The sequence below is a fragment of the Schistocerca americana genome, chromosome 7 (assembly GCF_021461395.2).
Source record: "Schistocerca americana isolate TAMUIC-IGC-003095 chromosome 7, iqSchAmer2.1, whole genome shotgun sequence".
NCBI lineage: Eukaryota > Metazoa > Arthropoda > Insecta > Orthoptera > Acrididae > Schistocerca > Schistocerca americana.
The window spans coordinates 425,159,991-425,304,169 of NC_060125.1; the positions used below are offsets into that span (position 1 = coordinate 425,159,991).

The 144,179-nt window shown below is 42.5% G+C and overlaps 1 protein-coding gene across 1 annotated transcript; it reads left to right on the top strand.

Annotated features, from left to right (window-relative positions):
- Positions 1-6,744: 6,744 nt before the first annotated feature.
- LOC124622979 (sialin-like) lies at positions 6,745-119,353 on the top strand. Its single transcript, XM_047148768.1, has 9 exons — positions 6,745-6,813; positions 35,631-35,818; positions 40,105-40,338; positions 40,418-40,505; positions 50,757-51,001; positions 69,794-69,949; positions 70,038-70,167; positions 83,343-83,584; positions 118,836-119,353. Exons 1-9 carry the CDS (start codon positions 6,768-6,770, stop codon positions 118,989-118,991), a joined length of 1,485 nt encoding a protein of 494 aa, XP_047004724.1. The 5' UTR covers positions 6,745-6,767; the 3' UTR covers positions 118,992-119,353.
- Positions 119,354-144,179: the final 24,826 nt, after the last annotated feature.

The window sequence follows — 144,179 nt, forward strand, 5'->3', positions numbered from 1 at the left end:
CTGTCGATGACTTAGGCCTATAACGATATCGTCGTAACAAGTGACAGGAGCGATGTGAAGGCGCTACGCCTCAATCAGGCGAAACAAAACTGGCGTTTTACGGATCGGAGCATAGAATGTCAGATGCGTGGGCAGGCAGGTAAGAAAATTTAAAAAGGGATAGACTGAAGTTAGATATAGTAGGAATTAGTGAAGTTCGGTGGCAGGAAAATGAAGAGAAGGAAAAGCAGTAGTTGAATATGGACTGGGGGAAAGGAGTGAAAGAGGTTGAATTACACACAGAACATAATTAAATCATAGCTAGCACTTGGTTTAACAATTATGAAAGAAATTTGTATACGTGCAAAAGACCTGGAGACACTGGAAGGTTTCAGACTGATTATATAATGGGTAGACAGAAATTTAGGAACCAGATTTTAAATTGTTAAGACATTTCTAGGGCAGATGTGGACTCTGACCACAATTTATTGGCTATGAACTGTAGAGTAAAGCTGAAGAAATTGGGAAAAGGTAGGAAATTAAGGATATGGGAACTGGATAAGCTGAAATAACTAGACGTTGTTGGGAGTTTCGGAGGGAGCATTATACAACCGTTGACTGCAACAGGGGAAAGCAATACAGTAGCAGACAAATGAGTTGCTTTAAGAGATGAAATAGTGGGGGCTGCAGAGGGCAAATAGGTAAATGACGAGGATTAGTAGGAATCCTTGGATAACAAGAGATATTCAGTTTAACTGATGAAAGGAGAAAACTTAAAAATACAGCAAATGAAGCAGGCGAAAGGAAATACAAACGTTTAAAAAATGAAATTCACAGGAAGTGTAAAGTTGCTAAGCAGGAATGGCTAGAGAACAAATGTAAGAATTTAGAAGCATGTTTCACTGGAGGAAAGATAGATGCCTCCTACAGGAAAATTAAAGAGACCTTTGGGGAAAAGAGAACCGCAGCTTAGATGGAAAACCAGTCCTAAGCAAAGTGGGAAAACCGGGAGGTGAAAGGAGTATACAGAAGGTCCATACAAGGGAGTTGAACATGAAAGCAATATTATAGAAAGGGAAGTGAACGTAGATGAACATGAGATGGGAAATAAGGTACTGTGAAAAGAATCTGACAAAGCCCTGAAAGATCTAAGTCAAAACAGGGCCCTGGGAGTAGACTACATTCTGTTAGAACTACTGATAGCCTTGGGAGAACCAGCCATCACAAAATCCTCCCATCTGGTGTGCAAGATGTATGAGATAGATGAGATAACCTCAGACTTCAAGAAGAATGTTGCAATTCCAATTCCAAAGAAGCAGTTGCAGACAGGTGTGAACACTGCCGAACAATCAGTTTAACCAGCCACGGTTGCAAAACACTAATACTAATTCCTTACAGAAGAATGGAAAAACTGGTAGAAGCAGACCTCGTTGAAGAACAGTTTGTGTTCCAGAGAAATGTAGAAATACGTGAGGCAATACTGACTGCAAGACGTATCTTAGAAGATACGGTAGGATACACAAACCCGCATTTATAGCATTTGTATACTTCGAGAAAGCATTTGACAATGCTGGCTGGAATACTGTCTTTGAAATTCTGATGGTACCAAGGGTAAATAAAGGCAGCGAAACGCTATTTACAATTTGTACAGAAATCAGGCGGCAGCTATAAGAGGCGGGTGGCTTGAAAGGGAAGCAGTGTTTGGGAAGGGCGTGAGACAAGGTTGTAGCCGATCCCCGATGTACAATTCAGCAAACAGTAAAGAAACCAAAGAAAAATTTGGAGTAGGAATTTAAGTCCAGGGAGAAGAAATAAGAACGTTGAGGTTTACCGATGACGTTGTGATTGTATCAGAGACACCAAAGTACTTGGAAGAGCAGTTGAACGGAATGGATAGTGTCTTGAAAGGAGGATTTAAGATGAACACCAAAAAGAAACCAAAATAAGGATAGTGGAATGTAGTCGAATTAAATCAAGTAATGCTATGGGCAGCTAGCCGGGCCGAAGTAGAAAAGATATAAAATATAGACTGGGATGGCAAGAAAAGCGTTTCAGACGAAGAGAAATTTGTTAACAACAAACATCGAGTTAAGTGTTAGGAAGTTTTTTCTAAAGATATTTGTCTGCAGTGTAGCTGTGTATGGAAGTGAAAAATGAACGATAAACAGTTTGGATTAAAAGAGAATAGAAGCTTTCGAAATGTGGTACCACATGAGAATGCTGAAAGTTAGATGGGTCGATTACGTAACTCACGAGGAGGTACTGAGCAGAATAGGGAGAAAAGGAATTCGTGGCAAAACTTGGCCAAAAGTAGGGATCGGCTGGTAGGACACACTCTGAGACGTCAACGGATGACCAATTTAGTATTGGAGGGAAGTGTGGGTGGTAAAAATCGTAGAGGGAGACCAAGGGATGAATACAGTAAGCAGATTAAGAGATATACGTCGCAGTATTTATTCTGAGAAGAAGAGGCTCGCACAAGACAGAGTAGCACGGTAGCATGGAGAGCTTGTGACCTCCCTTTTTGGCCCTCTCTTCCTTTTTTCTCTCTCCTCTTCTCTTCCTTCTTCGTTCGTCGTACCGCGGTTATATCTCAGGGTTTTCAACACAAAAAGGGAGAGAGAAAGTGGGCACATGTGTGTGGTTGATCACGTTGATGTAGTGCTATGTGTGTGTCACCCTTATCTCCGTTTTGAGAAGATTGATAACTGAAGCAGAAACATTCCTCTAAAAGAAAATGGTAAGTGCTCTCTTTTTCGAAAAAAAGTAAATATTAGTGTAGACTGTAGTGTCTATCGCTCTACCAAACTGAAGGAACACGACACAGTTTGTAAGTTTCAACTTCGGATGAAATTTATTGATCCCAAGGAGCTGAAATAAAACTCATCCATTCCAAATGTCATTCACAACGAGAGTAGTTAGTTTTCTGGTGTGTGTGTGTGTGTGTGTGTGTGTGTGTGTGTGTGTGTAGTGGTCACTAATGATTCAAATGATAGTTCCGGTTATTCTGTCACAATCTGTTTATGGGTTGCTAAGCAACGGATCAACCAACTGACTATTCCGTGATTAATATTTGTCGTATTCAAACAGTAAATCAACTCACACTTGCCTTAAACAACAAGATCACTTACTATCCCATCCGATAATTCTTTGCTAATTATTATTAAGGTAATGTCAATAAATCACGGTCAGTGTCACTTAATCCTTCACACGACTATAACGCGTGATAGCCTACCTCGTATCTCAAACTTCGCACCGATGTTTAAAAGTCCGCCGCGTGCGATTTGTTTGTAACAAAGTTTTGCCGGGGTTTCCTAGAATATTTTCTAAACCAACTGTGGGTTGTGAATTATCAATTCTATGTCCATCCATAAAAATTACGGAGGACCCGCACTCCATTACGACTTGTCCGCGCACTCGAGCAGCTCAGAAGGTATCATCCTTCTCAAAGAGAAAAAGTATCACGCACAACGCAACATTGCCATCTGCTATGTCAAAACACATTTATATCCATTTCATAAAGACTCATTACCTATTGATCCTTAAAACATATTGTACTTAATTAAATTCTTTACTCCATAAATAACTAATAAAATTTAGAAATTATTTACATGTATACTGTGTCAATCACCCAGAAAACATTTCATAACAAAAAAAATCTCTACTTGAGATGACGTCATGGGTTACTACCTGCTTTGACTCTCCTACTCTCACTTGACACAAGGTATATCCGACTGTAATGGACATCCCCACAAGATTATTTCTTAAAGATTTCGAGGGCTACACGAACGATTACCTGCGTAATGCAACAAGCTGCATCAAACCAGTCTTCAGACGGAAGACCACAAGAGCAACAACATCTGTATTGTGCGGAAAGTGGCAATTGACCCTAAATAAAAAAGCGTCAGGTCATCCACATGAGATCTACAGGGAATCCATTAACTTTCGGTTACACAACAAACCACACAAATCTGAAGATAGTCAGTTCGATTAAATATCTATGGATTGCGATTACGAACAACATAAATTGGAACGATGACATAGAAAATGCCATGGGAAGGGAATTGACTCCTTTTATTGGCAGAACACTTAGAAGATGCACAGATGTACCAGACAGACTGACTACACTGCTCTGGTCCGTCCTCTTCTGGACTGCATGGGTGTGTGTGTGTGTTTGTCCTTAGGATAATTTAGGTTAAGTAGTGTGTAAGCTTAAGGACTGATGACCTTAGCAGTTAAGTCCCATAAGATTTCACACACATTTGAACATTTTCTTCTGGACTACTTGCTGCGCGGTATAGGATCCTTAACAGATACGACTGACTGAAGTTATCGAAAAATTTGAAAGAGAGGCAGCTCGTTTCGTGATATCGCGAAATACGGGTGAGCTTGTCATGGGTATGATATGTTAGCTGCGGTGATAATCATTACACTGAAGGAATATTTCATTCGTCGAGATTCTTTCACGGAATTTCCATCGCCAAATTTCTCCTCGGAATGCGAAAATATTTTGTGGGCGCCCACCTACATAGGAAGAAATGTACATCGTTATAAAATAAGATAAATCATAGATCCCACGGGAAGAAGTAAGCATTCGTTTTCCCACCCACATTTTCATAGTGAAACAGTAGAGAGTTAGTCCGAAGGTCGTTTCAAAAATGGTTCAAATGGCTCTGAGCACTATGGGACTTAACAGCTATGGTCATCAGTCCCCTAGAACTTAGAACTACTTGAACCTAACTAACCTAAGGACATCACACACACCCAGTAGAAGGTCGTTTGATTAAGCTTCTGCCAAGCACTCAAGTGTGAAATGCAGAATTGCCATATAGATGTAGATGTAAGTGTAGGGCGTCCAATACTTGTTCTTGAATGGCAGGTGCAGATGACAGGGCTTTACGATGTGCGTGGTGCACAATACGACGATCCTCCCCTGTAGTTGATTAGACTTGATCTACCGAAACCTTTACAACTAGATGCCTGCTCATATGATTCCTTGCAGTCCAGTATCGGGCCGTTGTCACTTATGAATTCTCCACAAACAAGTAATTGAATATAAGACACATAGGCCACAAATGACGGGAAATACAAAAGGAGATGACAAATTTTGAACCTGTGACATCATCAGATGATGTACCTGGTCGTACGTGCTGCGGTGGAGCCCATCGGTCTATCGCACGTGATCGTCCCAACCCTAGTCAAGGATTCACATCGGTGTGACTCTGGGACTACGTGTGCGACTTAGCGTGCAAGGGTCAGGGTGCGAGTCTTGCATCTGGGAGGCAGTAATTTTTGCACTGCATAAGGCAGTTATGAGGTTACATTTGGATAAGATTGCTTAACTTATTTCCGGTCTTGCGATCTCTAATGATTAATTGCAAAGTACAGTACAAAAAAGACCTATCGTATTGTGTCACAAGCAAATGAGTATACGCTTCCGAATTGCACCGCTGGCAGTAAATCAGCTACGTATTCCTTACCACATAAAGTCCGCAAAAAAAAGGGACAAAAGGAAATAAACACTATTGAGGACAATAATTTTATATCTTTTACGTTCACAACAAATCCCATTTGCAAAAGATGTTCGAAAACAGGTTAGCCTAGAGGAGTGATGCGTGGCACTGACCCCTTACCGGCGGGGATAGGATCGACAAGTCCAAACGCTGCACTTGCGGCGAGGTATGTCTCTGGTGACGTCACATGTTCTTTGTCATCCAGTAGCGGGGTACTTCCCGACATTTGCGACCCCATTACGTTACTTGTTTCAGCGTCATCTATGTCGCTTCGGGGTTTTTTAAACGTTAATAAGAGTCACCTCAGATATCCTAACAAGCCTGATAACACCACTAAACACGAACATCACTAATGCACCCTGATGGCCTTTCTACCAGTCTCAGAGAACTGCATCTCCAATCGTTTACATAGCCTCCGATTGCAGTGTATTTCAGTAGAAAAAAACTGCAATATGAATCATATACCAAAACATTTACTGCTTTGCAGACTTCCACTTGTCCAAAAGATTGTTTCGGCATCTCGATCAGTTTATGGTGAAGAAGTTATTAGTGAAATAATCACAGACGGACAGGGTACGAAGCCCTGTCCATAACTGAAAAGAATGATTGGTTTTTAACATCCTGTCGCCAGCGAGATCATTAGAGACAGTCATACCCACAAAAATACGCTGCTGTGAAGTAAAGCAGATGTCACTCTCGAGAGTTTTTTGATCACTACATTGTTCAACGAGACTCACTGAAACGAAAAAATCATATCCCTAATGTCATACAGGTGGTGAAGTTCCTACTGCGATTTTGTGGTGGTATTCCAACAATTTTTCACGGTGCCGTTTTTCACGAAACTAAAGAGTGAGAGAATGGTAGTCATATATGGAGCTGAAAATGAGATCCCTTTGCAACAGGGTCAAGCCAGGATCTTCACGGAAGTGTACAACGAATTATGATGCTGCGAAATAAAACGAGAATTTGTTCTGAAAGTCCCCCAAATCCAAGTGCAAAGATCTCTAATTTGTGATTGCATAGTAAATATTACCTGATAACATCTGAAGAGACTGACTGTTTCTCATTCTAGGTAAGGAATGGGGATTTTGAATAGTCAAGATGTGGCTTCGAGAGGAGTAGATAAGCTACCGACACTGTGTCCCAGAGATCTGATGCGAAGATTACTTTCAATAGTCATGCTTCCAAATGGTGCACCCGCAGTGGCTACTCGCGGGAGATAGTGCTATAAGTTAAAGAACGACTGCTGCTACCAGATTTACGCAGTTTCTCACCATGTCTGCCAACACGTCATCCCTTTCTGCTCGCCACAGAACGTTTAGTGAGTACTTTCATGTAACAGTTTCCTATTTAGTTACTGGTCTCTTGCAGCAATGACGGAGTTCAAATGTTCATGAAAAAGCATCCCTGTACAGACAACTTGTAGTTTCCATTTGACTATAAATACGTAATCATCGTAATGAATGCATGTATAGTGTAAGGCAACTCTTGACTGAGGAACGTCTCGGTTTACAGTTACTTCTAACGAGTCTTAGAAATAAACAGAAATAGCCTATTGCTTGCTAATGATCGTATATTACGCTAAGAACGATGCGCTTTGAGGTATATTCTCATTTATAACTTGTGACTGGACTGATTTTTTACGTTTGGATAAATATACAGTTTTGTGATTAAATCATCGGAAAGCATTGTAAATATAAAATTGCAAATCATTAAGCATCTGAAATAGTTAAACCAGTTCTCGGAAATGTCTCGTTTAGCACGGTAAACAGATGCGAAAAAATGATTGCTAGCAGAAATATTTTTCTCTGTGAGTAGAAATATCGTACTAGCACAGATGCATACTTTCTTACAGTTAATGCATAATGGATGAATTGTCTATAATACAATCAGTATATCAAGATATAATAAGAAGTGACTACCGAGCGATATAATTATAAAAATGGCATCGAATATGCATTTCGTTTCTTTTACATGACAGAAGATTTCCGTACATCTACAGTTTGAAATAGAAGACCTACGTTGGCGGATAAGTACTCTCGATACGGTAACCATGTTTCACCTCGATACCTTCACGCTCATTCCCCCGTGTTTTCTTTCTGTATGGCAAGGTCCCTCACTGCTACCATCAAGAGAACGCTTTCTCATCCTCGGATACACAGTCACAGTATTTTCTAAGAGCTGCCCAATCCTTTTATAAATTGAAAAAATGCAGCTGCTACCGCCTCGACTCTAGCGCGTCTCTGGCATTACGGACTAGCCGACGATATCTTTGTAATCACTGGAATTAACTACATTGGACTAAAGGCATTTTTATTTATTTAATAACCTTCATAGGTGCCCAGGAAAATATAGACACTCTTTCATAGTCAATATTTATGAAACAAAATGACCTACCGTCACAATACTTGCACGGGAGAAGATAATTTTATGTGTTCAAAGTGACCTCAATTAGCAGTTAAATAACGTCAATGTCACTGAACTAGGGCTGTCGGTGTTGCAGACGTGACAGCCGCCCAGGACGCCTCGATGGTCTCTCGTATCTCGTTCGGAGAAGCTGGCTTCAGCTGATAAACTTCATTTTTCAAGGTACCCTAAAGGTAGAGGTCAAGAAATGTAAGTTCTGCAGACAGAGATGGGTACTCAACAACTCCTCCTCGAAGTATCCGTCATCCAAGTAGATTTTCATCGAGGTACGCTCAGACGTCTCTGTGGTAGTGAGGCGGAGCGCCATCGTGTTGTAGGTAATATCTTTCATTTCCAAAAACTCGATGTTTGCAGCATATGAAGATACACGTCACCAGTTACGGTTCCTTCAAAGAAGAATTGTCCAATCAAACCGCGCGATGACAGACCATACCACACATTAACACCTTGTAGCTTAACACGTTTCTCCACGTGAACGTAAGGATTTTCAGGAACCCAGAACACGCAGCTGTGGAGGTCTACAGTGCCGTTACGTTTGAGTTGTTCCTCGTCAGACCAGATAACCATCCCTGCAAATCGTTCATCCTCGCGAAACATGGCTTCGAACCACTCGCTATACTCCATCCTATGATCGAGTTTTCGTCGTTTATAGCGTGCAGTGATCTTGGAATGTACACTTTCTACAGGGTTATTACAAATGATTGAAGCGATTTCGCAACTCTACAATAACTTTATTATTTGAGATATTTTCGCAATGCTTTGCACACACATACAAAAACTCAAAAAGTTTTTTAGGCATTCACAAATGTTCGATATGTGCCCCTTTAGTGATTCGGCAGACATCAAGCTGATAATTAAGTTCCTCCCACACTCGGCGCAGCATGTCCCCATCAATGAGTTCGAAAGCATCGTTGATGCGAGCTCGCAGTTTTGGCACGTTTCTTGGTAGAGGAGGTTTAAATACTGAATCTTTCACATAACCCCACAGAAAGAAATCGCATGGGGTTAAGTCGGGAGAGCGTGGAGGCCATGACATGAATTGCTGATCATGATCTCCACCACGACCGATCCATCGGTTTTCCAATCTCCTGTTTAAGAAATGCCGAACATCATGATGGAAGTGCGGTGGAGCACCATCCTGTTGAAAGATGAAGTCGGCGCTGTCGGTCTCCAGTTGTGGCATGAGCCAATTTTCCAGCATGTCCAGATATACGTGTCCTGTAAGGTTTTTTTCGCAGAAGAAAAAGGGGTCGTAAACTTTAAAACGTGAGATTGCACAAAACACGTTAACTTTTGGTGAATAGCGAATTTGCTGCACGAATGCGTGAGGATTCTCTACCGCCCAGATTCGCACATTGTGTCTGTTCACTTCATCACTGAAAACAAGTTTCGCACTGAACGCATCCTCTTCCATGAGCTGTTGCAACCGCGCCGAAAATTCAAAGCGTTTGACTTGTAGCAATTGTAATCGGTAAGGCTTCTGCTTTAGCCTTTTCCGTAAGATTTTCCAAACCGTCGGCTGTGGTACGTTTAGCTCCCTGCTTGCTTTATTCGTCGACTTCCGCGGGCTACGCGTGAAACTTGCCCGCACGCGTTCAACCGTTTCTTCGCTCACTGCAGGCCGACCCGTTGATTTCCCCTTACAGAGGCATCCAGAAGCTTTAAACTGTCCATACCATCGCCGAATGGAGTTAGCAGTTGGTGGATCTTTGTTGAACTTCGTCCTGAAGTGTCGTTGCACTGTTATGACTGACTGATGTGAGTGCATTTCAAGCACGACATACGCTTTCTCGGCTCCTGTCGCCATTTTGTCTCACTGCGCTCTCGAGCGCTCTGGCGGCAGAAACCTGAAGTGCGGCTTCAGCCGAACCAAACTTTATGAGTTTTTCTACGTATCTGTAGTGTGTCGTGACAATATGTCAATGAATGGAGCTACAGTGAATTTATGAAATCGCTTCAATCATTTGTAATAGCCCTGTACTTTGCAACCTTCAGAATTCGTATTACGCTTGATGGGCCTACACCGCTTTGACATGCACCCTGCTTCACAGATTTTTGAGGTGACCTAGTAAAATGTTACAACTCAGCAGCGCTGGAAGCTGGACTTGGTTGATCTTTTTGTTCGGCCAGACCTTTCCTTATGTAAATCCTGAGTAGCAGCATCGGATTGAAATTTGTCCCTAACATGATAAACTGTTGGACGTGTTGGTGGCTGAGTTCCGTACACATTATGCCATTGCTTTTGTACCTCCATCATGCTTTCGCACTTCTAGCACCAATTCAATATGGCCTCGCGTTCCTCAAACGACATTCATTCATTGCTGTTCTGTCATCTGCTGAGAAACGCGGGCCAAGATCTGTTGAGAAAACAATAGACTACGCTACCGCGCATAACTGAAATGACGTGTCATTTTGTTCCAAAGATATTAACTATCGAGGAGTATCTTCATTTTTCTTGGTCCTTCTGTATTTATTTATCGGGTGTCGTGAGATACTCCAGTCTGAAGCTACTTAAACGAGACAGTAGATAGTCTAGAGACTGTTGATTAGAAAATTTATAAACACTAGAACCAAACACTTAATAAAAGACGGAAAACAAGTGTGAGAATATACGAATAAGTAACACACTATTAAGGAAAGATCCGAACTACTGCGTGAAACTCGTGTCGAGAATAAAAGAAGTGAGCCACAAGGAAATCTTTCTAGTTGGGCTTGAACACCTGGAGTTTATCACTTAGTTTTTTTCTGTTTTACTGGAAGCCAATTTAAAACAAAACCTAGTGAACAGTGCAAAATTTTCTGTGCACTTCTTACGGAAGTGTTGTTCGAGCGCACGTCGTTTTCGCGTGCAGTGTTCAGTGAATGAATGCTGCAGTTTCTTCTGAATGAGCCAGTATTGCCAACAACAAATCCCATAATGAAGTATATGTACAGGAACCGTAGAGCTAGAATTTGTGATGGTATGCGAAGAATAAAACCCTGTTACATATTGTAAGCCTACATCTTCCACCCTAACGGAATTTGTTTTTAATGTCAGACCAGCAACTTCAAGCGCATTAGCATATAACTTCACGTTTCGTAAAGCGATTCCAAGTTCCTGAAATTTTTAAATTGCTAGTACGATGAATGTTAGGACTGTAAGGTCTCTTTCAACGGCAATTATCAGGAAACGTTATAGCTGGCAATAAAACCACGAGAAGGTTCAGTTCAGCTATAATTACCTTTTCAGTTAACATAGAGAGGTATGTTTAGCAGAATGTACATCAGCAATCCTGCGCTAACCGTCTTAAGAAATCGTAAACTACTAGTGCTTTTCGTACAGTTTGCATCAGTAATACACTGATAATACAACACGCCTTTTTTTTAGTTGCAGCACAAACAATAATTCGCTAGTGAAATCAACCTGATTACGTTCTGATGAACTCTTATACACAGCAGCATAAGGGGGACGATAGCACGTTGTTGAATAGGAATAAATAATTTCTTACGTGTAACTATATTCTTGAAAAATTCCGAACTTATCGCGTAATTACAGATTCAACTGCTCTGTTATCAACCCATCCAAATACATTACGTAGATGATGTAAGACTTTACAAATTACCACATCCCTCACGTTTCCCTCTTTATTTGGTAACATAAAAAGCAGTAGAACTGTCTTTTATCAGTGTTTATTTTCGCCTTCTTGATTTCAACTCGCAGACAAAGTGTGCGTACGAGAAACCAGTGAAGTGTACTGTTTATTCCTTGCAAGTATAGTGGATTTAGGAGTAAGACTTTTATTCTTTGCTAATTATGTTGCTTTGGCAGAAGAGCCAACACCGTGTTACAACTGGAGGCCGAAATGCACGCGTTTTAGCTCACGCAGGCTGGCGTGATGACGGAAGAACTATACTGACGTGAGGTCTGGAACATGACAAGGAATTTGAATTCAGAAAGCGGTCGTAATTAGTTTGATACTTAACTTTATTCCATTAATGATGAACGTCGCTCTTGACGGTACATGATTCACAATATTATCTGTTCAGGATACATAGTAACTGAATATGGCGCCTTGCTAGGTCGTAGAAAATGACGTAGCTGAAGGCTACGCTAAACTGTCGCCTCTGCAAATGAGAGCGTATGCAGGCAGTGAACCATCGCTAGCAAAGTCGGCTGTCCACCTGGGCGAGTGCTAGGGAGTCTCTCTAGACTAGACCTGGCGTGTGGCGGCGCTCGGTCTGCAATCACTGATAGTGGCGACACGCGGGTCCGACGTATACTAACGGACCGCGGTCGATTTAAAGGCTACCACCTATCAAGTGTGGTGTCTGGCGGTGACACCACAAATTTATAACTGTGACTTCTGATTCTGATCGAAAAGAATAAGTATTGTGAAATAAATGTCGGTTTCATTTCTGACCTATATAATTGGTGACTTCGAAAACAAGAAAGATTTAAGACACAATAACATTTTTGGGTTTTTTCCTTAACCATAGAAGGCGCAAACGGTCTTTTGCAAACCACTGGTGACGAGAGCCGGCAGCTGCAAGAAGAGATCGATGTTTTAGAACTTTCGACGCTGGGAGACAACAACAAGATGGTCACGCCGTTATCACAAGCTTCAGCAATCACAGCCGCGCTGAGAGTGTACAACCGCGCCCAAGATTTTACGCGCGCGGGGCCCTATGCGTCAACCGCTCTCTGCCTGCAGTTGCAAACGCCACCATGTACGCCCACACAACCGGACATACAGTCTGCGATCTTGGAAAAAATTTTCGCCCAACAACGGATCTCAGAAGACCGTGAAAGTTTAAGCTGGCAATTACATTTTTGGACCAGAGAGCGACGATGATAGTTTCTGACGTAATTCTGCAACCGCCTCACCAATAGGCATATCTCGCGCTGAAGAATACGCTAATTACACGCTGCACGCAGTTACCTTAGCAGAGGTTTTCGCAAGCGCTTTACAAAGAGAAACGTGAGCACAAAAACCTGTTGGAACTTAGGAGGCATTTGCGAGCGGTAGTGGACCGTAGCGTAATATCTAACGAATTATTGCTACTTATCTGGCGACAACAACAACTTCCTCCTCAAGTGCAGTTGACACTGATAGTGCATGAGGGACAACCGTTGTATAAGCTACTGCAAGTAGCTGATAGAGCATATGCCACATTCGAGTTGACTGCTGTGGCATCCGTAGAAGCGACAACTATCAGCGTCGTAGCAGAAAGCGACAAACACGCACCGTAGCTCTTGGAGGCGTCGATGACGAATTGTGCCGCCGCATGTTATTGACATTCAACGAGCATCGCTGAAGAACTCTGAGAGTTACGGATAGCAGTTGGAAAGATTGTCACGCAGTTACAGAACTTGGAGTTACGGACGAACTCCGATAAGAAGGCGCGGTCGATGCATACTTGCAGCCTACAGCCGTCAGACCGCAGTCAAGGTCAAGCTCGCGCCGTTAGTTTCTTCTGGTGCCGCAGACAGCTCGGTTCTCGAGCTACACAGTGTACGATACCGCGTGAGTATGCAAATGGAAAGAACAGCCCGGATTAGGCGTCTCCGAGTGCGGCAGTCATAGACGCCGCCGTCGACGTAAGAAGAGGCATACCGTAGCTGCGTGCACATGGACACACACTGGTGGTGAGTCTCATGGTGGCATGCTCACTTCTACTCCGACGACTCACGCTAAGGCGACGTGTCGGTTGCACTCGCTCGACAAGATTTCTGGCTTAAGGTTTGTAATAGGTCAACTCAGAGGTCAGCACCCTGCTGGCCACGGGCGCAGTTAAGATGATGATGCTTGAGCCCTTAAAGTTGCTACATGTGAACAACTCAAGCTTCAGTACGTACGGGCACAGAGAGCTGTCGATAGACATTGGTTTTACTATTCAGTACAAGTGTTTCGGGGTGGCAGACGTTATACAACTATGTAAGGTGCCAATTTCTTGTCGCACTTTGTGCTGAGCATAGACTTGGCAAATGCATATATTATAAGCGAGACACAAAGCGACATATTAAAAGATATTCAGAGGGATTCTGTTGACAACGTAATAAGAGTAATCACTAATGTGAGTAAGCAGTCCACGCTACATGGGTAGGTGCAGGCAATCAGCATTAAGCACAATACCTTGCATTATACACGCATGACTATGGGACCGTCGGTTTCACGATGCAACTGTAGAATAGCTTTGGTTGGCTACAACTATGGCGATATTCGAACAGGTGCTCCGTGCTGGTGTTACACGAAGCTCAGGCGGCCCATGGACATCTCCGTTACACATGATGTGCAAACAGGACGGCACAACGGCACAAGGCGCCCCTGCAGCGATTACCGTAAACTCAACACAAGAATGGTCCCAGAGAAGTACCTGACACCTAATTACCAAGTTACCGATGCTCAGGCGGGAACAAAATTTTTCTGTGTTGGACAGTTATAAATCTTACGACCAGTTCCCAGAAGCACATGCCAACTTGGGAAAGACAGCTGTGATTACACCTTTCGGCCTGTAAGTTTTTGCTTATGCCATCCGGTCTAAAAAAATGCAGCCCAGACGTGGCAAAAGTTGATTTACGAAGTGCTACAAGGCTTAACATTTTGCTCCACATATGTAGATGACGTGTTAATATCTAATGGTTCAAATGGCTCTGAGCACTATGGGACTTAACATCTGAGGTCATCAGTCCCCTAGAACTTAGAACTACTTAAACCTAACTAACCTAAGGACATCACACACATCCATGCCCGAAGCAGGATTCGAACCTGCGACCGTAGCAGTCGCATGGTTCCAGACTGAAGCGCCTAGAACCGCTCGGGCACAACGGCCGGCTTTAGTATCCTCTGCTGACGTAAGTGTTCATGACAGGCACCTACACAAAGTACGGCAGAGGTTGTGTAGCTATGGAGTGGTATTATATGAAGACAAGTGCATCATTTGCAAAAGTGAACTAACTTTCAAAAGTCACAAAGTCTCAGCCGACGGGATCCAACTTTTGCCTGAAAGGATAGTCACGTTGGGTAATCTTCCAGAGACGACGGACTGTAAACAACTTAGACAGTTTTTAGGTATAATAAGCAGTAACAGACGCAGTTGCTGGTAACAACAGCAAGAGAAAGTGATTATTACAATGGATGCCAGAAACGAGAAATGCTTTCAGTCTATTACAAGAGTGCTTCGAAGAAGCAGTTTTCCTCACCCGCCCCATTTTGTCTGTACCGCTGGTAGATGTCAGGCAGACTGCGACTGGGGCAGCACTACACCAAGAAGTTAATGTATGTTGGCCGCCATTGCAATTTCTTTCTTTTTTTTCGAAGAAGCTGCAGTGCGGACAGACAAAATGGAGTACCTACAATAGGGAGTTATCAGCGATATACGAGAGTGTAAGACATTTTCGTCCATACATTGAAGCCCGGCCAGTGATAATTTTCACAGACCATAAACTTATCGTATCTGTCTTCCGAAAAATCAGCTATAAATGTTCGCCATTGCAGTTCCTCACATAGAGGTCGTCAGCCAGTTCACCATGGACATATGGCGTATTCAAATGACTACCCCACTCATATAATTATGGTTGGTGGTGACTTCGATGTATCCTCCATATGTTGCCGAAAATACAAGTTTAAAGTCGGTGGTAGGCATAATACGTCGTCCGAAATCGTACTGAATGCTTCTCAGAAAATTATTTTGAAAAACTAGTTCAAGAGCCCATTCGAAGTGTAAACAGTTGCGAAAACATACTTGACCTGTTCGCAACAAGGCAACAAGCAATCCTGACGAAATGAGTTGCATCATAACAGGTACATTGGTTAGCGACCACAAGGAAGTTGTAGCTAGACTCGTAACATCCAAACCAACAAGAAATAAACACAAAATACATCTGTTTAAAAAAGGAGATAAAAATTCGATTGACACCTTCCTAAGAGACGGTCTCCACTCCTTTCAATCTGACTACGTAAGCTTGACCCGATGAGGTTTAAGTTAAGATCAATAGTGTCGACGGGAACTGAGAGATATATACCACATAAATTAGTAAGAGATGGCACTGATCCACCATTGTACACAAAACAGGTCAGAACACTGTTGCAGAAGCAACGAGAAAAGCATGCCAAATTTAAAAGAACGCAAAATGCCCAAGACTGGCGAAGTTTTACATACGTTCGAAATTTAGCGCGAACTCCAATGTGAGATGCTTTTAATTGTTTCCACAACGAACCTCTGTCTCGAAATTTGGCAGAAAACCCGTAGAGACTGTGCTCGTGTGTAAAGTGCGAGTACATTAGTGCTAAGGCCCAGTCAATACTTCCACTGCGTGATAACAATGGTGATATTATTGATGACAGCACCCCACTAAGGCAGAGTTACTAAATACAGTTTTCCAAAATTCCTTCACAAAGCAAGACGACGTAAATATTCCAGAATTTGAATCAAGAGCAACTGCCAACACGATTTACTTAGAAGTAGGTATCCTTGGAGTTGCGATGCAGCCCAGAAAGACAAGGCTTCCAGACCAGATTGTACACTAGTCAGGTTCCTTTAGAGGATGCTGATTCAGTACCGCGATACTTGGCAATCATATAGAACCGTTCACTCGTAAGATCCGTATCCAGAGACTAGAAAGTTGCACAAGTCACAAAAAGAAAGGAAATAGTAGTAATTGTTTGATTTGCAGACCCATCTCACTAACATTGATTTGCAGCAGGGTTTTGGATCACATACTGTGCTCGAACATTATGAATCACCTCGAAGAAAACGATTTATTGACAAACAGCCAACACGAATTCAGAAAATATCTTTCTTGCGATACATAAGTAGATCTTTATTCTCTTAAAATAATGAGTGCTGTCGACAGGGAATGTCACATTGATTCCATATTTTTAGATTTCCAGAAGGCTTTTGACACCGGTCCACACAAGCCACTTCTAATTAAATTGCATACCTGTGGAGGGTTGTCTCAGTTCTGTGATTAGATTCGTGATTTCCTGTCAGAAAGGTCACAGTTCGTAACAATTGCCGAGAAGTCATCGACTAAAACAGAAGTAATATTTGGCGTTCTCCAAGGAGGTGTTACAGGCCCTCTGTTGTTCCTGAGCTACGAAAACAAGATTTAGGAAGCAGTCTGAGCAGTCCTCTTGTTTTCAGATGATACTACCATTTGGTGTCGTACAGTGTCATCAAAGCGTGAAAAGTGTGAAGTCATCCACATGAACACTAAAAAGAATACGCAACATTTCCGTTACGCGATAAATCACACAAATCTAAAGGCTGTAATGTCAACTAAATACTTCGTTTTTACGGTGACGAATAATGTACATTGGAAGGATCACATAGATAATGTTGTGGCGAAAGCAAACCAAAGAGAGCGATTTTTGGCAGAACACTTAGTAAATGTAACAGATTTATCGAAGATTGCTTACACTACGTTTGTCTGTCCTCTTCTGGAGTACTGCTGTACGATGTGGGATCCACATCAGATAGGACTGACGGAGAACATCGAAAAAGTTGAAAGAAGTTCATCTCGTTTGTATCATTGCGAAACAGGGGAGAGAGTGCCACGGATGTGCTACATGAATTGGGGTGACAGTCATTAAAACAAAGGCGTTTTCCGCTACAGTTGGACCTACTCATGAAACTTCAAACGCCAGCATTCTCCTAAGAGGGTGGAAATCCTTTTGGAGGCCACTTCTTAAGGAGGTATGATCATCGTCCTAAAATAAGAGAAATAAGACTTCGGCCGGAAAGATTTACGCTCGGAAAGATTTAGGTGTTCGTTTTTCCTGCGGGAACTCTAGAGAAGTAACTTAAAGGTCGTTCGATGAACCCTCTGCCAGGCACTTAATTGTAAACTGTAGAGTAATCATATAGATGTAGAGGCGCAGAGAACATAGTCGCTAACCGTATTTCGTGAGTATGCAGTTTGGGAGCATTTTAAATTAGGACGAGCTAACAACAGCACTAGAGAGAGATCAACAGCTGCAGAACTTAGGCTGCGTTCACACTGCCGGCCGGGCCGGGCCGGGCTGCCGCGTACTGGCTCGGCTCGTGCCTATCCAGCTCAGGCCGACGTGTAGTGCATTCACACTGCGCGCCGCGCCGAGCCGGGACGGCGAAATGGGGGAAAATCCACTTCTCCGATTTTCATGTTCTAAAAATTCTTAGCGGTATATAAGACTGCGCCACATCGTTTTATGAACTCATTTTTTCCTTAAAAGCGTTACTTACGTCGTGAAAAAAGAAAAAGTCTACTTTTCGTCTCGCGTGATTTCTTAGTTTCGTAACGCTTCCCAACCGATTTTGAAGAAAGTATGCGGCTAAAAAATCTGATTTTTGTACACGTGCTAGTGTAACATCTTAGCTTCGTATTGAATCATTTATCTTTTCATATTTCTTAACAGTCATTGTGAAATGATGCTATTTGTCAACGTTGTGCACTTGATTTACAAATCTTGTAGTGAAAAAGTTATGTAGCGGGTAGCTTACTGTTAGATCCGTTTTAGACCATACATTGTTGCGAATGAAATGTAGCTAAAAGTACCAAAAAGTTTTTGAAATGATAATGACACTGATATCTGTCTCTGGTCACAAGTAATGCGAGATATTCAGTGGCGTCAGTGCCGCGTCCGCAAGCCACGGAGTTCGAGCGGTTACAGCTTGGTTTAATGTAGTCATATAATGCAGGACAGAAAAAAACTAATTACTAGTGATCAGCGCAGACCTAGTGCCGGTCCCTCTTATTATTTTAATGGTCTCATTCTCTAGATAAATCCAAATGTATAAGGTTTTTTCCCTCGGCTACTGGACAATTCATCTGCTATGCTTTTATAATTGGCCACACGTTGCATCACAAAAGACAAACAATTATTTGTCATCGACATCCTACAATTAGTATGATGTACATTTCGTATTTCGAACTAAAAGATAACTGAAGCGCAATTCTGTAGTCTCGTTGTCTACTTTGACATAAAAAATAATGGAGAGTTAATGTAACTACTGTAGATCGGCACAGATGTGAGTTTCATTGTTCTTCTTCTTTTTTTTTTTTTTTTGTTCCTTGGCGGGCTGCGCTGCACTGTCAAGGTAATCCCCACTCTTTGGCTAAATGGCTGGCGGGAGGCCAAACAAATAAATTTAAAAAGATCTCCACCCTTCGACAGCTGACAAGCAAGTCAGTAGAAAACGCAGCTGCAGTCAACAGTTGCTCGCCTTTAGCTAGTCTGTGCTGTCGTGTAGAACAATGTCTTCACTCTTTTATTGGTACTATTTTGACTCTGCAGTAACTCGTCGAGTTTTGAAGTACAGAAGAACTAGGAGGTTATGGATTCATCCTATGAATAGCGACAGACATTTAGGAGAGTTTTTTTCTTTATATGAAGAACTTTAAAAACTATCCTGAAAAATTTTATTCAAATTACAGATTGAATCATAATACATTTCAGTATGTGCTGCAGAACATTCAAGACAAAATTTCTAAACAGAACACAAATTTTCGCAGAAGTATAACAGCAGAAGAAAAATTGTGTATAACGATAAGGTAAGAATCGTTAGTACACACTTTTTGGTTTGCAGTAGAACTTTGTACAGCATTCGCTACCTCCAGTTAATTGTAGTCATGCTTTTGTATTTTAAATTTCACAAACGCTAACCTCTGAGGGGAAGAGAGTTTATGGGACTCCTGAGAATCATTAGGAAGTAATTAGCTTCGTCATTTTGGGTAATGTCTTGCTGTGCCTTCAACGAAGAATCGCAGAAATAGTCCTTCAGAATTTTCCAACTTTTTTCTTCTTTTTTATTCATGATGCAGCGCTTGGCAGTGGTAATGGTTCATCATGTGGAGCCACTGATGACCTCACAGAATTCTTTTCATTACCTTGTAAGATAGACAGATTGATAGGCGAAGAGTTTTGAGATAATGCCCTTTGACTCAGTGGTTCTACCTCCACTGATAAGGAACTGCCACAGCATGACTTTACAATGCATTATCATCTGGTAGGGACACATTTCCGTCCCTCAGTGACACTCATATCTGTCTCCGTTTACAAGCAAATGCGAAATATTCAGTGGCGGCAATGCTGCGATTGCTGGCAAGCTATTGTTGTAAATGCATGTAAATACGGTAGATTAAATAAATGAAATAAAAGTAATTTCGCATGTATCGTCATAATAAAAGTAATTTTTCCTCACTGATTGTGAAATGTGAGGTAACATCTTAAAATAAAAGACGTGTGCAGTCACACTTGTGAAGAAAGCAGAAGGGAGACGTGTGATGCGTGTACTGCAGAAGCTGTAGTGCTGCTCCACAGGCTCGCGCCTGCGGTCGGCTCGCGCCGACAATATTAAACACTCGGAATGTCGTCGGCTCGGCTCCGGGAGGCTCACGCCGTGTCGGCGCGGCCCGGCCGCTAGTGTGAACACCGCAATTCAAAACCATGTGTTTGATATCGAAGCGGGCGGCGGCCCGGCCAGGCTCGGCTCGGCCCGGCCGGCAGTGTGAACGCAGCCTTACTGACAGATCGGCCCACATGATTGCGACTGGAGCAGACACACGTGCCACAAATCGAGGTCAACATATGGTGCGATATCTGACAACAAGACCACAGCCATGCATTACTCAGCGATTCCGAGTATTGGCATTTGACATTGTCTATAGCCTAGTGCACCCAGACGAAAACACCACTATGAAGTTAAAAACCGAGCAGTCAGTGAGGCCACCGATTAAAAAGAATGCCAGGAATTGGAATCGCTCATGCCTTTAATGCCAGCGTTGTAAAGTACAACGATTTGTCTATGCAGAGGTCGAAAGTTTTGCGGTATCACCGGCAAGGTTCACTCACATACTCGTCGACTTAGTGGTTCCACTTTCAACCTCAGGGGCTTATAGATACTTGCTCATGGCAGTAGACATGTACAGAAGATGGTCAGAGGCCATACAAGTCATAGACATAGTAACCGAGACGATAGATAGCAAAGGCGTTCATTGGACATTGGTTAGCTCGTTTCAGATTCCCACTGCGTACTACAACAGACCAGGAGCAAAAATTCAATTTTATCTTTATAGTGAACTGCCCAGACTGTATGGGTTGCAGCACAATTAAACAACCAGTTATCACCTGACAAGCATCAGAATGGTGTAAAAGTGGCAGAGAACACTGAAGGCAGTTTTCGTGTGTCACCCAGAGAGTTGGGCAGAGGTGCTTCTACTGGTACTTGTTGATTTACAGATTGCGTATAAGGCAGATGTAGGCGCATTGGTGGCTGAGATGGTTCACTGGGAGCCGTTGAGAACTCTGGCAGACTGTCTCACAGATGCACAACTACCAGCACAAATGGAGCTGCCACTGCTGAAAGGTGTTCTCCCTTTAATTACTCTGTCAGTCAGATTAATATTCATATTTTAGGTCATAATCTCCATGTTCCCCAATACTACCTTTGGTATGTGTGGCTCATGACTTTTTTACATGAGGAAATTGGGAGATGTTCTTATAGCTACTTGTGCAGCCTGTAGAGAACTTGTACCTGAGAGGCTGTAGTGGAGGCAATGGAGAACAGGGAGAAAGATGAGTTGTGGGCCATAAATATTGTGTCCAGCGACCTCCCTGTGCGAGTGATTGGCGGAAGCAGCGCTGTGTGTATTGTACCTGCAGAGGGACCTCGGTCTGTGGCACTTCATTCTTCCCATTTAGGGTCGGAGCAGGAAGGCGCCGGCAAAAAATTTTAAATGGGGAAGCCACAGTCCATCGCGAAGGCAGCCAGATGATGGAATGTGGGTGGAGACTCTATTTCAGAGAGACTGCTGTAATGTGAGTTTTTGTGCAAACGGCGGGACGATCATAAAAACATAAGCATTTCTATGTTAAAAGCTGGGGCAGTACCATCAGAGAGGCTGGTGCAGGAGTTTAGTGGAGGCAAAATTGTAAAATGACAGGAAGTTAGCGAGCGGAAAAAAACAACATATATTTCACAGGCACGCCTGTATGGGAAGCTTAAAAGCCTTCTTTCAGAAACTGGAAATGGTTGGCCTGTAAAGATTAGATCTCTTCGTAAATGAGGTAGACGTTTTTTGCCAAGATATGGCCATGCTTACCTCGAGAACGACGCCTCCCTAGTCTAAAATATTCTTTTTTCGGACAAGAGAGATTTTTAGTCGCTGATTGGTTCCCTTCATGATACGCAAAGCAGAGACTTGCTTCCCACCCCCTCCCCCCTCCCCTCCCCTACCGCCACCCCCAGCGTGAGAGCTCCAACAAAACAGTGAAGAGGGGAGATTCAATGGGTGGAGGATATGAAGTGGGACAAGCATGGAATGGCAGTTGTGGGGAAGGCGGATAGTCGTCTTCGGTTCATTGGTAGAATTTTGGGAAGACGTGGTTCATCTGTAAAGGAGACCGCTTATAAAACACTAATATGACCTATTCTTGAATACTGCTCGAGCGTTTGGGATCCCTATCAGGTAGGATTGAGGGAGGACATAGAAGCAATTCAAAGGCGGGCTGCTAGATTTGTTACTGGTAGGTTTGATCATCACGCGAGTGTTACGGGACTGCTTCAGGAACTCGGGTGGGAGTCTCTAGAGGAAATAAAGCGTTCTTTTCGTGTATCACTACTGAGGAAATTTAGAGAACCAGCATTTGAGGCTGACTGCAGTACAATTTTACTGCCGCTAACTTATATTTCGCGGAAAGACCACAAATATAAGATAAGAGAGATTAGGGCTTTTACAGAGGCATATAGGCAGTCATTTTTCCCTCGTTCTGTTTGGGAGTGGAACAGGGAGAGAAGATGCTAGTTGTGCTACGAGGTACCCTCCGCCACGCACCGTATGGCGAATTGTGGAAACACATGAAGAGTGTTGGAGGATTGTTAGATTGGTCTGAACAATGTGGAGGCAGTTTTTACTCCTAATTCGGCTCCTGTAAGAGGAAAGTGATTGTTATTCTTTGCCATCTCTTTCCTCTGGTCCTTCCCTGGTGGAGAACTTCAGGTCATTCCCTAGTAGGTGAGACTTGTGGCCTGCAACTTCTGGTGGACTAAGAGCCAGTGGCAGTTTCCAACTGTAACGACAGTGGGACTGCATATCTTATCGGACATATCGTGTGTAGCAAGGATGAACTTATTCATCCTGAGCAGCCGTCTGACATTTGACAGTTCCGGCACGGGCCATCGTGCCTGTGAGTCAGACCGGCTGGCCAGACGAGAGAACGGGTGCACCTCACACTGAAACCTGCCGGCATTTCAGGGCTCTGATAGGGAAGTTTCGGGCGTTCTAAGAATCTGAACGGCATTCCACGTAAGTTTGCAAGTTTTATTAGACGCGTCAGAACATTAAAGCTACCATCGTGCTGCCCCTTTCGCCCACAGCGTACCGTTTTCTACTGCCGCCTGATTCAGGTTGAAAGGATAAAGTATTGCTCCACCGGCGTATGGTTGTTAAATGACATTCACAGCTCCCTGTTCTCCGCGAACCATAGTTTGTGGTGTAGTAGGTCGTAGTTGAGTCCATTTGAATAGAGTTTGACTTCACAGTGGATTCATGTAAACGAAGTTTGATTGCATTGTAAAGGGGATTAAGTCAGGGGAAAGATGCTATAGTTTCCACCCCAATGAATGCTTTGCCAATCAAGCACCCTTACTTTCCTATTTTTTTTGGTAAGATTTATCACTCGATTGTAGTTATAAAAAGATCAATAAAAACTTGTCGTTATTTTTGTAAACTTAAATACGCCACTGTTCTCATTCACACTCCTCTAGCCATTCACTGTTTTTATTTTATTGTGGTGATGTATTGATGCACCAGCACTTCCGAATGCAATCGGACTAAATTAGTTAATTTTATGATTAATTTGAGTTCTGTAAGCGACCGCAAACAAAGGCAACAAAAATGCCATGACTAAAGTCACTAATTTCATATATAAAAATTAAGAGTGTATCTAACGATTTGAAGATTGTTGAGAAGATAATACTTTTGTTCATATAAAGATAATAACATTTAGCATCACTTGGACATAAATTTGTGATGAAAGCAAGCAACCTCTTGCACTGCTAGTGCAGCAGATTTATGACCGCGTGGCAAAGATGAAACAGCCACCTTCGTCCCGCCAGGGTGAACATGCGCTCTTCGTGTACAAAGGATTGAAGGACTGTGTGCACATCATGCTGCACACAGACGCTGTCTGGGCTCTTCTGCAGCCCCCTTATACTGGGCCTTACCAAGAGTGAAGCCACCATGGATCTTACCAACGCCGACGCTTGTTTGCATGTCTTCAGTTGACAATGGCTGTGGTCCAAATGAGTCTACACACAGCCGGACTGAAGAGTCAACGCCAAGACGCCAGCGGAACAGCCGATCATTCTTGCTCTCCCTTCGACATGACAATCAGCCATCAGTACAAGAGCCAGACGACAAATCAAATAAAGCACCCCTACGCCCCAGGTGCTCCGTACATTAAGGGGGGGGGGAGAGGGGGGCGGGGCTGAGTGAGAAGGAGAAACCGACCAGCGAAGTATAATGTTTATTCCTTGCAAGCGTAGCGCACCTTGGAGTAAAACTTTTAATCTTTGTTGCTTTAGAGCTGTGATTTAAATTGATGATCGAAAGAAATTGAATGTTGTGAAATATTTGAGATTTTAATTCCGGCCTACAAAAGATTTATCTAATAACAAAGTGAGCGACATGTTATTGGCCGTTCTCAGGGTCAGTACCATTACGTAAAACTTTTTTAACATAATTTATTTCATTTTGTCGTTCTGCTAGGATTCAACATTAGTTTTACACGTCCTCTCTGTTTTTTTTTTTAAATTTCAGTATATTATCTTTCTCCTGTCCTTAATAAATATTTATTTTCATTACTATTTAGTCAGCCAGACATTGACGAACGAGTCTATCTTGTTACACTCTTTTCAGAATTCATTTCAAGCAAAGAATAATAATATCTGTTCGTATTCTGCCCTTTACCTAAAATTTTAATATTTTCTTTATTTTATTTTATTTATAAGTCAAGTTCCGTAGGACCAAATTGAGAAGCAGATCACCAAGGTCATGGAACGTGTCAGTACATGAAATTACAACATAAAAGTAATAACAGATAAAATAAAATGTTCATGCACCCAAAAAATGCTAAGCCATCAGTTTAAGTAAGCGCAAACAACAATATAACTTAAGATTCAGCTTAATTTTTCAAGGACTCCTAGCAGAATAGAAGGAGTGATCCAATAGGAATCTCTTCAGTTTAGATTTGAAAGCGCGTGAATTACTGCTAAGATTTTTGAACTCGAGTGGAAGTTTATTGAAAATGGATGCAGCAGTATACTGCACACATTTCTGCACAAGAGTTAAGGAAGTCCGGCCCAAATGTAGGTTTGATTCCTGCTGAGTATTAACTGAGTGAAAGCTGTTTATTCTTGGAGATAAGCTAATGTTGTTAACAAGAAATGACAGTAAGGAATATGTATAGTGAGACGCCAATGTCAAAATACCCAGACTCGTGATCAGGGGTCGGCAAGAGGTTCGTGAACTTACTCCACTTATTGCCCGAACCGCTCGTTTCTGAACCAAAAATATCCTTTTAGAGTGGGAAGAGGTACCCCAAAATATAATACCACACGACATAAGCGAATGAAAATAAGCAAAGTAGACTAATTTTCATTTTGAACGATCACTCATTTCAGATACCGTTCGAATATTAAAAATGGCAGCATTAAGTGTCTGAACAAGGTCCTGAACGTGGGATTTCCACGACAGTTTACTAACTATCTGAAAGCCTAGAAATTTGAACTGTTCAGTTTCACTAATCTTTGAAATCAAAACGTCAGGTTTTGTTGAATTGTGTGCTAGAAATTGTAAAAACTGTGTCTTACTGTGATTTAGCGTTAGTTTATTTTCTACAAGCCATGAACTTAGACCATGAACTGCACTATATGAAGCCGAGCCAACGTTGCACATAACATCCTTTACTACCAGGCTAGTGTCATCAGCAAGCAACTTCGTATGATGTTAGTATCTTTACTTTTAAATCGACCAAAATCCAGGACCATGTCTCTGTAGAAAGAGAGATTGAACAGTCAACAATCTAGTTCTAAATTCATGTACCTAAATTTTAATTAGAAAAGTATTTATATACAGGCAGTGCCAGCGAGCCTGAAACCCATTAGCTACCTGGCCTATACAAGAAAAATACTAGTGCCACCTTCACTGGAACCCTCGGCTTGACGTACGCAAACAAAAGCCAACCTCTTCAGGTGTTGGCGTCTGGCTACAGCTTCGCCACAATAGTGTTAGGAAGACTTTGACACTTGCCATAGATTTCTCGAAGTAATTACTGGCGCTGAACGCGATTCAGTTTAATGGTTCCTTTAATGAAATCCCCGATAGGATAATAGGGAAAAATTCTTATCCATGCTAGACAATGTGACCTCTAGCTTCGACATCTGGTTGGCGGCATTATAAGCTGGCGGGCGCCCAGCGACTCAATGGCCAGAGTGCCTCATTCTAGCCTCAACCCATCAATGTTGAGACCCATCAGTACTGAGGTTAGACGTCCAGGCAGCCAGTCTGTTCGGAATGACAGTTGTGTGGTGATGGTCACTTGGCGGAAGCCCAACGACAACAATTTCCATCTCAATGACTCACTGATTCGATGCAGAGTTTTCGGATGGTCAGTATTTATATCCACGTGGGTTTCTTGTGGTGTGGTCACGTGTCGTGTGCCGAAGCATTCTGGGTGTAGTACCCTACTGCTAACTGATCGATAGACTATATGTCGTTTAGTGAGGGTTTATGACAGTTCATTGGTTTGAAAACGGAATTTTGATATCTTTAATTCTAAAAGTAATGAGAAGTAGCAAAAATGGAAACAGTGAGAAACTTAAAATTAGGATTTGTGATCACGAAGTAGATGAAGTTGAGGAATTCTGTTACCTGGGCAGCGAAATAACACATCAAGGATGACATCAAAAGCAGACTAGCACTGGCAGAAAGGGCATTCCTACCCAAGAGAAATCTACTGATATAAAACGTAAGCCTTAATCTGAGGAAGAAAATTCTGAGAATGTACCTTTGGAGCACAGCACTGTATGGTAGTGAAACATAGACGATGGGAAATCCGGAACAGAAGAGAATCGAAGCCTTTGAGCTGTGGTGCTATCAGAAAAAATTTTGAAAATTAGGTTGAATGATAAGGCAAGGAGCGAGAAGGTTCTGCGTAGAATCGGTGAGGAAAGGAATATATGGAAAATGTTGACAAGAAGAAGAGATAGAATGGTAGGACATCTGTTAAGACATTAAGGAATAATTTACATGGTACTAGAGGGAGCTGTGGAGGGTAAAAACTGTAGAGGAAGACAGAGATTGGAATACATACAGGAAATAACTGAGGGCTTTGGTTGCAAGTGCTACTTTGAGATGAAGAGGTTGGCACAGGAGAGGAATTCGTGGTGCGCCGCAGTCAGAAGACTGATGACTCGGGGGAGGGGGGAGGGGGAATTGCAGCTTAATGAATTGGTAGGGAACATTATCCTATTAAATCGTGAAGGTTTAACACCCGAATTTTGATGCAATGTTGTTTTCTCAGTCGCACACAGAAGACAGACCATTGGACGAGGTTCACTACCCCCTCCCCGTCCCACCCTCCTCCCCACCCTGTAGCTGTAGTAATGAAGAAAATAGCTTTATGTGAAGAAACACCACAGAACATACTACCTGATCAAAAGTATGTGGATATACCTATGTAAAGTGGATTTGAGCAGTAGATATCACGAGAAGCCTACCCACCAGTGTAAAAGGCGGCGGGGGGTGTTGCGTTATCGGCAGGGATGCAGTTTACAGCATATTCGGTTGGTTAGCAGGACTCGGTGGCTTCAAACACGGACTAGTCATTGGATGACACATGAGTAACGAGTCCATCGGGGATATTTCAGCTCTTCTAAAGCTTGACAGATCGACAGTGATGCTGTGAAGTGGAAATGCGAAGGAACAACGACAGCTAAACCAAGGCCAGATTCCTCTCAAATGAAACTGCGACGCAGTACGCCGAGCAAGCAGAGCTGCTCGAGGATCAGCTGCGGCAGAACTGCGCCGCACAGTAGCAGCGGTCGCCGACCAACAGCCAGCTGCCGCCGTTCAGCACCAGCCTGATGATGCTGTGCCAAGACACTGACGATACAGCACAGCAGAGGGCGTAAGGCAACGCACTGTATTGTCGCACCGTCTCCTTTTATTATAACGACCATGGCACTGACACGGTATCTTCTTGCACAATACCCGCTATTAAAATAACCTACCCTTGCATGAACTGTCGCAGTCAGGAAGACATGCGCTACTGCTCTTACTACCCGACCTAACTAATGCAGAGGTTTTATTCCCTTGGCGCTTACCTCAGCACTTTTTTCCCCACTTCCCTTCAAACCGCCACCCTTCGTTCGACTTTCGACCAAATCTATCCGCAGAAGGCCGCATATTAATGGTCAACCTTAAACAGACGTAGGCAAACATCGCAGTACCCACATCCTGCGACACCTCACTTCAGTGAAAACTAACCCATATGCAGAGATGGAAGTAGACCTTTTGAGTTGGCCATCATGCCGGTGTGGGCGTGGAGGGGCTCCACCTCTTAAAAAGGCCAGATTGACCTCATGCACTGACGGACAGCGAGCATCGAGAACAGGGGAGGATAGTTCAAAAAGGTGCTTGGAACAAGCGAAAGAATCACTCACGGGTTCCAAAGCACGACCGCAGTCCAGCAAGCACAATGACTGGGCACTGGGAGTTAAAAATAGCCGAGCAGTTTCTCTTAACCCACACGTTTCTCTAGGTAATACTCAACGACACTTGAGATGATATAAAGGGCGACTCCCACTGAACAGTGGATGACTGGAAACAAATGAAGAGTGGCGAATCACGCAACACCCTGTGACAATCCCAAGGAAGCGTTTGGATTTGGCGAATGCCTGCAGAACGTTAAATGCTATCAGCTATCGTGCCATCAGTTAAGTACGGAGCAGGTGGTGTTACAGTGTGGAGGTGTTTTTCGTGGTCGGTGTGTAGCCCCCCCTACTGTGCTTGGGGAAACGCTAGATGTGGAAAGATATGAATACATTTTACAGCGCAGCTGCTAGCAGCGTTGTCCTCGAAAGACAAGGAAATACGTTACAGCGCTGATCCGGTACTTGGTTTGAACCTATCAGAATGCTCGACATACTGGAAAGTTTAGATATTAAAGTAATCAGCGGTGACGCAGCTTTAATCTGTCACATTAATATGTAGTTGAGACAATATTTCTCGGGATTCAGGCGCTGATAAGAGAATTACGTGTCAATAACCGAGTCTTGATATCAAGAGATAAAATAACCGAGTCTTGATATCAAGAGATATTGTATCCCTCATAAGAAATAATCGCCATTGTACCTCAGTTCTAACTGATCAACAAAGAGATGATTATAAATTAAAAATATTACATATGTAAAGGACATTTGTTTTTATTTCTTTTCGTATGTCTGTTTCACATTAAGAGTGAGCATGAAGTATAGCTGCGTATTAACTGTCACAAAGTAGAAACACAGCCTATAACTTAGTATCGATTGATCTAGTAGTAACCGCCACCTATTTGTTCTATATCTCTGTGTCAAGACACATTTTCTCTTAGGAAATTATTCTCTAGAGAGGTGTTCCTTAAATTCGAAAGGCGATACTTTATGAGAAATGACTGATAAACTAATGACATTAAAATGATAAGTTGAATAAAGATTTTTCCATCTACTTGGGTCCAGAATAACAATTGTCAATTTTTATACGTCAAAAATTCTTGATTGAATTAAAAATCCGCTTCAGCTGTAAATAAAGGCTCATTTTATTTGTCGACTAGTTTCTGAAGCCTATAGCTCCATCATCAGCTGTCACCAACTAATTTGTTAACTCATCGATGCATGACAGGCGGGTCGGTCACTCATGAAAGATCGAACACGCGCCTGTACGAGACATGGAGTGTCGGTGCAGTGAACGGGGTGCTTGCTTTGTCGGCCAGCAACGAACACCATCGCCGCATTCCCGACTCATGTTAGTTCCTACAGAGGAGATTTTCTTTCTCCATAAATCATAATACGTGAGCAGAAAACATGTTACAAAATTTCACAAAACGGCGACGTCAGGAACATAGGCTTATAGTTCTGTGCGTCGTTCGACTACCGTTCATGAATACGGAAATTTCCTGTGCTTTTTTCTAATAATTAGTAACGCTTCGCAGCACCAGAGATCTACGGAACGCTGCTGCTAAAAGAGGTAAAAGTTTTTCGCATACGCTGATAACCTTGCGAGCTAATATCCGAAAGATGTTCGGGCTCACATGCTGTTCCTTTTCGCCGAAATGTTTTGGCTCAAACTCGTCTAGGGGTTGAACCGCATGTGTCGTATTACACGCCCTAAATTAGACACTTGTGACCCTTTGGTTAAATTATCTGGCTGATGGCAAGTTAGATAGACTGTATGAACCATGCAATGTTAATATAACATATAAAAACAGTACTAATAATATCGGGAGCTAAATTAACGACACCACACAGTTGCGAATTGGTTAGAATAACGTTCATTCAGAAAGCAAACTAATAGTGAAAGTGGTCGTATTTAGAATAACTATTACAATCGGGCGCATTTCCATTTGACACAGTTCCATCACTCACAATCTCATCGCGAAGTACAAGTTTCTACTTGAAAAGTTAGATTTCACACCAGGCGCGAGGCTGCTCACCGCTCAGAGACTAAGTCCCGCGATACCACACAACACGAAACTTTCTAAGCCTTTTCACTTCCTAGCTACCTAAAGACCGACCGTCCAGCTTCGCGTCTCCGCCAGCACTGACCTCTGCCCGTCCCCGGCCGCGTTTCCCGCGAGCCGAATATCCTCGCTCAACTGACTAGGGCAGTTCCCTTTCCTGAAGTCGTCCATCTGATTGGCTATAGCTTATTCTACATTATTTTACATTTTAACATATTTAAATAATCAAAGCTTGAGCACTTTCACGTTCTAAATAAAGTAACAATAATACCCATTACATAATAAACGTTAAGTTCTTTTACATACAACCAATACAATTTCCTTCTTAGCTTTGAATGCCATGGCCATTAGCCTTGCACCAATGTGCTTTCTGGTAAAAAAATAAAGAACAAAAGTAACTATTATGCGCTAAACTTTACAACAAATATTGTATTACCTAATGATTCAATAACGTGTCATGCTGTCATCGTTCAATGTGTTTTGGGTGAAGGAAATTATGATCTGATGCTTAACTGAAAATACTGATAATTTAAATTTACTACATCTTTTAAACAAATGAAGTTACAGAGTTGATATTTACAACGTTTGTCATTTTAATGTTGCGCTTCTATATGAAACGTAGATTGTCAAGATCGGGCACAGCGTTCAGATTTTAGCATTCAGGTCTTCGTTACAAAACTTGTTAATTTTACTTTAACAATAAATCCTAAACTATTATAGACATGATCAGTATTCAAGTTTTGTTGGGATCACCATGAAAATTTATGGAGGATGGCAGATTAAAATTACTGTGGCTTGATTCCCTGCATTACTACAGAATTAAACAGTTTCCATAAATGTTTCCCTTTATAGCTGATCTTAGGTACGCATATTTAACACTACTACGTCTCCTTGGCTTCTACTGGGTTTCCCTAAGACGTAGGTTCTCGTCTGTCCCACTCGCACACTACAGCACTTAGGCCTCAATAGTTTCTCCATCTCGTGGTGAATCTGCGCCCTTTGTGGCACCCGGCCCTAGATGAAAGGGTTCGTTTCACAATTCCTGAAGGCTGACTCTTCGACCATATGTTTAAACGAGAGCGCAATGCTCGTTAACACACAACCCGACAGATCAAGTGCCTTTCCTCAGCAGAGCGATTTCAATTGCTTTTCCACCCCTGGCCCCTTACTCCGATATCTGCTGTTTTCGTTCATGCATTGATTTGAAGGAGGAACTACGGTGCAATCTTTCTCTGTGAAGCAGTGTAGGAAAAAGACGTTCAGTATTTCAGCCTTTTCTATGTCACCCTCAGGTGCAATGCTATTAAGGCCACGGAAAGTGTGGATAGATGGGTTCGATTCGTTTATTGGTTTAACACAAAACGAAAACGTCTTAGGATTTTCTGTCGAATCGGTAGCAAGAAGTTTACTTCTTTGCTCGGCACATACCTGTGTAAAGCATAGTGTTCAGCTGTAATTTGAGGACTTTTCTGAACTGGGTGGAGTAAAATTAAGTTAGAAAGGGGGGAACTTACTAATTGGTGCTGTACTGCTTATGAGAGCCGTGGGTGAAATGAGATTAGATACATGCGTTTGAAGGTACTGATATAGCTAAAATCATTAGGTGGTAAGGCAGAGGAATATACTATTAACAGAATGGAAACTATTGATTCTTATTAATTACGATTATCTAATATTTCTCGTGGGTATACAAGCGAATTAAATAATTTATCCAGGTTTGACATGTTGAATAAAGTGAAATAAGATCATTGATCAGTCTCATTATGGAATCACTAAGACAACACAGTATACGCTCGTGTGTGTGGGCCACAAGGAAACATAAGTAAGCAAAAGAAACTGAAGTGCTTCGTCTCTAATAATCTGGCCCACGAGGCTTATACACTCCGATACAGCCAAAAACAATTCCATCGATCGCCATACTACATCTGCAGCAGCAGCATTCCGTCTTCAGGCCACAAGTGACCCATCGGGACCATCCGACCTCCGCGTCATCCTAAGATGAGGATGCGGATAGGAGCGGCGTGTGGTCAGCATACCGCTCTCCCGGTCGTTATGATGGTCTTCTTTGATCGGAGCCGCTACTGTTCAGTCGAGTAGCTCCTCAATTGGCATCACGAGGCTGAGTGCATCCCGAAAAATGGCAACAGCGCATGGCGGCCCGGATGGTTACCCATCCAAGTGTCGGCCACGCCCGGCAGCGCTTAACTTCGGTGAACTGACGTGAACCGGTGTATCCACTGTGTCAAGGCCGTTGCCCATACTACATCTGAATGAGGGTTAATCAAGCATGAAAAGGAATAAAAACCAGCCATACGATATTTGCATGAGCGGTTATGTGAAAATAAATATCTGGACATGATTAACTAACGTGTACTCCACTAACTAAAGATAAATGTTTAATAAAAATTAAATGGCGATCTTGATCCCATACGCAAATTAATTATTTATAATTTTTAAAGAAATTTGTGTAGAGATCAAGACTGCATTTTAATTCTTATAAAATATTGTTTGAAGATCGCTGTTTTTTTTTTTTCAAGTATGATTGCAAAAATAAAGATAAAGGATTTAGTTACATTACAGAAATTGATCTGAATACAATTTGTATCTCGAGACTGTTGTCTCACAATCAACCAACAAAGCCAACCGAACTTAACAACTCATCTTGCAAAGCAGCGCTCACCACCACGGGGTTGGTGTCGCATTTGAAATCAGTGCCGTTACCCACAGAAGCTGATTTCCTCCGAATCCAACAGCAGGAGCCGGAAGGCTGCTATCATCAGAATCTTGCGTCAGTTTCCCTCGATGCATGGCACTAGACTCTTGCGTCTTCTTCTCTCTCAAACTAACAACAAAATAATCTTCGTACTTGACTCCGGGCAGGAAAAACGCACAAGCTTGTTTTTAGCCACTCACGTTCTAGCAACAACAGAACCACCAATTAGGTGGGAGCGTTTACCACTCAGATAGCCTCTACATGAATTTTTAAAATTGGCCAATGGGCCAGAGGGAGGTTGACTTGTTATCATACACTCCTAATGAAATATAAAATTATTCGAGCGGAATATTCCTCGTAAAAGGATAGAGGGAGCCAAAGAACAGGCGGGACAGCGCATGTTGCTCAACAAATCTTTCCATTATCAGCTCGACGTGGAACTTGGGTCTTTTGAAAATTTCCTGCTCAGTAACTTGCGTCTATGCTACTAAGGGTTGCTCCTCGTTCCACTGCTTAACCTGTGACTGAGTTCAAGCGTCTAATGATACGTGCGCTCAGCTACGTCTCTTCTGGCGCCACTCAGTCGCGAAGCCCCGAAAAGGAGGCATACTTAGACCTAGAAGAGGCGTGTCTGAAGTCTGCGCCGCGATTTGGTATCGCTGGACAGCCAGGCACATGGAGGACGCTTTTATTTTTCAAGTCGCCCCCATGGCTTGGCCGCGACAGGGGTGGCTTGGTCATCTATTCACTGAGTGCTTTTGCACGCGAAGAACATCAGGTCCCATCATCCACCGTGACGAACCCATTTTTCATCCCAGATACTTGCAAGCTGTACCGTAAATCCAGGGGTAGTGTGAAGCCAAAAGCAAGCAGTAAGGTACCATATAAAAATTTATTATTTTATAGCCAGTATTAAGAAGGGCCCATACTCTACCTACACCAAGAAATACTGCTGTATTACAGTCGTAAGATGAAAAGAGGTGCGGCTCACGTACTGATACTCCTCAATTTTTTATGCCTTGTCCAATTCCTTGCTTTTAAGGAGGCGCAAATTGATCAGAGCCGGAAGAAAAGATTGATCCCAATGCAGCAACCCAGTCAGCAATTGGAGGTATCGTTTCAAAATGTTGTTGGATTTCGTCCATTGATACTCAACACTGTTAGTGTTGGAGATGGTATTTGCATACTGACCACTCAGGTGACCTAAGATCTGTTTCCTGTCGTTCTTGCTAAGCAGAAAGATATTCCTACCTTTCTTTGTATTCCTGTTTACAGCCGTATTCAGCGATACTGCAACAGGCTTAGGATCATTGATTCTCTGTCCTAAGCGACTCGAAAAGTTCGCGTCTATTTGTCATCAACAGATCTAAGATGTTACGTTCACGAGCTGCTTCTCTGATTTACTGCTCGAAGTAATTTTCGGAAAAGATATTTAGAACAATTTCTCACGATTTCTTGTCTTTCCTACACGGTCTAATCATTTGAGTCTCCCAGTCTATAGCTGGTAAGTTGAAATCTACACCTGATACGGTAACATATCTAGGAAATTTACGGGATATATTCTTCAAGCATCACATCACAAGCTCCGCCACTGCTACTCCTGAGGCAGGACATCTCTGTTTGTCGACAACAAACTCCCATATTTAGAAAAGCATTTCAACCAAAAATGAAACAAGCACTAGACCAGTCGTTTACCCTGTTACATCCATACTTCTTTGATATAGTTCAACATGGCACAAATTGAGAATACTACAGATGCCACCGGCGTGCGATATTTTTCACTTAGAGCCTCTAGAGAGGGGCCAGGCACACAATTTGGGATGGAGTGCACAACAGAGATTCTTCAAGCTTGGAGCAGCGCCAACAAAGCCTTTTAACGTCTAGCTCGTCCTTGCTTCACCGACGTAGCCCGATTGTGATTCTCACTAATCGCTCCACGGAACAACACAAAAGTCGCAATTGCCGAAACAATCGATGTCTACAAATGGAATTCGAAAATTCTTCCCTATCTATTTCTTACAAATATAATTAATAATTTCATTTTTACCGAGATTTAATCTAATAAAAATTTTGTTACTGTAAAGAAAATCAATTCAAGGAATCAAAAAAAATGAATTTTTTTGTTGCTACATCTTAAAAATTTCAAAAAGAACTGCAATGTTGGAACACTCTTTCGGAATAAAATACATAAATGGTGACTGCATCATAAATACTGCAGACAACTTTTCCTTAGACACACACATGTTACTTTTTTTTCAGCTTTGTTTCCACTTCGATATGCCATAGCAGCGATGGGTATACTGGCAATCTTTGCCCAGTATGTATTAAAGGTGACTCTGTCGGTGGCTCTTGGTGGAATGGTCAAGCACGTAGCTCAGGAAAGCTCGGCGGCCGATGAAACTTGTCCTCTGCTGGGCACAGCAAACACTACTTTGACAAACAATGAGGTATGTGCAACTGCAGAATTAATAAAGAACCTTCGTGGTTTAAAAATGTGCAAGCCAGATTTTATTGAGTTTTACGAATGATAAGTACTGCTGTTCTTCGTTGTTGCATTTATTTTTTGTTTATGTGATGTAAGGTGATATATTTGGTTTTTCTTATTCTGTGACTGAGGATAACTGTGTAAGTTGAAATGACATGTTAATGTCTCAATATTGGCATAGAAATACACGCTTTTACACAGTTTACCGTGTGACAATGTCAAAACAGTTATCAGGATAATGTATCTCATCAACATCAAAAGTGAAATAATCCTAAACACCACAATATTAAATATTAACTCTGAGAAAGTTAAATTATGCTAAACACGACAATATTAAAGTTTAACTAGATGTCTCTTTACCAAAATTATTCTTACGATTTCGTTATGATGTTGCTCAGTACTACTATAAATCATCCGATATGGGTTCACAGTTTGGTATTATTTTTAGGATGACAATCAAGTCTACGGTGGATGGTTAGTTATGTGACAAACTGAGCAAAAGATTACCCACGTCGCTCGAGTTTACAGTTGACACAAGCTGGTGAACCAAGAATTTTACACCTCTGCACGCGGTATTTGCCTTAAGCTGCGATGAGCTGTCATCTGCTAGGGCGCTGTCTCCTCTGAAATTCCTATCAAATTAATTAAAACCTTTGCTGTCTTTTTTCAGCATAAACTCTCCCTATGTTTCTCGTTATGCGAGAAAACCTGTACTCGTCCCTAGTCTTAGAATATGGCTATATACACGCGCATGGCTGGAGCAGCGTGCGTATTAAAATGCCCTCTCAGTTCTTGCAAGAACATTTAACTAATTGGCTGGTTCGTTTATCCACGTTTGGAGGTAAACGATGCTACAGCTAATTTCTAGCTGGATGTCAACCACTGTGAACACAGTGTTCACACAAATTACTCCTCTGCGTCGTACAGAGCGCTATGCACTCCATTCTGCACTAGACGCCAGTTCAGAGAAGAGTCCTCTGAAAATTTCCGTCTTGTCTTTGTCATAGCCGAGCTGTATCCCCACCTGGGTCCTTTCGTTCTACACGTCATGGCTTTTTTCGACCAATAGGAGCATTCCTCTTGCTTTGCGGGAACTTTCTCTACCAATCGCAAGGGCCCTACCATCAAACTGCGTCGAAACTTTAGCTTTTAACTCCTTTCTAGTGCGTTTCCGCAAAACGGATGCTTTGTGCCCGCACCAGACGTTGTCTCTCACCTATTTACCACTTGCTGGACAAGTGATCGAAAATGCGTCACTGGTCTTGTTAGTATCCATTTGGAATTCTGAAACGCAGTTTTTCTTAAAGCTTTCTTTCCTCTCCTCCCTCAGATGGCCCGTTAACTCGCTCTCCCCTTCTGAGTCACCTGGTCGGTCGTTGACCTGGGTTGGGACGCCCCTTTAAGTGATTTCCGTTATATCTCCCACGGCGCGGCCTTGCCTCTGATCTCATCCCTCTGAATTCCAAACTAAAGCGCCTCTCACTGCTTGTTGCACCTTCTGCTCATAGACATGCATTACGTAGGAATGGTGTATTAATTACCACCGGTTGAGTATCATCCCTTTTTGCATTACATACTGATAGGAAAATTTGCTCATAAGCGCCGATTTAAGTTAGGTGTCGTATTCACCTTCCCGTTGTGATGTATAAAGGTGCGCATCTGACCTTCATTTATTCTGCCACCTCACAATGATTAATACGTGATCAATCAGCCGCAGATTTCTGATACGCTAAAGTAGCCTTTGTTCTGTTTAAACTCAATGTGCTAACTGTATGTTTCAAAGAAAGATAGTTTTAAACACTGTCGTTTTCTACACTACTGGCCATTAAAATTGCTACACCGAGAAGAAATGCAGATGATAAACGGGTATTCATTGGACAAATATATTATACTAGAACTAGCATGTGATTACATTTTCACGCAGTTTGGGTGCATAGATCCTGAGAAATCAGTACCCAGAACAACCACCTCTGGCCGTAATAGCGGCCTTGATACGCCTGGGCATTGAGTCAAACAGAGCTTGGATGGCGTGTACAGGTACAGCTGCCCATGCAACTTCAACACGATACCACAGTTCATCAAGAATAGTGACTGGCGTATTGTGACGAGCCAGTTGCTCGGCCACCATTGACCAGACGTTTTCAATTGGTGAGAGATCTGGAGAATGTGCTGTCCAGGGCAGCAGTCGAACATTTTCTGTATCCAGAAAGGCCCGTACAGGACCTGCAACATGCGGTCGTGTATGATCCTGCTGAGATGTAGGGTTTCGCAGGGATCGAATGAAGAGTAGAGAGCCACGGGTCGTAACTCATCGGAAATCTAATGTCCACTGTTCAAAGTGCCGTCATTGCGAACAAGAGGTGATCGAGACGTGTAACCGATGGCACCCCATACCATCACGCCGGGTGATACGCCAGTATGGCGATGACGAATACACGCTTCCAATGTGCGTTCACCGCGATGTCCCCAAACACGGATGCGACCATCATGATGCTGTAAACAGAACCTGGATACATCCCTCTGCCAGACTCTTAAGTGTGATTTGCAGAGTATCCATGCAAATGTAGATATCATTTAATGGCATCTGAATCTCAAGAGAACATAATTATTATGCTTAGAAGAATGGATTGTCAAATGAGAGAAGTAAAAATTGAAAGGAAATAGGTGGACAACTTCAGAGAGAGTAATATAATATTCTTAAAGCATTAAGGAGGAGAATATTGTCTTGGAAAACAGGGTAAACATTGTGCATCTTACTAGTGGGAGCTGCGAAAAGAGAGAATTAATCCTAACAAAAACGATTTCGGTGTGATATGCGATATCGCGCGATGATGTTAATGAAAAGATCATTGCTGTTTTTATATTTGATGATAATGCCGCTGGTCGTTTCCGTAGTGTCGTGTAGTCCATGTTGTTAGTAACAGTTAACCAGTCACACATTACTTTGGGTCGACGAAAATGTCAGAAAACATCGTGTCGCTCTTGAGATGTCGGGGACCGAGTTGGATAATGTAGGAGTGTTTGGACTGAGGACTGGAGTTTAAAAAGTGGATATTACGGTAGTTTTGGCTTGTGATTTAGTACTTGGTGCCGGCGGAACGGAAGCAAGGTTCAGCTATGGATAGGGGAAAGGAAACGCAGTTACCGGTTGGGAAGAGATCTATTGCCTGGGTTACAAGATCTGGCAAATAATATATGCGGATCGTACTTTTTGGGTGGGTACAAAGTGTTGAGCGCTGAATCACTGAAATGTCTTGCTACAAATGGAAAAATGATTAAGTGGTGATGAGCAACAAGGGGAGAGGGAGTCCTTTAGACTATTTTTTGAGAAGAAAAGGAAGGGGCTATACTGATATTCAAAGAACCGGTGAACTGACTTCGATTAAGCTAAGGGGCATCTAGTGAACGAGATTATGTAATTGTTCATCGGTGGAATATTTGGAATGTGAGCCACATTAAGTGCTAGCAAGAATTTTCAATAAGAAGAAGGAGCTGTGCAGTGTGTGTATTGGTGTAGGATGAATTCACGGACACCGGTGAATACAAATCAGATGATACTGCATTAGGAGATTTGGAATAAAAGAATATGCGATATAGACAATTTCCATAGCCCAGAGTGGAAGTTAGGGGTTACAGTAGTGTAATATGTTTATTTTAATCACATTAATTTCACATTTTAGCGCATACGCAAGTACTGACAGGTCTGACAGTAGTTACTTTAATGTATGTTACTTGGGAAATGGTTGGCGATGAGTAGGAAAAAGCCAGAACTGAACTTCCCAACGCCTAAGTATTTTTGTATTGGTGCTGATGAGCAAGATGTTCAGCACTCAGAATATCATCATTATCCTCGTATGAACATCCTGATTTAGATTTCCCGTGTTTTACTTACAGCAAATGAAGTAAATACTGATAGGGTTGCTTCAAGATTATCACGGTCCATTCCTTATGATCTGAGTTGACACCACTTTTGTAAGCATTGCTGTATCGCCACAGACAGAATGTTGACTTATAAACTATAAGTTTTCTTCTCTTTTTGTTTAATCTGCATTTCTGCTTCATTTTAACTCATTATCAAGCTGCGACCATGAAACTAACAGATCGTTGGTGGTAAGTTTTAAAGTTCACAATACCACAGCCGACTCTTGGAAGGAACCTTATATCACTATAAAAATATATTAGAGCTGAGGCTCATATCTTTACCCTGCCGCTGTTGAGGGATTATGTGTTATGTTTTGTGTGTTGCAGGAAGGAGAATTTGACTGGGATGATGAGATGCAAGGTTACATACTGTCCTCCTACTACTACGGGTATGCAGGAGTGAACATAATCGCTGGTTACCTGGCTGCCCGGTACAGCGCCCGTTGGGTTTTCAGCCTAGGACTGCTCGCTGCCGGTATTTTCACAGTCGTGGGTCCTATCTGCGCCGATGCTGGAGCCTTGGTCTTCATGGTAACACGCTTGCTCGTAGGAATATTTTCAGTAAGTATTGTCCGGATGCGACTCCTGTTCAACATTTCGTCATATCTAAAATGCTAAGCCCATTACAATTTCTTTTCAGGGTGTTATCGTACCAGCAATGCACGTACTGTTTGGAATATGGTTCCCTGAAAACGAGCGACAAAGACTGGCAGGGCCAATTTTCTCAGGTAAAGTCCGCTAGCAATTCAATGAGGAAAATATTCATAATTTTTCGTTAGAGATGGAGATCGAAATTTTACTTTAAATTATGATTTTCTAAACGCACTGGAAACGTTCTTCAATGAAGGATTTCTTCTACGAGATAACTTAATGCAACATAGTGGTTTTGTGCATAGGTAATTGCTTCACTTCGTCTCATAGCTGTCACATCAGTTAGAATGAGCCCCGAACGAATTTCGTTTGAGGTAATAAATTTGATATGAAGAAGGTACTGTCATTGTACATGGCTTTAGCCCAAAAAGAGTTCCCATATGACATCAATCACTCAGTGAATTGCCAAAGTTATGATGGAAGAAATCACAAAATATTTAAAACTAGCACCCATACACCCACATCGAAGCAAGTGTAACAGAAGTTAAATCGAATCCTCAGTAATTATCGAATTAGTATAGTTGTAAATTTCACCTACTATTACAGTTAATTTAATTATTTTGGAAGAGGTCTATTGAAAAATAGTCGTCACTACATATGATCGATTGCTGTTGTGCTGCAAAGATTGCCATCTAGTACTCTAATAGATAATGTATTTGTGCAGCAAGAGGATGTAAAACTAAACACGTTTTCTCTGTCATAAATGGATTATCAGACCATGATGCACAACTGGTTAACTTACAAAACTTCGCAGGGTATACGGTTCAGAAACCATTAAGTAAAAGTTTAAGGCTGGTCAACCTAGTATCTATAGAGCACTTCAAAGAACATTTAAGAAATGTTAATTGGGGAGAGGAATATAATGAGGGAAATGCCAATGATAAATGCAAAATACTTCTTAATAAACTTATACCCCTTTTTGAACACTGTTACCCCCCCAAAAAATTACTAAATGTAACTCCAATCAGTTTTTAAAGAAACCTTGGATCACAACAGGTATTAAAGTATCTTCAAAAAGGAAAAGAAAGTTGTTTGAGGCAGCAAAAATTACTGAAGACCCAGAAGTAATTTTTTGCTATGAAAATTATTGTAACATGCTGAGAAAAGTTGTCAGAAAATCAAAAAATATGTTTATTAGAGATGAAATTAACTCGGGCAATAAAATCAAATCAGTAGGAAATGTTGTTACAAGAGAGACAGGAAAAGTAAGCACTGGGGTAGGTAGTATTACTATCAAAGAGAATGAGACCATCCTATCCAACAGTACACAAGTAGCTAATGTATTTAACAACCATTTCTTAAGTGTAGGTGAAAAAATCGGTGAGAATTGTTCAAACGAAAAAGCCAAGCAAAAGATGGAAGAGTCAGTTTTGAGAAATCCTAGTCAGATTAATTTGTCAATTAACAACCTCTTGTGAAATAAGGAAAATCATTAAAGCTTTGAAAAATAAATGTGCTATTGGAGTAGATGACATCTCTAACAAGATATTAAAACAATGTGGAGCAGTTACAGCTTATGTTCCGAGTCACATCTGTAATGCATCTCTAACTCAAGGTATTTTCCAAGACATGATAAAGTATGCAATTTTCAAGCCTCTCTGCAAAAAAGAGGACACCACAGATGTCAATAATTACTGGCCAATATCCTTGCTCACAGCATTTTCAAAAATTGTCGAGAAAGTAATGTACTCAAGAGTGGTTAGCCATCTCAGCAGTAATGGGATACTTAGTAAATCACAGTTTGGATTTCAGAAACCTTGTTCCACTGAGACAACAATACACAATTTCACTGCCCACATAATAGAGTCTTTAAATTGTTAAGGTCCCCAATAGGAATTTTCTGTGACTTATCCATAACATTTTATTGCGTGAACCATAACATTATTTTACAGAAATTTTGATTCTATGATATAAACGGAACAACATATGAGTGGTTCAAGTCATACCTACAGAACAGGAAGCAAAAAGTTCCTTTATATGGTTTAAGTGATTTAAGGAAGTTTTCCACTTCGTCTAACTGGGATGAAATTACATTAAGTATTCCACAGGGTTTGACTGTAGGTCACCTCTGTTCTTGATATAAGCGAATGACCTCCCTTCTTATCTGAAACAAGAAGCCAAGCCGACACTATCTGCTGATGATACAGGCATAATTATTAAGCCAGTAAAAGAAACACCAGTAGAAAATGATACATATAATGTCTTTGGAAAAACGTACTGATTGGTTTTCTGCGAATGAGTTTACTCTGAACTTCTAAAAAACACAGTACAATAAATATAACACATCAACAGAAGTCAGTAGCCAGGGTAGAGCTTACTAAGTGTTTGGGTGTATATATAGGTATCTCCTAAATCTACTAGGTTCAGCAACTTTAGCAATCAGAATAATTGCTAATTTTAAGGCTGTACAAATTAGCAAGCTAACATACTTTGCATACTTTCACTCTCTGATGTCATATGGAATAGTATTTTGAGGTAACTCAACACCTAGGCAAAAAGTATTCACTGTTCAAAAGAAAGTGCTTAGAATAATGTGTGGGGCTCATAGTCGCACATCTTATAGGTATCTCTTTAAAAGATTAGGAATCCTTACAACAGCCTCACAGTACGTTTACTCAGTAATGAAATTTGTTCTCAACAACAGGGATAAATTTAAAAACAATAGTGACATTCATGATTATAATGCCAAAAGAAAGAAAAACTTACACTATCCTCTACTTAACATATCTGTGGCACAGAAAGGGGTAAAGTATGCTGCTGTAAAACATTTCGATAAATTACCAGATGAAATAAAATGTGTGACAGATAGGAGTAACATTTTAAAAAGTAAATTGAAATAACACCTACTTGACAACTCCTTCTATACCATAGATGAATTCTTGTATAGGAGTAAATAAATCTGGAGATACAATATTGCAATTTAAGGGAAAGGTGTAGGTAATAAAATTTTTAAGTTTAAAAATAAAGTATTCATGTGTGCATTTCATATGCACTTGACACGTTCCACGTCATAACAATTACCATGAGACTGATCAATGGAACACGTAACTAACTAACTAATCCAAAAATAAGAAAACAGAATTCCAGTATAAATTCTCAGTTATTTACTACTTACAATTAACATCAGCATGCCAGCACTGCTCGAGAGAGTTCTTCACAGCTACAGATATGTGGATGACACCCTCGTGGTTTGGCGGCATGGTGAAGAAAACCGACATGTTTACCATGAGGTGGAAGAAAACAGATTCTTACTAGTCCTAGAGATTGTGATAAAAAAAGAACTCTGATGAAACCCTAGGATATTCCAACCACCATCCAGTGAAATGCATATCTGTGCTAACCATTCCAGTACACAGATCGCGAGCTGTATGCATCGATGAAAGTCTGTCTACCGAATTACAGCATGTGTGCTAACCAAGCAAGAAGAAGAAGGGAAACAGTCCAGAAGAAGAAACCAAATGTGTTTCATTCTGTACACAGGGTCACCCATAGCCAAGATTGTCAGAATAATGGAGAAGCGGAATATAAAATCCTTTTCTGTTCAAGTGCTAAAATCAAGAATACGCTTGGGTCAGTCAAAGACCAATTACAGCTACAGGCACCTGACGTTTACAGCATCATCTGCGAGTGTGGACTGCAGTACATCTGCCAAACGCAGCGATGCATCTCGCGGTAAAGTTCAGAACATATGAGGAGCTTTTCCCTCAGCCAAATAGTACAGCATCAACGAGGGCCATATTTTTCTGAACAGAATAAGGTGCTATGCCGTGTCAAAGGGTTCTAGAATTCGAGCATCAAAGAGACAGTGAAACTTAGCTTACATGACTATCTTGTCAGCAGTAACATCGGTTTCCAGCTGAGCTCCACATAGGATGTGGCTTTGGCAAAAACGCGTCAGAAACGCTCTGATGTCAAACCGATGGAGGCAGCATGGGAACACACATGCAGCACAAGCAATCGATCCGTTTGAACTTCAGTTTCAGAGAGAGCATGGAAAAGTTAACTTAGTGTGGCTTGAGTGGAATTCTGAACCATCTGCTCTCAATTATACACTGACGAAAAAAAGCCGCAGTACCAAAAATATAGAGTAATGAAATTTGGGGAATACATCTGTCTTGGCATCAGGTTAATGGGAGCACGAGAAAAGCCATTGCGAATATGAAATGCTGCTACGTTAATAACCGATGTAACCGCCAGAATGTTGACATGAAGAAGTGCATGCACTGTGCAGTAGAGGTGCCAGATGTCAATGGCTCTTGCACCCGTTCGGTCAATATGGGGACAGTTAATGCTATTTTTGGACGACGCTGGCTCTGTCGTCCGACCGTGTCCCATATGTGCTCGAATGGTGACTGATATGGTGATCGAGCAGGCCAAGACAACATGACGACACTCTATAGAGCATGTTGGGTTACAACAGCGGTATGTTGGCGAGCATTATCCTGTTAGAAAACACCCCCAGGAATGCTGTTCTTGAATGGCAGCACAACAGGTCGAATCATGAGACTGAGGTACAAATTTTCAGCCAGGGTGCGTGGGACAACCTCGAAAGTGCTCCTGCTATCATACGAAATAGCACGCCAGTCCATAACTCCAGATATATGTCCAGTGTGTCTAGCACACTGACAGGTTGGTTGCAGGCCCTCGACTGACCATGTGCTAACCAACACAGGGCCATCACTGGAACCGAGGCAGAACCAGCTTTCATCAGAAAATACAACTGATCTACACTCTGTCTTCCGAAGAGCTGTCGCTTGACACCACAGAAGCCGCAAATGGAGAGGAGTGGGGACTGTGGAATGCACGCTACAGGGCGTCTGGCACTGTGGTGCCAACTGCCGCTCAGATTGGTGCAGCTGAGCAGCAGTGGTGCGTTAGACCCATAACCGAACACAATGGTTTCGCTCTCGGTAGTGTCACGTGGCCGTCGGAGTCCAGTCTTCTTGCGGCAGTACATTCTCGTGGCCTCCGCTGCTAGTTGTCATTTACAGTGGCTACGTTCCTGCCAAGTCTTTCTGCGATATCGCAGAAGGAATATCCGGCTTCTCGTAGCCCTGTTGCACGACCTCGTTCAAACTCAGTGAGGTGTTAATAATGTCATCTCCATCGCCTTAAAGGCATTCTTCAGTAGCATAAACTCGCCAAGTTCAATCTCGAAAGTAACTTAACTAACGCTCACGACCGTTACAGCGTATATCTAAAAGTCATTTGCATTCTCACAGTGCCGCTATGGCGCCACTCTTATGTAACTGGCACGAAGTTTAAATAGACATCATCTTTCATGTATAGAAACAAGTTTAATAACTTTCGTTTATGTTGTACAGCTTCTTCGTTTTGCGTTTTTTTTTCCATCGAACATAAATGTTTTAGTTTAGATGACTGTCTAAAGTTTGGAGATGTTTGCGAGAAAAGATGAAGACAATTTCTAGATTGCTCATTCGACATTCTCCTTAACTCGTTTTTCAACACGAGAACACCATGTCACTTATGCTTCGAATGCATGAGCCATCTTCACGTTACATTAAGCATAGTTCCTATCCCGTCTTGGCTCTTGATCAACGTCGCCAAACTTGGCGGGTAGGGCCTCTTCACTGTTAACTTTAATGTGGCTTTCGGAGCTCATTAGTACTCACCTATTGAAACAGGTAAAGAGAGAGAGAGAGAGAGAGAGAGAGAGAGAGAGAGAGAGAGAGAGAGTGGGAGATAATAGAGGGTTAATAGATGTGGGAACTCATCTAATCCTGTCTGTCTTGCTTGATTGATGTGCAATGTGATACGCCCGCTAAACCTGCTGGGCAGAACAGGTGATTAGGATTGTGGAAAAGGCCAAAAAAGGTGTCGGTCAGTTTCACTTCAGAATTGTAAATTATTGTAATTTAATAACACCTTTAAACCAAAATGGCACATAGCCGAACCTTTACGAGTTTCAAAATCCAATTCTTTCACGGCTGGAGGCCTCCAAACAAGAAATGTTAAAGCCACAAGATAAATTTCATATGACTGAAGACATGCAGTTAAAATTACAAATTATATAGCATAGCTTCACAGCTAGGTGGAAAGCCTCAAGGCAAAAGAACAACCGTATACAAGGTGCAATACAAATGGCTGAAGCCCGCGATTAAATATAAAAATTTTAACATATTTTACCATGATCTTTTAAGGCAGAAGGCCGCAATGTTTTAGCTTAAGGGGAAATTTTGAAAATAAGGCTTTAAGTGGCTGAAGGCCCACAGTTGATTTTCCAAAAATTCAAAAATGCTTTAACCTGTAAGTTTTCAGTGACCGAATGCTCACTAAATGAAAAGGAACGCGATGACAATAACTGAATTTAAGAATAAGGTTTTAAGCAGCTGAAGGCCCACAATTGATTTACACAAATTGATTTACATAAAACACAATAATTTTTTTCTTGTAAAGCATTTGCTATAATAGCTGCCCTCGAACATTAACGTTCACTTAGGCGAGACAGGTGGTGGGCCCAACTACACACTTGATCTGTCAGTAACCCAACCAAGAGAAAGTCACAGACCGACCGAACGACTTGCTTGCCACCAATCAGTACATAAAAACTCAAAGATCAAACTGTTATGGACGTGATTATCCACAATGAAATATGTATTAAGCTGTCAAAACTACACACCATGTTGGACAGCGACAACAGGCGAGGAAAGAATGCTGCCTGAAATTACGTTAGTGGCCAGGGCAGGTAACCTGAACACTAACGGCCACAAGGCTGAAAATTCCGCTGGTGCACTTGAAGTTGAAATAAGGTAATATAGTTAACTTCACCAAAAGGGACCACTGCCTGAATCTGCGTCAGTGGCCAAGGCAGGTAACCAGAACACTAATGGCCACAAGGCAAAAAATTCCGCTAGTGCACTTCAATTGTAGTGAACCAATATAGTTAATTCCACTGCACGGCGGCTCGATTTCACCACTACAAACACTCGGTGTTGCTCACAGGAAAAGCTCCCCAACAGCGAACCACCGAAACGAATGACACAACATGAACGGACGTGGCTTGGGTACTTAACACACCACTCAACCTTGATGTCCTGGGTCGGTGAGGCACGAAGCTCGTAGCGATCGGACAGCTCCACACGCGCTCCGACTGCACAGGGACCACCAGTGGACCGAGTCGACTGCACCACGCGGAGATATCCACTCTGGTCCGCACCAACCGACCGACTGCCTGCAGACCCCCTTGCTGGAAACTATATGCACAAGACCAAAGATGGTACACGGTGCAAATATCGATACACATCGCTGCTGTCACACTTAGAAGGAGGAAGAACCATGGCATAACTGCAACAACGGCGGGAAACCAAACACAGACAGATAGACAAGTTCAAGAAAACGCATAGTTTGGAGTGAGCACGGCTCACAACGGTCATTTCTAAAGTTCTGCACGCTGTGCATGCGTGATTGTTACGGTAGCGTGATCGAGTTGCAATCCATGTCAGTTGTGAGCGAGACTCTAGGAAAGCCGGTCATACATGTTTTTACTGGTTCGTGTGTCTGTGTTCGGTTTTAAAATGGAAACTGAAACCAATCCAGGTCAGATTACACGTAGTAACCAGCGTTTTTACAGCAAAATTGAATTCGTACATGGAAAGAAATTTACAACGCTCTGAGAGAGGTGTGTGGGAATAATGCAGTGCATCATAGCATAGTACCAGGGTCATCCACTCGTTTTCGTGAAGGTCGAGTAATTACTTAGGAGAAACCAAGAAGTGGAAGGCCCTCGAGACGATCGACGAGAAACACGCGAGAAAATTGCATATAAGGCCAGAATGTCAGTTTACAGAAACATAACTGAAAAGTAAAAGATGAAAAAAGTTGCTGCCGGATGGGTTTCGCACGATTTGAGTGAAGAGCAGAAAGCAGGTCGCGAAAGATTCGCAAAAGATTGCGTCAGCGTTACCGGACAGAAGAAGAACAGTTTCCGAAAAGGATTGTTGCACTTGGTGAAACCTGCATACGAGATTTTGAGCCGGAACTGAAGGCTCAGTGGTCTCACTGGAGAAGTTGCGACTCTACTAGCCCGAAAATATTCCACCGCCAGCAATCAATGGTGAATCTGACGATCGTCTTTCCAAATGACCTGAATGGAGTCATAGCTACAACTTGAGTGTCCCAGGGACACACTGTAAGAGTCGCGCGCTACAAGATATTTTTGCAAAATGTTTTGAGGCCGAAAATTCGTCAAAGAATGTACTTGCAGCAGATGTCCTCATTTTGCACGATGATGCAGTCTGCATATTGCCATCTCAGTGAGAGAAACACAAATATGGATTGGAAATACTTCCCCTGCCACCATGCAATTTTGATACGTGTGCAACAGGCTTTGACTGGTTTCAGAAATTGGAGGAACAACTCCTTGGGAAACGTTTTCATACAGTGAGATGGCCCGAGCAATCAGACAGCTCAACAATGAAAGTGCCCTACCCAGAACACAGAAGTGACCAAAACGTTGGGAAGATTTCATAAATAAGAATAGAGAGTATATTGAAAACGTGTAAAGGTATTGTGTAAAATTTTATGATGTTCAGTCCTCTCTGTTGACACTGGTCCATAGCAAAAGGATTATTTTTTAAATTACTTACTTCCTACTTACTGAAATACACTTTGTGTGTACACTACTGGCCATTAAAATTGCTACACCAAGAAGAAATGCAGATGATAAACGGGTATTCATTGGACAAACATATTATACTAGAGTTGACATGTGATTACATTTTCACGCAATTTGAGTGCATAGATCCTGAGAAATCAGTACCCAGAACAACCACCTCTGGCCGTAATAACGGCCTTGATACGCCTGGGCATTGTGTCAAACAGAGCTTACATGGCGCGTACAGGTACAGCTGCCCATGCAGCTTCAACACGATACCACAGTTCATCAGGAGTAGTGACTGGCGTATTGTGACGAGCCAGTTGCTCGGCCACCATTGACCAGACATTTTTAGTTGGTGAGAGATCTGGAGAATGTACTGGCCAGAGCAGCAGTCGAACATTTTCTGTATCCGGAAAGGCCCGTACAGGACCTGCAACATGCGGTCGTGCATTATCCTGCTGAAATGTGGGGTTTCGCAGGGATCGAATGAAGGGTAGAGCTACGGGTCGTAACACATCGGAAATGTAATATCCACTGTTCAAAGTGCTGTCAATGCGAACAAGAGGTGACCGAGACATGTAACCAATGGCATCCCATACCATCACGCCGGGTGATACGCCAGTATGGTGATGACGAATACACGCTTCCAATGCGCGTTCACCGCGATGTCGCCAAACACGGATGCGACCATCATGATGCTGTAAACAGAACCTGGATTCATCCAAAACAATGACATTTTGCCATTCGTGCACCCAGGTTCGTCGTTAAGTACACCATCGCAGGCGCTCCTGTTTGTGATGCAGCGTCAAGGGTAACCACAGACATGGTCTCCGAGCTGATAGTCCATGCCGCTGCAAACGTCGTCGAACTATTCGTGCAGATGGTTGTTGTCTTGCAAACGTCCCCATCTGTTGATTCAGGGATCGAGACGTGGCTGCAAGATCCGTTACAGCCATGCGAATAAGATGCCTGTCATCTCGACTGCTAGTGATACGAGGCTGTTGGGATCCAGCACGGCGTTCCGTATTACCTTCCTGAGCCCACGGATTCCATATTCCGCTAACAGTCATTGGATCTCGACCAACGCGAGCAGCAATGTCGCGATGCGATAAACCGCAATCGCGATAGGCTACAATCCGACCTTTATCAAAATGGGAAACGTAATGGTACGCATTTCTCCTCCTTACACGAGGCATCACAACAAGGTTTCACCAGGCAACGCCGGTCAACTGCTGTTTGTGTATGATAAATTGGTTGGAAACTTTCCTCATGTCAGCACGTTGTAGGTGTCGCCACCGGCGCCAACCTTGTGTGAATGCTCTGAAAAGCTGATCATTTGCATATCACAGCATCTTCTTCCTGTCGGTTAAATTTCGCGTCTGTAGCACGCCATCTTCGTGGTGTATCAAGTTTAATGGCCAGTAGCGTATAAACACGAGTGTCTAGCCGTGCGTAGTGGCCGCGTGGTTAGAGGCGCCATGTTACGGAATGCGCGGCCTCTCCTGCCGGAGGTTCGTGTCCTCCCTTGTGCATGGGTGTGTGCGTTGTTCGTGGCAGAAGTTAGTATGAGTTAGTTTAGGTAGAATGTAAGTCTAGGGATTGATGACAGCAGTTTGGTCCCTCTGGAATTCACGCACATTTGAACATTTTTTGAACATGTGTTCTTAATTGCATATAACGGATATCTAATTTCTTTCTTTTCGTTTTACAGCGTCGTACTTGGGCACCGTTATATCAATGGCATCGTCTGGAACCATTGTGAAGAATCTGGGCTGGTCCTCTGTATTCTACATTTTCGGCGGCATCGCAATAGCTCTAGTGATTCCATGTTTTTACTTTATCTACGATGAGCCTGAGGCACACCCTAGGATCACAGAGAAAGAAAAGGACTTTCTTTTGACACACACTGGTAGAGATCTGAAAGGAAGCAAAGAGAACAAGGATCTTGAAAAGGAGGTAAGTAGCCTGATGCCAGAGATATGGTATTGAGAGACGCCACGTGTCGTCCCAGGTTGCAAATTAAGCAAGTATTTGCGTTTCCAAGGATGTTGGTGGAAGACACTATGGTCTTCAGGTTAGCAATGGCTCAGTGACCTGGAAGCAATAACCATACAGCACCGCAATATATGCTGATAGTAATGACATAGCGATACGGGGGGTAATACCCTAAAAGGGCAGTGCAGTGGTGGAGCTGTCATTTGTATTTAGGTGACTTACGTGAAAAGATTTCCGACGAAATTACGGTCGCACGACGGGATTTTACAAATTTTGAACGCAGAATGGCAATTGGAGCTATACGCATGCGACATTCCATCTCGGAAATCGTTAGAGAATTCAATATTCTGAGATACACTGTGTCAAGAGTGCTCCCAAAATACCAAATTTCAAGCATTACATGTCACCACGGAAATCGCAGTGGCCGACGGCCTTCAGTTGATGACTGAGAGCAGTGCTGTTTGAGTAGATTTGTCAGTGCTAACAGACAAGCAACACTGCAAGAAATAACCGCAGAAATAAATGTGGGACGTACGACGATAGTATCTGTGAGGGCAGTGCGACAAAATTTGGCGTTAATGGGCTAAGGCAGCAGACGACTGACGCGAGTGCCTTTGCTAACAGCATGACATATGACATCGCCTGCAGCGCCTCTCCTAGGCTCGTGACCAAATAAGCTGGACGCTAGACGACTGGAAAACGGTGGCCTGATCAGCTGAGTGCCGATTTCAGTTGGTAAGATTGACGGTAGGGTTCGAGTGTGGTGCAGAGCCCATGTGGCCATGGGCCCAAGTTGTCAACAAGGCATTGTGTAAGCTTGTGGTGGCTGTATAATAGTGTGGGCTGCGATTACGTGGAATGAAGTGGAACCATCTGCAGCCATTCACGGACTTCACATTCCCAAACAACAATGGAATTTTTATGGATGATGATGCACCATAGCACTGGGTCACTATTGTTCGCGATTGGTTTGAAGAACATTCTGGACAATTCGAGTGAATGATCTGGTCATCCCGACACCCGACATGAATCCCATCGAATATTTATGGACGTAATGAAGAGGCCAGTACGTGCACAAAATCTTGCACCGGCAACTCTTTCGCAACTGTGCAAGGCTAAAGAGGCAGCATGGCTCAATGTTCCTGCAGAGGACTTCCAACGGCTTGTTAAGTACATGCCACACCACGTTCCTGAACTATGCAGGACAGATGGAGGTCGAACACGATATTAGGAGGTATCTTATGACTTTCGTCAACTCGGATTATAGTATAAAAAAATTCCTTTTCCCGTATTGCTGTTTGATCCTCAGTTATAAAACTGAACAGGAGCTGATACACATTTATGTCTTCTGTTAGAAGAATTTTGTTGTTTGTTGGTAGAGCGTTTACAGAGGTCATCATATGCTGCATTAGTTTTGTAGTTTCATGATGAATTCTGTGGCAGCTGAAGAAAATATGATTAACATCTATCTCACTGCCGCATTCACATGAATATGAGGTCATGTTGACGCGGTAGAAATGTTGCTGGAATCTCCCGTGATTGAATCGAAATTGTGTTATTGACACTACTTTCTTTGTTGGACGTTGCGAAAAATAAGTGAAATCGAAGGCGATAATATTGACATCGGGCTACTAACTGATAAACTTGAAGAAATATAGCGTCTGAATTGCATAAAAATTAAATTTTGAAACGGTAAACTTGGGAAGAATTGGTTTTGATCTTGTGTGATGGAAATGACTCAAGAAAAAAATACATACAAGTAATAAATAACGAAAGCTGAGAGGACGAGTCGTGAGCCCCTTGCTTGGGTAGCTCAGTTGGCTACCCTCTGAAATAAAAAAACTGAGGTAATGGATCAACGACGAACTGAAACGGGTGTCTTGCGACGTCCGCCTCGAGAAAGGCAAAGGTCCCGAGTTCGAGTCTCGGTCGGGTACACAGTTTTCATCTGCCAGGACGTTTCATATCAGCGCACACTCCGCTGCAGAGTAAATATTTCATTCAAGTAATAAATACATTATGGTTAACAAGTAATTCTTACTCTTTTCGTATTTATCATACTGTCTGCAAGTGTACCTTCAGTTACAAAATAGTTGATAAATTTACCCCGAACATTATCCGCTGATGAAGTGGGTCGTCCGTCACGTGCAACATGTACACCTTATAAAATTAACTTATAAGATGTCTTCGTGCTTAAATCCAGATCTCATTCTGGCATAGTTGTAAAGTAGTGTAAGTATTACAATCGGTTCGGCACCATCCTCACTGACGTCTCGTGGGCTCAGTAATATTATCCACTTTTTACACGCTATACCAAAAGAACACTCAGTATGTGCTAAAGTTAGGTGACAGTTAAATTTTTTGTTCACAAGTTAGCTGCTTTTCGCCGTAGGGTTCCATTAAAATTTCCTTGAACCCAAATGCTTTGTCAGCGATGATCACGTAAGGAAGTGCCATGTCGTGGTTTTCTATTAAAGATGTATGTTTCGGTATATTATAAGATTTTCCATTTACTTTTTTATGTAGAATGGAATCTCTGAAAATTCCTGAGTCACTGTCTTTTCCACAAGAGCGAGTTTCTGCCGAGATAAAGAGATAGTCAGCATCGCAGAGGGCCAACAGAACTAGAGAAAAAAAAAGTTCGTAACTGAAGTTTTCATCTAACGAACGGGTCACCATCAACAATATCACATACCCTCACTCAATGAGACACTGCAGAGAGGTTGGAATTTAATCTGGGAGATTGGTGCCTCACTTCCCCTCTGCCGACCAAGTACTGGCGGTGAAAATTATTTCTACATCCTGTGATGGAACCAGCTACTTCCGAGTCTCGCCCTGTTGCACTATAATGCGCTAGTGACGTGCTACTGAGGCGTAATTATTATTTCAAAGTCTATAGACGATGGCTCTTGCTGCTGCAAAGTATAAGCACGTCACCAACACCTTATAAGAAATTCTATCACACGTGTGGATTTAGGCTTTACTCTAAGTCCAACTAAAAGAGAGTTTTCATAGCAACCCATATTCGCACATTTTCCTTTTCGTTACAGTCGCGGCATTGGTAAGTGGTATGTCCCGTCTCCACGCAATCCTTATACAGGGTCTGCCATCATCTTATATATGTGTACGGAACAGTCTCACTGCACCAGTAACGAATTTATTTCACAACATTTAAACTATTGAGGCTTCAATTGAGAATGTAGATTCGTCGATAGAACATATGTGTAGACCCAAATGGTACCATGAACACGATTTTTAATACATCAGGCATTCTAGTAAGTGTTTCGATGGCAGGCCATCATCTGAACACTAAGAAAAAACGAGTTTACCATTCATAGTAACAGTGATAAATCTTGGTTTCTGAAAGGACTGTTTTGGTTTCCTTTCTTGTACGAATTCACTGCCTGGATCATCACAAACCGTCTGGTGTACAGCCTGGAAAAGGCTGCGCTATCATCTTCGCCCAGGGTCTAATCCCAGTCGCCGTAACACCATCTAAGGTCCTGATATGAACGAAGAAAAACGAGTGCTTGGACGTCACGATAGAAACTCGTCTCATGTGATGCAATCAAGTCGATAATATTTGCTACTGGGCATGGGACTCTTGCGCCAGCTATACCCGATTCTCAGTCCATTATCGACTCGACATTGCCACTAGACGCTGGTCCCATCACTTACAAGATGCTCTTGCGCCCGCTCACCGATTTGCAGCTGTCGTTTGAGGTAACTCTACCGAACAGCATGTCGGTCTGCTCCAGCGTGTTCAGAACTGGACTCTTAAGAGGGAGCTGCAATTACCACCAGACTCTTCCGCGGAAGTGGTTCACGAAACGACAGATGTCCTGTACATACGGCAGCACTTCTACCAAATGTCGTGAGCCTTCTTCGAGAAGACACAAGGCTCCTAGGAGAGATCTGTGCACTGGGACATAAAGATCATCGGCGGAGAGACCCACTGCGGACTTTAAGTTCCAGCAAGTAACAGATAGAAGGAAAGACAAAAATGAGAAGCAAAATGACAGCCATACGTTAAGTGGAATAGACGACGAACCATAGATAGGAGGAACACCCATAAGGTTTACCCTGCACCAAACTCTGGGAAAAAGCAAACCGGCAGAGATCTCTTAGCTGCAGTGTGAGACAGCTCGCGACCTACCTTGCATCTAGAATGTTACTGCGCTACCTGGCCACCAAGAACTGGCGAGGCAAACGTCTAAAAGTTAATTCCCACTAAACGCGATGTGCCAAATGTTCCACAGTTCTATGAAAGCTGTTCGGAAAGTATGGTCCGATCGGTCGCGAAAGGGAAACTGCTGTGAAAATCAAAAATGTTTCATTTGCAACAGTTAACAACACATTCGAGGTACTTCTCTATAAAGGGGGCACTCCGCCTGAAACATCTGTCGTAGCGTTGTTCCAACTTTCCGATACCCTAGTCATAGAAGGCAGCGGATTGTGCTTTCCTCCAATTCAAGTTTCTAAGTTGGTCTTCAACGGATTTTCACACTGTGGTTTCCATTTCGCGCCCGATCGGGCCTTACTTTCCGAATAGTCCTCGCAATTGCAACTGGTGGAATAGCACGATGTACTTGGACTCCGCCCACACCTGGAAGTTCAGAATTTCCAGTTACGTTAGTCAGCAGCTCAAGTCAGTTCTGAAAAACAATATGGACCTTAATTGCAACAATACATGAAGTAATTTGGACAATGACTGCGATTTACCCCCGCAACTTCATTCGAAGTGGTGGGACGTGATCATGTCGCACACTTATTCGTACATCGATTCGACATGAACCTAGGTACCCGCCTTTCAAACATGAATGTAGGTAAATACGGTCTTTGGCATCTTGAGAGGTAATTGAAAGGTCGAAGCTAAAGGCAACATTCGTGACCCGGCAGTATTCTGAGTTCGAATGTAATAATTTTTCTTGAAATCGGAAAGTTTCTGTCCACAAATCAGCAGGGTTTTAGAAAAGTATCACTCGTGCGAAACTCTGTTTGCGAACTATGGATGAAGGGCAACAGGCAGATTCCATATATCTGGATTTCCGAAAAGTATGTGACACGGTGACACACTGCAGACTTAAAAGAATGTATGAGCATATGGAACAGGTTCCTAGATATGTGAGTGGCTTGAAGGCTTCTTAAGTAACGAAAAACCAATATGCTGCCTTCGACAACAAGTGTCCATCAGAGACAAGAGTAACGTTTAGAGTGCCACAAGGAAGTGTGATAGGACGCTGTTATGTTTTCTCTATACATAAATGAATTGGTGCACAGGGTGAGCAACAATCTGCGGCTGTTTGTTGATGATGCCGTGGTGTATGGTAAGGCTGGCTGGCTGGTTTTGGGGAGGAGACCAGACAGCGAGGTCATCGGTCTCATCGGATTAGGGAAGGACGGGGAAGGAAGTCGGCCGTGCCCTTTGAAAGGAACAATCCCGGCATTTGCCTGGAGCTATTTAGGGAAATCACGGAAAACCTAAATCAGGATGGCCGGACGCGGGATTGAACCGTCGTCCTCCCGAATGCGAGTCCAGTGTACTAACCACTGCGCCACCTCGCTCGGTGTGTATGGTAAGGTATCGAAGTTCAGCGACTGTAGGAGAATGTTAGATAACTTAGACAAAATTTCTAGTTGGTGTATGAATTGCAGCTTACTCTTAATGAAAAAAAAGACTTAATGCGGATATGTAGGAGAAAAAACCCGTGATGTTCGGATACAGCATTATCAGTATCCTGCTTGACACAGTCACGTCGTCCAAACATCTGAACGTCTCAGCGTAACGTTGCAGAGCAATTTGAAATGGAAGGAATATGGAATTTGTCGTGAGGCCGACTTCGATTAACTGGAAGAATTTGGGGGAAGTGTTGCTCATCTGTAAAGGAGACCACATGAAGGACACTAGTGCGACCTAATTTGGAGTACTGCTCGAATGTTTGGGATCCGTAGGAGGTCGTATTGAAAGAAGATATCGAAACAATTCTGAGAGGGCGGGGGTGCTAGTTTTGTTACGGATAGGATCGAACAGCATGTAACTGTTATGGAGATGCTTCGGGAACTCGAATTGGAACCTCTGGAGAAAAGGCGGCGTTCTTTTCGACGAGCACTATTGCGAAAATTTAAGGAACCGGCATGTGAGGCTAACTGCCCAACAACTCTACTGCCGCCAATTACATTTCGCGTGAGGACCACGAAGATAAGATACGATAAATTATGACTCATACGGAGGCATGTAGACAATAGTTTGTGCCTCGTTTTATTTGCCAGTAGACCAGGAAAGAAAAAGACTGGCAGTGGTGGTGGATATCCTCCGCCACGCAACATACTATGGTTTATGGAGTATGTATTTAGAAGTAGATGTAATACGTGCGGTGTCAGATCAGGCATCTGCAACCACCTCACCGTAAGTCATTTAAGTGTGGCAAGGTGTAAGATAGGATAACTCAGCTGGTCACTACCAGACATTCACGTTACGTTGCAGTGCATTCTCATTCTACAGTGGCAGGGTGTAACACATCAAGTCTTGACGCAAAATGGAGCTCAACATTCATTATTTCGACCTTCCCCAGCAATCCAATATTTGGGTGATGCTGAAGACGCGTTTAAGGTCGCTGCTACAGAACTGACCGACTTTCGGCGTGGCCCTTGTAATGCCGTGTCGATCTCAGTGCCGCAGACACTGTTTGTGTGTATTATGTCCTACGTGCTCGAGAATGTCCATACCTGCACTAACGACTTTTCTAGTCTACTATCGAAGCTAGATGGTAAAACCGGAAAGTTCCTGAAGAAGTTTCTTGTGATATACTGCTGCTTGAAGTTGAAGAAGAAGCAGGTTTCAGATGTGTATGTTTTTGCAGCGTCAGAACATGATCTCAAGAAATGTCATTGAATAAAGTGATATCTTGGTAAGCTGCTATCAAGTTCACTGACCCTAGTCTTCAGCTGGATCCATCAATAATCAGAGTATGTATGGCATCTTGTATTCCCCACCCCCTCCCCCCTCCCCACTGCTTGCACCCACCCCCGCCCGACCGCCTCCCATACTACTCGACAGAGACTTACTTAACATCAGTGTGGCAGTAAGGAAAGGATATCTCATGTCACCGTCCGTTTTGTTTTCCTTGGAATGGATTTTGTTATACGAGGAATAAAGGATAGCCCTAAATAAGCTTCCATAAGAAAAATATAACAATACATGATGAGTTGCGTAGTACGTAATAAAGGAGTCGGTGATTGTCCCTCGACGAGAGTAGTAGAGATGTCCTAGAGCCCGAGGGATGCACGACATCATGATTACTTTTGGTAATACGTATGCCAGTTTCAAAAGACAGACATTTGAAATCCATAGAGAGTGGCCCAGCTAACTGCGAGAGCAGAAAGATTACAATACTTTAAATCTTTAAATGACACTGCTGCGAAAGAATTAGTACATCCAGAAAGATAACATCGATTTTGATCCGATGATGGCGTATGGCACGGGGGGGGGGGGGGGGGGGGGATAGTAGGTATACTGCTAATGGTTTCAACGTCGTCCGGCAACAGATAGCTTAGAGGCGTAGCTATCACAGTGACATCTGTGTCAACCCTTTAATAAGGAATACTCACAGTCATAAGGCTGAGTGTGAGGCAAACGTGTGAAGCAAGCAGGCAACATGGCCACGGACGCGCGCTCGTGCTTCTTACAGCCAAGTGAGCGAGTTTGAAAGGACTCAGATTGTAGCATTCCGTGTGGTGAGATTGTCCTTTCGAAAAATTGCCTCACAAGTTGAAAATTCTGCACCAGTAGTGTAATGACAGCAGTGACAGATCGTACAGTCATCACAGCACAGGTAAGAGGGCTTGTGAGCCCAGACCTGTTCACACGAATTGTTGCGAACCGATTATTAGCAGTGGGACTATGGTAGCGCACACCTCTACCCCCTCTTCTAGTCACCTCACATCAGCGACGTGCACGGCTCGACCGATGCCATCAGAGGATCGCTTTGAAGATGGAATGGCACGCAGTGCTCTTCAGCGATAAAAGCAGATTCTGCTTGCATGCAAGTAATGGTTGTTTGCATGTAAGACGTAACCTGATGAGCACCGTATTATGGAGTGCATTCGTCCAATACAAACTGGTCCCATCTCAGGCCTTATGGTCTCGGGTGCGACAAGCTACAATTCTCATTCACCTTTGGTGTTTCTGGAGGGAACACCAACCAGCGGCTGATACGTGCAGAATGTTGTTAGACCCGTTATTTTGCCGTCCGTGCGACGTTAAGGTGATGTGTTGTTCCAACACGAAAAAGCTCACCCACACACTGCACCACGTGCTCTGCAAGAGGTGCAGCAACTTCCCTGGCCAGCACGACCTCCGGACTTGTCTCCAATGGAGCATCTGTGGGATACGACAGAACCAGAAGTGACTCATGTGACTCGTCAATCAACAATTCTTGAGAGAACTACTTGAAGAGGTCCAACAGGTGGGGCGTAACGTATACCAGGACAGTATTCGCCATCTGTGTGATCGACTGGATCCCTGAGTCAGCACATGCGTTGCCGCCCGTGGAGGCTACACCACGTACTAGTATGGATGTTTCAGCATAGGTGGATACCTGGTATTTCAGATTGGTTGGTTGGTTGGTTTGGGGAAGGAGACCAGACAGCGTGGTCATCGGTCTCATCGGATTAGGGAAGGATGGGGAAGGAAGTCGGCCGTGCCCTTTCAGAGGAACCATCCCGGCATTTGCCTGAAGTGATTTAGGGAAATCACGGAAAACCTAAATCAGGATGGCCGGACGCGGGATTGAACCGTCGTCCTTCCGAATGCGAGTCCAGTGTGGTATTTCAGAATCGCTCGCGTTATTGATCTGTAAATGTAATCATTTTTGTACTACATATGCAAAACTGCAACAATAAATCTTGAATAAATTGGAAATCTCTAAAATGGTGTACTATTTTTTTCCGACAGAGTATGTTTCTGTGTGTAGGATAATTAATTACGAAAATTCCACTGTAGGGGCGCGGACAGTAGAGGCAATAATGGCGCTGCATGATATTGTGGTAGTCCATTACTCTTGTTTAATATGTCCACACCAGCGTGACAGCCTGTTGAAGAAATTAAATCGTCTACAGAAAGGTGTAAGCGTAGGACAAATTGCTATGACTAACGGGCATTTGATAATGATCTGTTGCGCTTACACATCATTGAGCAATTATTTCACTGGCAGAAGTTAATACTGTTAAGGAATTGTGTTAGTTCGGCTGAATCAATTAGCAGAATCTGAATTATCTCCGTACATTCCAGCACTATCCCCAAATGTTATTGCAAGTCACTGTGTAAACGCAGCTCCAAGCTACAGTTATTTAATTCCTTCAGCGAGAATAACGCTAAATTATTTCACCATTTAGATTTAATGTAACAGTCTATTCTAACAGTTTCTCCTCTATGATTGTCATATGGATCTTCTAATAACCAGAGGCGTCTTTAGTATGACACCATCAGGTAACAAATTAAGAGAAAACTGAACCAACTGCGAGGCACTACACTGGTGAATGAGCTTTTCAGTTTTCAGTCTGCTTAAGACAGAAAAACTAAAATAATTGTGACAGCTATTAAAAAGGTGTGCAACCAAATTAATTCCTCCTGTTCTTAATTTATGGTGTTCTGGTTGCTATCTGTGCATCTTCGCGGTAATCGTAACTATGGTTTAAGCCCAAACCCAAGTACAGCAATGGGACTCAAACTGATTGTTTTATATTTTTGATAACTCAGCCTTCAGTCAGTTCAGCGGCTGCCTGCTACTCTTTTCTTTAAGCACAAACTTTGCTCCCGATAAGCAAGCACACTCGCGGAACACTTCGGCTGTGGAACCGGTTTCATACTTCTGCCTGTATAATCGACACTTGGCACCATTTCGGAACGTGTCTGGCAGCCCTGTGATAGTCTTCTTTCATCCTGAAGTGGCACAAAATATAGTTAAATGTAATGGATGATTTTAATCTATGGTGTGCCATCAAATTTTCAAACTGTTTTTGATTTCAGGAACCACAACCGATTTTCTCTTTTAGGCAAAGAATTATTTGTCAAAGCCATCACTGGGAAAATGAGGCAATGTTAAATGTGGCAATTTTTCACTGGCTCTGTGATAACATGGCTGCATTCTAAAGTGAAAACTGCCATAGCTATCGGTGCCAATCTTGTGACAGACCTTCTTTTTACATCTTCTATGACAGAGCTACAAACATCCAGATCAAATATCACTAAGGAATTCTTCACAACTTTCAGCAACCAGAAGATCTAAAGGCGAGAAGCGTATGATTTTGGAGAATTGCTAATTTGGTAAAGCTTCCATTTCTTTGCTTCTGTTCACGTAAGTTTTAGTTTTTTGTGAATGCAAGTCACATTGATGAAATTGTGGTACTGGGATTTATGCATCTATTCCACCCGCCATATTTCCATACTTTTGCAATACTCCTGTAATACTGTATCAGAATCACACACGACTTCAGTTAGACATAGAGTGTTTTGAGGTAAAAAGGGCATAAATTGTTACTAAATTGTGCTCGGGTTACGCATATGTTATATTTAGTTACGATACAACTTCTTCATCAGATTATCTTGACAATTTGTAATAATTTGTATTAATGCAGTGCATATTTTAAAGCATTTTTAGATTGTTTTTGAACACAATAGAGCAAGAAAAAGGGAAAGATTAATCAGCAACATTCTATTCTGTCGCATTATCTAAAACAGTCTGAAAATCTCTTGTAGCTATTCGATTCCGGGCCAGTAGGAACCTACTAGTTACATATGTCATCAAGCTAAGTTTGAAGCGCATTTTCGTCAGCAAAGGAATGCTCTTAATGGTTGTTTGATGCGTGGGACAGATAAATATTGGAGGGCATATGTTTGGATGAATGAGTGTGGTGAGTGATAGCTTCCCAACCAAGCTCTTTGTCTCACCGGGAGCATAACATTACATTTTATGGACTCACACTGACCTTTGGTTCCGATGTTTCTGCTAGGACTCAGTCATTAATTGTATTTTATAAAGTTAACACATGATGGTTCAAAGCAGCACCAAGCCATCCTGATTTAGGTTTTCCATAGTTTCCATGAACCGCTTAAATGGAATTCCGGGATCTATCCTTCGAAATGACTCTGTCTCTAATGACCTCAATGTCGACGGGTTAAGACCAGAATTGCTTTCTTTCCTTTTTCCCCAACATTGCCCACTGAATGCAAGTGTTACACGAAGTTTAAGTGGCCACAACTCAACGCATTGGACAATTGTCTGTCATGGTGGTGTGGATCGTTTCATGAAGCATAAAAATTTCCTATATAAAAACCCGTTGGTCTTTCCGAACGTGCTAAATAATTCGTGTCAAAGCGATCGTACTTTAAACGAAAAAACTATATTCTGAAGTGGTTTCTTATGCAGAAATCATCCTATACATGGCACAAACGTTTCGAGCTGCCGCCCCTGCCTTCGCCACTTCTAACCTTTTAAACAATATAATCCTGAAATATGCCACAATCAGTACATCACTGCAAGAACACAATACTAGAATCTCTGTACACTTGTAGAAAACTTCGTAACAACACACCAAAGTAACGCGGCCGGAGCTTACGCACCACTTTTTCAGGTAAATTTTGACCGCATTGGTTGATTACATACTTCAGTATACCTTGAGTTATAAGCTGCCTGAGCAATATCCAGAACGCTGTTCTTACAATACGGTTTTCAATTGATTATCGAAGACATTTCGTGCTGAACATCAAGGTACAATAGAAAAATAATTTTATGTTTGCCAAAGCGAGAGCAGAAACATACACAGTAGATCAAAGGCGAAAGGTGTGATGCGCTGCAATCACCTTGGCGGATTCCGGCTGGTATCAGGCGGCTGTTGGCCCATCTATATTACGAGAAAACAGTACTCCAGTCACCTATAGGCACTGAAGTAAATCACTGGTGGAGGTCGAAAATTTGTACCGGACCAGGACTAAACCCAGATGCTCCGCAGCTCCAGAACGGTTGCCTTAAAGGCCTCAGTGCTCCGGACGCGCTCGCCGTCCAATTCAAATTCTCACCCTGTCACGCGCAACTAGCGCCCCTTTCCATTAGCCCAACTGCTCGTAGCAATTGATAATCCCGCAGAAGTTCGGAAGATTCGGTGAATCCGCACTGAAAGTACCAAGAGCCGTACGCACTCATATACTGACGGAAGAAACACCTCAGTATCAAAAACGAGTTTTACGACATAAACGAAAGTTGGTAGGCGTATTTCTACATCTGAAAGATGATGTCTATTTAAATTTCTCGCCAGTCGCACAAGAGCGGCAAAAGGAGGGTGCAGATCAAGTTTGCTTTGAATGCACGCTATCACGGTAGTGAGCGTTAGTTAGCTTTGAGACTGGACGTAGTGAGTTGATGTCAGTCAAGAATGCCTTTAAGACAACAAAGACGACATGATCGACACCTCAATGAGTTTGAACGAGGTCGTGTAATAGGATTATGAGAATCTGGATGTCCATTCCGTGATACTGTAGAAAGACCTGGTGGGAACGTAACCACTGACGCGATTGCTGGCAGCGGTGATCACGACAACGTAAGGTCGCAAGGAGACCGGGCTCCGGACGGCCACGTGACATTACGGAGAGGGAAGGCTATCGTATTCCGCGGATGGTTTTGGGGCAACTGGCACCACAGTGACACAGCAGTTGCATTCCACAGTCCCCAAACAACTTCTATTTGGACTTCAGTGGTGTCAAGCGAGAGCTCATTGGAGAGCAGGGTGGAAGTCTGTTGTGTTTTTTGGTGAAAGCTGGCTCTGCCTCGGCGCCAGTGATGGCCTTGTATTGGTTAGATGGAGGTCAGTTGAGGGCCTGCAACCAACCTGCCTGCGTGCTACGCACACTGGACCTACACCTGAAGCTACAGTCTAGGGTGCGATTCGGATGAGAGCAGGAGCACTCTCTTTACTATCCCACGCACACTAACAGCAAATTTGTAAATATATCTGGTGATTCAACCTGCTGTACTGTGCTGTACTGCCGTCTGCTTCACGTCTGCTGTGCAGCGAGCTACGTCAATTGAAGTATTAACTGTATTTTTCTTACTTGTCACTTCTTCTTGCGTGTGTTTTTGCTTTTAGGAAGCTTTAATTGTCAGGTGCTAGTAATAGTGTTCCATATATTTCGTGTTTGTTTTGAATACAGTCAGATAGAGTCCCTTTAGTCAACCATAGTTCCAGTAGTGCTAGTGTTTGTTTTCAATACAGTCCAGAGACAGGTAGTGCTATTTTCATTGTTTTCTACAAGAAGTGTCTAGCAACCACAGTTTAGTCAACTATCAGCCGCCTTTAGTGAATTAGCAGTCTACTAAAAAGTTGATTAACTCTCTACAGTAAATTGATTTCTTAGGATGGATAGGATGTGTGACTGCCGTGTACGGACGCAGCAGGAGCTGGCCACTGTTCGCGAATAGCTGAATGTGTTGTGGCCGCGGTCAGCCGTCTGCTGCGGCAGTGCGGCAGTGGGGAGTCTGGTGCGTCGCATGGTACACCCCAGGTGTTACATGCTTCACCCACTATCCCTACTGTCGAGACATCTTCGCGGGTACCCGGCGCGGTTGGACCACTCTCTCCCCAAGGGGAGTGGCGGGTTCAGCGGCGTTCGCGGCGCACGAGGCGGAGGGTCAATGTGGAAGTTGGCCGTGTGGCATCGCCCGCTCTGCCTATGAGTGGACATGTGGCCGCTCCTTCAGCAAGGTCCGAACAGGCACACGGGGGGGGGGGGGGGGGAGGCGTTAATTAGTTATTGGGAGCTCCAATGTTAGGCGGGTGATGGAGCCCCTTAGGGAAATAGCGGAAAGGTCGGGGAAGAAGGCCAGTGTTCACTGTGTTTGCTTTCCGGAGGATCTCATCCTAGATGTGGAGGAGGCCCTGCCGGCGGCGATAGAGAGCACTGGGTGCACCCGACTGCAAATTGTTGCTCATGTCGGCACCGATGGCTCCTGCCGTCTGGGTTCAGAGGTCATCCTCAGTTCGTACAGGCGGTTGGCGGAATTGGTGAAGGCGGAAAGCCTCGCTCGCGGGGTGGAATCTGAGCTAACTATTTGTAGTATCGTTCCCAGAACCGATCGCGGTCCTCTGGTTTGGAGCCGAGTAGAAGGCTTAAACCAGAGGCTCAGACGATTCTGCGGAGATCTGGTGTGCAAATTTCTCGACCTCCGCTATCGGGTGGAGAAACGTAGGGTCCCCCTGGATAGGTCAGGCGTGCACTACACGCAGGAAGCGGGTACAAGGGTAGCGGAGTACGTGTGGAGTGCACATGTGGGTTTTTTAGGTTAGAGAATTCCCTCCCTAGGCCCGACAAGACGCCTCCTGAGATGCGGCAAGGTAGGAGTAGGCAAAATGCAATAGGGAATAACAATATTAATGTGCTAATAGTAAACTGCAGGAGCGTCTATAGAAAGGTCCCAGAACTACTCTCATTAATAAACGGTCACACTGCCCATATAGTACTAGGGACAGAAAGTTGGCTGAAACCAGACGTAAACAGTAATGAAATCCTCAAACTCAGATTGGAATGTATACCGCAGAGACAGGCTGGACAGTGAAGGGGGAGGCGTGTTTATAGCGCTAAAAAGTGCAATAGTATCGAAGGAAATTGACGGAGATCCGAAATGTGAAATAATTTGGGTGAAGGTCACGGTTAAAGCAGGCTCAGACATGGTAATAGGATGTCTCTATAGGCCCCCTGGCTCAGCAGCTGTTATGGCTGAGCACCTGAAGGTTAATTTGAGAAATATTTCGAGTAGATTTCCCCACCATGTTATAGTTCTGGGTGGAAATTTTAGTTTACCGGATGACTGAAACGTTCATAACGGGTGGCAGGGACAAAGAATCTAGTGAAATTTTCTTAAGCGCTTTATCTGAAAACTACCTTGAGCAGTTAAACAGAGAACCGACTCGTGGCGATAACATATTTGACCTTACGGTGACAAACAGACCCGAACTATTTGAAACAGTTAACGCAGAACAGGGAATCAGCGATCATAAAGCCGTTACTTCATCGATGATTTCAGCCGTAAATAGAAATATTAAAAAAGGTAGGAAGATTTTTCTGTTTAGCAAAAGTGACAAAAAGCAGATTACAGAGTACCTGACGGCTCAATGCAAAAGTTTTGTCTCAAGTACAGATAGTGTTGAGGATCAGTGGACAAAGTTCAAAACCATCTTACAATATGCGCTAGATGAGTATGTGCCAAGCAAGATCGTAAGAGATGGAAAAGAGCCACCGTGGTACAACAACCAAGTTAGAAAACTGCTGCGGAAGCAAAGGGTACTTCACAGCAAACATAAACATAGCCAAAGCCTTGCAGACAAACAAAAATTACGCGAAGCGAAATGTAGTGTGAGGATGGCTATGCGAGGGGCGTTCAATGAATTCGAAAGTAAAGTTCTATGTACTGACTTGGTAGAAAATCCTAGGAAAAGTTGGTCTTATGTCAAAGCGGTAGGTGGATCAAAACAAAATGTCCAGACACTCTGTGACCAAAATGGTACTGAAACAGAGGATGACAGACTGAAGGCCAAAATACTAGATGTCTTTTTCCAAAGCTGTTTCACAGAGGAAGACTGCATTGTAGTTCCTTCTCTAGATTGTCGCACAGATGACAGAATGGTAGATATCGAAATAGACGACAGAGGGATAGAGAAACAATTAAAATCGCTCAAAAGAGGAAAGGCCGCTGGACCTGATGGGATACCAGTTCGATTTTACACAGAGTACGCGAAGGAACTTGCCCCCCTTCTTGCAGCGGTGTACCGTAGGTCCCTAGAAGAGCGTAGCGTTCCAAAGGATTGGAAAAGGGCACAGGTCATCCCCGTTTTCAAGAAGGGACGTCGAACAGATGTGCAGAACTATAGACCTATATCTCTAACGTCGATCAGATGTAGAATTTTGGAACACGTATTATGTTCGAGTATAATGACTTTTCTGGAGACTAAAAATCTACTCTGTAGGAATCAGCATGGGTTTCGAAAAAGACGGTCGTGTGAAACCCAGCTCGCACTATTCGTCCACGAGACTCAGAGAGCCACAGACACCGGTTCCCAGGTAGATGCCGTGTTTCTTGATTTCCACAAGGCGTTCGTTACAGTTCCCCACAGTCGTTTAATTAACAAAGTAAGAGCATATGGACTATCAGACCAATTGTATGATTGGATTGAAGAGTTCCTAGATAACAGAACTCAGCATGTCATTCTCAATGGAGAGAAGTCTTCCGAAGTAAGAGTGATTTCAGGTGTGCCGCAGGGGAGTGTCGTAGGACCGTTGCTATTCACAATATACATAAATGACCTTGTGGATGCCATCGGAAGTGCACTGAGGCTTTTTGTGGATGATGCTGTAGTATATCGAGACGTTGTAACATTGGAAAATTGTACTGAAATGCAGGAGGATCTGCAGCGAATTGACGCATGGTGCAGGGAATGGCAATTGAATCTCAATGTAGACATGTGTAATGTGCTGCGAGTACATAGAAAGATAGATCCCTTACCATTTAGCTACAATATAGTAGGTCAGCAACTGGAAGCAATTAATTCCATAAATTATCTGGGAGTACGCGTTAGGAGTGATTTAAAATGGAATGATCATATAAAGTTGATCGTTGGTAAAGCAGATGCCATACTGAGATTTTACATTTTTACATTTTACCTTTCCATACACAATTTTCACAAAGAAAGCCACATTCGCCAGCAGTTAGTTTATAGGGGCACCGTTTGAAACTTCCCCTTTGTATGTAAAGAATGACAGTGCTGGAAAAACTCTTGCGTTATTTGGTTTTCAAACAGCTGAGCAAAACTGAACGTATTCAAACAGTTTTCTCTTTACTTATTCTGATCATCACTAAACTGACACACAATGTTTTTAGCGCATCGCAATCTGACTTTCAATAATCCCTACAAAAAATGGCCCTGACTAATAATAACCTATACCTTTCATGAATCACTTACCTCTCAAAAATCTTCGTTACTCGAACTATTGCAATACAGCAAGCGCCAATACTGCCAGCTAAATAAAAGATTCTAACTACTGAAGGCGCTAACTACTGATAGGCATAGTTAGCAAATGAAATATTTTGATAGAGAACAAACAATGTATTTACCTTAATAATGTTCAAAAGTCATAATATATATATATATATATATATATATATATATATATATATATATATATATATATATATATATCAGTTCATGACATCCAGTCTTACAAATTTCCTTTTTTTGACGGACACACGTCCAGATCGTCCGCTCATAGTAATCTCTCAAAACTCTGGCATCTCTCTCCCCACATCCACCACTACTGGCGATTCGCCTCCAACTGTCCAACTCTACGCGCAGTTCACATCCAACTGCCCAACACTGCACAAGCGAATATTCCAACAATGAGTCCAACCAGCCACAGAATGCACACAGTGCAGTCAGCGATTTTCATACAGAGCACTACGTGGCGTTACCAACATAAAAACCTAAACAGCCTACTTACACGATGACTTCGCTGATGAGACCGCTACAAATATCAACACAACAGCCAGGAAAGCTCGAGCAGATGACAACACTTCTTGTAGGAACCCTCGCTTCCTACAATGTTGCCAGTTTGTGCAGATGGCCGTTATGTGATTCGATTTCAGTGTTTACAAAATGAAGTCGAAAGTACGCTTTGTGTAGCTGATGTATCTAGAGACAGGTAATGTGGTCGAGCAAGATTGCAGCAGAGCCAGGAAACGAGTGGAGTGAAGAAGATCGAATTCATCTTCCGGCAGTCAAGATTATCATACAGTGTTACGCGACTTTCGTTACGAGAAAATCATAACCCAGCAGGATGAGGACATCAGAGGTCTGGTGGATTAACGGTAGGTTCTTATGGCCAAAGTGTAGCTCCGATTCGCTGTTCATGCGATTATTTTTTATAGGCACTAACCTCCGTCCTTCACCTCTGATAACATGAGTGAAGAACGTCAGGTTGCACCGTAGTTCTAAATCCACATTAAACATGATGTCTCCTCACTATGACTGGAGTAGAGTCGGTTTAGGTTGGGCCATGACACACAGAAGTCATGGCAAACAGAAACTCTGTCCCCAGTAAGCCTCCTTACTCTAATGGTTCAAATGGCTCTAAGTACTATGGGACTTAACATCTGAGGCTATCAGTCCCCTAGACTTAGAACTAATTAAACCTAACTAACCTAGGGACATCACACACTTCCGTGCCCGAAGCAGGATTCGAACCTGCGACCGTAGCAGCAGCGCGGTTCCGGACTGAAGCGCCTAGAACCGCTCAGCCACAACGTCCGGCCTCTTACTCTAGAAATTGAATTTTTTTAAAGAACGAGGCGTCATGTAATATTACAGGACACTTATTTTAATTAAACTTGAGTGATTCAAAAGTTTGGTGCCGGGCTGGGATTTCACCCTCTTGAGACGATTTAGTCCCATCACTATCCATCCTTGCTTTCCTCAAGATTCCTAACTACTCAACGTCTGCACGAACGGTTCATATGTAAGTCCGAATCTTGGTGTGGTTCAGATATGTATATTGAGTTATTTCAAGCTTTACTACGTGGACATAAATTGGGAAGGCTGAGGGAGGAAGGTTCTTTTTATAAGGAAAGTTTTAAGAGTTCAAGAATTTGTAATCTAGCAGACGAACATTGTAATCTTCGGGGATAAAAACTGTATGTGTTATTAATTCAACAGGATGAATTCATTCGAAACCCGTGGCCTCTTATCCTGACCTGTCCTGCAATGTGGGCGCACAATATACTTTCAATTGGAGGGGCGTGGGTCAACTACACCCTGCTGTCTGAGTTGCCAACCTACATGCAAAACATACTTCACTTCGACATCGACGAGGTGAGTATCTCTATACCTCAGGCGGGAAATAAACACACTATCAGTTTCCGTGACGAGTATGTATCACACTTTTCCACATTTGTTTCAGGCTGGCCTCATCTCAGCTCTGCCTTATCTATTTTGTTGGATGAGCTGCAGTGTCTACAGCTTCCTGACAGAGAAATTAACACAGAGAGGCGTGCACCTTATGACTGTCTTCAGAATATGGAACGCTGTATGTAAGTAAATCTCCTTGTTAAACAAGGTGTTTCACAAATCCTATCACAGGCTTCTAGGAATTGTAGAGGGGGCGTAGTAGATAAAGTTTTAAGAAGGAATGGATGTCCGCGCACTAGCGCCTTACTAACAGCTGTAAAATAACAGGTCAGCGTTATTGAGTAAAAAGTTCTTGGATTATTTACCACTTGTAATTCGGATAAAATCTGAAGATTTCGATGACCACCTCCTTATCGCCGTGCGGAGCTCAGTCTTTGTGTCGTAAAAACAGGGGAGGCTCCCACTTTATGTGCAGAGGACGGCGTGTGATTGGCTGTATTACGTGGTTGTGGCATTAAAGAAATAACGCATAGTGAAGTGGAGCACTCTACGTCCATAGATTATACAGGGTGTTCAGAACTTCTAGAAGGTAAGAGTACAGTGAGTACACAATATTTGGAATTGGAACCCATGTCCGGGAGCGTACCGTTTCCGTTCTACGACGGTTTCAGTTCAGATGTGTAATGCGTCCACATCTCCAGAGGGAAAGAGAAAGGTCTCAAAGTCGCTCGTCCCGGCATGCAATAGGGTAGACAGATCGACTGCATCAGACGGTCACCTGATGTCACTTAACGTTTGCCTTGCTGCGAGAGAGGCCTATTCAGTGCTTGCACGTCTCGGATACAGTAAACATGGTTAGGTACACGTTTTCGGAATACACAGCCAGCTAGTCGGTTGTGTGACGAACGTTTCCCGCAACGTAACAGGCAGTCGCACAAAGTTTTTGCCAAAGTTACGCAACAGCTCCGAGAAAGAGGTACTCTCACCCAGAAGGGGCAACACTCTGGTGCTCCACTGAAACGCTGCACTCCCGAGTTTGAAGAAGATGTACTGTATCATGTTGAAGAGAACCCGTCAACGAATACTCGAAGAACTGCGCGTGCAGTGGGTGTTACAGTATGGTCTGTGAAGTTCCTCATGAGCAACAGTTACATCCTTACCACTTAACAAAGGGCACACGCTATATGTCTTGTCGATTTTCCACAAGGCGTTGCCTACTACACGAGGCTCCCGCACCGCTGCATCGATACATCCCTGTTTATATGTCGAGTCTGTTCACAGATGAATGTAAATTCAATAGGGACTGTGCTCTGATTTCACGAAATAGCCATCTTGGGCAGATGAAAACCCTCGTGCCACGCATGTTCAGGGATTTCATTATTGGTTGGGTATTAAAGTGTGGGCAAGTATTCTGGACGGTCACGCGATTGGGTCATACCTCCTTCCACTCAAGCCCACTGGTCCAGCAAACTTGACTTTCCTAAGAAACGTATTGGACATGTTCTTGGAAGCTGTGCCACTGAGTATCAGCCAGGATATGTGGTTTCTGTCCGATGGTGCACCACCTCACTTCTCACTTACGGTTCGGATACATCTCAACAGACGATATTGTGAAAGACGGAGATGCCGAGGTGCTCCAAACGTGTGGCCACCGCGATCGCCGAACTTAACTCCTATGGACTGCTTCTTGTGGGGCCGTATGCAAAGTTTAATTTACGAAACTCCTGTAGAGACAGAAGAAGATCTGCTAGTACGAAATTCTGGCCGCTGCACTAGAAACTGAAGAGACACCTGGTGGGATGGGGAGTGTGTACCAGAACATGCTTTGTAATTACAATGTCTGTAAAGACGTTTGTGCTCCCCACATAGAGCTGCTGTTGTAATGAATCAGTACTGTTCCGTACGTGTAGTATGCTAGTTTTTTTTGTTTTGTTTTGGAATAATGTAAGCACGTGATGTTTAAGTGTTTGCAACGTGGAGTTCACGTGCAAACCGGTGACAAGTGAAATAATAACAAGTACAGAGGACTTGCAAGATACAACTAATTTATTACTGATCAACAGTTTAACCCAAAGGGCACAGTATTTACCAAAACTTTTCTACAAGTGTCTCTTATTCACAAGTCAGAAAAATACATTACACAATATCTTTATAATTGAAATAGGTGCAAAGAAGAACTTCTTATAACTTCTATACTAACTGTAAGCACTTCAGTAATAAAAAGTAAAATCAGTTTCATTTAACAAGGACACTTGAATAATAAAGATGAAATAAGTTTCTTTTAAATAGGTCACCTGGGCAAGCGCAAAAGGACAATTCACGAAATTTCCAATTTCCGCTACCCATCAAGAATTTCTCTTTAACATGTACATAAGTTCAACTCCCGCTGCACATAAGGTATAATTCAGAACACTAGTCTCCTTCCTTTATGGTTTTGAAGGTAAATATATAAGCAGTATAGCAAACGGAACAGACACCTTGGCGTCCCAATGCAAAGGAAACTTAACTTAATGCAAGATCCCCACTCACTGCAACCCGAAGAACTCAGTGACGCCGTATCGGCTGCCATTTTCCCCACGGCCAAAAGAACCTCCCGTTCCCTCTGGTACTGGTCGGCCAAGGCGTCGTACTCCGGACATCGATTTAGACATGGCCTAGGTGCCCTCTGCAGTGCTGCAACGGAAAAGCACAAACACACAGCCACAGCCAAAAGAAACAATGTTAACAGCCCCAGAATATAGTAAGATAAAATACAGCAAAGATAGATCACATCAAGACAAAGGCAAATTAAAAATGGTTAAAAGAATTAACTGTAGACCTCAAATTTCAAAATATGTAATATTGCCCCAGCACAAACAGACTAGTTTTAAAAGGGCAACGATAAGACAAAGCATAATATTATTACACCAGTACGTCGCAGTTCCAACACAATATTGGCACTCATAAGAAAAGGTAGATGCTAGTGATAACACGTGTAGGCCCGAGTGCAAAACTAGAAAGTTTGAATGTCTACTTCTTCAATAGACAGCTGTGTGGTACATAGTTCAACTCTGTGTAGAAGACCATGGTCCAGTCACGCCTCAAGAACCTGCAATAACAGGCTGCCCCAAGTAACTGCTCCGAAGAAATGTTATAAATCCTTGGTACTTCAGTCTGAGATTATCTTTAACAGGTCGGAACAGTTGTTTTATTTTCTCGAATGGGCGGAAAACTGGTCTGATTCCCTGGCTGTTTAGAATTTTACCTATCTCGGTAGTAGCTGCACCACAGAATGCTAGCGTGGTATGTGCTGGTCCTCCTTACACGATACAACAGCATAGCGTCTTGGATTTCTCTACGCCGTTGACCTAATAACACGGACTGAATACTCGGTCCTTCTCAACACCACCGTCAGATGCCTATTCTCGGAGACTTGGTGCTCCTTGTCTGAAACAGTTCTGCCTTATGTAGTATGGTTTTCATCATAGCTCTGCTGTGAGTTGGATGATGAGAGGTACGCCCGTTGAGATATATGTATACCATTCAGAAGGTCAATCAACAGTTGCAGCTCCTACTGCCAAGCGGCCAAATGAGGAAAGTGTCGACAGCATACATGAAGAAGCAGGATCGACAGAAGCGAGCTCTCTTCAGTGCTCGTTCTTCAGTATCCTCCATAAAAAATTGGCCATGGCTGTTGATTGTGCGAACCCATGGCTGTTCCATTACTCATTTCGTAATAATTTCCATCGTACAAAAAATAAGTGGTGATCAATGTTTGTCGAAATGATTTTAAAATTTCAGAGGCCCGATAATTTCAATTTGTCTTCCACTAACACCTTTACAAAACAGGAGACCACGTCAATGCTGACCATGACTTTACTTAGGCATATCCTCATCTCCTTTATGATATCAACAAGTGTTTGTGAGTTCTTACACAGTGGCCGATTATAGACGTCAATAGTTCAATGAGTTAAGCACTTTGTCAGACCATATCTAGGAGACTCGATAGAACAAGCAACTGGTCACAGTGGTACGCCATATTTTTGCAACCAAACTCATGTCCACCTGCTCCCAGTCCCATAGTGAGAGTATTGACAACAGAAGTATATGGCAACTAAATAAGGAACGACTGTTGGAATCAATTTGATATGTCGTTTGACATATCCTCTCCTTAACGATGACATGGATAGTCTTCTATAAAACAGATAAAACTACTATTCTGTAATAACGCAGGTGATGTCCACTGAGTATTTATGCATCCTTAGTGCACAGTGTTCAGTCACATCACTATTATTTTGCGTGTAGAATGAGCGTAAAGGAGAACTCAGCACTGCTGGACATTTGAATTGCAACAGTCGGGAGGATACAAATTACGAAATTTTACTTGTTTTGCTTTCACAGAATAGTAGGAAGAATATATGATTAAATTTGTCATTTATTTGGAGATTACAGACTGTGATATTTGGTACACATTTGCCACCTCTCGCAGCAGTAACGACTCTAACCTGGCTGGACAGCGAATCAATCTGAAATTGGATAACAGATGCGGATGCGTGATTCCATGCTGCTTCAACCCGACGCAGGATTTCATCAATCGCTGTGGCTAGTGAGTGGTTGTGGCACACAGGTTTCACGGCAGTTCATGACCATAAGTTTTCAGTGGGTGAGATGTCTAGAGAACGTCCTGACCATGACAACAGCTGAGCACACCTCGTATCGAGTTAGGTCAGGACAGCAAGTGTAACATGCAGTCTTGCGTTGTCTTCTTGAAAGATAATGCAGGCGTCGTGCGCCGGCCTTAACAGGTCAGATCTGTAATGACTGCTGTCCAAAATACCGCCTATCCGAACCACAGGTGATCGTCTGGTATACCCTATAGCACGTTATACCATCAGGTCAGGTGTTGGACCCCTACGACGATGGTGAAGGCCGTACTTGATTCTCCTTGAAAGTTGCACATATGGTCACGTCCATACAAACAAACCATTTCCTGAATCAAGGCACATGACGATCCTGCATGGCCATAGTATTAGTATATCTGTCATTAACACCAGTCGCGAGAAGGAGAGGGGGGAGGGGGGAGGGGAGTATGGAAGTTCGTTGAGATCCTGCATGGCGTTGAGTATAGCCCTTCTGAACCCGTTTATTTCGTATAGCACGGCAACCCCAACCAACGTGAGCGGCAACGCTGAAGATAAACTGCAATCTCGATATGCCACAATCCTAGCACTTTTGAATTCCGAGGCGTATTTGAAGACGTTCCTTCTTCTTGCACGAGGCATAACACGATCTTCTCACATACAACAGATGAATGACAAATCCACTTTATAATTTTCTCTCATGTCTGGGATAGAGAATGGTGTTACACCTACGTCGTGAAGTTTCGATTAAAATCGAATTTGCTTATCCAGATGTGTAGTAGGGGAGGATGTTGTACCAAGAAACAAGTTTAAGAATTTAGTCTCTAGCCAGGCCTGTAATAGAAGTTTAATAGATTTCCTTTATGGCATTCACGTTTTATGTGATGCAGACTTTTTACGAAATTACAAGAATTGCTCCTGAAGATTCAGATCTTTCCGAGCGTGAAAACATATTCCAAGGACTTAGGAACAAACATTTGTCTGAAATTTAAAGGCATTGCAACCGAAAAAAAACTTGTCAATAATGCATTTAACCATCTATCTGTTACATTACTACTCTATTACGAACCAATAATCGAAAGTGAAATCTAATTAAGCAGAAGTGATATGAAAAACCAGTTGCAAGTTAAATGCATTTTGAAACTGAAGCTATTAGACTCAAATTTCCATTTTTCAAGGCAGGTAAAGTTGTTAAGACATTAAAGCAACACAGTTCATTTGCAACTCTCACTTGTTCTATGGTGAAACGCTTATTTCAAGATACACGATAGTGAATGAGTGACGTGGTGTTCCTTAACTGTCCACACGTTATATAAATATTCCTAAACATGTATAGCATTTTACTCACGGCATAATTTTGTATCCAAAGAATTAACAATATACTCGAAATAGTTTTAATATATTTTACAGCAATTCAATGCATAGAACGTGAAACATTTACAAAAGCTGCACAAAACACAACTTCATGTCTAACAACAACTAAAACTGTATCAGATGGTAAAAACTACCTCCATCGTGTGATACTAAGATCAGTTACTAGACTGAAGCACCGACCAAAAGACATCATGTGTTTCTAGGTACACTATCCTCTAGGTCGCGGGAGTACAAGTAGTGACGTCAGTCCACATCGCTGCAACTAGGCATACTCCCAAGGAAGAAAAGTGCAGCACGTGACGTCACCATCTCTGCACCGCAGCTGCAGGAAAACAGGCGTGTGGTATGCAACGATTTAGGAAAGACGGGAGACAGATGTGGTGTTAATGGCACAACTGATATCTTGGATATCGTGATTTTAATACTTATTTAAATTACGTAATGATCACAGGTTGTAAACAATTGCATTTCGGCTCTACGCTACGAGAAAATACATAAACATTATAGTTTAGTGTGAAGGCCAGACATTTTATAACATAAATAGAACAGAAAATAATAGCATTTCCGCTTTTATTAGAAAGCTGTATATAAAAATTACGTGGAAATTTTCCGACCTTTGCATTTCGTTTTTCCTTAAGTCTTTTAATTGTATTACGCCATAATGTTTGGAATATTTGTAATCGATACTGCGTGTTAGGTTGTGATCTGAGGAGGTGCTTCGGGATTTGAACTTTGCTAATTTCATAACAGAAAAGAATTCGTGTACATTTGTCAAACCAAACATTCATTATATCCGTACAGTATGGGCATATAACCTCGGAAATCTGGTTTCGGGAACATCTTGCAGAAATCATGCAGGTCTTCCTTGTGGTTATAAGTGTCCTTCAACTAAACGTCACATTGTAGGTTTAAGAGTTCCATTTGGTACGTGTTAGGAACATTGTTGGCTGCCACTGAATACGGGTTGCAAAAAGTTGAAACATACTAGACAATGTTTCTCCATCTTCAAACCTGGACTCAAACTGTTTACGAAGACACTGTAGGATCTACACATATTCTTCGGTTAGACTAATATCTGGAATACTTCCATACGACAACTTCGGCAAATCTAAGTGTTTCCAGCCGCCAGTTGGTTCGTCCACAGGCCCAATACCATTTTAACTGCTTTGACACTATGGTATATATCTGTTATGATGAGGACCTTCCCTTGGACTGAGGTATTTTAATCGTTCAGGTGAACTGTTAATTTGGCGAGGAAAGATAAGTCAGAAACATAAGTTTTTCTTGCATCTGAGGAACATGCTGGTTTTGACTAGTCATGAAAAATGTTATTTCGTCTCTTAATTCTAAGACTGGATACAACCTCACTCTCCTTCCGGTTAACCACGCCACATTACAATGGTAATGGAATCACCATTCTGACCGCCACATTCTTCAAGAAAAGTTTTTAACTATCTATATATAATGCCTCTTGACCATATAGAATTTGTAACTTGTACCACAGTACTTATAACATTTTTAACTTGAATGTTCTTATTGCAGAGATTATCTTTATGAAGATTACAGTGGGTTTCAGTGACATCATGTGTTGCACAAGGAACATGTTTTATATATTCTTTGATCCACGATATTAATCCAACATCGACTGCTACCATAGACGGAGCCCAATCTGTTGCTGCAGAAACAAGCTTTTTCAACGCCTTTGAAAATGTGCAAACTACGTGGTGGTGCCCTTAAGGGAAACTAAGTCCAACGATTCGTCTGTCATGTTCAACTTGTCATCGATGTCTCGAATGTTAACTAACTATACAGTATCTGATATGTCACTACTCTCATCGACAACTAAGAAATAATGTACAAATTTCATTCATTTCTTGAATACGTCTCATAATGGTCTTAGGGGACAAACTTACTCTTTCAAAGTCTTCTACCAACCGCTGACACATTTCTTCAGCAACCGTCACAATCACTTCTTTCGCAAAGTCTGCTTCAGCAATCGGCCTTACTTTTCTGGCTATATGAAGAGCTACTCCTAGATCAGACGGGCAGACACCTCGCTGCTTTGATAGTTCTTCACGTCAGCGTGTCGCTTTAATCCCGATATTACTGCGCCATGTTCTTCTTCTCGACATTTCTCGTATTCACTTACCCAGCACACAGAACCATGTAAATTAGTTTTCTTGTTACTTCGCACTTTTTTATTACGATTTTTCGGTAAGAAAGAAAAACTGGTTGCTCCGTTTTGCTTGTGCTTGCCATGTCATAGTCATCGAGAGCGGTACAGATGACTGAACCCTTCAGTTGCATCCTCACAGCGCCTTTTCTGTAGGCAACACTGCAGTACACAGCTCTCGCCTGACGTCAAACTGGCAGACTTTACATCGACTGTTCTAGGTGCAACACACTTCCCTACTCTTCATGCTAATTCGACGTTTGTTACGTGACCCCTTCATGGTCTTGGAAATTTGAGAGCAGTGAAGTTTTGATACTGGCTCCTCCGTATGCCAAAATACTTTCTTGACTCCGACCTACACAAGGAGAAATTACCATCGAGTTAAAATAAGAGAAAACAAAGCCCATACGGAAATATTTATTTTCTCTTCGCGCCATTCGAGAATGGAAAGGTAGAGAATTATTCTGTGGTTGTGTATAATCTGTACCAAATCCGTAGCTGTTAACTGTAAAGTAAGTATATAGATGTAGATGCAAACACAGAACACAATTCAACGATGTTTTAAGTGGTCAAACCTGAGACCCGAAAAAATTTTAATGGCCGTGTCAAAAATTCTCAAATTGCGGTACTGTAATTCAAAACGGTTTTCGGTGAGTGCAGCGTAAAAGTTGTACAAAGGAGAAAATTTATTAGTGATTACAGGAAAGAAAGAAAAGGTAATAGAAACGCAAATGTGGAAACTTGCATAAACGCGAACGTTAGGCAATGAGGTGAAAGCTGCGTCGCTAGCAGCTACGCAACCACAATTTTCATTCTCCTTTCATACAGACCACAAAAGGCATTAGGCGAAAAGAGAATTTATATCTGAAATTGAAATAACTTATTACAGAATTATCTGATGTCGTAAAAAATGCTGACAGTAAAGGAACAACGTCTCGTAATACTACATGTAAAATTCTGAACAAACCTCTAAATAACAGATAGTAAAAAGTAACTGATGGAGCTGCAAGAAATTACATAGCAAGAAGTAGTCAGCATCGTTAGAAAGTCATCTAACAAAGAAGTGACATGCCTTGAGAGCTGTATTACGTTTCATGATATTTCAAACCATATTATATTGACTAGTAAATTATAATGGACAGTTCCTTAGCTATCATTAACTAATCCGCCCAGACTGTGCAGAGTTCGATACTGGTACACAAGATTAATGACACTGAAATTCTGTGCTATTTCAGTTTTATCATGCCTGCCACATTGAATTTTATGAAAAATATCGCCACGTCTATTGTGGGAAAATAATTGCACGACGTCGAAATTGAGTGATGTCTCCTAGTCTGTACGGTACTGGCTTGTGTGAGAGCACAGTAAAGACTCAATCGTGGAACAAAAAGATAGCCGCGTACCCTCTCGATAAGTCCGCATGTTGAGCATTTCGTTATGAAAACAATCGTGGAGTTCCACCCCACTTCTGCTTAGCCGATTGTTACTAAAGCTACAGAAAATAACTATGCATTTTTCCAGAAACACCTTTGTGTTCTTGGAACTGATAATAATGAAACCAATTTTACACAATATTAGAGTATTTAATCCTCCCGCGTGTCTTCAATGTAAACGAAAAAATAAAGATATTATGTGTCATTTGCATCAGTTAATTACAGGTCTACGACACTGGCTATGGTTTCGAAGGACCGGTTTTTTGAGCCGCTGATAATACTGACGCATCTCTCACGACCATTCCTACACTGTCTCGATGGACACTATATTGGGCATCATATTCGTCACAGTGGTATTGTTGTACCTGTAAAAAGGTGACTCACCAGATTATTGAACGTGGTGATGATTCAAAATAACAGACTGCGGTTAAATGTGCACACAATGGAAGATTCATTCGTTTGAGATCTAACTATATGTGCGTACGTTACTGAATTTTCCACCAACTTCAACTAGCAAGACATGATTTGTCTATAGCAGCAGAAAAATACACTGAGATGACAGAAGTCATGGGATAGCGATATGCACTTGTGCAGGTGGCGGCAGTATCGCGTTCGCACGGTATAAATGGGCAGTGCATTGGCAGTACTGCTATTTGTGCACAGGTGATTCATGTGAAAAGGTTTCCAACGTGATTATGACCGCACGACGGGAAGTAACAGACTGTGAATGCGGAATGGTCATTGGGACTAGAGGCAAGGAACACTCTGTTTCGGAAATAATGAGAGAATTCAGTACTCCTAAATCCAGAGTGTGCCGAGAATACCAATATTAACGTTTTAAGTCTCATCATGGACAACGCACTGGCAGACAGTTTCCATTTATCGAGCGAGAGAAGCAACGTTCGATCAGAGACGTCAGTGCTAAAAGACAAACAACATTGTGTGAAATAACCACAAAAATCAATGTAGGTGCTACGAGGAACGTATCCATTAGGGTAGCGGGGCGAAATATGGCGTCCGTGTACTACGGCAGCAGACGACATCGCCTGCAGCTTCTGTCCTGGGATCGTAGGGGACTGAAAAACCGTGGCCTGATCAGATGAGTCCCGATTTCAGTTGGTAAGAACAGATGATAAGGTTCGAGTGTGGCGCAGACTCAGCGAAGCCATGGACACGAGTCGTCAACAAGGTGTTGTGGGAACTGGTGGTGGCTCCATTATGGAGTGGGTTGTGTTTGCATAGAATGGGCTGGGTCTTCTGGTCCATCTGAACTGATCATTGACGGGAAATGGCTATGTTTAGCTACCTGAGGATCATTTACAGCCATTCATGGACTTCATGTTCCCAAACAACGATGGAATTTTTGTGGATGACAATGCACCATGCCACAATTTTTCGTGAATGATTTGAAGAACATTCTGAACAATTCATGAACCACGATTTATTTTCAAAGAATATTCTTAAGAATTTATTTTATTTAACAGAGATTCATCAGGAACATTAACACATTTAATCACACTATGTAAGCATGGAAGTAGTTGCCAGGGAGTAACTGATGAAATCATAACCAAATTCCTTTTAACAAATGTGAATTTTATTCACTTTAATGGTGCCTAAAAGTATTTTATTAAAAGAAACAGATTTAAATTTATGATCAGAAAGCACCCTCTAAATATCAAAGTTACAATTTATTCAGAGGCAGAAAGAAACAAGTTTTGACTGTATGAGCTTTCGGGCAGAGAACCTTACCGCTCTCTTTTGACTCGATCGTAGTTACGACTGCTCTCGGCAGCCTCTGAAAGACTACACTGGTGCTAATCTGCAACACACCAGATAACTTTAAACTAAGAGTTTTAACAAATTACACAAGCACACAAACTATGCACCCCCCGTAGGAGGGATGGAAATGGTACAAAACGCTAACAATTAAAATCTTAACCTTGCCACCGAAGGTGCAACTTGATTTTAACTTTTAAGAAAAGTCTTACGGTGAAACGGTGGCAACTTTATATTCTAAAATGATCATTTACATAAAAGCCCATGAAATTCAGTATTATATAAAATTCTACAAGGTTGGCCAAACAATAGTTAAGATGCTCTACAGTACACAGATACCGCCTCTCAAGATCATAGGCAATAATATCAAAGTTTCCAAAGATCAAAACATATTTCAGGTATTAGGCCGTTACACTCCAAGCAGTAAATTCGTTAACACACCAAATCCGACAAACATGACAGAGGCAGCTACTAACGTACGGTAGATTGATAGGAAGATTACCGAACAACCCGAACCGCAGGTTGCTCTCACCCGCCCCTACTCCACAAGGGAAAAACGGACCACCCAATTTATAAACAACCACCTTCCCGCGGGTGGGCAAACGAAGAAGAATGGTGGGACGACCCCAAAGCAAAACGGGTGGTGATCTCACCAAGAAAACAAGTAGAATTTAACAAGAGTAAATCAAACAACACATCACTAATCACTTAACTTCTAATAAACTGCGATTTCTCGAGAAAACCTGACGCAGAACCCCCAAATCGCTGTCCCGAACCGTCCGCTGCCAGCCGCTTCAACGGACGGAGGAAGGCGCGCCGATCTCCCGTCTCACGGTGTCGCAGCTCGCACCGGCCAGACTGATGTGGGTTGACTCCTGTTGCTCTCGTATCGACCTCGAAGTCACTACCCCTCGCTATACGCCGCGGCCCACTGGACTCAACGTGGCGATCTCACATGCACCGAAGCTCAAGACGGACAAGTCATCTTGTATCTGAGTGCGCGACCGAATAACCGATCGATCCAACCGCCAATGACCATTGCCTGAGCAAACTCGAGCAGACTGGTGGCCTAACGCGCAGACTCAGATGCAGGAACTAAGCCCCGACCGTGCGACCGCTGGCTGAGTTCTCTTACTGGCGGAGTGGAAAGACTCTCATTTTGCCGGCTTTAAAAGTTGATACGAACGACAGACAGACACTAACTGCCAAACAAATGCGGACGAGAGACAGACTAGCAAGCTGGGGACGAGACACTGACCCAGACTCACCCACTGGCGAGCTCATAGCGCCCCTTAAATGCACTTTCCCCTTTCCCACCAGAGGGAGACACCAAAGCTGCGACTGCCATAGCACCGCCACCGCCAGAGACGGAAGGCGACTGCTTCACACTACGCGGTGCGGCGCGCTCTTCAAAACAGCAGTTCTTTACCACGACTTAATTCCAGCGAGTGATTTGGCCACCAAGATCACCCGGCATGAATCCCAACGAACGTTTATGGGAACTAATCGAGATGTCAGTTCGTGCACAAAATCCTGCACCGGCAACACTTTCGCTGCTAAGGACTAGTGTAGGAGCAGCATGGCTCACTATTTCTGCAGGGGACTTCCTACGGCTCGTTGAGACCATGACACGTCGAGCTGCTGCACTACGCCGGGCAAATGGACATCCAACACAATATTAGGAGGTATCCCACAACTTCTGTCCCTCAGCGTACGCTATAAATTTAGCGGTGACAATTGTAAACTTGAGTTATAAATAGAAAGTACCTGTAAAGTAAAGCAAGCAAATGTGTTACGTTTAGTGTCATTAGCACACTTCCCATCACTAACAGTTTGAAACTTGTGTAATCCTGAATGGCCCGGGTCATTACTCCAACGTATGTTTGTTTTCGTCTGCCACATGTTGTACAAAGCTCGACAGAACGTTCTGCACAACATGAAAGAGTAGAAGAGATTAAACAGTGTGTTTGAAATGTTGGCAGCTTGCATCGGGCCTGCGATCTGCCTCCTGGCGGTGACTCTCATCAACTGCGACGTACCGTCCATTGTCACGCTGTTCGTCTTCACCATGGTGTTCCGCTGCGCCATATACGGCGGCCAGTACGTCAACCACATCTATCTGTTCCCAAGGGCCTACGGAAGTGCGGCTGGCTTTAACATGACTCTGGGGAACTCCACAGGGATCATCACTCCGATAGTCACCAGTGCGTTTGTAGCAGGCCGGGTAAGTGTTCACAAACTGGCTAACAGAAAGTCCTAAACTGATTAAAAAAACACGTAAAACCTAGTAATGTCTCTTTGAACTGAGCTGTGTACATGAAAAACGTGACTTTAGTAAAATGCCCAGGAAATATACACATTTTTAAACAAGAGGTTGTTCCAAGAGAGGTATTGGTATGTATAATCTCACAGAGTGAAGAAAATACTGTTAGCCTAACGCCTGTTCATAAGAAACACGAAATACACTCTAAGACAAAAAAATTACTGACGTACCACGAAGGAATTACCGATTATGACGGAAATCAGTAGATGTGACGTACATGTATATACCAAAAAATATAACAATTTCAGAAAAACTACAAGTAGATGATTTATTGAGGAGAAACAGCTTCATATATTGAGCAAGTCGGTAACGCGTTGATCCATCTCCGTTTCTTATGCAACCAGTGATTCGGTTTGGCATTCACTGAAAGAGTTGACGGATGTCCTGAGGGATATCGTGTTAAATTCTGTCTAAATGGCGCGTTACATCTTCAAAATCGCGAGATGATTGGAGGGCCGTGTCCATAATGCTGTGCACATTCGCGATTGGGAAGAGGTCCGGCGACAGTGCTCCCCAACGCAGGGTTTGGAAAGTACGAAGACAAACAATAGAAAATCTCCCCGTCTGTGGGCGGGCATTATCTGCTGAAACGTAAGCCCAGGATGGCTTGCCACGAAGGGCAGCAAAATGGGGTGTAGAATATCGTGTGCTGTGAAAGGAAATGGCATCCCAGACCATCACTTCCGGTTGTCGAGTCGTATGGCAAGCAACAGTCAAACTGGTATCTCACCATTGTCCAGAGCATCTCCAGACATGCCTTCGCCCTTTTTTGTGTTAGAGTGTATAATGGTCATATCGAAGTTGATCCAGAAAATCAATTCTTGCACTCTCGGCAATGGTGACTTGCTTTCCAGGCAATAAAATCTTGGAAATAATTCAAAATACCCTTGTTTTGTAAATAAAACTGCCTTTTCCTGCTGCTAGTTACTTTATTTATCCCATACTAGATTCGCCTTCTCCTGTTGTAGGACATCATCAGTGGGATCTATAACAATACAGTTTTGTTAGTTACAGATTATCAAACAGTTCACTTCGCGATTTTTTGTAAAAAAAAGTAATTACTTCCGATTTGCTGATCTGCGTATCCTCACATCTGGTCTGGAGGTCGCACTACCACTTTTATCACTGCAATATAATCACATCTTTGTGTTCTCGCCTTCCACACAATGTACGCCATGTTTCTCACTCTTTTTTGTGGTGGACTATTGTTCTTTCGTCACTCGATACAACTATTTCGTCGTACAGTGCCTTTCACAGCGAACGTTATTCAATTAGTTTCTCTATTAGTCTCAAAAATGAGATCGACAGGAAGTGCAAAATGGCTAAGCAGGGATGGCTAGAGGACAAATGTAAGGATGTAGAGGCTTATCTCACTAGGGGTCAGATAGATACTGCCTATAGGAAAATTAAAGAGACTTTTGGAGATAGGAGAACCACTTGTATGAACATCAAGAGCTCAGATGGAAACCCAGTTCTAAGCAAAGATGGGAAAGCAGAAAGATGGAAGGAGTATATAGAGGGTCTATACAAGGGCGATATACTTGAGGACAATATTATGGAAATGGAAGAGGATGTAGATGAAGATGAAATGGGAGATACGATACTGCGTGAAGAGTTTGACAGAGCACTGAAAGACCTGAGTCGAAACAAGGCCCCCGGAGTAGACAACTTTCTATTGGAACTACTGACGGCCTTGGGAGAGCCAGTCCTGACAAAACTCTACCATCTGGCGAGCAAGATGTATGACACAGGCGAAATACCCTCAGACTTCAAGAAGAATATAATAATTCCAATCCCAAAGAAAGCAGGTGTTGACAGATGTGAAAATTACCAAACAATCAGTTTAATAAGCCACAGCTGCAAAATACTAACACGAATTCTTTATAGACGAATGGAAAAAGTAGTAGAAGCCGACCTCGGGGAAGATCAGTGTGGATTCCGTGGAAATACTGGAACACGTGAGGCAATACTGACCGTACGACTTATCTTAGAAACTAGAGTAAGAAAAGGCAAACCTACGTTTCTAGCATTTGTAGACTTAGAGAAAGCTTTTGACAATGTTGACTGGAATACTCTCTTTCAAATTCTAAAGGTGGCAGGTGCAAAATACAGGGAGCGAAAGGCTATTTACAATTTGTACAGAAACCACATGGCAGTTATAAGAGTCGAGGGACATGAAAGGGAAGCAGTGGTTAGGAAGGGAGTGAGACAGGGTTGTAGCCTGTCCCCGATGTTATTCAATCTGTATATTGAGCAAGCAGTAAAGGAAACAAAAGAAAAATTCGGAGTAGATATTAAAATCCATGGAGAAGAAATAAAAACTTTGAGGTTCGCAATGACGTTGTAATTCTGTCAGAGACAGCAAAGGACTTGGAAGAGCAGTTGAATGGAATGGACAGTGTCTTGAGAGGAGTATATAAGATGAACATCAACAAAAGGAAAACGAGAATAATGGAATGTAGTCGAATTAAGTCGGGTGATGTTGAAGGTATTAGATTAGGAAATGAGACACTTAAAGTAGTAAAGGAGTTTTGCTATTTGGGGAGCAAAATAACTGATGATGGTCGAAGTAGAGAGGATATAAAATGTAGACTGGCAATGGCAAGGAAAGCGTTTCTGAAGAAGAGAAATTTGGTAACATCGAGTATAGATTTAAGTGTCAGGAAGTCTTTTCTGAAAGTATTTGTATGGAGTGTAGCCATGTATGGAAGTGAAACATAGACGATAAATAGTTTAGACAAGAAGAGAATAGAAGCTTTCGAAATGTGGTGCTACAGAAGAATGCTGAAGATTAGATGGGTAGATCACATAACTAACGAGGAAGTATTGAATAGGATTGGGGAGAAGAGAAGTTTGTGGCACAACTTGACCAGAAGATGGGATCGGTTGGTAGGACATGTTCTGAGGCATCAAGGGATCACCAATTTAGTATTGGAGGGCAGTGTGGAGGGTAAAAATTGTAGAGGGAGACCAAGAGATGAATACACTAAGCAGATTCAGAAGGATGTAGGTTGCAGTAGGTACTGGGAGATGAAGAAGCTTGCACAGGATAGAGTAGCATGGAGAGCTGCATCAAACCAGTCTCAGGACTGAAGACCACAACAACAACAACATTAGTGTAAATAATGAATTACTTGGCATGTGTTCTTGGTCATTCAACAGGATTTTCCCATCTGCTTTGGTTTTATTATGTGGTAATTTTCTTGCATGGTTCGCAAATAGTGTTAATATAATAATACTGTCCAATGTAATTGTAACAGGACCCAGCATCTTTACACTCACTCATGCTCATCCATGAACCCCTCGACATAATACTGAAACGAAAAGTCAAAACAGCTGTCACCAAAGTTTTCAGCCACTCACTAACAGCTAGTACACCCGCCCCCCCCCCCCCCACATCCCACTCCCCTTCAAAAAAAAAAAAAAAAAAAAGAAAAAAAACGTCGGCTCTATCCCCCTCTCTCTCTTACTCACACACACACACACACACACACACACACGGTATAAACATCATAAATAGAAGTTAGTAACGAACATATACTTCATTTGGTTGGCAACAAATAGGTAAACATACCAAAGAAGATGTAACACGTACTGGAATCGCAATATTTACGATGTGAAAAGCAGTGTACGACGAAATAGTTGTATCGAGTGACGAAAGAATAACAGTCCACCGCAAAAAAGAGTGAGAAACATGGTGAACAGTGTGTGGAAAGCGAAAACACAAAGATGTGATTATATGGCAGTGATAAAAGTGGTAGTGCGACCTCCAGACCAGATGTGAGGAAACACAGATCAGCAAATCGTAAGTAATTACCTTTTTTACAAAAAATCACGAAATAAACTGTTTGATAATCTGTAACTAACAAAACTGTATCGTTATAGATCCCACTGATGATGCCTTAGAACAGGAGAATGCGACACGCTTGTGGGATAAATAAAGTAACTAGCAGCAGGAAAAGGCAGTTTTATTTACAAAACAAGTATTTGTATGCTTGCTGCGGAGAATGGCCACACCAACAAACTTGTCAAAATACCCTGTTTCTGCTGATGGTAGTTGCTTTCATTTTCACCGAAAAGTCCGCTAAAATCAGTATTCACTAAAAGTTCGTTCTCAGGCAAGTATTCTCGGGAATGAATATAAGAGGACATGTGCAATCCAAATGCTGTACTGATGGATGGGCGGGGGGCTGGAAATGAATTTTAACTTCTTCGCTAAAGTTGCTCATTCTTCATCTTTTGGACTTGCAGATTTTGTGTTTGCCGTGCCTGCAGTAAAACTTACTGGAAATAAGGTTCGCGTCTTACGCAAAACACATCATTCAAGCGATCCTGTGAAGGCACCAGTCGAGCTGTGTACGTCGATGCTGTGACGTGTATGGAAGACGGGCTAGAGATGAGCGTGCCAGCCGTAGTCCTACTGATAATAACCAGTTCGCAACAGTTCGTGTTGATACGTCTGGGCTCACGATCCCTCTTATCTGTGCTGTGGTACCTGTACGATCTGCCACTCTTGCCCTTACAATACGACAGTCCTGCAGGGCGTCTGTGCTGCGTGGACGTGCAGAACGTCGTCTGCGGGTGTGAGAACATTCACGCGACCACTGAAACCAGCATCATTGCACAACTGACGCAGCACGTTCAAATTTTGTGGAAATTCTCCGGAAGGACCATCCTACCTCTCGGAAGGCCACAATTTGACCCCTTCCAAAGTTGCTCAGTCGGCTGCAGGAAGCACGGGTTGCAGTTCCGTGGCATGATCGTCTGCCTGCTTCACACGTTTGCACTACACTAAGCACTGGTTGTGAGCATTCCCTACTATTTCGTAGACACGGATGACACTCTGGCAGCTATGCCACTAAGCTATCTGTCGGCGGACGACGTTGAAATCATTATTAGTACATCTACTAATCTCCAGGTGGTACATAACGTCAGGGGATCAAAATCGAGTCATCTTCAAAGGTTTACTAACTTTTTTTCAGCAGTGTAATTTTAAGTGCTACCTAATCTAAGAAAATTTTCTGCACTACGAATTCAAGACAGTAAAATGTGGACATATTTTAAGTGATAACTAAAGCAAGAAAGTTTTACAATCTAAGAAAATGCTCTTAGGTCAGTTATCACTTAAAAATATGTTCACATTTTACAGACTTGAATAAAGAAAATCCACTGATGATTGAACAGAGGTGCTGAAACATGTTTGAGTGCCATGAAAAAACAGTGTTTGTTTTAACAGGCGGACCTTATTAACAGTAAGGTACTGACTCTTAATATGCAGCTCAGTAAAGCACGATAGACAAATATACACGAGTCCTATAATCGACCACATGGTATACAATTCCAGAATATTTGAAAACCAGACAAAAGAAAACTCCATACATATCAGAATACTTTAAGCAATGTTAAATCAGTGCATATGTAATGAAGGCAGTACGTTAACTTCACAGATGGACAAGTGAAATATCGATACCATATCGCATGAAACAACGGAAGTTAAGTGTCAACCTCAACTCAAATACCCAGCGTTCGTAAGCCAACTCTGACAAGTGACAAGAAAGAGGAAACACCGGTCGTCTGTAGTAAGGGGCAAACAGAAGCAAAATGAAAGCTTTATCTTCTCGAAAGTAACGTCTAGAGATATACCTTCACGTTACCAACTGAAGACATTAGTATGCTTAGTAGTCAATAGCCTGGGTACAGACGGTCTTTGCAACAGCCGAGTTACTCAGAACTCACGTAAAACGTGTAACTTACATGTTGACTTTGATACCTAAACTTAGCCATCATGACTGAGGATGACGCGATACCGATCAGCTAGTTCACACGGGGCATCATGGAACAGAACTGAATGGAACCTCTAAACATTCCGCAGTTCATTTCAGACGGCGACACACGTGCCTTCAACAGAACGGAATGGATCAGGTCTGGACACGACAAAACGAATCATAAAGGGTTCTCGCGAAGAAAGTAAGTCTGGACTCTGATGCTAGTTAGGGAAAATTGATTCCGTCTAATAATGCTGGAAGTTAAGAAATTTTCGCTGCAATAATTAATTTTGTAGCAGTGGATTTTGTGGTTTGTGTTCTCTTCATCTGTCGTGTACTGTTCGCTTTGTTGTTTTTTTCGTGAACCTTCAAGGATTAAATGCAGGATTGCACGTTTTTCCTGTGAATTTTTGTCCACAAAACAGGTTCAGTACGTGAAAGCGAAAAATCCTTTAGGAGTGGCAATATCTGGAGAACGAAAAAAGGTACCCTGAGCATATATAAGAAAATAAATAAAGAAAACAATTTTCCTTAAAAATAATTTAACAGCGAAAAATTCAGCTCCAGCAAGGAGTAATATGGAATCGGTTTCTACGATATTTGGTGCTGAAAAGGTAAACAAAACATAATAGATATGTAAAGAAGCGCTATGTATTGTCTTCCAAGTAATGTTTGAAGTACTTCCTAACGTTCTGCAAAATTATATTTATTTGATCACGAATCGGCTTTCGTGTTCTGGGCCATCTTCAGGTGACAACTGAATGACACAAACGCACACTGACGTGATGTGCGATTATTTGTACAGAAGATACTGAAATGACAATATGTTTACAAAGGAAATAATTACAGTTTTTGTCACATAGAAATAATTACGTTAACTGAAAAGGGGATAAACATAGTTTTTATGTGGAGATACATTTAACAGTTGACGAGAAATAAGATGAATTTACAGTTTGAATCTAGTATTTGTAACGAAACCTTATTTTAACGAAGGAGAAAATGGAAACTGAATCTGATCCTTTAATGTTATGCTGGCATTCTCAGACATGTATTTGTTGATTTCCAGTATTTCCAGTAGGGTCATCTTTCTGCTTTTCTTTACAGAGTGTAAAGCATCACATTCTGCATAATATGAATGGTTTTCTGCTGAAAGATGGTCGGCGAAGGTTGAATCTTTCTTCCTTAATAGCCAGCTTCTCTCATGTTCACGTAGTGTGATTGCTGCAGCTCTGCCTGACTGACCAGTATACACTTTTATACACTGCTTGCCACTCTGAGATAAGGGATGCAGTTCGTCATTGCTATTGATATGTTGTTGGTATATAAAATGCAAGTCTGTAGGTACTAGACTTTAACTTGTTTTCAATATTGTCTGTAATGTTGCCAATATATGAGATTTTGCACCATAAAAACTTTGTTAATCCCCTTTGTAGTTAATGTAATTACCTCTAGGTGCCAAAGAATTTAATTTTATCCTGTGTAAACACTCTGTCATTTTTGTATATTCCGTGCAAATAATAACCGAGAAAGTTTCGCTTCACTTTTATGTGTGATCCCAACTTTCGGTTGTCACCTGAAGATGGCGTGATAAGCCGAAAGGCGGTTCGTGACGAAATAAATATAATTTTAGGGAACATTAGGAACTGTTTTCCTTTTAACATTGTTATCACGTTCTGCCAAGCACCAACGGAAAATTCAGTTAATGTTTAAAGTGTTTTTATACGTAGTTTTTCTTGAGAAAATAAATGTCAGTGTTGCGAGACTTGGATTATTTCAGTATTTTAGCACTTCAAGTGAGACTGCAGCGCATCCAGAAGGATTTTAATGAGATATTTTGAAATGTTCGGAAGGCATTTTTTACAATCTTTCGCTCCTCATAAGAGCGGAAAATTTGCCACACAACGTTTTTCGAGATCATCCGTCAATTCCGTTTCGAACATTAATACACTCTATCAGTGCTAGTTGTTTGGTTCTCGCAATATATTCCAACTTTTTGTAACGCTGATTGTATGCCACAATCTCACTTTCACCGTTCGGTACTGGGCTAAGGGAAGTGACATTGTGTTGTCATTCCATCTAGCGTGAGCACATCACCATTTGACTGTGACGTTGCCATCCAGCTCGTTCCGTTGACATCCAGTCAGAATCGAGGCAGCTTTCAGATCCTTGGAACCATTGCTTCCAATTAAGGTAGCTCATTGGTTGACAGTCATACTACTGAGTGCGCTCTCTGCCAACCCTCCTACAGAGGAAAAGCCTCTGCAGTACCGGGAATCAACTTGGGTGTCGCTGGACAAATAAACTGAGACCCTAGTTTGAGTGGCTGAAGTAAGTGCGTCAAGTCATAAATTTTCGTTCAACCTCCCAGCTCAATCTCATGATGTTGCAAAAAATTCATGTTCTTCTTAGATTGGTTTTAATAATAAAAACCGTATTTTTTTTTTTCATTTTGGGCTTTGGCTGTTCTACACAAACTTTCTGATAAACATATACTGATGGAAAAAAAACAGCAATGTCAAAAAATAACTAACGTAAAGCACAGAAATTTCAGGAATATATTTGTCTAGGTAACATATTTAAATGTTTAGCAATGCAATGTCATAACTTAATGTTAGCGCGAGGTAAGCCATTGCAAATAGGAAAGGTAGTGTATTAATAACCGATGTAACCACCAGAATGTTGAATGCAACTGTGCAAACGTGCATGCCTTGTGCTGTAAAGGTGCCAGATATCAGTTTGGGATGGAGTTCCATACCTGTTGAACTTGGTCGGTCAGTACAAGAATGTTAATGCTGGCTGTGGATGACGCTGGACTTGTAGTCCGATGATATCCTATATGAGCTCGATTAGACACAGGGCCCATGATCGGCAGGCCAAGACAACCCGTCGACATTCTGTAGAGCATGTGGGTTACAACAGCGTTATGTGGGCGAGCGTTATCCTGTTGGAAAGCACCCTTGGAATTCAGTTCATGAATGGCAGTAAAACAGGTCGAATCATCAGATTGACGAACAGATTCGCAGTCAGAATGCGTGGGATGACCATGTGAGTACTCCTGCTGTCTAACGACAATTCCAGGTGGAGGTCCAGTGTGCGTAGCACGCTGGCAGGTTGGTCGCGGGCCCTCAACTGGCCTCCATCTAACTAACAAGCGGCTATTACTGGCATCGAAGGAGATCCAGCTTTCATCAGAAAACACAACAGAACTCCACCCTGCTCTCCCATTAGCTCTCGCGTGTTACTGCCCCAAAACTGTCCGCGGAATTGGATGGTCTTCCCCCTCGGTAAAGTCATGTGGCCTTCCAGAGCTCGGTCTTTTTGCGACCGTTCATTGTCGTACCCACAGCTGCCAGAAATTACGTACAGTGGCTACATTCCTGCCAGGTCTTTCTGCAGTATCGCAGAAGGAACATCCAGCTTCTCGTAGCTCTGTTACGCGGCATCGTTCAAACTCAGTGTGGTGTTGATAATGGCGTGTTTGTCATCTTGAAGGCATTGTTGACTAACATCAACTTACCACTAACATCAGCTTACCACGTCTAATCTCAAAGCTAACTAACGCTCACAACCGTTCCGGCATGTAGTTCCAGGAAGCTTCATTTGCATCCTTACAGTGGCGCTCCTAGCGCCCCTTCTATGCGACTGGCGCGAAATCTGAACAGACACCATCTTTCAGATGTAGAAACACGCTTACCAACTTTCATTTACGTCGTACAACACCTTCTTTGGTGCTGCGACTATTTTTCTGCCAGTGAATTTTTTTATATTTTGTAATAATTCTTTATTAGTATCGATTTTTATCTGCTTCATTTCCCATGACAGTACATTTATCCATAGCAGAGTGTCAGTGGTTCCACGGACAAATACGCCATTCCAAACAACAACAACACGAACGTTGCTCGCTATTGCAATATACAGTACCATCTGATTTTCACATATATTCTTGATCAGCTTCTAACTCTAGGAGCAGTGGTGCGGGTTGCTTCTGTGCGTCAACTCTGCATGTACACCTATAATCCACAAACCACTGTGATGTGTGTGACACAGGGTACTTCTCAGTGTTCGTCATATCAGGGTTTCTTCCCGTACCACTCACGTATGGAGCACGGAAAGAGTGGCAGCTGAAATGCTTCGATTTTTGTGCTAGAAGTAGTCTAGTGTTGTCTACAGAATCCAAACGGGAGCGGTACTTAAGAGAGGATGTTACAAAAGTTTTTTCAGGACACTTAGGAAATCTAACAGATCTACTAAGGAGACTACCTACACAACGCTTGTCCGTCCTCTTTCACAATTATGCTGCGCGTGTGGGCTTCCTACTAGATAGGACTGACGTAGTACATCGAAAAAGTTCAAAGAAGGGCAGCACGTTTTGTATTATTGCGAAATATGGTAGAGAGTGCCACTGAAATTATACAGGATTTGAGCTGGACATCGTTAAAAGAGAGGCGTTTTTCGTTGCGACGGAATCTTCTCACGAAATTTCAACCACCAATTTTCTCTCCGAATGCGAAAATATTTTGTTGATACCGACCTACATAGGGTGAAACGATCACCACGCTAAAATAAGGGAAATCAGAGCTCGCACGGAAAGATATAGGTGTGAGTTCTTTTCGCGCACTATACGAGATTGGAATAATAATAGAGAATTGTGAAGGTGGTTCGATGAACCCTCTGGCAGGCACTTAAATGTGATTTGCAGAGTATCCATGTTGACGTAGATGTAGATATAGAAATTGATCAAAAATTTCATTTTTCGATTTTTTTTCCATTCAGAAGTAAAATTTATTGACATCCATTTTCCAAAGTTTGATCTCTGAAATCATGTGTAGAGTGATGAAAAGGAAAATTACATTGTTCGAATTTTAAAAGTCCATGCTCCTTTTCGCAATTGTCCGTGGAAAACCAATATCTACACCGACAAGAAAAGCATTCCGGAATGTGAAATGAATACTATGTAGCCCATATTTAGGTTCCTGTAAATATTGACCTACTAAGTGTGTTCATGGCAAAACTCGAAACTTAAAATCCAAATGAGTCTCTGAATGCGCTTATCTAGAAATTTTGCCCAAGACAACATTTTCATCATGTACAGCTGTAAAACTTGCAACATACGATGCTGTAATTATTTTTAAAGATTGAAACATAGGGAGAGCGAAAGTCTTACAGTTTTGGGACTTCAGGGCTGGTACATTCACTCAAATCATTCTTGAGAAAATTGAACGTCGTGTGTCTAGAACCGACATGTCTATTCAGGACCTAGAAAAGGAAACAAGATAAAAGAAAAAAATTAACAAGAGAAGTCTTGAGGATAAAGAAGGTACTGAGTACAGTTTTGGAGCATTCTAATGTATAATCGAAGAAAATATGTTTAATCCTTAAATTCATCTTCCCAGAAACAACATTTTGTGCCAGTTATGTACCTTTTTCTTGGGACATCTGTGATGTACTGCAATACTTCGGTATTTTGATGTTTCGTCACCTCATATGTCTCACAATGCAACAAACACACACACAGAGCAAAATTTTCGTATGTTTTGTTTAAGCTGAGATGTGTTTATAAAGGTGCCGAAAGTCCCATACTGATTCCTACAAAATAGATGTAAGCTGTTATAACAAGATTTTTATCAAGATGTTCAAAATTGCTTACATATTTGTTTATATGGATGTAGATTTTATACCGTTTAACATTGGCAGTTATTGATTTAATAGGTTATGAGGTGAAGGAACCTTAATTATTATAAACTGATAGTCACAGTAGTTTGTAAATTCCAATAAAAATATTGAAAATTGAATTTCAATTTGCGTTATAATATTACTGACCACAACATAAAATTTTACTTTCTTATCTTTAATATTTTAGCATGCTTTTTGATTTACCTCGGAGTATGCATTTCATGGACATCCCCACTTAATACTGACACTTGAAACTTCGTAAGTATCCTTTCGTGAGACAGTTGGTGTCCATCTTCAAGCGTCTTCCAGTCCACGTTTTCCAGTATCTCCAGGAGGCTCTCTGATGTGTCAAATAAACTTGTTTTCAGTCGTGCTGTCCTCCTTTGTATTGTTTAATATCCCTTGTTAGGCCTTATTGGTAAGGGTCCAACATACTTGAGCAATGTTCTACAACAGATCACCGAGTATGTTATAATGGTCTCACGGTAGATTAATTGCCTTCTTCCAGTATCCTACCACAACTCCAAAGCTCGCGACTTTTTAAATAGGACTGAGTCTATGTTATCATTCCATTTCGTATCTGTTGTGTCTCTGACACAAACTACCAAATGGAAAGTCGGAATTAATTACAACTTATAAGATTTATTCTGAAAACAAGCTGAACTATATCTCAGCGTCGTCACTCGTGTCCAGGTCCGTAGCCAAAATTCATCTCCCGTAAACACTGTCACAGTAACAGCGTCGCGACTGAGCGGACACCTGATCCTGACTCCAGCAGGCCCACCAGACGACTCCCCATCCGGGCCGCGACGACGCAACTTAATCACAGGGGTTGCATCCTGATTGGCTCCATCGACTCCAGCGCCATGACTGCTTCGGAGTTTTATTATGCCTGAGAATGGTGTTTTCAGATCGAATGTTGAGTTCCTTTCCAGCGAGTTTGTTGTTGAGATGGAAGCAACTAACCTCTGTTTTGGAAGCATTTGGTTGAAGTCTCCACTTACGGAAATATTCGCCCATTATCTTCAGGCCTTTCGTTAGGATGTCCTTAGATGCTTCAGTTGTGCTACATCTTGCAGCGAGGGCCCAATCGTCAGCATACCCGAACTTACTTGATTGTGTTTCCGGCAGGTCTCCAATATAAAGGCTAAACAGCAGTGTTGTGAGCACTGATCCTTGTGGTAAGCCATTCTTTAGTTTTTGATAGAGCTGCAGTCAGTGCTCATGCTCATTTGGAACACCCTATCATTGAGCAGGCTGTCTATTAATCGTGGTATGGATTTGCAAGGAATTACTCGGAGAATTTTGTACATGATGCCTTCTCTCCACACAGTGTCGTAAGCTGCCGAGGCCACTGATGTTTTCAATTTTCTCTGGAATCCCGCCTCAATGTAAGTAGTGAGTGACAACACCTGGTCAGTACAACTTCTTTCTGGCCGAAAGCCTGCCTGTTCAACTGGGATCACCCTGAACAATTCTGGGCTAATTCTGTTATATATAAGCCTCTCTAGTAATTTGTATATTACAGATAGCAGGGCAATTTGTCTGTAGCTTTTTGGGTTGTCAACTGGCTTCCCAGGCTTTAGAATAGCTATTACCTTAGAGCGTTTGAGTTCTTGTGGGATATTGCCAGTTTGCATGAGTTTGTGAAAAATCGAGCCAGCCATACTTTTGTATACTTGCCACCGTTTATTATGAATTCAGGGTGAACGTTGTCGAAACCTGGTGCCTTTGTTGGTTCGACATCTTTCAGAGCGTTTTCTATGTCGTCACTAGAGAAAGGGCGAGAGTGTTCAGTTTCTGTGGCTTCATTTTTTAAGATTTTGAGTTCTCGCTTCACTTGGATTGTATGTGTGTTATCCTTTGGCGTCCTAGACGTTTTAACTAGATGTGCAGCTATGGAATTTGGTCTTACAGCTGCTTTTTGTCGTTGTGCTGGTGGGCCACTCCCTAGTTTTCTCAGCAGTGACCATGCTTGCCTGCTAGATGTTTGGAATTTGAGGCTTTCTACAGTTTCCGTTCACTTTTGTCTTCTGGCAGCATCCAAGCTGTGAAGCAGTTCATCCGCTATTTCCTGATCTCCGGAGTCAAGGAAGCTCTGGTATAGTTCTTCGCTGGTTTGGGACAATCCAGGGATGTACTCTTTCCGGTTACCCTCTTGGTATGTGCTTCTTGGCCGTGCTTATCATGGCACCAACAAATCTTTGGTAATTTTTGCTAGTAGGTGGTATCCATGATGGCCTCGCGTAGAGTTCTGCCCACTTGCCGCACAGTCAACACTGTCCAATCATAATAGAGGTAGGAACTCAAATTCCCCTAATTACCTCTATTCCTCGCCAACGATGGAATTTTAAAAAAGCCAATTGGACTGGGTTCTCCACAGATCTGGACAAATGTTTGGGATGGATACCACCTGCTAACAGTGAGATGCCTATCTTCGCACAAATTTAGAATCTTATCAATATATGACTGTTTATTTCTGCCACATTTTTTTAGATTGTCTTCCGTTATAAATACCTACAACATCTGAAAAAAGTCCAAGGTGTTTGTTAATATCATTTATAGATAACATAAACGAGAAGCATCTGAAGCTGCTTCTATTTCTTTCGATGACTGACCATCCAGGATAATATCATCTGTCTTCCCTACAGATAAATTTTAAATTCAGTCAAAAATTTCTTTTTTTACCCCATACGATCATACGTTCCTTCATAGGCACTGATGTGGTACCGATTCATACGGTTTTTGGAAGTCACAAAATACTAAATATGGCTAATTGTTTTGAACTACAGTTTTGAGGGTGACATCTGAGAAAAGCCCGAGTCGTGTTTCGCATGAGCTCTTGAAAAGTTCGTTTCGCCCTTTCCTCGAGCCTTCCGTAGCGTCTGGTGAAATCCCGCTCTCGGCCTCGATTTCGGAGCCAAACACCGTTGACGACCCACAGCTGTAAGAAGTAATCCATATTTAATTCGCTGAATGCAAATTCCTTGACTTCACCAGATCTACTACCCAATAGTGACATATGAAAATCTGTTCTTGCAGACAAGAATGTAATTTTTAAAAGCCCAGGCAGGCAAACGATGATAACAAATCTGGGCTCGATTCCTCGCTCTATCATTCTCTCTGTTGTGGGATCCCAAGTAATGCTGCGATCGTTAGGTGATGAATTCAGCGGACTACAATGTAAGGATGTAGACAGTATGACAACTCTTGGGTTAGTCCGGGGAATATACACGGATAGCCGAAGTGGTTAAGGCGACAGCTCGCAGAAATCAGTGTTAGAGTGCCGTTCTGACACAGATTTTAATTTGCCACTATTGAGTAGTAAATCTATATCCAATAAAGCTGACGTTAAGGAATTGTAATTCAGTGAAATAATTTCTAAGATTTCAGATCTGTTTGTTGCCATTAGATCTAGTACTGTGTTTCTCGAGTGGGTTTCCGAACTATCTGTCTATATAATTTTCAGAGAAAGCATGTAATGTTGATTTAGAGGAAGTCTTGTCACGTACACACCTATAGAACAGTAACTATCACAATCGACTGTTACGCAGTGCAGGGTCTCCTCCAATGATTAATGTGTGACTCTGGAACATTTGTACAAGCGAGATGAGGTTTCTTTTAAAGTTTCCAATTATATCTACGGATGAGACTTGTGGTGGATAGAAGGATCTTATTATGCCCACACTTAATAGTGAGTTTTGCTCAAACAATCTCACACGCAGCTTCAATTTTTATCTCGGTGGATTTTATTTTTTTTCCTTGTATGTTGCGACACCATCTCCTTTCGATAGACACTTACCGTGAGGCGTAGCGCAGTTCTTTCGAGGTCTGCAGTTATTGAAGTGTAGCTGGGAGCATCCTCTTCGTACACCCTCAGACAGAGATCCTGATCATCACAGTTTAAACAAAAGTTGTGGAATGGATTGGAACGAAGAATTGGATATACTGCCACCGTAATTAGAAATCAGCACTTTTTCTCAATGTTTTTCAATTTTAATGTGTACGGTGGCTGCTCAGATTAAAGCTTAGATTACTAGCGCGAAGTAATGCCCAATATGCCGCGATTTGAACTAGCTGTACCCTATAATAGAGAAGCTGATGACCCACGTAATTAATTAACAAACTCAATCTGACTTTAGCACAAATCTGAAAAATGTATGAGTAGCTCACATTTTGAAAATGCAATGGAAATTAGCAGTCATAGCGATATTAAACTCAACATAAGTGAACTTGAAGCATCATTCCTAAGATTACACCAACAGTGAATGTATTTTAGCAACACGACTTCTAGGCGGCGTGATTGCAACAGTCAAATATGAAACATTGCACATTTTCCATCTACAGAAGCAAGTACATCGTCTCGCAAGTGATATCACACACTTACATGCTCTACCGTAAATTACATGCGCAGAACGATAAGTAATATTCAGAATGGATACCACTGTTGTTGTGAAAATACCATGTGGTGATCGTAGAATGAATCAAACAATATAGCAAACGTTACGTATAACCTTGTGTGATTTCACAATGGCTGCACTCTGTCAGCTTCGTCATTCAGCAACACAGCGTCACTGCGTACATAGTTGAATCGTTAAACCAGATGTACGCAGTAATACAAGATCTGTCAGCGCACAGCGACACATGTTACATAAACTGTAAATAAGTAGTTACCATCTGTATAAAATTCCGTACAAGAAACAAAGCATTTATCGAGCAGAAATCATAGGAAAGGCAACTGTATTGACTGCGAAATTCTTCCGATTAAGTGACTGAAGTCGGATTTTGTACCAGGCCTCCAAGCTTCTGATTTCATAAAGACAGTCGATTAGAAAGACAAGTGCAACGTGAGCCCACATGAGTTATTCACAATAAGTTCGCAACGTGAATTAATGAAAATGTAATCATGGGTTGCAAAAATCTCGCTAGTGAAATAACTTTGCAGACAGACAATCCTTCGGATAACACCAAATAATGTGAACCATCTCACCCAAGGTGCAATTCGGCGACCAGCCGCATCTAACACATTTGAAACCAAGACCAGGGCCGCGATATGGTTGGCTCACTGAACCGGGAACCAAACTCATGGAACAGGTTAGCAAATGGGAAGTTGCGGCACACAAAGTTAATACCAGACATTGTCACTAGGGTCCTGACGTCAACTGATAACACATGCAGTGTTCCATTATGAAACTATGTGTATAAAATGTGCACTGAGAAATGAAAGAACAGTGTAGCGCTGGATTTTTACATTATTAAATAACTTATTCTTACAACAGTGTTGTATACTAGGGATAAACCAAAAGAGGTAGCGAATTTTCAGTCTGCAGTTTGCCTATATGAAAGCTGGTGGCCACACGTTGTCTTTCTCGTCAATCAGAGCGTTTGCACTTGTTATAACTCAACCCACTAGCGTTTCTGTAGCCGAACACAGATGTCGGTTTTTTCGTAGGGCAGAGTTTAACTTCTGCTATCTAATACAGAGATAAATAGCTTTTTCTTTCCTCCGAGTTTTAATACAGGTAGACGCTGTGAGTCACCAGTGTTTTGAGTTGGGTTTCTTTGGACGTTTGTCAGCCATCTTCCTGCTTGTTCCTGTAGGCTTTCCAAAGGGGTGTTGTTAAAAGTAGGGATAAGTGCGGCTTTTGCCACCGGCGGTCTGCACAGTGGCTCCAGCATTTCATTGTGTCCGCTATGTGTCCTGTTGTGAAGATTTCGGCCTATATGGGACGGTCACTGCCGTCGTAAAATTCTCTTTCCCTCAGAACTGCATCTCATAGCTCGGGTCTGGGAAATTACTTGCATGTGATTACTAGTGTGCGTGTTAGTGGTTTATAACCACAAAATTTCAGCTTGTTTATTTGATATGCATATCAATAAAATTCGTACAGTTTCATGTAATTATGTTGTGTGACATATCGATTTAACCAACGTTGTTTCGGGAATTCAATGTAAGGTGTGTTATTTGTTTGACACATTACACGTTGATGTGCTGCACTATACGTGCACTCCAAGAAAACTGCCAGAGAGCTAGTAAATGAGAGCAACTGTGCCTATATATATCGAATATTGACTGGTAAGGTCTGCTTCTTCTCCAGTCAGCAGAGAACACAGTGTTCAGTGCGTCTAATATGTCAATAAATAGACGATTTCAATTTATGTACATGAAACATTTCAACATTACTGACCCCATGTATCGCTTCTGCCTTCATCGACAGAGATGCATTAAATATAGTATTGTTTCCAGTAATTGCATCACCTACATGTAGAACTTTGTACCTTACACCATTTACCGCAATTATGACCGAAGCAGTATGTTACTGCACCACCATAAGACCATTACAAGACTCCAACATGACAGAGATAATTCCAGCTCCCTCAGGTGCTTTAAATTTTTAATATCTCTCGTGGGTTTGTTCCTGAAGACGTAACCAGAGAATTAAGGGCTACAGGAATATTTAAATTGTTTGGTACCTTTACTGTGTATATCCTGCAGTAAACTGACAAATATTTGCAGCATTATTCCCATGTGTATTTACATTAATAACACAGTGGATAACGTTGGAAGCTCCATTCGCAGATGATACGTTTGGCTATAAGACGTTAGCAATGCCAGAAGACTGGAGCGACCTGCAGGGAAGATCTGCAGATGATCTGATTGATGTGGGAACTGGCAGTTGACACTGGAAGTAAACAAACGTAACGTATTGCGTATGTATAGGCAGACAACGCTATTAATTCACGATTACATAAACCAGACAGCAGTTTTAAGAGTCGATGGGTAAGAAAGAGAAGCAGTGGTTGAGAAGGGAGTGAGACAAGGTCGTAAACTATCCACAACGTTATTCAATTTGTACACTGAGCAAGGAGTACAGAAGAGCAAAGAAAAAATTTGGAATAGGAATTGCAGTTCAAAGAGAAGAAAAATAAACTTTGAGGTTTGCTGTTGACAGTGTAATTCTGCCACAGACAGCAAACGACTCGGAAAAGCAGTTGAACGGAATGGACAGCGTCTTGAGAGGATGATATAAGATGAACATAAGCAAAACAAAGATAATGGAATGTAGTAGAACTAAACCAGGTGACTCTGAAGGAATTAGGTTAGGAAATGACATAGAAGAAGTACTCGTAGTACATGAGTTTTGCTATTTTGGCAGCAAAATAACTGATGATGGCCGAAGCACAGTTCCTTCTACAGAATTATTTATGTTGTAGTTTCTTCTAACCCAATGTCATAGATAATTTCTTTCCCTGCTCTTGTTTCCAGAATTAACTGTTGTCTCCCAATAGGAGGAAAGATCAACAAATGTATAAGATTTGCTGATGACATGATCTACAAGTGGTAGGCAATTGCAAGAAAAGCTTTTCTAGAGAAGATAAATATGTTTACATCGAATATAGATTTAAGTGTTAGGACATATTTTCTGAAAGTATTTGTCTGGAGTGTAGCCATGTTTGGAAGTAAAACATCGACGATAAAGAGTATAGACAAGAAGAGAATAGAGAATTTTGATATGTGGTGCTACAGAATAATGCTGAATATTAGATGGGTAGACCATGTAACTATAAGGAGGTACTGAACAGAACTGCGGAGACGAGAAATATATGGCACAACTTGACTAAAAGCGATCGGTTGATAGGACACATTCTGAAACATCAGGAGGTCACCAATTTCGTATTTGAGGAAAGCGTGTATGTGCGTGTGTGTGTGTGTGTGTGTGTGTGTGTGTGTGTGTGTGTGTGTTTAAGAAAGGGGGGAGGGGTAAAAATCGTAGAGGGAGACCAAGAGATGAATACAATAAGCAAATTCTGAAGGATAGAGGTTACAGTAGTTATTTTCAGAGGACGAGGCTTGCGCTGGATAGAGTAGCTTGGAGAGCTGCATCAAACCAGTCTTCGGACTGAAGACCACAATAACAACGATGACGTTATTGGCGGCAAGTCACTAGATGCAGTAACAACTGTAAGATTCTTAGGCGTAACCATCCGAAGCGACCTAAAGTGGAATGACCACTTAAACAAATAGTACGAAAAGCAGATGTCAGGCTGACATTCATTTGGAGAATATTAACGAAATGTAATTCATTCACCCGGATGGGTTAACACAAAACATAGAGGAGACTAAAAAAAAAAAAAAAAAAAAAAAAAAAAAAAAAAAAAAAAAAAAAAAAAAAAAAAAAAAAAAAAAAAAAAGCGGCTCATTTCGTCCCGGGATTGTTTAGTGAGCACAAGTGCATTACGGAAATACTCAATAAGCCAAAATGGTAGACGCTACATGAGAGGCGCTGTGCATCATGGACAGAGTTACTCCTAAAATTCCGTGAGGTGTTTCGTGAAGAATAGGGAACATACTACTTTCTACCAAATACATCTCGCGAAATGAACACAACAAAAACCCAGAAATTAGAGCTATTAAATAAACTTACCGACAGTCGTTCTTCCCACATGCCAATCGCAAACTGAACAGGCAAAAATGAAGGAGAACGAGTTTGTGATACCACGAGTACCTTCCAACAAATACCGTCAAGTGGTATGCGTAGTATATATAATGCTCAATAGTATCCGAGTGACCTGATGGCGTTTCGCCTGATTTGTATGCAACCTACATAACGTAACTGTCTTGGAGGTTCTCTGCTCTCTTTCCTGTGCAGTCGTATGAATATACGAAATGGTTACTACAGGAGGCTGCAAGAGATAAATGCTCTGTATGGCTATCAATCAATACAAATATCAGAAAACACGTTGTTAGAAAAGATCAGCCATTACGCTTGTAACTCAAATTTATTACAATTAATGACATTTCAAGAAGCAACTTTCATCGCGAAATCTTACGACGAAAGTTTTTGTGCCTGACTGGGATCCACTACTCCAATCTACCAACTATTGTTCCTGTTAACTAACCACGAAAGATCTTAAATATACTTTTAACCACAAGAAACAAAGTGTGCTCACGTTTAAACTTGAAATGACATGATATAAGGTTTTGTGTTGGACGGAGTTTCCAACATGTCATCTTTCTATCGAATTGTTAACTAAGCACAATCAAATATTAGAAATCATAATTTTTCACCACTAGAGAGATGATTGAAACTGAAAAGACGGTACGAAAAATTTTTGACTTCCGGGATTCGAACCCAGCACATATCGTCGTTGATTTATAGTCACGAGTAGATGTTAAAAATCGGTTTATTTCGCCAGCAGCGAGATGTTTACACGTCTGAACTAGAAATAACACACGACATCTAGTTCTGTGCTGATTGGGAATCGAACCTATACACATCGTCACTGTTGGCTACACGTAAAAAGACGTTGACTATCGATTTCTTTTTCACCAGTAACTAGGAGTGACATTTTTGAACCTGAAATGATATCTCGAAAAGTTCTGTGTCTGACTGGTAATCGTCACCGATCGGAATCGTTGAAAACGCACGAGGGACGTTGAAAATCTTAGTTTTTTGTCATCTGTGGTTTCGTGTGGGCGTACCACAGCCGGAAATGGTAAGATGGAAACTCTTGTTCCAGACCATATTTCGAACCCAGACACGCGCCTTTCGTAGATGAATTCCAGAATCCTCAACGTAGAAGGGGGAGGGGGGCTAAAAATCGAAAATCGTTGAGGCAAACCAAGAGATGAATACAGTACGCAGATTCAGAAGGCTGTAGGTTGCAGCAGTTACTAGGAGATGAAGAGGCTTGCACATTATAGAGTAGAATGGAGAGCTGCGTCAAACCACTCTTTGGGCTGAAGATCACAGCAACAATAACAGATCTGACGGTGAAAAATTTAAGAAATTGTGATCCTTGCACCCTTGTTAAAATTTACATATTTCTGCTTATAGCGATGCACATCTTAATTTTTCTAAATGCACAATTCAACTGATCATGTAATCATGTATGGCATTCGATAATTTAATAACTGGTTCTTTTTAGATCTACTCTCACTGCAAGGTGTATGTGTTTTTGTGATAATTACGAAAGGCTTCTTGGGTAGGACACAAGACTTCACGTAGACACAGACCATGTAGGGTCAAACGTGTGCAATAACTTCCTAATGCGTGATGTCGGGCAGGTTCGTGTCATATATACTTTTCGTTTTATCAAATTAGGCATTAGTCACAAGGGTTTTATTAAATTAGGCTTTCGTTGTGTGTCTTGGTGAGTTGTAATTCATTTATATTAGAACAGAGCATATTTTTATGGTGTTTATCGTTGGTTTATAGAAGATAAAAGTAAAACATAAGAGAGAAATGAATTATCAACATTACATTCCTCCCCCAACATTAATTAAAATAGTCTGCCGTTGGTCAGGCAGTTTCTGGATCCCCGCCCGTAGAGCGCTACTGCTTTGGAGATAAAGATGTCGATAATCCAAGTTTAAAGGTCGTTTTCGTCCACAAAGAAATGTTCGTGATGGTCGTTTGATAAGAAGCGAGAGATATAAACACTTCAGGGCTCTAAATCTGAATACTTTCGGTAGGAACTGCTTTCCATCCAAACTTCTCGACAGTTTCTCTTGTGAAATCAGCGTACACGCTCCTTGATCCCTTTTCGTATGTTGTGACTACATGGTATCTCAACTGTCGACAACAGATGCCCTACAGCAATAGTCCCACCCCTGCGATGCAGCACAAAACATCGTCTTTGTGACACTAGATGCATAAAGTTAAATTTTGACGACTCACACTGATCAAGCTGTTGTTTTTTGTTAGGGTCAACCGTTATTTTGAGCTTATGAGGTTAATTCGTAGTGAATTGCCGTTATTTCCTTAAATCGACTTTTTTTAGTTCGTCTGTCTGCCCGTTTGCTAAGACCTCTTTTTCTAAGGAATGTGTAGCGGTATAAAGTTGGAATTTATGGCAGATATTAACGTTTACAGTCTTTGGCTGTGTAAAATGTTTAAGCCGGCCGCGGTGGCCGAGCGGTCCTAGGCTCTTCAGTCCGGAACCGCGCGACTGGTACGGTCACAGGTTCGAATCCTGCTTCGGGCATGGATGTGTGTAATGTCCTTAGGTCTAAGTAGTTGTAAGTTCTAGGGGACTGATGACCTCAGATGTTAAGTCCCATAGTGCTCAGAGCCATTTGAACCATTTTAAAATGTTTAAGACTCTGAGTCAATGCAATCAGAAGATACGGCCATATGTGTCACATATTCTGATAGTCTCAAACTGTCATGAAATTCAGTGGATGAACGTCTGGGTGGTCTAGCTGTAAGGTGCGTGCTTGCAAACCGATTAGTCACGGGAAAAAGTCTCGCTCAGATCATGGATTTTTCAGTCTTCCTTTCAACCTTGCCTTAATCTCTCAACAATATGAGATGTTGCCCGAAACACCAAGTGGCTCGGATACCACGTTAAACAACACGTCCCCTTTCTCCGGTGGGATGTCTTGGACAGGCTAGGGACATGAAAGGAGCGGAATTGGCGTCCAGTTGAAAGACCTGCACCAGGCCGTTAAGACACACATAATTATTGTTATTACCTATTAACAGAAACTATGTTTAGACGAAATTTTCAGAGCGTGGGTCCTACTTACATTTGTCCGGTTTTTGTAGGAAAACTTTAACCTCGTGGATTATATGCATCAATACTCCCTTACCTATGTAGTTATATGAGACGAAGCGCGGTATAAAAACGTAAAGATGAGAGGTGCTCAACATCTGGTCTCTCCGTTTACTCTGCGTCACATTTATGAGCAGACCATAAATACGCACGTCAGCACAGAATAGCAAGTGGAAACCGACACTTCCGGCAGAATTTCCGCATCCTTCCTCGTTGCCAGTTCGTGCAATTGATTTATGTGAACTTGTTTCAATGAGCACAAAATCAAATCAATAGCATGCTTTCGGCGGTGAAGGCAGCTAGTGAATATCTCTGTGAACGAATAGGGAATCGAATGTTTCGAAATAGGAATCAAAATTTTCGTCATTGTCGAGCATCCATGTTTACGACACGGTCATGAACCAATGCTCCGTGTAGGTTGGCAGTCTGTTGGAATGACTGCAGTTACGTATGCTGAAGGTATGGGTTCGATTTTCACATCAGGCTACCATTTTTAACAAGCACAAACAACCTCTCTTCATCTCTGGTAACTATAATTGAACAATGCAGGTTGCACCGTGATTCCGAGACCACTTTAAACATGACATCCCTTCGATAGCTGTCGGAAGAGAGTCGATGCATGTTGGGCCATGACAGAGGCAGAAGTGACGCCAGGTTGATACTATGTCGCCAGTGAGATTCCGTAGATGAAAGTTTTCCTTTTATTAACAAGTCAGTCGTCATGTAGGGTCACAGGGCACGTACTTCTTTTTGTATTTGAGGTTGAGACGTGGAAAATATTGGTGCCGGACTGTGATTCGAACTCAGATCTCCCCTTTCACCAGGTTTGGCATCTTTGAGATGATACATCGTTTCATTGTTTCTGCGTTATTCCAGAGTCCTCAACGTATCCACGAAAGCCGTGTCTGGGTTCGAAATCAGGTCTGGAACAACTGTTTCTTTCATGCCATTTAAAATTGCAGCGCACACACACCAAACCACAGGCGACAAATAATTGTGGTTTTTTACGCCCTCGTGCGTTTTTAATAATATTGATTGGTGCCGGTTTCGACTCGCAGTCAGACACAGAACTTTTTGTTGTATCATTTAAGTTCACAGGTTTAAATATGCCACTAGGTAGTCAACGTGTTTCCATGTGTAGCCAACAACGACGATGTGTTTAGGGTTAGATTCCAATTATGCACAGAGCTTTATGTTACGTTACTTCTAGTTCATGTGCACATCTCGCTACTGCTGAAATAAACCGATTTTTAACCTCTACTCGTGACGAGAAGTCAATGAAAATACGTGCTGGGTTCGAATCCCTGTAAGGCAAAAATTTTTCGTTTCGTCTTTTTAGTTTCAATCATCTCGCTATTGGTGAAAAAATAATGATGTCTAACATTTTTTGTGCTTGGTTAACCATGCTATTAGGTGCTTTATTTGAATCCCCACTCTATAAAAACCTGTTGTTGCTTGTGATTAAAAGCATATATGAGATCTTTCCTGGTTAGTTAACAGGAACAATAGTTGCTAGACTGGAGTACTGAATCCCAGTCCGGTACAAAAATTTTCGTCTTTCGTCTTTCACAATGAAAGATAATTTTTGAAATGTCGTTAATTGTAATAAAATTGAGTTTGTAAGCGTAATGGCTGATCTTTTCTAATAACGAGTTTTCTGATATTTGCATTATTGTGGTATTAATTTGCATCTCGATTGATAGCCATACAGAGCAGTTATCTCTTGCGGCCTCTTGTAGTAACCATTTTGTACAGTCATACGACCGTATCGGAAAGAGAGCAGAGAACTTGCAAGACAGTTACAAAATGCGTGTTGCGTACAAATCAGAGGAAACGCAAATCAGGTCATGGTGATACTTCTAAGCATTATGGTAGAGGTACACTGTGTGACCAAAAGTATCCGGACACCTGGCTGAAAACTATTTACAAGTTCGTGGCGCCCTCCATCGGTAATGCCGGAATTCAGTATGGTATTAGCCCACCCTTAGCCTTGAAGACAGCTTCCAAATGGTTCAAATGGCTCTGAGCACTATGGGACTCAACTGCTGTGGTCATAAGTCCCCTAGAACTTAGAACTACTTAAACCTAACTAACCTAAGGACAGCACACAACACCCAGCCATCACGAGGTAGAGAAAATCCCTGACCCCGCCGGGAATCGAACCCGGGAACCCGGGCGTGGGAAGCGAGAACGCTACCGCACGACCACGAGATGCGGGCAAAAGACAGCTTCCACTCTCGCTGGTTTACGTTCAATCATGTGCTGCAAGGTTTCTTTGGGAATGGCAGCCCATTCTTCACGGAGTGCTGCACTGAGGAGAGGTATCGATGTCGGTCCGTGAGGCCTCGGACGAAGTCGGCGTTCCAAAATATCCCAAAGGTGTTCTATAGGATTCAGGACTCTGTATAGGCCAGTCCGTTACAGGGATGATATTGTCGTGTAAACACTCCGCCACAGGCCGTGCATTATGAACAGGTGCTCGATCGTGTTAAAAGATGCCGTCACAATCCCCCAATTGCTCTTCAACAGTGGGAGGAAAGAAGGTGTCTAAAACATCAATGTAGGCCTGTGTTGTGATAGTGCCACGCGAAACAACAAGGGTTTCAAGCCCCCTCCATGAAAAACATGACCACACTATAAGACCAACGCCTCCGGATTTTCTGTTGGCAATACACACGCTACCGAGCGAGGTGGCGAGGTGGTTAGCACACTGGACTCGCATTCGGGAGGACGACGGTTCAATCCCGTCTCCAGCCATCCTGATTTAGGTTTTCCGTGATTTCCCTAAATCGTTTCAGGCAAATGCCGGGATGGTTCCTTTGAAAGGGCACGGCTGATTTCCTTCCCAATCCTTCCCTAACCCGAGCTTGCGCTCCGTCTCTAATGACCTCGTTGTCGACGGGACGTTAAACACTAACCACCACCACCACCACAAATACACACGCTGGCAGATGACGTTCACTGGGCATTCGCCATACCCACATCCTGCCATCGGATCGCCACGTTGTGTACCGTGACTCGCCACTCCACACAACGTTTTTCCACTGTTCAGTCGTCCAATGTTTACGCTCCTTACACTAAGCGAGGCGTCGTTTGGCATTTACCGGCGTGATGATGTGTGGCTTATGAACAGCCGCTCGGCCATGAAATCCAAATTTTCTCACCTCCTGCCTAACTGTCATAGTATTTGCAGTGAACCCTGCTGCAGTTTTGAAGTCCTGTGTGATGGTCTGGATAGATGTCTGCCTATTACACATTACGAACCTCTTCAACTGTCGGCGGTCTATGTCAGTCAACAGACGTGGCCGGCCTGTACGCTTTTGTGCTGTATGTGTCCCTTATGGTCCCACTTCACTATCACATAGGAATCAGTAGACCTAGGGATGTTTAGGAGAGTGGAAATCTCGCGTACAGATGTGTGACACAAGTGACACCCAATCACCTGACCATGTTCGAAGTCCGTAAGTTCTGCGGAGCGCCCTATTCTGCACTCTCACGATGTCTAATGACTACTGAGGTCGCTGATATGGAGTACCTGGGGGTAGGTGGCATCACAGTGCACCTAATATGAAAAACGTATGTTTTTGGGGATGTGTGGATACTTTTGATAACATAGTGTACCTCTCTAGTGAAAACTACAAGGAGTATCCGGAATTGCAGATGATCTTCCTGAAAACTCGACATTTAATGTCCTGGTGAGGAAAGCTACAGTCTCTACGGCACTGAGAGTAAAAATTAATGATGATAAGCTCTGCATCACTTGAGGTACCAAGTACATAAAACTATGTTTAATTTATGACTGAGAAGTAAGTGCTCCTACAAATTTCAATGTCAGTTTATCCCTAATGAATGTTTCTTTCTTTTTTTTTTTTTTTTTTTTTTTATTTCAATTCCCCATCGGGGCGGGCTGGCAGCATATGCGCTGCTCTTCAGCCGAAAGACATAGAACAAAACAATAGAAGACATTTAAAAACAGCAAAGGAGAGAAGAAGGCGAACATAGATATAAAAAAGGGAGAACATCATGGAAGGCAATAGACAAAAAAACGGGGTGACTGTAAAATGGAGATAAAAAACTGTTTAAAAGTAGCACACACAAAAAGCCTCACACAGCGACGATTAAAAGAACACAAGGCACAGTATGACTGGAGCATAAAGGTGTTGACGGATGGCATAGCACATAACGTAACACTGACGGCGAACCTCAAGGCAGTACACAATTAAAATCACACCTCTTGATGCACACGAGAAACAGCACTAAACACAACACTGATGTGGCACACTGATGATGATCAATACAGAGGATCTGCCAGGTTCTAGGAGAGGAGGGAGACCTGAAGAAGGGAGGGAGGGGAAGAGATGGGGGAGGGGAATGGGGGGCGTGCAGAAGAGGGCCAGGAGGGATGTGGGAAGGAGAGAGGCAAGTATGGGGTGCAGGGTCTCAGGGGAGGGGGGGATGGAGGAAAATCCGCTCTGGGAGAAGGACGAAAGAGGAGAAGGGGGCCCTGGGGGGGGGGGGGGGGAACAAGGCCAGGTTATAGTTGGAAGGAAGGGTAGATGTCACGGCGAAGTTCGTCATCCGGGAGGGGGAGGCGTTGGAAATTGCCCTGATGAAGGAGATGGAGGGTGCGGAGGTGGAGAGAGGGAGGGATACAGCGATAGAGGCGCGGCAACGGGCGGGGGGTGGAGAGGAAGGAGGAAACCAGAGGGTGGGGGGGATCAACCCTGCGAACAATGTAAAGGATGCGGAGATGTTGGAGAAACAAGAGGAGGTGGGGGAAGGGGATCAGTTCATACAGGAGCCGTGTGGGGGAAGGAAGGCGGATACGGAAGGCAAGGCGGAGCGCATGGCGTTCAAGGATTTGGAGGGCCTTGTATAAGCGGGTGGGGGCGGAGATCCAGGTGACGCTGGAATAACAGAGGATAGGACGGATGAGGGATTTGTAGGTGTGGAGGATGGTAGAAGGATGCAATCCCCATGTCCGGCCGGACAGGAGTTTCAGCAGGCAGAGGCGGGAATAGGCTTTCTGCTGGATGGTCAGGAGATGAAGGGTCCAGGTGAGGTGTCGGTCAAGGGTGAGGCCAAGGTATTTCAGGGTGGGGGTGAGTTGGATAGGACGACCATAAAGGTTGAGGTAGAAATCATGGAGGCGAAAGGAGCGAGTGGTACGGCCTATGATGATTGCCTAGGTTATAGAGGGGTTGAGACGGAGGAACCACTGGTTACACCAAGTGGTGAACTGGTTAAGGTGGGTTTGGAGGGTACGTTGAGACCGTTGAAGGGTAGGATAGAGAGCCAGGAAGGCAGTGTCATCAGCATATTGGAGAAGGTGGACTGGTGGGGGTGGCTTGGGCATATCAGCTGTGTACAAGAGATAACGGAGAGGGGAGAGGACAGAACCCTGGGGGACGCCAGCCGTGGGATAAAAGATACGAGAGTTGGTGTTGTGGAGGGTGACATAGGAAGGACGGTGCGAGAGGAAGGAAGCGACCAGACGGACAAAATTGATAGGCAGGGCGTAGGTTTGGAGTTTAAAGAGGAGACTGGGATGCCATACACGGTCATAGGCATTTTGGAGGTCAAGGGAAACAAAAATGGCGGAGCGACGGGAGTTGAGCTGGAGGGACAGAAGGTGAAAAAGGTTGAGGAGTTGGTCGTCAGCAGAGAAGGAGGGTCGGAAGCCACACTGGGTAAGGGGGAGGAGGTGGTGTTGAGCAAGGTGCCGATGGATACGGTGGGAGAGGATGGATTCAAAGACCTTACTGAAGATGGAGGTGAGGCAGATGGGACGATAGGAGGAGGCGGCAGAAGGGGGTTTGTTGGGTTTGAGGAATAGGAGGACGCGGGAGGTCTTCCACAGGTCAGGGTAGAAGCCAGTAGAGAGGATGACATTACAGAGATGGGCGAGGACAGTTAGGAAGGAATAGGGGCTTTCTCGAAGGTGACGGTAGGTGACACAGTCGTGACGAGGGGCCGTGTTGCATTTGGACTGGAGGAGAAGTTTAATGTCTTGTGCTGTGATGGGAGTGTTGACGTCGGAGGGGGGCAACTGCCCCAAGTACTGGAGACTAGGAGCAAGTGGAGCGACCGAGGTATCAGCACGTTCCATGACGGTGGGGAAAAGAGAATAATCAAAGTGGGGATCATCGGGGATGGAGAAGACCTCGGAAAGGTGGGAAGCGAAGTGGTTGGTCTTACTGAGGTTGTCTGGAAGGGGGCGATCGTTATGGAGAAGGGGGTAGTGGGGAGCGGAAAGGGAACCAGTAAGACGATGGAAGGCGGACCAGTACTTGGAGGAGTTGATAGGGAGGGTGGCATTGAGTCGTGTGCAGGTCTGGCGCCAGTCCCGGCGTTTCGTTGCTGTAATAAGGTTCCGTACGTGTCGCTGCATTTGCCGGTGGCGTTGGAGTGTATCCCTGTCACGAGTGCGCTGGAAGGAGCGATAGAGGCGGCGGGATTCACGGAGGAGGAGGACAGCCCGCGGAGGGAGAGTGGGACGGTGTGGGTGGATGGTTTTAGTAGGAACATGGGCCTCCGCGGCGTGAATGTTTCTTTTGTTCACTTGAAATTTATACCAACATTTCAACGTTGTGCAATAGGTGCTGGCATTGTTTATGACACTATTTTAGGAATTGAACGTACTTAAAGGTTTGGATAATATATGAGGGGTGTTGAATAAGTAATGCAATACTCTTTTTCTTGGCCAATTTTAATTGAAAGTATGCTAACTCTGTTGTGGGACATCATGGAATATTCCTGCTTCAGCCGTTATAGTTCCATGTATTTCCGATAGGTGGCGGCGCAATATGTAGCCTTCAAATTGGCGGCTGTGACGGAGGTGCGTTCCAAGCAAAAACCTGTCATTGAGTTACTTTTGGTAGAACACCAGAGCATCGCAGATATTCACAGGCGATTGCATAATGTTTACTGAGACCTGGTGAGTGGTTGAGCAAGATGTGTCTTCATAGTAAGAATCTCGAGCAAATCTCTCTGATCTCTCACACACAGCCGTGAGTCTTTCGATGTTGGAACGTGCAGACACTCTCATTCGAGATGACCGACGAATTACAATCAAACACCTCGCTGCACAATGGGACGTCTTGGATGGTAGTGCTGATAAACTCGTCCACGAGTTAGGGTACTCAAACTATTGTATTAGCTGGGTTCCTCGCCGCCAAACAGAGGACCATAAAGAGCAACGGAGGACAACCTGTACGGAGTATCTTGTACATGACGAGGCTGATCGTGACAGTTTTTCGTCGAATATCGTCACACCCGATGAAACGTGGGTCATAATTTGGAACAAGAAACAAAACGACAATGCATAGATTGGCGCCACATCATCACTCCTCCGAAGAAAAAGTTCATAGCCGCACCCTCATCCGGTAAAGTCGTGGTGATGGTCTTCTGAGACTCCGAGAGGGCCATTCTGTTTTATGCCGTCCGTTGTGGTGCAACTGTCAACTCTGAAGCGTATTGTGCTACCCTCAGGAGACTGAAGTATCGTCTGCAGCATGTCTGTCGTCACAAAAATACAAACAAACTTCCCCTTCTCCATGACAAAGCAAGGTCTCACTCCAAGAGGAGTTCACAAAACTTCATTGGTCTTTTGTTCGACATACACCACTGAACCCGGATTACACAACTTCCGAATTTCATCTGTTTGTTTGGCGTAAAGAAGGATGCACTCCACAGTAAGCAGTACGTGGATGACGGGGAGAATACTGATGCAGCATGACTTTGCCTCCGATGTCGACCAGTAGAGTGGTACCATGCAGGCATACAAACCCTCCCAGTAGGGTGGCGTAATGACATTGCACTGAAAGGAAACCATGTTGAAAAATAAGGTTTTCTAGTCAAAAGAGTGGTGGATAATATGGTGAGCTGGAATACTGAATGAAACCAACCTGCTTCCAGGAAAAAAGATTGTGTTGCATTACTCATTGAATGGTCCTCGTAATACTAAAGTTATCAATTGCTATTCCATCTCATCGGGCTGTATTGCACGACAACATAAAGTATGAGTAAAGCTTAACTGAATCAATGCGGAATTGATTTTCTAGTTAGCCTGTCAACCTCTGCATCACACTTAGGTTATGAAAGGATCCTACTGAAGCGCCACTGTTTCTTGCTCTTGTTTCTAAATAGTTCATTTTGTCCTCCATAAAGCTGGAACATCCTATGTAACAGGCACACGTGGTCCAGAGTCAGAAAGTACATCCTTTTGCATTGTAGTGTCACTATATGGCCGCCTTGTTGTCGTTGCCAAGAAACTGAAGCATGATAATCTTTGGCCTGAATCCACAGACAGTAGCAGCTCAACGTTCTATTCAGGTTAAATTAACAAGGACCACAAACCTGTTAGTACTGTTTGGCGTCAGTCGACTTCTACGGACTCAATCAAACATCTCGCTGAGAGTCGTCTTAGAGCGTATGTTTTTCGGTAGTAACTGATAAATGAAACTGCAGTCCTACATTAACTTTTTTTGAGCTACATATGATCATTTCCTTTTATTTTTCAATACTACTGTAAGAAATGAAAATACACAGCTTCCATCAATTTAAAATAGTCTTGTTTTGGTATACGATTACTTTACCATAACCATTACATAATATATATGTGGTGTCTGTTCTTTCAGACATTTCCGAATTAACAGAAACCATTTTAATCCAGCAGCCACTATGAATTAAGATACAAAAGACTTACAGATATTGGTTGCAAGTGGACCTTGATTTAAATCAGTGGGGAAGTCGAGAATTTGTGCTTGATTGGGATTCGAACCCACGTCTTCAGCTTACTATTTCGATTCGCTGTCCACTGCCCCTTTTGGACACAGTGGTCACAGCAACATTCGGACTACCCTAGCACACCTCCCATCAGACCCAAATTCTCGACTTATCCATACACCATTATTGTAGTCCCCCTCGCCCATTATTGTCATTACTCGCAACATTTCACCAATTCCCGTATGATTTCGGACTTGGCGTGCTCTGAAGAGATCATTGGCTGTCCTGGCCTCAATTGTATATGTGTGGACACGATTTCGATCCATCAACCACTGTGAATTAAGACAAACAAGAATTACAGACATTGGCTGCCAGTGGGCTTTGATTTGAATCGTGGAGTTGCGATGACCACTGTGCCCGGATGGAGCAGTGATCAACAAACCTCCATAGTAAGCAGGACACCTGGGTTCGAATCATAGTCCAGTCCAAATTTTCGCCTCTGCCCCTAGATTTAAATCAATACTATCTCGCAGCCAGTCTCTGTATTTTGTATTGTATCTTATTACATAATAGCTGAAGGGAAATATTACCTCTTTTCTCTAATGATTTTGTTTTCTTTAACCCTAGGACTCACTCTGCTAAGATTTCCCTAGTACTCCATCTGGGGTCATACATGACCCCAATCAATATATAATTGACTGTGTGCACTAATCACTGAGAGAACAACGTAATGTCGTTTAATACTGTTTGTTTACATTTTATTTATTATTTAGACACATTTCACAGCTTTTTTAACAGGTATGTACATAGTAGAATTAAATTACATATGGCAGAGTAATTACATATCAGAAGTTACAATATTACTCTAAGTCATAATTTGTTTCACTCATAAATGTTTCACAATGGCTTCAGATTTACAGAAAATGTGATAAACAACTCAACAGGAAACATAATTCTAACCGGAATCCGTACCATAGTCATCTGCACATATTTTGCAAGTAGTAACTATTTCAGAATATTCCTTGCAAACAAATTTGTTACACTTTTTGCATGTTGAATTGTATTTTGTGTCCTTTGATCGGGGGCAAATGGAGCATCTGCCTCGCTTTCTCTTCTGATTGTCGGATATTACGTCTGGATGTCCATTGTCTAACAGATCATCAAATCCACACCGATTGATACTGCTAATAATATCCTTGTTCCTTGCTTGTGGTAAACTCAAACGACGTTCCACTTGGGGCTTTGCCATTTCTTTGGCCAACTTCATTAGAAAAAGTCGTGTCTCTGTTTTTTCAACAGCAACACAGAAGAGTCTGTAGGCAATGAGTGCAGCTAGATCGACAAGATCATAAAATACTGCTAATGGCCAACGTTTTGTACCCTTTTTCACAGAATAGTAAGAGCTCATTTGATCTAGCGTATCAACACCTGATTTTATTGAGTTGTAATACAACACTACTTCTGGTTTTCGTTTCAAGTTGTTTTCTTTGGGCACTTCAAATGATTGATGTTGTGTTGACAGGAGTAGCACAGCCTTATTTCTTTTTGGAACATACGAAACTAATAGGGTTTTACCACCGTATGCAAATCTGGTAGTGCATTCTTCCCTAGTTTTCGAAGGCAAAAACTCTTTTGGGACTTCTTTTCTTGTAGAACGTAGAGTACCTACAAGTGAACTTCATTTTCAACAATTCTTGCCCAAGGTCATAGCTCGTGAAAAAATTGTCAGTGGTAATATTCCTACCACTGCCAGCCAGATGACGCACTAAGTCTAAGACACTCTCTTGCCTTGATTCACTTCTCTCACATCACCACTCCTTCCAGTGTACATTTGAAGATTTGTTAGATAACCATGTTCACAGTCTACTGCGCACCATATCTTGATGCCATACTTTCCTGGCTTTGAAGGAATGTAGACCTTGATACTGCACCGAGCTCTGTATACGCAAAGATGTTCATCAACAGTAATGTTGCTGGAAGGTATAAATGATGTTTGACATTGCACGGCAAACAAATCAAATATTTCCTGTACAGCTTCAGCCTTATTTCCAGTCCTCTCTTTCCTTTCAAGTCTTGTGATGCGGTCGTCAAGACGAAGTGAACGCAGAATGTCCTGATATCGCCTCCTCGACATAGTAGCACGGAATAGAGGAGTGCTATATTCAGAGTCTCAAAATTCGTCAATAGGTTTCCCCCGGCTCTTCTGTACGCCATACAGAATCAGCAAGCCCAAAAATGAAAGAAGCTCGCATCTGTCTGTATCACGCCAGTCAACTAATTTTCCAGACACTTTCAATTCATTTCCTCGTTGATTTGTGAACTGAACTATTATATCCAGCAATTCATTAGTAATAAACTGCCTGAAACAGTCAACAGCTGAGCTAACACTAACTGTACTAGGAATACCTGCTGAAAATCGTTGTATGTTTCGGATTGGAAATCTACGAATTGATAGTTCTTTTGTACTCCATGCAATATCCCGACCCCTGCTTACCAGTACTGCACTTTCATCTTCTCCACTGTCATCATTTTCAGCAAGAATATCATTTTCTTCTAATTCATATAAACAAATTTCATCACTTTGGTCTACCTGTGTCTCTGTTCCATCATCTTCGGCGTCACTACCTTCTGAATCACTACTGCTACGAAATAAGTCTTCCATAGCTTGTTCTACACTATAGCCAGGAGCAAAACGTATTCCAACCATGCTGAAATTACACCGCAACAACAAACGTACAACAAATGTACAAACGAACTTCCAGTTTGAGGTTAGTTCTGAGTAACACCTGAATAACACCTGAATTCAGTGTTACCAACTCAAAATACCTAAGAAAGAGATTGATAGTTGATAATCTATACATTCTATGAATGTTACTTATAATCTATCTGTGGTCATAATTGTCCCCAACAGTAGTTTTTGTTAATTATTGATTTAAATGTTGCGTCAAGCGCTCTAAAAATTTTTGTGAGAGAACTACAATACTGTGTGGTAAAAGTCATAAAATTCTGGATTTTTACAAGAAATAGAAATATTATTTTATCCGTAGTAAAGATGATTGGGGTCACCTATGACCCCAGAGTGAGTCCTACGGTTAAGATGTTACTGAGTTTATATTCTCCGTAGCACTGAATTTTCGTGTAGTTTTTTCACTTTGTTGCATTTAACATTGGCTTGTCATTTTCACATTCAATTCTTACAGCCCAGTTGTATTTACTATCTACGTCACATACATTCTTTTTGCTATTATGTAACTGTTACTGTCTTAACGATTGTACACCACCTTCTTTGAATACCTACTGCTTTCGATTGTACTTATGCTGTTCAGTTTCAGAAGTTATCTTCTGCAACTGCGCTCAGCATGTGTACCTCAGATGCATTATTTTATCAAGAAACAGTAATGAATATTTGTTTTGTAATTCTGTTACAGCAAACAATACAGCAGTGGAAATACGTCTTCTACCTGGCCATGACATTATCAGTTGTACCGTACTTTCTGTTCCTCATTTTTGGATCTGTTGACGATCAAGAAGTTAAATGGGAAGAGCGCAGAGAGAAGAAGAGGAAACAGAAGCTGGCCTCATAGGTATAATTTCAAATTGTGCCGACACTGTGTGATGCATACGAGGTAGCAAAACACAGCCGAAAGCAATAAGAAACTGGTGTACCTCTGCCCACATGCATGTATTGGGAGGAATTCAGTTACGTCATAAGGACGCTTTCAATGCTCGGAGATTGAGTATGGATCAGTGCACATGAAAAGCAACAATTTATGACAATCTTTGTTGTTGTTTTATGGTTCTGTGAGTCAGAACTCTGTTCCTGCAAATGTTACAAGCAGATGAACAGCTCAAGAAGGATGTGATAAGCAGTGACAGAAGAGAATGTGTGCAACTGACACACCAGTACGTCTGGCATGTTTCTTAATACTAGAAAAATGTTCCTGAATTGCCGTTAAAATTTTATGTTTTTTAAATATATATGTAATAAAACTTTTGAGAATCTCTTCTCCATTGTGAATATCATAGGTGAGTCCACCTTTTTAAAATTCGAGAAAGATTGTATCTTTCTTGACTGGACTACGGTAGGGTGAAAATTGATAACTAAAGATAGGACAGAATAAAATTCTGATACCTTTTATAATATGAGTTACAAGCCTCTCACTATCTATAATGAAAACGCCTACAACCATACACTAATGCAAAAACTTGAATACACTTGTGTTTTTGTTGTGAGTGCACGAATACCTAGATGAGCATGAATTATTTAATTTTTATAATCTGGACTACACTTTTGTCATTTTACTTCTTTCCTTTCTTTGATGTTCAGTATCGTAATACATATTAAAAAAGCTATGTGCTACATTATACAAGTTTCAGACCTGTGGACACAAAATCTTGCAGGATTTGAGCTCTTTGGCTAGCGTTTAGCAGAAATAACTACGTAATTCAGTCACATGTAATGAGCCTACAGTATGAATATTTAAAAGAATCTATAAATGTATAAATGTAGGACAGACTAGTAGGTTACATTTGTGTGATAACTAAATGATTTCACTGATTTTCAACGCTTCAGTATACCAGTTTTTAGTTCAGAGTGAATGTCAAAAGCTTCACGAAAATCTCATTTTTGATTGTCTTCCTACTAGTGCTCATAGCTGCATCCCTCCTTTTGGTTTTACTGAATGACATTGGAACCAATGGCAGCAGGTTTAAGGAAGGCACAGGAGTTGCCTATACACTATAGTAATCCATTTCGTCTGCATACAATAATTTAATTATGACTTTCGAGACTAGGCTGTTTTACTATGGTTGGTAAATAATTAAGAGTGTGTGTTACTCAGCGTGTTATTCATTTGAGAAGTTAGCATTTCCATAAATTTTCAAAGTAAAAACTGTATTTTCTATCACAGATCAGCTGACTTACAAGAGATAATATTTATTTTTTAGTTGTAAAAATAATGAATTGTTTATATGAATACAAATTATCATAGTTTATCATTTTATCATCTCTACCATGATGGAGTTCTCTGTGCGTCATGCACTGGAATAATTGATTATTCTTCAAGGATAAATTGTGTATAATATTGTGCATAACGAAATTGTTCAAAGTGACGCTTAAGTTGAAATAATAACATTGAATCTTGCAAACAGCAAAAAAGTCTCAAAAACATAAATACAACTGCCGTAGTATGATGAGTGAGTGTGTTTGTGACAGTCATTTTTTGAGTTTGAATAAATATCCTGACAAAACTATGAAAATACATATTTTTATCCAATACTTCGAAAAACTGAGTATACAAGATGTTACTGAGGTCAAGAACACATACTTTCGCTTATAAAGGAGGGAACTTTAGTGTTGAGAACTACACAAAATATAAATTCTTAACGAGCCACTCAGCTATTTTCTACAGACTTTCATTTGCTTCGTTGGGAACTGTTTCTTATCCTGCTATCATTTAAAGGAAAGTGCAACCTTACTCCTCTTTAACTGGTTCTGTTGACTGTGTTATCGTTTCAAAGTTGTCAGTAAAAGAATCGTCAATTTCCCTGTGGCCACTAATGCGACTGTATTCAGCAATGTCACCAACTTCCTAACGTAACAGTCGCTCCTCCCCCCCTCCTCCCACCTGATGTTTCTTAGCTAATATGACTTCAAAGATGTAAAAAAAAATTCATTCCATTGTGGCAGATTGGTACAGCAACCATTTTGAAGGATTTTAAAAGCAGTCTTGGCTGCATAGTTATTTTAAATCAGCAATGCGTTTCTCTCTTTTGGGGCATTTTCAGATTGTCTGCAAAACAAGAAAACAATGTATTAGAAACAAATAGAGGAAGGTGCATGGTCCTACCCTGTACGACTATGCAGGTAAATCAAACGAAATGTAATAGAAACTTACGCAAAAGTAGGTGGATATGTAACCAATCTGGTATAAAGCCATATAGAATGGAAAGTGGATTCAAAAGTAACTGGATATGTAACCCATCCATCATAAAATGATGTAAAATGGAAAATGGACCGAATCAAATTAAAAGAATTAAATTAAAAGAAGGATTGTTTTATGGATGTCTGATGATGCCCGAAAAGGCCGAAACACGTTACTGATGTTAAATAAGTTTGCAGCCAAGACTCCTTTTACTCTGAAGTACTTCAGTTAATTTTACTGTTGTTCAGCCAAGAGACGGTCAACGATTCCACTTGTATCAGTTAAGTCGTTATCAGCTGTGTGGCGATCTAAGTGGTAGATGGTTCGAACACTATCGATTCTGTAACTGATTTAGTTCAAATGTTTACATATATTACGGGTAAAGCAAATGAAAGTCTGTAGAAAAATGCTGAATGGCTCGTTAAGAATTTATGCTTTGTGTACTTCTTAGCACTACAGTCACCTCCTTTATAAGCGAAAGTATATGTTTTTGATCTCAGCAACATTTTGTATTGTGACGTACCCAGTTACTCAAAATTTGGAGCGTCTACACACGCTGTTTCAGTCACCAGTGTGTACTCGTTGTCTGACGCCAGACGCCCGCCTACTGCTCTACCTGTCTGTGTTTTACGGCTCCTCCTCCACTGCAGCCGCCAAAATAGCTGATTTCGAGAGGGGCGACGTCCTCCAGTCTCCGACCTCCACATTCACTCTGCGTTCCCCGTACAAACTCTATCCCTCAAGCAACGGTTGGGAAAGACTGACCAGTTAATCGCTTGGAAATCAAAACTATTTACGATTCGTAATTCTGGTAACAATAACGACACCACGTACTCCATACTTCTCGAATTCACTGGAGAATAGCGATGCCGGAATGCCAATCTCCAGATTCGAAAAAATCTAGAAACACATACATGCATACGAACAGTTACTAATATAACTACTAAACTAAAAGAAAAGGAGGAAGTCCATTAGCATTTTGAAAATGATAGCTTTTAAAGGCTTGTTTTAATTATGGAGACATTAAATCAATAAATTGAGTTTTATTTAGGAGGAACTGTTTCATAGAAACTGGAACCCCTCAAATTTTAGACCAGTAGCAAAGTATTAGATGAATAAACTTATGCACTAAATGTTAACTCACTGGGCATTAGCATGTTTCTTCCTAATCTCACTTATGGTGATCTCGATCATTCAGTACTCTCTATCACAGCGTCTACTGCATATTGCTTTCCCAAAAACGCCTTCATTTTCAATGTCAATTTACTCTTTTTACAGCAACATTGCTTTAGGACGAGTTTGGGATATTCACGAGCAGATCGGCAGTGGGGTCTTCTGTTTGTAATCATTCAAAACTGCATTCGATGTCCAGTCAACACCTACAATTATCTCATCAGGACAGTCTATCATAGATACACAAAACAATACATATTGAATGAAATGGTGAAGCCATGCATGCATTGTTTTCACCAAGTCCCTTACTTTATTATAGGCTCTACACTACTGCTACGGCCAAGTTCACAGGATTTCGTAACTAGTGAGTAACACTGTTCATATTGGGAATGTTCCATATGGCGTATGAAACTCGGAATCAGTGTCTGAAACTTCGCCATATTACACCTCCGCACTCACACTTGACTAGCAACATGTATACTGTCTTTCACGAAAACCTCCTTTGATCAGCTAAATTGTTAAAAGGTTGTACTACGACGCCAACATGCTCACTCTCCAACCTAACATATCCGCTACAGCTCTGTCATTCCTGGCATCCTTTTGGGCACTGATCTACCTGCCTTCGTACGACGAAGGCCTGCTATTAGTTGTTTCATTTCCCTTCGCTGACTGGCTTCCACACATCTATTTTCAGTTCCAGTAAATTGTATCCTGTCTCTGCCTAATTGGCTAATGAAGAATTGACAACATTTTACTCTGAAGCGCCAAAGAAACTGGTAAAGGCATGCATATTCAAATACAGAGGTATGTAAACAGTCTGAAGCCGGCGCGGCTGTCGGCAACTCCTATATAAGACAACAAACGTCTGGCGTATTCGTTAGATCGGTTACTGCTGCTGCAATGGCAGGTTATAAAGATGTGAGTGAGTTTGAACGTGATTTTATAGTCAGCGCACGAGCGAGGAGACACAGCATCTCCGAGGTAGCGATGAAGTGGGGATTTTCCATAGAGTAAATATCTCTGGAGTGAGCATTCACATGCACAGAACAGATTTTGTGTTGTCAACATACATTGCCGGCCTGGTCACGTGTTCTCGGGACGTCTTGTGTTTGTCCATATACCGCCCTGTATATTTAGAATGTCACTACGTCCGTAATACAGACGGATTATTTTCGTAAGTGTCGTGGATTATTTATATATGTTGCGCAGACATTTTAACAGTATCTATTTGATACCGGGCATAAACCAGCTACGTAACTTTTAAGGGCAAGTGATATTGCATTCTGCTTCTTTGCGATAGGTATCACAGTTCACATGCACTCGATTTTTGGTAGTTTTCGGTATGGTACGGCTCTTTATGGTATTACAGAACCTGCCGTGCAATTTTGCAGTGATCGTCTTGTAAAACGATTTGACAGTACGCTAGTACTTTTGCAAGTGTCCGAAAAACACCGAATTATCCACACATTAGCGATTATATCCCTTCTAATTCGTCCTTTTTTTCTGCTATTTCTGCGTATTTATTCTCGCGTTTTTGCGAACTAAAGCACAATTTTTCTTACTGGTGACACTTTGAAGTATTTATTTAACGCAGTTTACGTACTTGCTCCCACTTTATTAAATAAATAGTAGACTGAGTAATCTATATACATAATCGACAAGTCACTGATAAATGCATGGAGGATAATTGCTGAAACAACTAACCATTCCCTTTCCTGTTCCACAAGCAAATTTACGAGATGAAGCGATTGTTTTTAAGCTTTTGTATGAGCTGTAATATCTATTATATAGTCATAAAATCGTAGAAAAATAGGTCTACAGAATCAAGCCTTCATTATAATGGCTCTCGAAAATTTTAAACAAATGCAGTGTCTCTTACTAATATGATAACTGTAATTAGAGCTACATGGTATGTACCCATGAAAAGTTAATATCCCTCCTTTCACCTATTTTTCTTTGCATCCGTAGCAACAACAGTAATTCACTATCGCTATTACACTATCAACAAACGGTGAAACCCAACAAAAACTCTTGATATTATAAACTTCAAACGCTGCAGAAAGCACACACGCACAGCGAAGTCCCGAAAACACTTGACAGTCCTGGTTTAATGTTGACAACATGCACAGAACGCAATGCTCACTCCAGAGATATTTACTCTATGGGATTTTCCCATACAACCATTTCACAAGTGTACTGTGAATATCACGAATGCGGTAGAACACCAAATCTCCGACATCGCTGCGGTTGGAAAGAGATCCTGCAAGAACGGGACCAACGACAACTGAAGAAAGTCGTTCAACGTGACAGAAGTGCAACCTTTCCGCACATTGCTGCAGATTTCAATGCTGGGTCATCAGCAAGTGTCAGCGTGCGAACCATTCAACGAAACTTCATCGATAGTGGCTTTCGGAGCTCATGGCCCACTCATGTAGCCTTGATGACTGCACGACACAAAGCTATACGCTTCGCCTGGGCCCGTCAACACCGATATTGGACTGTTTATGAATGAAAATATGTTGCCTGGTCTGACGGGTCCCGTTGCAAATTGTATCGAGCGGATGGACGTGGGACGGCATGGAGACAACCTCATGAATTCATGTATCCACGGACTCTGCATGTGAGCAAGGGACGGTTCAAACTGGTGGAGGCTCTGTAATGGTGTGGGGCGTGTGCAGTTGGAGTGACATATGACCCCTGATACGTCTAGATACGACTCTGACAGGTGAAACGTGCGTAAGCATTCTGTCTGATTGTCTGCATCCATTCATGTCCACTGAGCATTCCGACAGACTTGGGCGATTCCAGCTAGACAACGCGACACCCCACAAGTGGTTCAGAGTGGCTCCAGGAACAATCTTCTGAATTTAAACACTTCCTCTGGCCACCAAACTCCCCAGTCACGAACATTATTGAGTATATCTGGGATGGCTTTCAATGTGCTGTCTAGAAGAGATCTCCACCCCCTCGTACTCTTACGGATTTATGGGCAACCCTGCAGGATTCATGGTGTCAATTTTCTCCAGCACTACTTCATACATTGGTCCAGTCCACGCCACATCGTGTTGCAGATCTTCTGCGAGCTCGAGGGGGCCCTTCACTATATTACGCAGGCGTACCTGTTTCTTTGGCTTTTCAGTGTATTTTACTTCAAACATTCAAATTGGCCTCACCGCATTTTCCACCAGTTAGCTGGATCTCTGAAACATCTTCTTATCTGATGAATTCTTCTCGCGTTATCATCCGGCCGAGTGGTGGCGCCGTCTTGTCGCAACGACGCCACCACTCGGCTGATAACCCGAGAAGAATTCATCAGTGCAATACGCCGAGAAAGACTGAAATCGCACATACCTTCTTATCTGGTCATTCTAAAAACGACATTGTTCTGCCACAACACTGCAAAACACTTTTCCATAGAAAATTTTTCTCATTCGCTAAATGAAGCATAATCATTACAGTAACGCTTATTACAAGCATTCTATAAACAAAATGGGGAAAAATTGAATAGCCGTTTTATACAGATATCTATGGAAAAAATATGTATTGAAAAAATAATTGAGATTTAGATGTAAAGCTCAAACGTTCTATACGTTAGACTGCTTCAAGATAACGTAGACATAAGATGAACAGAACAACTATAAATGTTATATCATGCTGCAACAGTGTTAAATAAAGTTGTTATCAATAAAGATTTTGATTTAAGCAGCATACTGACTTACCGCAAATGGTTCTATTAGGTGTGACTTTTCCTTGCCTTCTAGCAATCAGAGAAATAATTATTCACACAAAATTTTTGGAGGGGGGGGGGGGGGGGGGGGGAGGAAGCGGGGAGGGGAACAAGAGCAGTTTAATGTGGAACCCCAACCATTGTAAAAAATGCTAAACACAGAAAAAGTTTATCCACAAACCATCGACCCACAAAATGACCTACCAACATTTTACAGTGTCATAAGGTTGCAAATTATTTTCATATAACCTTACGTAATGTTAGTTTTATTCTTAAAGAATTATGGCCCCGAGTAAACTATATCACAATATGTAATAAAATGGTTCAAATGGCTCTGAGCACTGGGACTTATCTTCTAAGGTCATCAGTCCCCTAGAACTTAGAACTTCTTAAACCTAAGTAACCTAAGGACATCACACACATCCACGCCCGAGGCAGGATTCGAAAATGCGACCGTAGCGGTCGCGCGGTTCCAGACTGTAGCGCCTAGAACCGCTCGGCCACCCCGGCCGGCACAATAAGTACAACATGTTCCTTTGTAGGCAGCTACACTGTCAATAAGCAGGTCTAAACGTAGTCTATACAGTCAGTAAGTAACTGTACTTGTGTAAATGTAGTCTCAGAGTGAACTGTCTTAAAAATTTGTCGGAGATCAGCTGCAACGAAGTAAAGGGGGTGAAAAGGTTACTATAGCTCCAGATTAAAGGGACTGCAGGCAAATAATGCTGATGGTGAGTTTGACACGAACGTATTTTCATTGTTTTTCCAGTCCTTTGCTGGATAGCTTTGTTGAGTCGTTGCATTTATTGGAGTAAATTTCCGCCTTCAGTCCTTGGTTCAGATTTAGCAATTCGAGGTGGATTACGCATGTCTTTGAGGTCAGAATCGCTTTCATTTGAATTGCTTAAATCAATTTTGAGCCGTTCCAAGAAGCATCTACTTCACAAACTTCTCGAGCAACTTATGTGGCTTTGGCACATCGGTTACACGCAAAAAGCAGAAGGTGTGACAAATGCTTTTTATGTAGACTTGCCACTCCATTTTAATGACCTGAGAAGACCAGAAAATACATCAACATAAAAAAACTAAAGACACTGTTTTTTTAGAGCACATAATTCTCTTTCAAATGACAAAGAACGCACTGCCGAAACATTTTATTTTTACGCAGGTTTTTCACTTAAGGAAAACGACAGGACTAATGGGCAAACATTATATGTAAGAGAAAAACCATAAAAACATGCGCCACTCCATGTCTTATTAATAATGAATTGTATTGTAAAATATTAACAGCAAAATAGTAACAAAGATGAGATGTTAATTATACTGCGGTTTTTTGAAGCTTTATTGAAGATTACAAACTATTTATTTTTATGCAGACGTATTACTGATATAAAGTTTTTAGCTATGTGTCAATCAGGTGAAAAATGTATGTTGTTTACCACATTTTACATTTTATTTACTGTAAAAGTAAAGTAGTAATGCTATTTTGTAGGCCAGAATAACAAACTGCAGACCGATTCAGTTTGCACTTAAATAAAAGAGTAAGAGCTATCAACTTAAATTGTATTTTGCTTCTACCATAGAAATAGAGTCATTTTCTAAAATATTCTGATTTATGTTTAAGGGTCGGCTTTGAGAATTACCACAATAATTATTACTCCATTTTATTCCATGCTGCAAGGAATAGTATGAAAAATTTACGAATTAGTGCATTGCATATTTTCTTTCTGTTACATTTGGTATCTAATGTCCTGGCGATCGTTGGATCGTTCCTTAATCGTTATTGTTTTGTAGTTCCACAGTTTACACTGGTTCCTACAACGCGAATTGCACCTTGTAATCTCCCACATCCTGTCAAGCATGTACCCCTTTAAGAGCTTGACGCAGAGAGTGAACTTCAGCCTGTTGATGAGGTAGTTCCCAACGGATTGTAGAGTTGGAACTTTCCTGGCGAAATATTCTGGAAATGTGTTGTGATATCTTCTGAATCTAGTGCTTCGGCAAATTGTCATGTTTACCATGACGCCGACTGGAAATTCTAAGTATCCAGACGGTCAGGACTGCATTATTACAAAGAAGTATAATGGGTCAAGTGTATGTGGAGATAACAGTTACGTCTGTTACTGTCGTATTAACGGCTAACAGCTTCGACACAAAGCAAAGGAGCTCTTTTTACGTGCTGGTTTGGGCAGTACAACGTAATAATTACAGTCAGCTACAGACAAACTGGTAATTTAGTAGTGATGGGGCAGTGACACGTAATACTCTGCCTTGATCACATAACCTCTCCCGGTTCAAAATTTTTACAGAGATAGTCCTACAGAATTTTTTGTACATTTAGGTCAGGTACAGGTAGTAAAACGAGTGCTAAAATCTTGAAGAGAATGGCTAAGCTCGTCAATGGAAACGATAGGATGACCGAGAAATTCAACAGATTATAGAGCCTTTATGTGTTTCAGTCCTACAAATTCACGGGTTCAATTCTTAAACATGTACCTACGACCATATTGTCGAGAGGAAGTATCCGCAGAAACCTCCCTGTTAATTTATACTTGTCTCTGTAGAAGCTCCATAGCGCATAAAAAGTAAGGTGATCAAATCCCGGTTATGAAAAGTATTTTTCATATGACTGAAGATTGCATAAATGAGTATCTGGCCAATCTGTGAAAGTCAAATGGGGCCATTTTTATTATCTGCCTACCGGTCATGGCAGCATGAATAATACTTTAATGCAACAACAACATTTACCCAATCTTAAAGGTGATGATATATTGAGCAAGACAATCGTTTGGGGGTCAGAGCAACTTACTGTTTCGATAATGAAATGCAGATCGTGGCAGTTTTTGTTACAATGCCCCAATATGTTGCAGATTTCCTCATCTTATTTCAAGTAAAGAAAGATTTCGATGCGTATTCTGAAAACTTGGCACTCGATAAAAGATGCATTCGCAAAGCAGCATGCAGGTGTCTAAATGTACTGAATAGCATAGCGATGGTAGGCAAAGAATATTTTGTAACTCCATCTGTCTGCGAAAACCTCGTGATTCCAGTTAGCAGTAACTCCATTATCAAAGAGAGATTTGAAAGTACATAGATTTCTCTACACTCTTAATAACTATGCTTCTACTATATAAACCTATAAACCGATTTTTCTTCCCCTGTAAAATTTAACAAAACAGAATTAAGGTGTTTGCATTGCCTACCATCAATAGGTGTCAGATGGTTGTGTAGCGTAGAGAAATTAGGTGAGTGGAGGCTGAGTCAGTGGGAAAAACTGCTAATTCGCTTCACTATACAGCAAAGACTGCTCGCTGTGTGGGAGCCAAACTATAATATTTTATTACCAAGTACTGGAGAGTGGGTGAGGGATATCGCCTAATACTTTTCCTGAGTTACCACTATAATGTGTCCGATAAGCTCCCGTATACGTCTTGACTTTGTACGATTTTCGTGATAAGTACTTGTTTTATTGATATCCTTTCTCAAATGAGCAGCGAAACTTCTAATACCACGCTCGACAATGTATGACAACATTAAAAAAAATTTCAAAACGAAAGGAATTAGACCGATGTTTGTGAATTAATTATGTGACAGCAGTATTAAGCAGCGAGTTGCAGTCCGACGTGCTTCGTTGGCACAAATTTCAAACGCCATGTTGTGGCGTACCTAGGAGTCACATGTTATTTATTTATTTTTTTATTGTTAGATTAACAGAATGAATGATCCTTAAGTGAATGCCAGTGCCATCTGTAATAGCAAAATTCGGTTGTTGTTAGTCTATTGCGTGAAATTTTTGGAGATATGAATGGCAGAACTGATACACAAGAGTCATCTAGGCAATAGCTGGCGCAACTGGTATGAGTAATGCTAAATTCTACTGGTGGCGTTTTTTGCATACTTTTCTGTTGTATGAGAGGTACCAAATGTCAAAGATAAATTTACCTGAATGTAAATAATAATTTGAGTGTTACTAATAGTTGTAGATGTTGATTGTACACATTAATCTACTGTTGTATACACTCTGATTCACTGCTATAAACCAATGGAAGAAGAGAAAATTCAAAGTATTGTTTTTTCTATAAATGGATTAAGAACAGACAGACTGACGAGAGAGGCAAAACAACCAAAGGAATAAGGAATTTGGATTCTGGTGGGACACACAACACAACGATCTTCAACAATATGGAGTGGATATTTGTGGCTAGTGGTTGGAAAAGTGGTTACTTGTAGCAGACATTTTGGTTGGGAACAAATTTACAGATATGCTACAAGAAGAACCAAATCAAGAAGTTTGTTTGAAGCCACAGAAACTTGGAGATAACTGGTAACAAAGTCGCCTGTTGGCATGGGAAAGATTACTCTATGTTTCGTGTCATATATAACGAGTGTACGAACTTATCAGCAATGGGCTGATTCTTCAAGGGAGAACTTTCTTCATTTAATTCTTCTGTATAAAGTATTTGCGATCTCTGTCTCAAGCTTTAGGACAGTAAAAGAAATAAATGCTATCTCGGTGCAAATGACAATACCATAAATTCTTGTCCGGTAGTAACTGAAACTTTTTCCATGTTACCTACGTACATTAAAGTACCGTTGTAATACGTTAACCACGGAACAAGATTGCCACCTGCGGGCCAAGCAAAGAGAGAGAGAGTGAAATGTGCAGTCATCTCAGCTAAAGACAGTGTGCCATGTACTGAATGTCAATCTGTTAACACATCTTTAGGAAATAATTTGATACATGAACCACAGTAGTTGGTCTCGCACTCTTTTCTGAATAGTAATTTTTTTATTTTTTTATTTATTTATTTATTTATTTTTTATTTTTATTTTTTTTTTTTTTTGCAAGTGAAATCAAGCATCTCAATCGTTTATGTGCAGCATTGGTACAGATGTTTAGAAATAAAAACAAAGTAGAAGCTTCATATCTTTTTCCTCAAACTTTTTTACAGTATTCGTCTCAAGTAGACTATTAAAAAGATCTTGCTGTCTGTCATAAATTATGATTCAATTTTTTAAAATTACAATGATTATCAAAAATTGCAGTAATTAACTCCGAGTTTTTCTTTAAAAAAAGTCATTAGTTTTCAAATTTAATTTATATGAATAGTTTGCTTTTTAGTTGAGTATGTTTTAAGACAGCATACAAAATTTTTACCCTCAGTCTGTAACAATTTTTAACCAATGTGTGCCAGAACATAAAAAAAATGAACTTCCTTGAAATTCATGTTAAAGTTAAAGCGTATCTCTAGCTACCCAGCATAACACTAATGCATCCCCAGTCCATACTCATCTTGTTTCTGATGTTGTTCTTCCTCCCTTTACTTCTTCAGTCTTTTTCTTCTTATTCTAGCTTCTTTGATGACTTAAAAGTTCAACTTCTCTGCTTCGATGAGTCTCCTGTTGTCAATGGCAATTAAAGTTCTTTGCGTATTTAGTCCACTGGGCAATTCCATCAGTACCATAGACTTAAATCTTGACACTACACCATCACTGAAACATATCAGAGCATCCAGGACCTAATTTCAAAGTATTTAATTCTACCATAATAGTTTTTGACATCCGTTCCCATATACAGTTGTAAACTTTTCACTTGGGTTTTGAGTCCTACCATGTAATTACTTCTCCAATAATCTTGTGTCAGCAAGACATTGCAGATAAAAAAGTCTGTTTTAACAGAGCTGTCTGTGTGACTTGGGGGTGTGGTCATGGGTGCAGACACTTTTAATTTCCTCTAATTTTGGGGTTTTCTTCGGTATAGTTTTCTCGAAATAATCCTTTTCTTGTTCAGAAAACTACAGAAAACTTTTACGATAATACTTTAAAGATCGGACTTTTTACACTTAACCACTTACTATTCCTCTTAACACATGGGAGTTAAAGTCAGGAGGGTTGAAAGGTAATCCTGGTGGCACTACGTAAATGATTGAGAATGTAGGCAAAGATTAGAGTGCTAACTACATTTATTTTCCCAAAACACACACAAATTATGCTAAACAAGTTATTGATTGAATACTGTAAACAACTAACAGGTGATTTAAAACTACACTGGACAAGGATGCTGGGTGGCAGAGACAGTTTAACTATTGGAGTCAGTCAAGTACTCTGGCCCTAAAGATGTGGATAACATAATCTGAATTGATCTGACACTGACAAGGACTCTGAGGGAGGTGCGATGGGGAGGTTCCCTTGTGAGAAGACTCTGATGATCAAATCTACTGAAGTTTCTCCACATTGGTGCAGCTGAGAGCAAGTGGCGATTGAGATCTGTACTCCCTGACAATGCCAGAGCAGCAGAAAGTTTCTCTGTTTTTTTTTTTAATCTTTATTCAATAACATCTATAATATTTATGCAAATTAACCCACCACCTTAGTAATTAGTGGGTCGTAATGTTAATACAATATTATATGTTATCAGCATTTATTATTATTATTACAGTGCTACAATGTTTATTTATGAGCTACGGACAATGTGACACAGTACATGTTAATAGGCAGACTACAATTATTAATCTACACGCTACTACCTAGTTGTTAATTTTCCTACCTACTTGTTAATTCCTAACTGCCTGCAGCGTTACAGGTGTGTCAGCCTAAATATAAACCTACTTCAAGACCCTGCTCATCGAGCCAATCCCGATGAGCGTGCCCCTGACAATGGGCAGGCCAAAATTGCTTGTCGCCGCAGGTTCCTAATTTAGTATCTACTTCTAATACTACTAACTACTGTACTAACCTACATCAATTCCGGTGCTATCTTAGTCAAGAATAGGTGTACCCCGGTCCCCCTAGTCCTGCACGTGGCGGATTTCAACTAAAAGTCGACCTGTCCACGCACAGGCGGTACAGGATTAGGGTACTAGGACGCGTTCAGTGATTGTCTCTAGTCGCGAAAGTCCCTCAGGTATGCAGTCAGAACTTTTCGTGATACCTCATTTGCAAAGTTGTTCAGAGTTTCAAAAGTCTCTTCGTGTCTTAATAGGTCATATGTGTTGTTGTTTGGAAGTTGTTGTCTCAATGTCGCTGCTACATCATCGAAAAGGGGGAATTCGTAAAACCACATGGTCGGGAGTGCCCTCCAAAGCGCCACAGTCACACTCAGGTGTAGCCTTTTTCCCAAACCGACATAGATATGTCGGGTAGGGCCCATGACCAGTGAGAAAATGTATTAGACCCCGTGTTGGTTCGAAATACCTCATGCCTAATCTTTCTTTAACATTTGGCAGGAATCCGAAGGTTCTTCTGCCAGATTCATCCATTTCCCAAGATTCCTGCCATAAGTCCTCACCCCTTCTTCGTATTTCTCCCATATCCCTAACCTGAGCTCCCAGGATGTTCTCGATTTTCATGTTGTTCCCTTTCTTAACCCAATACCATGCTGCTTGTTCTCGTATTTTCATATCTAGAGGACAGAGCCCCATTATTACTAATAGGGCACTTTTTGTGGATGTTCTGTACGCCCCTACAGATATTAACAGCATGTTTCTTTGTACTCTTTTCATTGTCATGGCAGGCACCACCCTTGTGAGCCTGTGTTCCCAGACTCCCGACCCGTAACCTACTATTGAAGTTAGTATACTATTGTGATACAGCTTAATTAGGTGTGGTGGAAGGCGAAATCTTTTGTGCCCTATGGAGATAATGTTATTGAGTACTTGTAGTGCTTTTTGGGTTACAGACTCAATGTGCCTTCCGAAGTTCCACCTTTCATCGATGATGACACCCAAGTAGCGAGTCTCTTGTCGTCTGAGAACTGGTGAGCCCCCAATTCTAACTGTAGGGTTTCTTACTAGCTGTCCTTTCAGCAATAAGTATGTTGATTTAGTTGGTGAAATTGACATCTTAGTATTAGTGCACCATAGTTGCAATTTTGACATAGGTCTTTCTATTTTTTGTTCGATGTCTTCGTGGCTCCAGCCGCCGACGAGCAGAAGGAGGTCATCTGCGTGGGCTATCACCTCTAGCACCTCTTCACTCTGCTGCAAACTGTCTAGAAGTGGTTCCATGTGGATATCCTAGAACAGGGGACCTAGGATGGAACCCTGGGGACATCCCTTAGTTATGGTTTTTCCAACTCTGCCGCTAGGGGATGATAGCCAGACCTCCTGCCCTTCACAATAGCTCCTAAAGCAACCACATAGCGACCCTGGACACTCTTTCTTTCGCAAGCAGGAGAAGAGCGAAGGCCACCACAGGTTGTCAAAGGCGCCAACAACGTACTTGTACGAGGTAGAACCACAGACCTCGGCCGCCAGAGCCATTTCGTCGGTTGCCGATCGCCCCGGCCTGAAGCCGAACTGCCTGCCGCTCATCCCGCACAGCACTCAGTGTGCAGTCAGTCTGTCAGCTAGCAGTTTTTCGAATAACTTCCCAAAAATGTCTAATAGTCAGATCGGTCTGTAGGACTTAACATCCGCTGGGTCCTTGTTGGGTCCTTTTTTGATGATCACTACATTTGCCACTTTCCAAATTTTTGGAAATTTTTCGTGTCTTAGACATTCGTTGTATGGATGGGTAAGTGGAGCTACCAGTTGGGGTGCCAAGAACTGCACCACCTCCGCCATAATGTCATCTGGGTCGGGGGCTTTTCCTGTCTTTAATGCTTTGATGTGGGCAGCCACCTCCTCTTCGGAGAAGGGGTAGACTGCCCTATCGTAAACTATTCTGTTAGGATCTTCATTACGTAACTGAGACTGGTTTTCGGTGTCACTAGCCACATCGTCATCAGGCAGCAGGGACTGGAGAAGGATCTCAGCAGTCTCCTGCCAGGATTCCGTCATCCCATCCCTGTGCCTGACCGTTGATAGTTCATAGGGTACACCCCATGGATCCAAGGTCAATTGGCCCAATACAAATCTCTCCCAGCTCTGTATTCTGACTTCTTTTAGATCTTTTTGAACTTTCTCTTTCGCCTCCCGGTATTGTAGTAACCATCTTTGCTTTTCCCACCAGACGACACTGCGCTGGTAGGCCTCCTCAGCCTTCTGACAGTCTGACGCATTTCCTCTAGTTCCGCTGACCATGGTGACGGGGAGGCCGCCATGGCCCTCCTCCTGGTTGGAACAGCTGCCCTCACCGCTCTGGTAACTGCACTCACCAGTTCTTCAGCCCTCTTGTCTATGTCCAGGTCCTGTTGTGCGTCACCTTCTGTCAATGGAGGAATGTCGCATTCTCTCGGTAGTCTTTCCAAATCTGCTCTTCTGAAATTCAGTTGCAGCTCCCACCCCATGGCCCAGTGGCACCCTCTATCTCCTAGGCTAAAAGTAATGGGATTATGGTCACTTGTAGCGTTTTCTTTGACTTCCCAGTTTTGGATTATGTTGGCAGTGTTTGGTGTGACTAGTGTTACGTTGATGTTGGTGCCTTGGCCCCCTCTCACCGCATAGGTGGGAGGGTTGCCTGGTTTGTTTGCTACTACAAGTTGTAAGGCCATGATCATATCCTCCACATTTCCGCCATTTGCATCTCTTGTGCCACTGTACCAGAGGGGGGATTTTGTATTTATGTCAGCTGTTATGACCAGTTTTCGTCCCCGCAACGCCGTGGCTACTCTTGTCACATGATCTAAGTGTTGTCTCCATACTGAAAGTACATATTTATGAAGGTTATAATTCCCATGGGAGACTGTATCTCCACGATGTTGTAGTGACTGGTGGAAAATTATGAGAGCATTGTGACTCGTGGAGATTGGTTCGTGATAACTGTTGCCACATTGGGAGCATCCCCACTGCTAGCTATCTGCCATGTAGTGGCTGCAAATGAAAGTTTCCCAGCTTGAGAGTACGGCTCCTGTAGGCAGAGTACATCAAGCCTCCTCTCCTCCACCTCCCTTCAGAAGCTCCTGCATGACAAGTCTTCTGTTATGTGTATTTAGTTGTCCGACAGTTAGTTTGGTCACTATGGGAAATAGGTATGCATTCTGTCATCAGGCCAGGTCTTACTCCATTCAAAGGTGATTCGACCGTGAGCTAGGACTGACTGAGTGTAGATGTCGTCTAGGTCAAATTTTTCCCCACGTCTTTCAAATACTTTCTTGAGTAAGTTTCACAGGGCTCCGAAGTCAGTGGGAAGGATCACTGACTATAGTTGTATCCTATCTACAGCCTCCATTACCGAGAAGGTGACCTTTCTGCCGTTCTCTTGTCCCACCCAAACCACATGTCGTAAGGCAGTGGTCAGGATAGTCAGCTGCTCCAATCTTGTCAGTTGCATCGTATATTCAATATTAGGATACACCCTAACCGGGTCTACAGGCGGTAGCCTGACTACGGGGGTGTCTGCTGCAGTTGTATTTGCACTGGTGCTAGTGACTGTGCTTTCTTGGAGTGGCTGACGTTCTGCTTAATCTTCTTTGGTAAGGGCTAGGGGGGCTGCCGCCACCACAGGATGCTCTTGCCGTGGTTGATCTTTAATCGGCCTCGTTCCCCGGTTTTGGGAGGGGGGAGCTCTGATCTTTTTCGGGAAATCAGTTTGTATGCCTCTGCCCACCATAGGGGGATCTGTTTGGATTTCTTTCTCTGCTGTTGTAACTTTTTCGATGCCCGAAAGCGACCTTAGGAATTCTTTGAATCTGTTGGCCCTCACAGCATCCCTCCTCCTTTTACTCGGGGATTTGCGCTTAAGCCCTGCTCAGCCATAGTCAATTCTGGAAATTAGGCGGTTTTCAAGCATCCGGTAAGCGGGGCAGTTCCGTCCCGTGGCACCACAGGATTTCTTCCCGCGACTTTTGCACGGAATGCAGACTCCCGCTGCTTTACATTCTTTGTGCGTGTGTCCACTCTGTCCGCAGCTCGTGGTCGTGCGGTTGCGGTCTCGCTTCCCACGCCCGGGTTCCTGGGTTCGATTCCCGGCGGGGTCAGGGATTTTCTCTGCCTCGTGATGACTGGGTGTTGTGTGCTGTCCTTAGGTTAGTTAGGTTTAAGTAGTTCTAAGTTCTAGGGGACTGATGACCATAGATGTTAAGTCCCGTAGTGCTCAGAGCCATTTGAACCATTTTTTGTGTCCACTCTCGCCGCACTTGGAGCATGCCGACGCCATGGTGCATTGCCTCAGAATGTGGTCCAGGTCGCCACAATTGGGGCAACGAGGTACCACGATGTAATCTCTTGTGTTTATGGCATGCAAGCCTACATATAGTCTGCCCATTAATCTAATATTCTTCCACATTTGCGCAGAGACCTCGGCGACGTGGTGTTCAACATCACGATATCAAGGCCCTGTTTTGAATTTTAGCTTAAATGAGTTTTTAAATTCCTGTTCGTTCATTTCGTCAAAGTTCTGTGTCATGATCGTCTCACGAAGCTCTTCATTTGTCATTATTGTCGGTACATCATATAGAATTACTAGTGGGTTTCGTTGTCTGGTTGGTTCACATTTAACTACTGAATTCAGCTTTTGGTTATTTAATAGCTTCTCTTTATCCTCTTCACTTGCAACTTCCACAATTACAGAATTCCTACTTCGTTTTACTCTCTTAATTTTAATCTTGTCTTTGACTGGATCAATTGTTGTTGTGAGTAGCTCCTGCATTCTCTTGACACTTGTATCTTGGCCAGTCAGGGTCCTCAGAAAGACTGCCGTGTCTGACCATATCGCAACTCTTTCAATTGTGTCTTTAGTTGTGCTCTGTTTTGTTGGTGCTTGTGAAGCCACAGCCGCCCAGGACTTAGTAGGTTGCGAAAGCCTGTCATTCCCTTTTTCAAGTTCCATGACGCTGCCTTCAAGTCTTGCATTGGCTATAGCCCAAGGTGTTAGCTCATTTTTGATTGCATTCACAGCCACTTGACAAATCTTTCCATTTTTTGCATTCTGCTCTAAGAGCATGATAATTCTAGCGTGTCTCTGTACGACACTTTAATCCTCTGCCTGTCCCGTCCCGTCCTGTGGAGAGGGAGCAGACAACATAGATGCCCGTAAAGGCGCACTCAAATCACTCGTTTCGTTCTCAGCCATCATAGGTAACGAGTGATAAAAGGTGTGGGAGCCCGTCTCTTGCCCCGGACCGGCTCCTCTGGCATGGGGGGGGGGGGGGGGGGGGACTTCTGCAGCTCGTCCATCGTCCACCAACCTCGCCCCTAGGTCAAGGGCATTCCCTAGCTGCCAGGTTCAACGCGCCATTGCCAGCGCACTGGTCCCCCTCGGTGGCCCCGTCATCGACGATTTCACGCGACGCTCCTTGGCAAGTGCACCCTGCACTCCGGAAGAGGCGGATGCACCTCTCGTCCTTCGCCGCCTACTTGTCTGAGTTTCCACCTCTCGGCCAAGGACCCACTCCTACTCAGGTGCTGGGTCCGCCCCCCAGTCGTTCAGCGATCAGGACCCATCTAACGTGGCCCAGGTGATGTCACCACCTCCTGAGTTTGGCTGAACACGCCCCAGTTACCCAGGGGCGCGGCGAAGCACCCTTGCCGACTCGCGCCGTGATCCCACACCGACAAGCGAAGTCGCAGGCATGCAGAGCACCTGCTGGTCTGTGCCCTGTGAACAGAAAGGGACTGATGTTCGGTCCCACGACACAGCTCCCCCTGTGCCACGTACCCTTCACTTTCGCATTGGGTTGGGACGCAGCTCTCCCTTTTGTCACAAGGAAAAATGCCGAGCTTAACTTCTGCCACCACGGGAAGGCGGAAAGAGCCGCTTGGAAGGAGAGGCTATGAGAGACGCTTCACTTCCCCTTGTGAGGACTGCCGCGGTACGCCCGACTAGAAGCGATACGCCCTAGTGCGAGCCTCCGTGCCTTATGGCGCGCCGGCAACGGGCAGGGCCGCGCCGAACGCGCCGTCAAGCGACCGACTTCACGGCAGACAAGTTTCTGTTTTTTTTAAATTCTTTATTAACAAAACCATTATAATTACACAAAGTTAACCCACTTACTTATTTCATTAGTGGGTCATAATACTTATACATTTCATACTTAGTTTGCAGCTAGTTACAGTTTTTGAGTGAGCTACAGTTAATTTTATCATACAATGGGCATCTAATTTCTAATATCTACAGTTTGTATCTAATTCTTATAACTAATACCTATCGTCTGCAGCGTTACATGTGTGCCAGTGAAAGATATAAACCTACCTTTAAATTGCCTTGCTCTTTGAGCTAATCCTGAAGAGCATGCCCCTGTCACTGGGCAGGCCACGATGTTAATTCGCCGCAGTTCCCTAGCATAGTTTCCTAAAAACTAAGTCCTACAAACAAACTTATCCTACGTCATTTCAGGTGCGTGTCATTATCGGTGATATTGACCCTCACTCCCCCTAATCCTGTGTGTGGCGGATTCCAACTAATATGAAAAGTTGGCCTGTCCACGCACATGCGGTATGGGAATAGTGCTCTGGACGCAATCAGTGATTGTTGTCTTGGTTATTTAGTTTATGTCCCTCAAGTATTCAGTTAAAACTTTCCACGATACCTCCTTAGCCAATGTGTTTAAGATCTGGAAAGTGTCCTCCCATCTAGGTAGTTGATACGTGTCATAGTTTGGTAGTCTGTCTCGAAGTGTGTTCGCAACATCATTGAAGGGGGGGAATTCATAAACTGCATGGTCGGGCGTACCCTCCGAATCGCCACAGTCACATGCTGGTGTAGCCCTCTTCCCAAATCGACATAAGTATGTCGGGTAGGGTCCATGGCCAGTGAGAAAATGGATTAGTCCTCGTGTGGGCCCAAAGTATTTCATTTCCAAGCGTTCCCTTACATCAGGTATGAACTGGAAAGTTCTACGTCCAGCCTCTTCTACCTCCCAAGACTCCTGTCAAAGTTTTTCCCCTATTTTCCTTATTTCCCTTTTATCCCCCACCCTTATACCCATGATGTCTGCAGTCTTCTGATGATTTCCCTTTTTGGCCCAGTACCAAGCCACTTTCTCCCTTATTTTGATGTCCAGAGGGCAGAGCCCCATTATGACTAATAAGGCCCCCCTGGACATGTTCTGTAGGCCCCAACAGATCTCAATATCATGCTTCTCTGGACCCTTCTCACTGTCGTGGCGGAAACAACAAAGTTTTTCCCCTATTTTCCTTATTTCCCTTTTATCCCCCACCCTTATACCCATGATGTCTGCAATCTTCTCATGATTTCCCTTTTTGGCCCAGTACCAAGCCACTTTCTCCCTTATTTTGATGTCCAGAGGGCAGAGCCCCATTATGACTAATAAGGCCCCCCTGGACATGTTCTGTAGGCCCCAACAGATCTCAATATCATGCTTCTCTGGACCCTTCTCACTGTCGTGGCGGAAACAACACTCATGAGCCTGTGCGCCCAGACTCCCAAGCCATTACCCACAACTGAGGTTACGATGCTATTGTGGTAGAGTTTAATCAGGTGTGGTGGGAGATGGAATCTTTTATGACCTATTGAAATGAGGTTATTTAATATCTGGAGAGCTCTCTGGGTTACGGTGTCAATGTGTTTCCTGAAGCTCCACCTCTCATCAATGATAACTCCTAGATAGCATGTCTCACGTCACCGGAGAACTAGTGAGCCGTCAATTCTGACAGTGGGATTTCTGATTAAATGTCCTTTTAGCAACAAGTATGTGGATTTGCTGGGTGGCATTTTAGTCGTGTGGCACCATTGTTGGAGTTTATCTATGGCTCTCTCTATTATCGGTTCAATGTCTTCCTGGCTACGGCCGCCGACCAACAGGAGGAGGTCATCCACATAGGCTATCCCCTCTAGCATCTCATCACTTTGTTGTAACCTGTCTAATAGTGGCTCCATGTGGATGTCCCAGAAGAGGGGCCCTAAAACGGATCCTTGGGGACATCCTTTGGTGATTGTTTTTCCAACTCCTTCGCTAGGGGATGATAGCCAGACCTCCCGATCCTTACAATAGCTCCTCAGGCAACCATATAGCGGCCCTGGACACTCTTTCTCCCGCAAGCAGGAGAAGAGCGAAGGCCACCACAGGTTGTTGAAGGCGCCACTGATATCCACCATGATGCCAACCACATATTTGTGCGGGGTCGAGCCACACACCTCAGCCACCAGGGCGATTGCATCAGATGCCGACCGCCCCGGCCTGAAGCCGAACTGCCTGTTGCTCATCCCGCACAACACTCGGTGTGACGCCAATCTGTCAGCTAACAGTTTGTCCAGTATCTTTCTGAACAGATCCAATAGGCAAATCGGCCTGTATGACTTCACTTCTGCAGGGTCCTTATCAGGTCCTTTCTTTATTATAACTACGTTTGCCGTTTTCCATTTCTTTGGAAACTTCCTTTGCCTGAGGCATTCATTGTAAAGATGAGTAAGTGGCGCAGTCAGCTGGGGTGCCAGGAACTGCACTTCCTCCGCCACAATGCCGTCTGTCCCAGGTGTTTTCCCTCTTTGTAACGATCTTATATGGGCTGCTACCTCCTCCTCAGAGAAGGGGTAGACAGCCATCTCATTGTTGTATGCTTCTTGATCTTCATTTCTCAGTTGCTTCTGCCAATCAGTCTCCCCACCCGCATTGTCGTTAGGCAGCAAGGACCGGAGGAGGACCTCCACAGTCTCCTGCCAAGACTCCGTCATCCTGTCCCCGTGCCTGACTGTTGATAGCTCCAGAGGAGAGCGGATTTTCTCACTTACCAGCTTATAGGGAAGCCCCCATGGGTCCATGACCAGCTGGTTTAGCACGAAGTTTTCCCAGCTTCGCGCCCTTACCTCACGCAGTTCCTTTTGGAACCTCTGCTTTTCCTCCCTATATAGCAACTGCCACCTTTGTCGTTCCTGCCAGACGACACTGCGCTGGTAGTGCCTCCTCAGCCTTCTGACAGATTGACGCAGTTCTCCTAGTTCGGCAGACCATGGTGACGGAGAGGCCGCCATGGCCTTCCTCCTAGTTGGTACAGCAGCCCTCACCACTCTGGTCACTGCACTCTCCAGTTCCTCCGCCCTCTGGTCTATGTCCATGTCCCGATGCATGTCACCTTCCGGTAATGGAGGAATGTCACACTCCCTTGCTAGGCGTTCCCAGTCAGTTCTTTTATAATTTAGTTGTACCTCCCACCCCATGGCCCAGCGGCACTCTCTTTCTCTTAAGGTGAAAGTTATCAAGTTGTGGTCGCTTGTGGTGGAGTTTTCTATAACTCTCCAGTGTTGAATAATATTAGTTGTGTTTGGTGTTACAAGAGTGACATCTATATTTGTTCCTTGTCCTCCTCCTGCAGCATAGGTAGGAGAATTGCCAGGCCTGTTGGCCACCACAAGTTGTGATGCCATAATAAATTCTTCTACTTTTTCACAGTTCGCATCTCTTGTGCCACTGTGCCACAGGGGGGATTTAGCGTTGATGTCAGCTGTTATCACAACTTTTCTTCCCTGTAAAGCCGTGGCTACTCTCGCTAAATGATCTATGTGCTGTTCTATATTGTCTCCATATTGAAAATACATGTTTATGAGAGTAATAATTCCCACAGGGGATTGCAGCTCCACGACGTTACAGCGGCTAGTTGTAAACTGCGAAAGTGTGGTGACCCTCAGAAGTTTGTTTGTAATTATGATTGCCGCCTTCGGGTCATCCCCTCTGCTGACTATTTGCCAGGTAGCGGCAGCAAATGTAATTTTTCCAGCTTGGGAGTACGGCTCCTGTAGACAAAGTACATATAGTCTCCTCTCCTCCACCTCCCTTCAGAGCTCCTGCATCACGATTCGACTGTTATGAGTGTTAAGTTGTCCAATATTTATCTTTGTCATTAAGGGAAGTACGTATGTATTCGGTCATTCGGCCAGGTCTTACTCCAGTCGAACGCAATTCGTCCATGTACTAGTACTGATTGTTGGTAAATGTCGTCAAGATCGAATTTCTCACCTCGTCTTTTGAACACTTTCTTGAGCAGGTCTCGCAAGGCTCCAAAGTCAGTGGGGAGATTCACTGATTTTAGTTGAATTCTGTTAACAGCCTCCATAACCGAGAAGGTTACCTTCCTACCCTCTTCATGTCCTACACGGACCACATGTAGTAACACAGTGGTGAGGGTAGCCGGCTGCTCTAATCTTGATAGTTGCATGGTGTACTCTAAGTTGGGGTACACCCTTACCGGATCGACCTGTGGTAGTCTGACTATTGGTGTGCCTTGTGTGGTAGAACTCGTGCTTGAGCTTGTCACTATGTTTTCCAGAATTGGTTGTTTATTTGTGTGCTCGTCTTTAGAAACTGCCACAGCCACAGGATGCCCTTGCCGTTGTTGGTGTATTATCGGCTTTGTTCCTCGGCTTTCAGAGGAGGGAGCTGCAGCTATGAGGGGGAAGTCAGCTTGTATGCCTATGTCCATCGTTGGGAATTCAGTCTGTATGGCTTTGTCTATTATTTCGATTTTAGCGGCGCCCGAAAGCGACCTCAAAAAAATCCTTGAATCTATTTGCCCTCATGGCGTCCCTCCTCCTTTTGCTCGGGGACTTTCACTTTGGCATCCTGTTCGGTATGCCGGGCTCAGCCATAGTCGGTTCTAGAGATTATTCTCTGTTCAAGCTTTCGATATGTCGGGCAGTTTCTTCCTGTAGCTCCACAAGACTTTTTTCCTAGATTTTTACAGGGTTATGCAAATTTACGCCGCCTTACAATCTTTGCGGTTATGACCATTTTAAACACACTTGTTGCACGCCGACTCCCTGGTACACAGCCTTAGAATGTGGTCCAAGTCACCACAGTTGTGGCAACGAGGTACCACGACATAATCTCTTCTATTGATGGCATGAAAGCCAACATATAATCTGCCCATTGTTGTTATACTTTTCCACATTGGCGCAGTTACTTCGGCGACGTGATGAACAACATCACGACACCATGGCCCAGTCTTAAATTTTAACTTAAAACAATTCTTAAATTCTTCCTTGTTCATTTCATCAAAGTTTTGTTGTCTAATTGTTTCAGAAAGTTCATCAAAAAAATGGTTCAAATGGCTCTGAGCACTATGGGACTTAACATCTGTGGTCATCAGTCCCCTAGAACTTAGAACTGCTTCAAC

What these genes read in the sequence shown, in the direction of transcription:
- LOC124622979 (XM_047148768.1), top strand. Translation starts at nt 6,768, where the DNA reads ATGTCTGCCAACACGTCATCCCTTTCTGCTCGCCACAGAACGTTTA. An exon ending in TGCTCGCCACAGAACGTTTA is followed by an intron (nt 6,814 to 35,630) that starts GTGAGTACTTTC and finishes CTTTTTTTTCAG; the next exon opens with CTTTGTTTCCACTTCGATAT. An exon ending in TTCACTTCGACATCGACGAG is followed by an intron (nt 69,950 to 70,037) that starts GTGAGTATCTCT and finishes CATTTGTTTCAG; the next exon opens with GCTGGCCTCATCTCAGCTCT.